Source organism: Pipistrellus hanaki (assembly GCF_964339955.1).
Source record: "Pipistrellus hanaki genome assembly, chromosome: 16".
NCBI lineage: Eukaryota > Metazoa > Chordata > Mammalia > Chiroptera > Vespertilionidae > Pipistrellus > Pipistrellus hanaki.
The window spans coordinates 44,144,309-44,276,815 of record NC_140518.1 but is presented as its reverse complement, the minus strand read 5'-3'; the positions used below and the strand labels follow the sequence as shown (position 1 = coordinate 44,276,815).

Sequence of the window (132,507 nt, the reverse complement as noted above, 5' to 3'; positions counted from 1 at the left end):
TTCATGCACCGGTGGGGTCCCTCGGCCTAGTCTGTGGGGATCAGTGGACCTCCATGCTGCCTCTGTGGGGATCAGTGGGCCTTACCCTCCAGCTCGCCGAGCTCCTGCCCACTGTCTGCGTAGATCCCGCACAGCATGAAGTTGGGCACCGCGCTGCTCCTGCTCATCCTCCAGGAGGGGGATTGTCCGTGGGAGAGGCTTGCGCTGCAGCAGCTGTACTCACCAGCTGAGAGCGACGCCCATCTGTCTGCTGAGCAGTGCTCCTGCTGTGGGAGACACTGACCACCAGGGGGCAGCTCCTGCATTGAGTATCTTCCCCCTGGTGGTCATGCGCATCATAGCTACCAGCCGGTCATCTGGTCGCTTAGGCTTTTATATATATAGATTATTATTAACTAAAGTCCATAATTTACATTAGGGTTCACTCCATGTTGCACATTCAGTGGGTTTTGACAAATGCATAATGACACGTATGCATTACAATATAGCACATTATAGTTTCACTGCCCTGAACATACCCATCTATTCCCTCTCCTTCTCCTCTCAAGCACCTGGCAACCACTGATCTAATATTTTTATTGTTTCACAGTTTTGCCTTTTCAAGGATGTCAGATACAGAGGTGGGCACAGTTGTGAGTACATGAAACACAGAGTTTATGTGTACTATTGTACTATTATTTATTTAATTGCTACATTATTTGTAATATTCGTCTCATTATTATTGTTGTCATTTCATATGCTTATTTATGACTTTTCTTTTAGGTTATGACTGGTCATTTAAAGAATGACCGTGGTCTTACTTTTGCCCACCTCTGTATAGGTATCCCCATTTTTTTGAAAGCCTCATGCCACTTTGCTTTTACAAAGGACTTCCATTCGTTAGCATCTGTTTTCACTAACTAAAAAAGACTGAGAGGATTTTTACTTTTATGAAAAAATGGCAGCAAGCAAAGCTCACGTTCAGCATCTGTTTCGGCCAGAGCTGCTGCAGGAGCAGCGCACTGAGCTCGGCATCAGGCCTACAGCTCTGAGCTGCATCTGTGAGCACCCACTTTACCGTGGTTTATTTTGTTCATCGGTTAGCAAGAGGTCCGAGGGTATTAGAAAAGCTAAAAAGAGCCGAAACCGGTTTGGCTCAATGGATAGAGCGTCGGCTCGGGGACTGAAGGGTCCTGGGTTCGATTCCGGTCAAGGGCATGTACTTTGGTTGCGGGCATATCCCCAGTAGGGGGTGTGCAAGAGGCAGCTGATCGATGACTCTCTCATCGATGTTTCTAACTCTGTATCTCTCTCCCTTCCTCTCTGTAGAAAATCAATAAAATATATATTTAAAAAAAAAAAAAAGAAAAGAAAAGCTAAAAAGAGTCGTAAGGATGTATATACTTAGAGTAAAAATGGACGCAATTGTTTCCATCATGATTAGCAAAATAAAGGCTGCAAAAGGAATGGTATTAATTCTTCGCTTTGCCCTGTTTGGGAAGTGTCAGGAATGCTCCACTTCCGGGGGCGGGGAAACCTGCGGTTAAAGCACACAGTGTGTATCCTAGATAGCTTGGCTTCTTCCACTTTATAATGAGCGTTTAAGTTCCTTCCACTTCTTTCAACTGCTGAACAGCTTATTTCTTTTTATGCTGAATAATAGCCTGTCAGCTAGATGTATCACAGTTTGTTTATCCATTCACCTATTGAAGGACACCTTGGTCAATTACAGGTTTTGGCAATTAGAAATAAAACCGCTATAAACATTTGTGTCCAGGTTTTTGTGTGGACTTCACTTTGCAATTTGGTGAACGCAAAGCAGTGCAATTTTGGGAGTACGTATGTCTATTTTGCAAGAATATGTCTGTTTTGCATTCTGTCGTCCAAAGTGGTTGTACCAGTTTGTATTTCCACCAACAGTGACTGAGAATTCCCGTTGCTCACCATTTTGCCAGCACTTGATGCTATCTGCCTCTCATTTCCTAACAAAAATTTTAAAGTTACTCCTCTGAGGTATAGTTTTTTCCTTTACTTTACTTTAAACATATACTTTAAAATTAGGAAATGTCTCAAATATATAGAAAAGCAAAGAAAATAAGGAACATCTATGACTTCATGATACATTTTAGCATAATTTATTATATGTAAATATATATATATATGTGTGTGTGTATGTGTATGTATGTGTGTGTATAAATTGATTGATTTCAGAGACTTAGGGAGAGGGAGATAGAAGCATATAATTTATTTTTTTAATGAAATATTACAGAGATAATTGAGCCCTCCCTTTTAATTAATGATACAGTTAGACTTGTTCTTTTTTTTTTTTTACCTTGTTGGACTGGATTTTTGATATTTTCTTATCCTTTACTGATTTGGATATTATAAATTGAATATATTTTCCTATATTCTTTTTTTTCCTTTGCAATATTTTTAATTGAGATATAACTCACATAGCATAAAATTCATCTTTTTTGAAGTGTTCAATCAGTGGTTTTTCATATTCACAATGTTTTATAAATATCACAAGTATCTTATTCTAGAACATTCCCATCACCACAAAAATAAACCCCATATACATTGGTTGTTACTCCCATTCCTTTCCCACATCCCCTGTCAACAAGTAATCACGCTAATGGTTTTGTTGGTTTATCTATCCTAGATATTCATGCAACTGGCATCATACAATATTTGTCCTTTTATGTCCTGTTTCTTTCACTTGGCATGTTTCTGAGGCACTTTGATATTGTAACATGTTTCAGTACTGCATTCTATCTTGTGATGGGATACTGTCCCACTGCTTGGGTCTGCTACCCGTGTGCTCTCTCGGTGGTTTGGTTGTCTGTCACGATGATGGTCCTTGGGAAACATCCCAATTGGAACCCCTCCCGTGAACAGTCCTTCCTACATGGATGTTGTGTTTGGCCACATGGCTTGTTCTGACTAGCGAGACCTCAGCAAACAGGACGGCAGAGGTTTAGGAAGCACTCACACAATAGGGCGTGTGGCATGTTGACATCACCTTCCTTGGGAAGAAAGGTCACACACAGGAGAGATTCAACAACCCATCTGCCTGGGACTTAGCTGAGCTCAGCCTCACGCTGACCCTCCAGCTGAATGCAGCCACCTTTTACAGCGAATCTGGGACTTGTTTTCATCAGGCGTGGTAAGACATGCGGAATGGAAATGACCGCTGGTAGGAAGCCATTTGGCTCACAGTTCCCAGGACAAGACAGGCATGGCCCACCACACAGGCCACCTGGGAAGCACCCAGGCTGCCAGACTGCAGGGGGAGCGAGGGGAAGGTACAGGCAAGAGCTTTCCTTGGTTTCTGCAGGAAGCCATGCCCAGCAGGGGAGCAGGTTAGGAATGGCCGGTTGAAAAGCTCAGTGGGCTCTGGGCATAGGGACTGTCTCCGGCTGTCTGGTACCTGGTGCAGTGATGAGGACAGAGGAATGTTGTCTCCCAAAGCATAAGAGCAGTCAGGGGAGGGGGCCAGGAGCAGGTGCTGAGATGGGTTAGTTTGCATAGGAAGGGCACCCTCCTGGGAAACTTATGTTCTCTTTCCAAGAACTGGCTACTCACAGAGGAGACCTCTCTCCCCACTCCGCTTAGGGAGGCCCGCACCCCCTGATAATTGTCAGTCCACTCCCTTTCTATGTCTCTGATTCTATTATATTCATCAGTTATTCTATTCATCAGAGCAGCAAGAATACAAAAAATCAAAGAGCACACTGCACCCTTGAACAATGTGTGGGTTAGGGGCACCCCCAACCCCCACCATTGAAACCCACATCCATATAGGCAACTTTTGACTCCAAATCTTCACTGCTAACAGCCTACTGTTGACCAGAACCTTACCAATAATATAAACTGTTGATTGACACATATTTTTATGTCGCATGTGTTATGTGCTGTATTCTTACAATAAAGTAAGCTAGAGGAAAAGTGTTATTAAGAAAATTATAACAAAGAGAAACCAAGATGGTGGCATAGGTAAACACTTGAACTGCTGCCTCGCACAACAATTTCAAAACTATAATTAAAAAACAAAACAGACATCATCCAGAACCACAGGAAGGCTGGCTGAGTGGAAATTCTACAACTAGAAGGGAAGAGATAAGCACACTGAGACTCAGAGGAGCTGCAGGAGTAAAAGCAGAGGTATGGAAGTTCTCGCAGAAAGGGCTGGCAACTGAGTACTTGGCTGGCTTTCTCAATTGGAAGGGAGACATAAGCTCCTGACTGCTCTGAACTCCAGTTCTAGGCAACACTCTGGGGACCCAGACTCATACGGGGAGAAACTGGACTGTCTGGCAGCAGGTAAAACTTGAGGGTGGCTTTCTCTCAGAGGTAAAGATAAAAATTATGAACAACAAATACATAGCTATCAACAAGTGAATAAAAAAATCTGATGAATAGAATAACTTATGAATATAATAGAATCAGAGGCATAGAAAGGGAGTGGACTGACAATTATCAGGGGGTGCGGGAAGAGACTGGACCAAAACCGTACACCTATCGATGAGGACAGTGGGGGGTGGGGGGTGGGGGTAAGGGCAGAGGGTGGGATGGGAATCAGGTAGAGGGGGGCTATAGGGAAAAAAAGAGGAATAATTGTAATATCTGAACAATAAAAACTTATTTAAAAAATAAATAAAAAAGAAAATCATAACAAAGAGAAACACACAGTATTTCTTGGGGGAAAAAAATCCACATATAAGTGAAAATGTGTAGGTCAAACCCATGCTGTTCAAGGGTCAACGTCTCAGTAACAAACGTCATGCAAGCTCCATGAGTAAAGACACTGCCAGGTCATCAACAGATTCACAAGAAATAATAAAATGTCACTTCCAGTCGCTTTAGCTTTGGAGCTGGTTTGCTATGTAGCAACAGGTAACAGGAAACACGGACCGCTGTAAGCTTGCATGTCCATGTGCAAGAAAGCCCTCATTTCGCCTAAACCGGTTTGGCTCAATGGATAGAGCGTCGGCTTGGGGACTGACGGGTCCCGGGTTCGATTCCGGTCAAGGGCATGTGCCTTGGTTGCGGGCATATCCCCAGTGGGGGGTGTGCAAGAGGCAGCTGATTGATGACTCTCTCTCATCGATGTTTCTAACTCTCTATCTCTCTCCCTTTCTCTCTGTACAAAATCAATAAAAATATATTTTTTAAAAAAAGCCCTCATTTCCCAGGTCAGCTGTCTGTGGGTGATTTTCACAAAGGTTAGGCGACGTACTGTTCTGACATTTCCCTTTCTCTTGTGCCAGCATGCTGTCTAGGTGTTTCTGGGTTTTGGACTCCTCTCTCCTTCCGTTTATTACTGCAACTCCTTCTGTTTGCTTTACCCCTCTGGACCCCTGGATCAAACTCCAAGTCTCCTATTTTTTCTTTCGTATTTTCTTTGGGTTTTTGCTTTAATCCTTGAGCTATTTCTTTCATTTGATCATCTAAGCAACTTACCTGGAATTCACAAGTTCACAAGTGTCCATTTTCTCCTTCATCTCCTAAATTTCAGATAAAATCGTATTGTTTAAAAACACACACTGGCCAATTGCTCTACAGTCAGGTCCTAAGCTCTCTCCTCCTTCCTCTGTCCACCTGCCACCCCGGCTTCACGGCGTGGGGTCTGTTGTCCCGCAGTGGGTCCGCGGGTGCTCTCTTTTCAGTCCCTGCCCTGGCCCCTGAAGGGGTGACTGCCCAGTGGTCCTATGACCATCTCCCAAAGGCTGCGGACACTCAGCGACTTCAGCCACCTCCTCTGAAAGCAGCCACAGTGCCGGCTGGGAGCAGCCGCAGACTTGCTCATATCACACAGGGACTTATTCCCTCCTCTGGCGCATCCCTGCTGGCCTCCTGAAGCCAGAACAGTGTCCTCTTGGACTTCCCCGCAGCGAGACGCCTGGCCCAGCCTCCGGATGGGCACCGGGAGCCCCCAAGCCTTTCCCAGATGGAGGCTCAGCTCCTGGCTCCGCTTCTCACCTAAAGGCTGTGGTCTCAGTGCTTATCTCTCCCTTTGCCCTCACTGCCTACCCTCACACTCACCCCGCTGCCCACCCTCCCCCCACTACCCACCCTCCCCACTCATCCCACTGCCCACACCCCACACTTACCCCATGCCCACCCCCACACTCACCCCGCTGCCCATGCCTCTCTCCCACCGCTGGTCACTGGATCCCACTCTCCACTTATCCTCCCTCGGGTGGCACCTCCATGGCTCAGTCTTCACCCACAGTCTGCAGTCACCCTGCCACTGAAGTCAGAGCCCAGTGAGCTTCCTGCCATCACTGTGCTGCAGGACTGAGGACCAATTGCTATTTGTCCCCAGGATTTACCGGCCTTCCATCTGTCTTTGGCTTTGAGGACACCTGAGTCTGAACCAGGTACTTTCTAAGCAATGATTCGGCAATTAGACCCATGGTGATGCCAGAGAAAGTTGGTCTGGCTACTCCAGGTTTGTGGGGAGGGCCCTGATCTGAACCCCTTAGAGTCCAGCTAGCATTAGACAGGGTCTCACTGGCTCACCTCGCCTGCTTGGTCTTTAGATGTCAGGTTTGAGTTCTCCTTCTGTCCTCTCTCCATGCTTTCTGTATGTGGTCCTGCCGATTCCATGGATTTGAACATCATCTGTGCTTTCATGATTCTAAATGTTACATCTCCAACCAGTCCTCTCCTCTCTGAATCCAGTTTCACATGGCCTACGCTCTACTCAATATTCCCACTTGGAGATCCCAGTGATTTAAAGATAAACCAACTCTCTCTTCATTCCTCCACCACAGTAAAGGGCACCATCACCCATTCATCATCTACAGAAAACGAGGAGTTATCCCTGAGTCCTTCCGCCCACCTCATCGGCCTGGTCAGTCCTGCAGGGTGTCCTGCCACATCTTCTCTGCACCACAGCTCTGGGGAAGCAGGGGATGTGGTTGGAAAATCTGTAAGGAGGAAGCTCCAAAAGGATCTTGACGAAGGCAGCAGCCCCTGCCTTGACTTTTCCAAACAGGTCCGAGCCCAGGGTGTTTTACCGGAATCTTTATGTCTAATCCTTAGATGTCCTTGCTTAAAGGACACTATAGACGCACGTGTCTTCTCAAGATACTAATCCTACTGATCATATCTAACAGTTAATTTTAGTTCAAGCTGCTGTTACAATAAAAGCCTAAGGAGGCAGGCGAATGGGGCTGCTTAGTTTCTATAGCCAAGCAGCCCCTTAGCCTCTCTTTCACAGAAACATGTGTCAGAGTAATCCATTCATCCATTGCTTAGGATCTGCTGGCTAGCCCTGGCACACAGCCACACCTCCCTCTCCCTGCATCTCCACAACCACGCCTGGTTCAGACGTCCATACATAGCATCTCTCTTGGACGGTTACAAACATCCTCCTAGCTCGCCTCCCTGCTTCCACAAAACCATCCTCCAATCACTTCTCTACTCAGCAACAAGTGATGTCAAAAGGTCAAATGTGTCACTCCCCTGCTTTAAATATGGCTTTCCAGTTCATACGGAGAAACTACTGGTAGCTGCCAGAGGTGGGCATGGTGGTGAAACGGGTGCAGGTAGTAAAAGTTACCAACTTCCAGTTTTAAAATAAGTAAGTCTGAGGGATTTGGAGGACTATAGTTAGAGCCAGGATTATAGTTAGTAATACTCTCTTGCATATTTGAAAGTTGCTAAGAGAATAGGTCTTAAAAGCTCTCATCACAAGAAGCACATTGTACCATGTGTGATGATAGATGTTGAGTGGACTTAATGTGGCAATCATTTTGCATTACATATATATAAACTCATTATATTGACAAGCTGGAATGAATATAATCTTATGTCTCAGTTAACAATATGACTCCCCATTGGGCTTCAAGTAGCTTTAACACTGTCAGCTCCTCTGTCTCACCTTGTGCCTCCTCTCCTTACTCATGTCTTACAGTTTCAATGGTCGCCTCTCAGTCCTCCCACTGTGCTTCTCACCCACAGCCTTTCCCATGCTGCCCATTATCTCGGCATCCTTTGTCCACACCCCTTACACAGTGGGCTGCTTTATACAGTCTTCTAAATACATGCAGTCCCACTGAATATCTCTCCGGTTGGGGAAACGTTCCTGGCATACTAGAACCCCACCCTCCCACCCCAAATCCCCAAATCCAGCAATTCTCAATATTATACCAGCCTTTCAGGAACACATAGGCAATTAATTAAAATGGCCTAAGCTATTGCTCTCAGGTCCCTTCCACTAGAGGAGAAGCCATGCGAGGACAGGGACTCTGTCTATCTCACTTGCCGCAATGTCTCCAGTACTTATGCCAAGGAAGAGATACTCAGAATATGCATTGGCCTTCTTCACACAAAAGAGTGTAAAAGACAGAACACAACGATAGACCAGGATGCTTCACGCTCTTGGTCCTCCACAGAAATTGCAAAAACAAGCAGGAACTAACTAAATCAACTTGTCAGAACTCTGGGAAAATTCACATGTTTATACCAAACAATGACTGCCAAATCAAAAGGGGAAAGTAAGCCACCTCCCGGGTGGCAGGGAAGTGCTGTGGCATTTTCATGCGTGCTTCCCCCACCTCTCCCTGGGGGAAGATAGTGCAGGCATGGTCTTGAAGCAGCCTCTGCCTGTGTTCTCAGATCTGGACCCGTCCTTCCAAAGACAGGGAGCAGGCAGATGATGTCCGCACTTGCTTGGGTGGGTGCGTGTCTATTCTAACCCATTTGGTGGGCACCTAAAGGGCTTGAGCAAGGCACTCTTCTCTTTCCCTTAACTTGGAACTCAGGTGGGTGGGATGGCAGGCACCACTCAGAAAAGCTGCAAGATGAACCAAACAGGCACAGAAGTCCGGACCAAGAGGCTATACACTGAGACACACATGGACTACTGAAGACCTGAGGGGAAAGCTGGAATGAGATTCTTTGGAAATTAGGGCATTCAAAAGATGCATGTATTTGGAGGTACTTAGAAAGCCATGCACATGTCAGAGCAAAGTACGTGCTCACAAAAGACCCAAGGAAATCTTAATACCTTGAACTTCCACCTCAGGCTACTCCTGAGGCTCAGTGCAAGTCTAGCTAAGTGTTGAAGGAGCACCCAAGCACAGAACCAATCTGAAAAGTCTAGGAGAGATTGTCTTTCTTCCTCTTTTGCCCTCTCACACTGTGTGTGTGTGTGTGTGTGTGTGTGTGTGTGTGTGTGTGTGTGTGTGAATTCCTGGCATTCAAGGAAATTTCTGCCAAAACATTAGTTGAACAAGAGCAAATGGAACAGAGACTTCAGTGCTAAAGATAAAGAATAGTCATAAAAATGGTTTATACACATGATAAAGAAGTCGTAAAAATGGTTTATAACTGTATCCAAACAGACTATTATAGCCTTCAACAATAAAATGTTAAAAATAAACAAATAAATATAAAACAGTAGAAAGCCCTAGGAAGTAGAGATAATATAATCCCAAAAGTCAAATATTCAGTTTTCAACAACAAAATCACCAGGCAAATATAGAAATAGTATGGCCCATTCAAAGGAACAAAGTAAGTGGATAGAAATGGTCCCTGATGAATGCCAGATGCCAGACTTCCTAGGAAAAAAAAACTTTAAAATAACTGTCTTATACATGCTCAATGGGGTAAAAAGAAAAATGGAAAAAACAAACAAACAAGGGAATAAGGAAAATGTGTATGAACAAAATGAGATTATCACTAAAGAGACAGAAATTATTAAAAAAAAAAAAAAAAAAAGGACCAAACAGAAGTCCCAGAGCTAAAAAGTAAAAATAATCAGTGAACGTGGGGAGAGGACAATTGAAATTCTCAAGTATGAAGCAGAAATAAAAAGAATGAAGAGTGACTAGAACCTAAAACTAGTGGGACATCAAGTGAATGAACCAACATCACATTATGGGAGCAGAAGAATGAGAGGAGAAAAAGAAAGGGGCAGAAAGATTATTTGAAGAAATAAAAGCAAAAAAAAAAAACAGCCCAAATTTGATAAAAGATTTGAACATAGAAATCCAAGAAGCCAAATAAATTCCAAGTAAGATAAACTCAAAGGGACCAGACAAAGACAGATTATAATTAAACAGGCAAAAGACAAAGAGAGAATCTTGAAAGCAGAAAGAGATAAGAGACTCAACTCATGTGAGAGATCCACAATGAGATCATGACCTGATTTCTCATCATAAAGTCTGGAGGCCAGAGGCAGGGTGACAATATATTTAAAGTGCTAAAAGAGCCTGGCTGGCTTGGCTCAGTGGTTGAGCATTGACTTCCCAGTCGAGGCACATGCCCAGGTTGGGGCTCGATCCCCAGTGTGGGATGTGCAGGAGGCAACTGATCAATTATTCTCTTTCATCATTGATGTTTCTCTATCCTTCTCCCTTACTCTCTGAAATCAATCCTACCTAATAAAAGGGTGATATGCAAATTAACCATCATTCGTCACAGAGATGGCAGCACCCAGAGCCACAAGATGGTGGTGCCCAGTTCCCTCAGCCCACTGGAGTCCCCCAGTCTTGCGGGGGGAGGTCGCTGAGAGTGGGCAGCAGGAGTGGCCTGTCAAAATGCTTGTTTCGTCACCGTGGCAATGAGGCAAGTGTCCCGCCCCAGCCTTGGAGGGCCTCTGGGAAGTGTGTGTGCATGGCCTTCTACATGGAAGCTTGGCAAGCACGTCCCTCCTGAGGCTTGATGCTTAGGTTGTCTTTCCTCCTGTGTCTGGAGGGAGAGGCTGAGGACCCGCCATTGCTGGGTGTTGCTGTCCCTGGGACCACAGCACCACAAGCTGCAGGGCGCCGGCACCCTCCGGAGCTGGGTGCTGCTGTGGGGAGCAGTGCCCACTCTCTGGGATCCACCTGGGCCTGGCGTGTTCCTGGGAGGCAGCTGGGAGCAGACAGATCCTGGGCTCAGGGAGTAGGGGCTGGGGTAGGGAGCAAGCTGGAGGAGAGGAGGACAGGGTGATTCATTCCAAAGGATCTCACTCCAAGGCCTCATTCAAATGCAGAAAGCTCTCCAGTGATGTCAGAGCCTCAGTTCTTGCCTCAGGCTTCTGACTCCCCCACCCGTAGGCCCCTTAGGCCACAGCTCACCAGCTTCAGGGAGGAAGGATGCTTGAGAAACAGGCCTGTCTGGGTGGAAAAGAGTGCGTGTGGGAGCATCCCTCTGTTCGCTTCTGTCTGTTTTCTCTCTGCAAACCCCATTTCCGGTTTTCTGCCCTCTTTCTAAGGGTGACCTGGCTTTTGACAGCAAAAACAGACTCCTCTGCAGTTTCACAGCAGACCTCATGGACTGATTCTGTTGCCTCGCCCTCAGAAACCAGCAGGTGTATAGTCATGTTCCCACGTAAAAACATTCAAACCTGTAGAGAACTCCCATGAGTTTCCTTGAGCCAAACTGTCCACACTTGCCGGGAAGCAGAATCTCGAGGGGTTGGGACAATGATCTGGAGAATGGCTGTTTTTCTCTTTGTTTTATTCATTCTTTTTTTTTTTTTTTTTAAAAATCTAATATATTTTCATTGATTTCCAAGAGGAAGAGAGTGGGAGGGAGAGACAGAAACATCATCAGTGAGAAAGAATCACCCGTTGGCTGCCTCCTGCACGCCCCCAACTGGGAATCAAGCCCACAACCAAGTGTCTTGCTCTGGCCACGAAGAGCCTCTAGGCAGCGGGCATGGGTTCCATTCATTTAAGATGAACTTGATACATGCTGGCTCTCATACCCGGAGGCAAGAGCTGGGCTCACTTCTGCTGGGAATGAGTTAACACAACAGCCTAGTGGAAGCCAGCAGGGGAGATGACACCCTCGGTGCTAGGTTTGGTTCATGCATTAGAAAAAGCAGGGAGGGAGAGGCAGCCGAGAGGAGTGGTGGCCAGGAAGCCAGCCTGACTAAGGACGCTTTGCTGCTAAGTAGTTGAGCCAAGCTCGCCCTGAAGATAGAGAGAATGGTGAAAATTTACTACAATCTGGAAAACAAAGACGGAGCAGAATCAGGGAGAAATAATTGTAATTCATCTTGACTCAACTCTGGCCATTTTCTTCACAAAATAGGCCAAGAGCTACATCTACCCTGGATGCAGTCACAGGGTGTGCAATCCCCCTCACACGCTCAAGTGCTGGTCTAATCCAGGCTGCCACCCCTCCCTTCCTTTCTTCTTTTCTTCTTTCCTTCCTTCTTTCCTTCTTTCCTTCTTTCCTTCCTTCCTTCCTTCCTTCCTTCCTTCCTTCCTTCCTTCCTTCCTTCCTTCTTTCCTTCCCTCCCTTCCTCCTTCCTTCCCTCCCTTCCTGCCTTCCCTGAGGGAGCATCCACCCTCCACCCTGGTTGCTTCCTGAGCTCCTTCTGTCCTAGGGGCCTGGGACCCAGTGGGAAGAGGCAGCCTCATGAGTCTGTTTCTAAGGGTGGGGGCGGGGAGCAGGGAAACCATCACAGGCCAGGCTGCAGGTTGATGGCTGCCGTGGCAGGAATGCAGGGAGGGGGCGGGAGTGGGGGTTTGAGGACAGAGAAGGCAAACCCAGAAGCAAGTCGAAGCTGGGGGCTGGCAGCCCGGAAGCGCCATCTGGTTGGTGCAGCACAGGAGCTCGGACTGTTCCGTAGGAGAATGGCTTCCAGGCCGTTGTTCCTCAGGGAACCACCTCATAAACGCCTTCCCAATCCGTTCATTCTGGACTGCGGGCCAGCAGACCCTGTCCCTCTGGCCACAGGAACGCACACCACCCAGGCGGTATTACCTGTTTATGCCTACTCTTGCCAAGCTTTGTTCTAGAGTCTAGAATCTAGACATTGGGGACAAAGTGATGCAGAGATGAAGTCTTTGTCTTCATGGAGCTTATATTCTATGGGGAGATGGGTAATGAATAGGTGATGAGATAAACATGGATGCACATCGAAGGTCCAGGATGGGGGAGAGCCAGGAGACCTGTGGGCAGGATGGACAGAGGGATGGGGTGGGTGCAGGACCAGGCCATGAGAGGCCCCCCAGGGACTATGTGGTGTTCTGGGTGACAGGAGCACTTGGCGGGTGGAGCTCAGGGGTGTCAGGGTCTGCCTGGCTCCCTGGCAGGATCACACGGCTGCCGAGTGAAGGACAGATGGTCAGGGGAACAAGTGGGGTAAATGACACTTGTAGGCCAGGGGGACGGCTGGTTACACCTCGCGGGGGGCAGTGGATGAGGTGGGCAGGATTGGGTGGGGGCTCAGCCTGGTGGCCTCAGCCATGGAGGCAGAGTGGGTGGGCTCAGGCTGAGCCTGTCAGGATGCAGGCCTGCGTGGCTAGAGGCTGTCAGTGCCGGGCCTCCGGGCGGGCTGTGACGTGCAGGGCGAGGCCCGGCAGCTGAGTGACCAGAACTACCGTTTCCCTGAAAATAAGACAGTGTCTTATATTAATTTTTGCTCCCAAAGATGCGCTAGGTCTTATTTTCAGGGGATGTCTTATTTTTCCATGAAGAAGAATACGGTACACATTTATTGTTAAATGAAAATAAAGGAAATTTATTACCTGTATACGGTGCGGTAGTATGGTAGTTGTCAACACAAACCAGACAAACTGTGAATCCTACAGTATCAAGAATTTACTCATTTATTCAATGGCAATCATGAATAAATGAGTAAATTCTGGAACATCATCATAACAATCCAATTCCTGAACTTCCTGGTGAATTTCTTGTGACTCCATTTCTTTCAGAATCAGTGGATCAAATCTCTCATGTTTAGCAATAGCATTCTGAGACAGAGCCTGGGGGGGGCCTTATATTTGGGGGGGATGCCTTATATTTCACTCAGAAGGAAACCTGTAAGTAGGTCTTATTTTCGGGGAAACACGGTAGGAAGTGCGGTCAAGCGCTCTTTGACCCAGAACATCTCTTTACGTTATATTTGGTTAGAAAATGCTGGCAACTGCAATCTGCCCAGCATGAGGGCCATTATACTTGAATTCCACCACAGCACCAGATAGACAGCTCCTCTTAGCTCCCCTCAGGCAGAGGAGTAAACACTCTCATTTGGGAAGTAGACCGCAGGCAGCATGCGAGCACCCAAGCTGATTGCTGGGCTGTTGGTTGGTTGTCTGCCTTTTTTCTGGTTGCCTGGCTGGCTGACACCACTGAGCCTGGGGCAGGGTGAGGGGGTGGTCACACCCCATCGGGTTCGTCACTCCTCAGATGAGGTGCCCTCCAGGCGGTGAGCACGACTGGGGGGTCGAGTGGGCATTGCCAAGCCCTTCCGTCGAGTCCTGCTCAGCTCCTCAGCCCACCACTTGGAGCGTGTCGGGAAGGGGAGGGCAGGAGGTGGACACAGACCCTCACTCCGGCTGAACTCAGGAGTGTCCTGACACCAGAGTCGACAAGCAGAACAAGCTTGGCTCTGCACCTGGCACAGCCACTGGGCACCCAGTGCCGAGTCCCAGCTGCTTCCGTAGCGAAGGGGCAGGAGAGTGCTGGGCAGAGCGGACCGTGGAGAACGCGCTTCAGAGGGAACCCCAGCCCGCACGGACCCGGGGCAAAGCGGTTGCCAGGGTTTCCTCCCCAGCGCGGGGCAGGCCACCCCGGGCAGCACAGAGCCAGCGCTATTTGGGAGATGGGCCCAGTGACGAGGCAGAAGCACGCCCAGCACAGACAGCCCTGTGGGATGTGTGGTTGTATCCTTACCTGACCCAGCGCTTTCACTGAACGTGAAGGGAGCCGGTAGAATATCCCCCGCGTCAGAGGAATTCAAGGTTAAAATCGTGTTTTTAAAAAGCTGAAGGAACAGCTGTGTCCCTCTTCCTGCTCCTTAGCTGGCTTATTTAGAATAAGCAAACCCTAAGCGGAGTCCTGCTCCACAGCTCCAGCCCCTGTCCCTGAGGTGTGGCCCCCACGGAGCCGGCCTCCAGGCCTGTCTGCACTCACAGCCCGGAGCCTGGAGGACCCAGCAAGCTGGGGAGGGAGAGGAGGAGCAGGCAGTATCCCAGGCTGCATCCACCACCACTCCATGGAGGGCTGGGAGGGATCACACAGAGGGGCTGGTTACACAGGGCCCTCGAGGGCCCGGCAGTCCTGGGAAACTCCAAGGTGAGCAAACTTGGATTTCATATTTCTAACCTTGAGACTAAGGCCAAAGGAGAGGCGGTCAAAGTAGAGCCTCTGGGCAGGTGTGGAAACAGGTCCCAGGACTCCCGGGGTCCGGGTGATCAAGCGACTGTTCTCGCTGGGGCTGTTGGGGTCCCGGGAGTGTGACTTGCACAGTCCATCCCCAGAGGGCGGGGGCGGGGAGGCCTGGGAAGCAGCGAGAAGGCAGTGGAGGCCTCGCCTGGCAGTGTCCCCGAGAGAAATCCGGGTCTGAGGGCCGGGAGGCGCCGTCCTCCGATGTTGGGGGACAGCAGCCCCGGGAAGTCCCCGAGCAGAAGGACAAGCAGAGTCCTCAAGGAGGGTCTGAGTGATGGATTGGAAGGAAGAAGGGAGACATATGAGCTTGAGAAGGCGGGGCGGGGCAGGGCGGGAAGGGAGGCGGGTCATGGCCTCTTGCTGCTTCTTTTGGGTGCACAGGGGCTCCTTCCCTCCCTGCAGTGGAACCACCAGAGCCCCCTCTGCTCCGCTCGCTCAGGAAAAGGAGTCAGATGCTATCCATTCTACCGGGGGGCGTCCACACTCCGCACGGTGACAAATGAAACCAGCACAGCGCCTGTTCTCATCCTCGTTTACTGCAGCAGACAGGAGGACGGACGCGTTTACACATTCCAGGGCTGCGACAGGTCCCAGGCGTTCTCCCAGCCACCCCGGCCACGTCCCCACGGAGGTCACCTGGCTACAGCAGGAGGGAGCACTTCAGATGCACAGACACAGGGTCAAACGGACGTGCGACCGCTTTAGCAATCTCTGAGAACAGGCATTTGCAGTGGCCGTTTCCATCCACTGAGCCTACTGTGGGGGCTCAGTTGTTGTGCGTCGGCCTGTGTATGAACCAGGTCGAGGTTCGATTCCTGGTCAGGGCACAGGCCTGGGTTATGGTTCCGATCCCCAATGGGGGGCGTGTAGGAGGCAGCCAGTCAATGGTTCTCTCTCTCTCTCTCTCTCTCTCCCCCTTCCTCTCAGAAATCAATAAAAATATATTTAAAAAAATAAGTAAATGTGGTTTAACTCTCCACATGAATCCTTGCCCTGGAGACTGAGCAATTAAAACACCGTTAAGCTTCAAGACCTTCAGGGAAATGGAACTGGACAGTGGACAGTGAGCCCACAGGTGGTGAGGTCACACCTGGCCACAGGGAAACCCTCACGGAGCCCCGAACTGGAAGCAGCTCCCAGGAGCCCCACTCCCCAAGCCCATGAGTGAGGGGTAATTTCTGAATTCAGGAGGAGGACGGAAATGTGTTTCTTGCTGAGGGAACCGGAACAGGAGCCCGTGGCTGGGGGCCCGCTCACTTCTTCTGATTCCTTCCCCCAGCCACGGGGGGAGGGTGTTGTGCACACAGGCTGAGGGGCAGCCGTGGAGCGAGCTGGGGGTTTGGGGTGTTAAGTCTAGTGCTCCCCGACCCTCCTGGAAAGATGCCTTGGGTTCCCAGGGTTTGGAAATGCTGATATGGGGGGACAGGACCCCTAGGCAACCGTTTGGGATTCTCCCTCCACATCAGTGTCGCTGGGAGGACTATGTGGCTGAGTGGAGGGCAGAGAAGATGGCGGGGGGGGGGGGGGGGGGTTTGAGATGGGGGAAGGTGGTGGTGGAAGAGGTGCACTGATTCATGGAGGTGAGGAAGAACAGCAGTGGGGGGAGGGGCGGGAAGAGATATGTAAAGGCCCTCGAAGGGAAATACAGGCTTTCTTTGTATTAACCCACTGAGCCAGCCCAGATCTTATTTGGGAGGATTTTGTGTGTCATCACTGAAAACGTTGTTGCATGATCATGAAGCACCAAATCGCTTTGCAACCTTGTACTGAACCCGGGGATTTCTTTTCTCCTCTCGAATCCCCACCGTTCTGTTCTCGCCTCCTGGGAGAGGGCAAGGCGTGCGCTCCCGGTAAGTGTTTTCCCGCGGCCGGAGCGACTTCAGCTCCGGGGCTGCCCGCCGTCCCTGTCAGCCGGCCGCTTGCAGGTGAGCATGAGCAGCAGCAGCAGGGGCAGGTGCCACAGGCTGCAGAAGAACAGCTTCCTGGAGCTCTTCCTGTCCGCGTCCACGTAGAAGCGGAAGCCGAGGTAGGAAATGTACAGGTTGATGGGCAGCGCGATGGCGGGGAAGGCCCACGTGGTGACGCCCAGGGCGGGGGCGGCGGCGGACAGCGCGAGCAGCGCCAGGCAGTGGCGCAGGGCCACCCGCCGGCACAGCGCGGGGTGCGTGACGGACATCATGCAGTAGCCCCCGCGGGAGTAGTCCTCCCGGAGGCCCCAGCTCAGCGCGTTGAAGTGCGGGAACTGCCAGGAGTAGAGGATTCCTCCCAGAAGAAAGGCTCCTGCGGAGACAGGGGAGCAGAGCGCGTGGGGGTTTACCAAGGCACCCTTCCCTCCTGCAGGCACCCGTTCCCTCCGAAGGTACCCCTTCCCACCTCTCCCAACGGCACCCCTTCCCACCCGGCAGCACCCCTTCCCACCCGCAGGCCGCCGGCCCCAAAGGGCTCTGCCCAATTTCACCTTCATGGGGGCCCAGGCCCTGCCAGCCTGGTTCTCACCTCCATGTGCCCAAGCTTGCCAGCCTGCTCTCCGTGACCTCCCCGCCCCAGCTCTCACCTGGGTGGGCAGGGCACTGGCGGGGGGGAGGGGGGCGCCCTGCTGCAGGGCTTGGAGTGACACACTTTGAAGCTCCCTGGCCTTCCCCCACCCCCAAGAGAAGCCCCTGCAGCACAGGGAATGCCTTGGGAGGGTCTGCCCCTGGCGCTCTGTGCTGGGCTCCCGCTGTGCCCACAGGACAGCCAAAGAGCATCTTTAAAAGAAGGGATGTGCACTGCTTTGTAGACATAATGCCAGCGGGCGCTCAACAGACTAACGCGTTTCTGTGGACAGTGAGTGCCTCTGGGGAATCAGGAGGCACAGAGGGCAGGTTAGACCACCCAGATACAACTGAGTCACACCCGGGGGGGGGGGGGGGGCGGGGGAGAGAAGGGGACTGCTCCTTGCAGTTTGATGGGAAAACAGATATCTCTGGGCTTTAAAGGGGCCAGTGAAGAGAAAGTGCTCAGAGGCTCTCAGGGCTGGGCCACTTGGAGGCTTCTGAGCACAAAGTCCGAGGACTGGCCACCCCAGCACCTGTGCAGCCTCTGGCCTCCGGGAGGGCTAACCAGGACAGCATGCAGCTACGCAGCCATGCACAGGGGACAGAGCAGCGTCAGCCATGATGTAGAAGCCGGAGAAAATGGAAGTCAGAGCCCAGTGTCTGTCTATCGAAGTGGCTGAGAAGGAAACAGACCTGAAAGGGTTAAAATCAGACCCAGATGGATTTCTCCCTCCTTCTCGGAAGCCCCCTTCTCAGTGTGCCAGCGGCAGGATTCTGCTTCGCTCAATGCACACTTTTCAGTTATGCTTCTCCTTAAAATAACAACTTAAAAAATCATTTTCCTAAGAGTAGCTCGCTGCTTTCTATGAGAGAGGAAATTGTATGGGTTTGGCCCATGTCACAAATGAAAGCGCTTTGGAAACACAGTGCAGCCTTAATGGACTAATCGGAAAACCACCACCCCCACAGTTCTACTCAGCCACAAATGCGCTGCGCATCCACAGACGGAAACGAATTCCTCCCTCATCAAGATAAGGACTCGACAGGAAGACCTGGGTTAATCCGGGCTGTGGGACCCGCCTTCCTTGTGCGGTGAGCACAAAGCACTGTTACTAATGCAAAGGCCGGCCCTCAGCCTCATGCCCAGAGTGGCCTATTTTTATTGGGCTGATCTGCGGTAGCAATGAATATTCCTGTGCGCCCACTGCGTGATGGGTGCAGGCTGGCCCCGAGGCCTCAGCTGACCCGGGAGACAGCGTCAGGATTACAGCCCGAGGCGGTGAAGACCGAGTCAGCCTGGGAAAGGTCAGGGAAGGCTTCCTGGAAGAAGCCATTTGTAAAGTGGGCCTGAGGATGGTCTTTGAGGTGCACACAAACTGTGTGTCCTCTGTGACTATTAAATGTATGTTCTCATTTTCCTATCTAATTGCAGCATATACTTGCTTTAACCGTATCTGGAAGAAATGTCTGCTTCCTTCATTTTAATCCAGTATTTGCTGGTCTGTGAATATATGAAACTAGAGGCCTAGTGTATGAAAATTCATGCACTGGCGGTGGGAGGAGGGGGTGTTCCCCTCAGTCTGGCCTGCCCCCTCTCACAGACTGAGAGCCGTCAGGGGTGGAAGGCGACCCGGCGATCAGGGGAAGGTAATGTGCCATCACACCTCTGCTGCTGCCACTGCCGGCAGCGTAAGCCTCAGCCTGCCCTGGTTACCTGAGCCTCGGTCGGCCCTGGGTGGCTGAGCAGCTGCCATCCAAGGCTTGCCTGTACCTTGGGCCGACCCTAGGAGGCTGGGGGGCTGAAGGGACTGGGGACTTGGGAGACAGGAGTGTGGAGTGGCTAGGCCCGCTTGGGGGCAGACCTGGCCTTGCCACGTGCCTGTGGCCCTGGCGGGGATGAGGGGACAGGGTGCAGCCATCTTATGGCTGTGAGTGCCACCATCTTTGAGGGCAGGGCAGTCAATTAGCATATCCCTTTTTTATTGGCTGTGGGTGCCATCTTTGTGACAGTGTGAGGGTCAATTAGCATATTCCCTCTTTATTAGATAGGATACTGAGAATCTGAAACAGTGGCACGTCTGTGGGTAAGCTCTCCGGAGAACAGCAGTTTCCTGAGACCACGGTGCCAGAGGCCCAGCCACAAGCCACGCCAGAGACAACACGGGAGTTGGCATGCTCACTGCCCACCACATGGAGGACTCAGGAGCAGGCCTGCTGGTCTATGTGTCAGCAGCTGGGGGCCCTGCTCTACCTGGGGACAAGGCTCAGCAGCGTCTTCTGGGAGACTGAAAATACACCATAGCCTTCTGAACGCAGAACCCCTGTCAGTCACTCTGCGGGGAGGACCTCCGTGGCCACCTCTGCTCCAACCCGGAGAGCTGCCAGCCAGCGTGCTGCTGTCGTTCTGCTGGCAGACAGGCCCGGCACCGGCAACCCAGCTGACCCCTTTCCAACTGAGCTCCTCCGACTCCCTTCTTCCCAGAACGTTCTTCCCAGAGCATCCCTCTGGGCAGGCCCGCGGCTGCAGCTCCTCTCTCTGCTGCATGGGGCTTACACTCACCTTCCTACCCAGACACCCAGTCACTCGCTGTCCACGCGTGGCCTTGAAGAGGATAGAGAAGGGTTCCCACAGTCGGCTCCCTCTCCCCATGGCCCTTTCCCCCAGGTCCATGCCTGGCTACCTCCGTGCTGGGTGTAAATGGGGGCGGGGCGGCTGGGAAGCAGGGCCTCACCCAGGGCTTGGTGCTCAGGGATCCCAAAGCCTTTCCTTTGAGGTGAGCACAAAGCGGCAGGAAACAGAGGCCTCAGCTGCAATAGGTTGGGGGGGGGGGGAGAAGGGGAGGTAGCCGGCGCAGGAGATAAAGGGGAGAGGACGTGGGCCAGTTTAGGGCAAGGCCTCAAGTCCTCGGTCAGCTCCTGGGGAGCGGCCGGAGTGCTGTCCAGGCCCAAGAGGGCGCCTCACCTCACTGCACCCCTATGTTCAGTGGACACCTGGGTTTCCTTCAAAGGGAAAGAGGAGACTAAGGAAGTCACCAAGCTCTGATTCCAAACAAAGTGCTCCTTGCCTTTCCCCTCTTACCCCTGGAGGGCAGTTTCGAGCAACTGCGAGTCCAACACACTCAGGCAGTCCCGAAGGACCCCCACTGGCCTGTTCCTGATCGGTGCCTGGCTAGGGCTCGGCCACCAGGCACCCGCTGCCACTTCCTTGGGGGAGGCGCCGACCCTGCACCCTAAAAGCTCCGTCAACTGACAAGATGAGCACACTGAGGCCAGAGCCGGCCCCTCACCCCGCCAGCCTCGGCTCCAGCTCCACGTTTCCAACCCCCCCCCCCCCCCCCCCCCCCCCCCCCGCCCAGCCTCTGCTTTCGCCCGGAGGAGAACGGCCTGAACTCTGTTTGCTGTGCTAACACTCCCATGAAAACATCCCTTGTTCCTCTGTCTTTAAAATATCATTTGTCTTAATTAACCTGAGCTCTAAGGCTAGTTATGAACAAAATCTCACACAAAATGAACACACTCATTTTTGAGTTTGATTTTAACGGGCAGTATTTTTAAAAAAATCTTTAACAGTGCTTCTTGGGTTCAACAGAGTCTGGGAAGCCCTCAAATATTTGCTGGGTGAATAAATTCTCTCCATTTTTTTTTTTTTCTTATCCTGGAGTGAAGGAGGTAAAACAGGACTGAACATTGTGTAGTTTACCAGCTGTAAACTCATCCTCTTTTTGTTCTAAAACCATCCATCTGCGAAATGCCACTTCCTGATAAGCGCCCACGTCTAAGTCCTCATTTGTACCTGGTCGGTGTCTGACATAATGCTCACCACACAACAGCATCTGAACGACAAACCAAAGGTAATTTATGAATCAGCTCCACGAGACTGTCACAGGCCCATGCCATAAACACCCAGACTGGGGTTTACTCAAATTCAGTAAAACTATAAAATAGAATCTGAGCCTTTTTAAGAAATGGGGGTGATGAAAGGAGAGGTGGGCTTGGCAAGGAGGAGGGAAGAGACTCTAACCTGAAACCCTGGGCAACTAGATAGCCTCTGAGATAAGCACTGGGGAGGCTACTGCACGTGGCCAGGCCCTCGGGGAGCTGGGCTGCCCGCTGCCCACACTTGTCTGCAGAGCCCCCACCCCCACAGACCCTTTGCTAGGGCCTGGGCAGGCCACTCCCTTCTCTGCTGTCCACTGAGAGCAGAATCAAGCCCAGTACCTCCACTCTAAGGCACAGGGAGGTGCCTCTGAACACACACTTCCTTATTCCCCAAGCCCCTGGCTGCACCATTTTCTATAGCGAAGGATTTCCCTTTATCTCTGCCAACTGGATAGTGAGCTCTGCCAGGCCGTCCACAGGTGGGCTGCGCTGCTTCCTCCCCATCCTGCCCTCCATCTGATGGCTGCCCCCAGGGGAGGGCTCTGCACAGGCACACACGACCCAGGGGCAAAAGCGACCGTGCTGGGCCGCCGATGCCCTGGCTGTGTAGCCAGGGGAGACGGGAAAGGAACGGGATGTGCTCAGGGACTCGCTGCCCTTCATTTATCCTTCCCTCCCACCTGTGCGTCACTGGTGCTCACCAGCTGCTCTTTCAGTGCCAGACCGAGGCCTCCCGAGTGGGGCAGCCTCGAATACGGGGAGCCCTCCTGGAGAGGGGAGGAGCCGATGGGGCAGGAGAGGGTGCCAACCCCACAGAGAACCAGCTCTGCACACGGTAAAGGTGAACCAGCTCTGCCTCCAGTGGAAACCCACTGCTTCCTGGGAAAGCCTCCCGTGGGTCGCTACCTCCTTCCAATAACATATCAGCTCCTCAGGTCATGTCCGTGCCTGCTCTGGTTCCCATGGCTACATGCTCTGTGTACATGCTCTTCCCTCTCCTCAGAAAGCACGTCCACTTCGCAGGTGAGCTCATCATGACTTAACCCGGTACCCGCTGTGCTCCACGGCCGCCTCAGACCGGCTCCCAGCCCTCTGCAGACCCCTTTCCTGCTACGCCTTCGTTCAGTTGTACCTGCCTGCCTCACCCTAAAGAGGGAGTGAGGCCTGGTTTCTGGGAGGACTTGAGTGTAGTAATCTCTGTGTCTCTCAGTGCCCAGCACACAGTAGGTCCTCAACTGACCCCTGCACAATGAAGCTGCATATGAAGGTGGAGGCCCCAGCAATTCCTAGTCCAGGCTGGTCCACTGAGAGGTGATTGCCCAGCCTCCTCACACCCTCCTCACCCCCCTCTCCCTCACCACCAATATAGCTCAACGCAACATTCCTCACGGGCTTCGGGCTTCTCCTAAGTGATCCGTCTTGGGAGGTTCAAAGACAACATGGCTTGGAGATACCACTGAAGAAGGGATTTTTTTCAAGCAAACAAGTGCCCTAAGATAAGAACTCAGATGAGAGATGTAACTTCTGTGGCTAATACAAATGAGACCATTGGTGCATTTCAAGTAATGTCTCTGCCCATGCCCTCTGCCCAACCCCTGGGTATTTCCAGGAATTCTAACAGCTGAAGCCCTCCGGGTCCTGTCTCAGTGTGGTGTCTGCAGGGGGCACCAGCAGCAGCAGCAGCACCACCACCTGGGACTTGTTAGAAATGCACACTCCCAGGCCCCCGCCCCAAATGGGAAGTCCTGAGCCCGGGATCCATCTCAGCAAACTCTCCAGGGGTTCCCGGGGCACTGAGGTCCGAGAACCGCTATGTTCGACTCTGGTGAAACCATAGGTATGGACCCCACAGTGCAAACTCGCCTGAGGAAATGGGGCGCAGGCTCACAGGACATCCGTCTGTCCCTCTGAGTGTAACTATCGTGATAGCATGCGCCAGGCCCGTGCTGTCACACGGCAGCTGTCAGCCACATGTGGCTGTGGGCATTTGGAACAGGGACCGAGGGACCAAATGACTTCTTATGTTTAAATTGAAAAGTAAAGAGCACATGTGGCTAGTGGCTCCCACATGTATGAGACAGTGCAGTCCTAGGAGATGGCAAAACAACCTAAAAATCGCATTCAACCTCATTCCTAAAACCTAGCAACGAGCATCTTTAAACTTGATCCCTTGGATGCCTACTTCTTCGTATCGCTTCCTCCTGTGTGGTGCCTTTAATAGCTGAAACTCAGCAAATATGTCATCTGTTACATAGAAGGCATTTATGCACCGAATCATTCATTCAAAGATCTGCTGCTCATCTCTAGTTTGCTCTATCAATATAGTGCTTGAGCACTTTTTGAAGCATGATGTAAAGTAGCATTATTCTTCCTGTGCCAGTATGATGGGCTTTGGGTGCTCGGTGTGACGGTGCATTAGAACGGGGGCAGTAAGCCGGCCGCGCTGTGGGACCCGCACGCATCATTAAGAATTATAGGAAAGGGTGACAGCTGCCAACCTCACACGCTGCGAGGAAGTGCCCTGTGGGAGCACAGCCCTCTCATGCACGCTGGGTCACTTCAGGCAGAGGAAGGATCTCCTTTACAAGATAAATACACATTTTCATTTTGCTTCTTGAAACAAGGCATAGCCTGGCTCTTAGCTGTCCCTCATTAATGAGTTTGTATGTAAATGCTTAAATCTGGATCACGGAAAAATCATACCCCAAATTGCCTTTAAAATATGTCTACAGTAGCTTAGCCAAGTCCAGACCGTCCCTGAACAATGGGGGCTCCTGTGGGGGGGGGGGGGGGTTTGCAAAGCTCTCTCTCTGGCCGACTATGCTGAGGCTCCCATTCTACAATAACAGGAAGCTGCCTGGGAGGGTGACAAGGGCACCGAGCCCTTAGCAAGAGCCTGGGTCCAAGACCCCACACAACTGAGTGACCCGTTCTCCTGACCTGGATTCGACCGTCCCCCCCCCGCCCCCCATCTCCAATGATAGCTGACCTGCAGCTGTCAGATCTGACGCTGTCCCGACTGGCCTGGGATTCCCAGGACGGAAAAGGCAGCTGTGGTGCCTTGCTCCTTCGTATAGGTGAGAGGACACGGAGGAGGGCCTGGCATTTCTGGCTGGTCAGGCGGGTGGCTTGGCGAAGAGCATGTAAGTGGCAAGCAGCACTGCCTGGTGTAGAAGGGATGGCACTGGAGGCTGAGAGCCCGAGAGTGCTCACGTTCTTTCCCCGCCTCCCCCGCTTGGCCTGGCGGGGCATCCACTTGAAAGGCATGGAGGGCACAGGAGGGGAGAGCTGGGCTAGCGGGGAGAGGGAGTCTGGACCAAGTCAAGATTGAGACTCCAGGAGGAATCTGAGCAGGAGGGTGGGGTGTGCAGGCTACTCCTTACATTTTAATTGTAACCTGGGAGAACTCCGACATCATCTGGTCCAGGATGCCGAACCCATGTGGTCCACCCTTGCCTGCCTCATGCAGTGCAGACAGCCCAGCGCACCCCCGAACTCTTTTCCACCAAGCCAGGAGCCCCCCACAGTCTCAAACAACAGCCAGGTGCGTACCGATCAGATCTCATGACCTTTCTTGATCCATATTAATCTGCTCACTGTATGAATGAGGAACACAAACATACCAGTAATTCATTTAGTCCTCAATGCGACGAGAAGGGGGGGAGAGATAAGGGGACACAGCATAAAGGGGTCAAGTACGTTCTGAAGGGCCTGGCCCTTAGGTGGAGCTGGGCTCACCCCGCGCCCCCCTCCAGGCACATGCTCTGTGGGGAAGAGGGGACGAGATGGCCGGAGGCTCAGCACCGACCAGACAGGCGTGTGCCTTCTGGAACGCTGCATCTGTAGGTTCACGGAAGGCCGGCTTCCACAGGATATTAAAACCATCCTCAGACACAATCACGGCAAAGGTGCAATCATCTCTGTTAGCTCGCCAAATCGGAGCCTCAGAGCTTTTATGAAAAGTTTCAGAAATGTGGCTTACGGGGCAACGGTTTATGGTCAATTGCCTTTTGATCTCTCATGTGAAAAATATGTACTTACATATATTGCAGGAAACCTCACCACTTCCTAAGTGTCGGGCAAAAACACTAATTACTTGACTAATTAGACTGTGAAACTTCCCTTACAGATGGTAAAAACGGGCCATTCACCCCACAAATGCAGTTGTGACATACCGCCAGAAAAATGTAGCAACGTCTCAATGGTTTTATTGTAGACAGCATGAACAATTTAGGCAAAACCATATAAAAATAAATGAGAAACTAATGAAAATAGTCTGTCCTTTCAGAGGGGAAACACCGGGTCTGTGGGAGGAAGGAGCTAGTGCCGCCGGCCCGCCAGCGAGGGGCGGCGGTCCCGGGGCGGGGAGCCTGCCAGCACCTCCCGGAGGGACGCCCCCCGTGAGCCCCCGGCCAACCGACTCGTGCTCGGAGGGCACTTTCCTCCCCTGCCCTTGCTGCCGAGGCTGAGGCAGCTCCCCTTCCTCCCCCTTCCCGTGAGGGAGGAGCCAGGACAGTCTCCCTGAGCCGTGCACACGCTATTTCAGCCTGCCCGGCCCGCTGCCCAGAGCCCGCTGACATGCACTCCACCACCAAGTCCCGCCGTCGGGGGAGGAAGCGCCTCTGGTGCGTGCTAACGCTGCGGGGAGAGCCTGGGTGCCTGCGCCCACGCCCGCCCCGTGTCCGCTGGGCGCGGGGGACACTCACCGGCATCCAGGCTGCCCGTGGCCGCTGTCCAGCCCATGACGGGGGGGATGGCGCCCACCGCGGCTCCGACCCACGTGTTGGCGATGCTGGCCCTCTTCAGCGGGGTGTAGCAGCAGGTGTACAGGAAGATGTTGAAGAGCCCCAGGGCTCCGGTGAGGGGGTTCACCCCCCAGGTCAGAAGGGCGACTCCAGGGACGGCACAGCAGGTGGCGAAGGCCACGGCGAGCAGCGGGCTGCAGGAGAGCGGAGCACAGTGGTCACTGTCAGCGTGAACCCGGCAGGGATGGGAGCTGCCGGCCCCCCCCCCCCCCCCCCCCCGTCCCCCCATCTGAGGAAGCCAGCTGGGAGCAGGGCCGGCTCCTTCCCGTCCGGGCATATTCTTCACGGAACTGGAAAAAGTACGGAAAATGCCGCAGGAAGCTGCTATGGCAATGACGGCCGCAAACATCACTTTCAACAAGTCTACCTTTTCGAGTAAACTTTGTGCCGAATCTCGTGGAAGACTGAAGTGAACATACACTGGATGTACTAGTTTCTGATAATACGCATGCTCATTTATTCCTTAAGAAACCTGAGGTCACTCCACCGGGCCTCTCCCTACAGAGGTCAGGCTGGGGCCTCTGCGGACACCTCCCCACGGCCACCTGTGACCCCACCGGCAGGCTCCACAGTTGCCCACTGGGAGGTGGGAGTCACGGGTGTGCAGCTTCCTGGGGGCTCAGGTCTAGCTACGGCCAGTTCCCTGGGAAGAACAGCACCCTCCGTCCCCGTCCCCAGGGCTGCAGGGTCCCAGGCTGCCCCTCCAGAAAAAAGTCTGCCTTGTAGAAAAGACAAGTCAGGCTGGGAAGGGCTGAGAGATGCCTGGTGGGTCAGGGAAACAGGACAGAGAGCCGGGAAGGACCGGGAGAAGCCCCGCTCCCCCTGTATGCTGAGTGCTGGGCCTGAGACAGCGCCCAGGAGGTGGAGTCGGAGGGGGCAGAACCCACAGGGATGTGCACTGCTGTACGAGGCTTCAGGTGGAAGGCCTGGGGCTACACTGAGACTGCTCCCTGCACGCGCAGTCCCAGGGAGAGCTTCCTCCGTCCTGGCCGCGGCTCCTAAGTCCTGTCAGCTACGTCTCCAGCCCTCACTCCGCACCCTGTCTTTATTCTGTTTCCCCACACAATTCCCACCCCAGGCCCCATCTCTGAATCTGCCTGCTGGCCCGCTGTCTCCACTCCTGCTACAGAAAGCCCTATAGCCAACCACTTCCTCTCCCCTTTCGCAAGCCTCCAGATTTACCCTCCTCTTCACTGCCCGACCCTTCTCCCATTTTGGGGGGAAGGGGACACCTTCTCCATTGTTAAAGACAAACTCTACTTTTGCTCTGATTTAACCTCCTCCCGAACCTGTCTTTATCTCCTATCTCCACTGTCCACTGACCTTTTGCATCCTCTGAACAGTTACTTTGTTCATATTTCCCCCGAAGTTCTTACTGTCCTTCTTCAAACCTGAACTGCTGATGAAGCAGACTGCCCAGGGCTCATCCTCCTTCCTGGCTTCCTACCGCACCCCTCTGCCCCTGTCCTCTCCCACCCTCTGCACAGGGCTCATCTCCCCCCCCACCCTCCCACCCTCTGCACAGGGCTCATGCCCCCACCCCTCCTCTCCCACCCTCTGCACAGGGCTCATCTCCTCCCCCCAGCCCCACACACACACCCTCTGCCCAGGGCTCAGGACCCCACCCCTCCTCTCCCACCCTCTGCCCAAAGTTTGTGCCTCCAGCCTGGCTTCCTACCTCCCCCCCTTCCCCCCTCCTCCTCTCCCACCCTCTGAAACGACTTCTCGGTTCCCAGCTATGGCGCGCGGTGTAGCTTCTCAGAGTCAAGTTTAGGACAGTGCCTGTGTTGTTCCATCTCAAGTATGCCCAGAACTGAGATGGCTAAAGAGCAGTGCAAATATTATAACTTGTTCTTCTTTCATAATGTGCTTTACAGCTTATAAGAACAGATTTCCCCCTTCCTATGGGATTCTACAAAGCAGGTTTTATTTTGGGTGGGAGAAAACTGTGGCTCATAAACACTTTTATTTTTCCTCAGTCGGACCTTGTGTGTGAAGAAAAGAAAAAAAAAAAAAGAAGGTTGTTCATTCCTTCTCCCAGGTCTGTGGGAGCCAGCTGTATTCAAATTGTGGAAAGCCCCCTTAGAAAAGCACACCTGAATCTAATTTATCGCGATGGGCAATTGCATGGGGAAGCTTAATTCCTGACCCTCCTCGGCATGCAGGAAGTCATGGGGCTTACTTCTGGTGTAAGCCAGCGTGCTCTGGGGCACGAGTGAGAGCGGAGCAGGTGGCAGGCCCGCGGAGGACACGAGCACACCTCCCGGGGGGCGGTCACTCCGGGACCAGCCCCCCACCGACCGCCGCCCCTGGCCGGCCCGACCCGGATCCCTCAGGGCGCCCACACGCCATGGGCAAAGGCGACCAGTTCTTACTCTGTGAAGTTTGTTTTCATGTTGCTTTATTTCCCCTAAAGCATACCTTATAAAAGCAACATATGTTCATCTTGCAAACACTGAAACTATCAAAAGTCATAAAGAAGAAATTCTAAATTGGTTATTCAGGAACCATATTGGTTTCTTTCTTTCTAGCCTTTTCTTAATAACATAGCTACCTAAAAAATAACCGAGAACGTACAACGGAGAACGTACTGAATTGTGGTTTTGTTACTTACTTAATTTCAATATATCTTAATAATTTCCCCATGCCATTAGGAGTTCTTTTACATCATCATCATTAGTTACACAGTGGCCCATTCTATGGCTATACCACAATTAATTCCATCTCTGGGCCCTGTTTGGATACTTGGTATTTTTCCATTTCTTTACATAGAAAAAATGTCGGGACGCATACCTTACAGACAGACTGCTATTCACAGCCCCGATCAGGATACACTCTGAGGGTAAGTTTCTAGATGTGCGATTGTTAAGCCAGACTCCAGGCATTTTGCACGTTTTAGGGATTTGGACTTGCACCACCCACCTACACTCAGGAGGTTACACTGGTTTATCTTCCACGGGCGGCATTGGAGGGAGCCTGTTTCCAGGACTTGTATCAACACTGGGAATGGCACTGAACACAAAACAAAATGAACCAAGTACAGCCTGGCTATGAGACAGTCTTGCCTTCCTGTTATAGATGAGACACGGAGACTCACTAAGGAAATAGCTCGGGAGCAGGACCTGGACTCAGGTCACTCGCTGGCTCCCTCATTTGGCCCACAGCTCCCCCAGTGGGGGGCACTGGTGCAACAGGGCTCACTGACTCCCTTATTTCTCGTGTCTGCTGTGAGCTGGGACCCCCAGCCGGCTTCCTTTAGCAGGGAGCAGACTCCTATTGGGTTTGCAAGTTCCTGCAGCTCTAGCTGGTTTGGCTCAGTGGATAGAGCGTCAGCCTGCAGACTGAAGGGTCCCAGGTTCAATTCTGGTCAAGGGCACATGCTGGGGTTACAGGCTTGATTCCAGAAGGGGATGTGCAAGAGACAGCCAATCAATGATTCTCTCTCTTCATTGATGTTTCTATCTCTCTCATCCTCTTGCTTTTTCTCTAAAATAAAATACACACACACACACACACACACACACACACACACACACACATATATATCGATATAATTAAAAGGAAAGTTCCTTCAGTTTGCCATACTGTATTATAGCCTGACTTTCTATGGTACCCCCTGAGATAGAAATGATTGGAAAGCACTAAAAAGCCCGGATAGAATGTGGGAGCTGGCAGGCAGGAACCAGGCAGCAACAGTCGTGTGTCAGCAGAGGAGACGGCAGCCTGGGAGACCGATGGACAGAGGGGGGCGGAGGGTGCACAGGGAAGGTCCCAGGAAATAGTGACCTGCAAACAGACCTGGCAGATGGGTGGGTGGGAGAACAAGGGCAGAGGCGGGGTCCAGGCAGGGAGCCAGCAGGGCAGGGTCCACCCGCCTGGAATGCCGCGTGGGGGTGGGGGTAGGGGTGGAGGTGGGGCAGAGAGCAGAGGTCCGGAAGGCCCCGCCAGACATCGAACATCGCCTCTGGGCACAGGCAGGGCAGGGCCAGCATTTGTAACCAGGGGAAGAAGAGATCAGACCTGCTTTGCTCCGCCTGCCAGCATGATCAGCAATAGACGTGCATCCTCTGCCTCACAAGGGAAATCACATCACGTCAGACATTTCGAGGAGAAAGAATCATGGCCACACGGCCAGGCAATGTTTATCACATGCTAGCTGAAAGGCACAGAATTCGCCTCGCTAGCTCTTCAATCCACCGGCTGATGTTCCCAAATACGCTGGTGGCGTGGACCAAGGCAGCAGAGAGCAGGCGCCCCTTCCCCTGTGGCTCTTAGACTCACAGGGGTGGCCATGGTCTGCATTTTTAGATTGATTATTTTTGGCTTTACCTTATCTCTCCCAAGTCTTCTTTTCATGCGGTAGATTTCTTAAAATATAATTTTATAATATAATTTTTTGAAAATTGATTTCAGAGAGGAAGGGAGAGGGAGAGAGAAACATCACTGAAAAGAGAGAATCATTCATTGGCTGCTTCCTATGCACCCCACACTGAAGATTAAGCCTGCAACCCAAATATAATATATGCCCTGACTGGGAACTGAACTGTGACCTCCTGGTTCATAGGCCAACACTTAAGCACTGAGCCACGTATGCTGGGCTTCTGGACAATTTTGTCCTATTTTACATAGCCTTACATGTTAACAGAGCTTTGTCTAAAATAAGGTAGAGTACAAGAGCTAGATAAACAAAGGGTTTATCTCCATAAATGGCAGGGTTTGTACATAATGAAAATACGTCAGTAACAGAAGCAAATTCTTTGTGAAACTGTAAGTAGGAGGACTTGCAGAAATAATGGTTCTGGGATAAGGAGAAATGATATCGAGTGGATTGTTTTTTAAAGTCTGATTTACCACGAAATCTTTGAACAAGGTGGTGATTTAAAATTAAGTTTAACTGTTTTAAAGAAATCTATTCCTGATATAGAGATTAGAGAAGCTCATTTCTTCCCTCAGGCCAACACAACTGACTCACCAGGGCCAGGGCCAGAGCAAGGCCCTGATGGCAATTTTGTCACTGACTTATGTGGTATTTTAGCTCAATTATTCTTCCCAATCACACTGCTCAGCCCTGATCAAAGCCTCATTTGCTCCCCCTATTCCTAAATGGGTACGGAAAGTGTCCCACACCTGTAGAGAGAGAGAGGAAGACAGACAGACAGACACACCCAGAGTTATTTCTCCTTTTATCATTTGTTTATCTTTTTAAATTCTCACATGAGGATTTTTCCTCCATTGCTTTTCAGAGAGTGGAAGAGAGGGAGAGAAACATAGATGTGAAAGACCACATCAACTGGTTGTTTCCAGCATGTGTCCCCCTGTGGGGATATAGGGCAAACCTGAAACCCAGGGATGTGCCCTTGACCGGGAATCGAACCCCTTTGGTGCTCGGGCGATGCGCCAACCACTCAGAAACACCAGCTATGGCATTTATTCTTTATTTAAAATCTAAAAAAAGTGTTTTCTCTCTCTCTCTCTTTTTTTTTTTTTCCATTAGCCTTTACCATTTTAATTCCTTTTGCTCCTTTTACCATGTAAATTCACTTCCTTTTCAGATGCTACTCAAAGGTCTGATTTCTAGAGCAGACAGGCAGGCAGGCTAAGCAGGCTACCTTTGTTTCCTGGGCTGAGGGGAGAGGGCTGAGCACAAACTTCCTGGTAGAACCTAGGGTTCTAGCTAAGTGTGGTCCCTGGACCCACAGTGTAGCATCCCCTGGGACCCTGCTAGGGATCCAGGCGACGTGGAGGCTTGCTCAAGTCAGAGACCCACTGCACCCATTACAAGGGTGATGCTGGCTGCAGCTGCCACTTCTGATGAGCTGAGCCCTCCACTGTCACCCAGTTTCAATGCTGACTATGGCTGGCTTGGCAGGTCACCACTTTCAGTTTGCTTTTTTTTTAATAAATCTTTATTGTTCATATTATTACAAATGTTCCTCATTTTTTTTTCTCCCTCCATTGTCAGTTTGCTTTTGACATATTCCAGGGGAAAGAACACAGGGCAGCAAACTAGTCCTGTTATCAGCTGAGGGACGACAGGCGTATCCCTCCACTTCTGTGCTTCAGCTGCCCTAACTGAATGTGGCCATCCAGCTGAACATGCTTTGGCCTTTCAAGGGTGAGATGAAGCAAGTGTGGCAAATGGTAGACAACTGCAGCCCCTGGGTGGTGGGATGTGGGGTTCACTGCACGATGGCCCCCATGTGTCTCCGGAACACTTTCCTAACGACATTCCGAAATGCGTTCATGTTCTTCACTAGCACTGCTATGCTGGGGTTGGCACGCAGTAGCCTAAATAAGCATTCTGAATAGGAAGCAGGTTGCTGAGGCCGCGTTCTGATTCTGATGTTAGCTGGGTATGTAAAACTGGGCTGATTACCAAACCTCTCTGGTTCTTGGTTTCTCAATGAAAAAGTAAGGGATATATTAGGGCTCTGCTATTTGTCAAGACTGAAACCTTAGTCAGACTGGCTTACACAAAAAACTCAGTGACAAGACCACAGGGGAGGCGGGTTCTACCCTATTTAGCTGTTTAATTGTAACGAGTTAGAGTTAGTTTCTTTATTTGTAAAATAGGGACAACTTACTACATAGTGAAAATCAAATACTAGTACAATAATGTAAGTAAAGCAACGTAGTGTTCATTTGTTCATTCCTTCAAATTTCTCATTGCCTATAAAGTTAGCCACAATGCTAAGTGTGGGTATACAGCTGAGAATAAAATAGACAGCAAAGTTTAGTCTAGAAAGGAAGGTAGACATTAAACAAATAAACACAAGTATTACAAACTCTCAAATGATAAAATCATCTATCAGAAAGAGAACAGGTGAAATAATACAGAATTATGTATTTAAATAGGGTGGGCCTATTTAAAGTTAGAAGTAGGGGCAGATAAACTTAAATTGTTTTCATTGATTTATTTTTTTTAAACTCAAAAAGGCATGAATATATATATATATATATATATATATATATATACACACAATATACACACATACTCAAGAATGTCATTTCTCAATTATAAATTATAAATGATGGCTGTGAATTAAAATGGCAAAACTATTTTTATTTTCAATTACACCTTTAAATTAAGAATTTAATTTTATTATATCAAATTACAAAAAAAATAAAGCAGCCCGAGAACAGACAGACTGTCACTTGCAGACCGTTTTTAAGAACCGCTGCTCCTGCACACCTACAGCGTGGTGCGATGGCCTTCATTAGGACAGAGAAATTCATGTCTCTGGGAGCGGCTCTCCCTGGAGTACCACTGCAGGAAATGTGTACAGAAAAGATCAGAAAAGCAGGTGCATGGGGCATGATGACATTGCAAAAACATTCTAATTTTTAATAAATGGAACAAATGTGTGAATAAAGAAAACAGTTCTATTTGATGGGGGAGGAGGGGAGGAACATGGTGGCAGAAAAAAAAAAATCTAATAATTTCCTTGAAGTAAAAAAACAATTTGTATTCATTCACTCACTCATGCAAATAGGTTTATGGCTCATGCTGAGGGTTGAGTGATGACCTATTTCCAACTCATATCCAAAACGGAATTACATTTTAAATTGCGGCATCTTTCCACCGAGCATCAGTGCTTGAGATCCTTCCCGGCCGCCTTCCCTGCCCCAGGCTACCTCGGGAAGAAACTAATAGACTATGAGGGAGGGGAAATTTGTCAACACGTTTCCATGAATTATTTATTCCTCCTTTAAAACATAATACTTCTTTGCTTACTAAACGCCAATGCTTAGTTAGCCTGATCAAAGGGGAATTTTCTATAAAAATTAGGAACAAATGAGAATAAATATACAAGTTTTAAAATTTGATTTCTATTTATTGCACTTAATAAATGTAATTTAAATCACCTGACTTTTAAAATAACTTGCTGGAGAGATGTGGCCTTTCTGAGAGGGCGAAGAAACGTTATGATGTTAAGCCAATAAAGCTTTATATTTTAAGTAGCTCTGCAGGTAATTGGTTTACACAAAAATTAATCTCGTACTTCTGGCTCATTATTTCAGCGCAAAAGATTTTTTAATTACAAAATAAAATTTCCTTTCTTCAGAAACAAAAGAAAACCCCAAACCTTAATCAAACCGAGCTAACTTAACTTTAATTTCATGTGTAAATTTGACATTTGAGTTTTGGCTTGCATTTTTTGGGAAAGTCTACAAAGATAACTGGTCTAAAAACATCTTCCCACACTCTTATTTAGGAATCTTTTATTTCTGAAGAAGTCTCAAGTGATAGGTACCGTAGGCAGCAGAGGACTGATGGAAATTTAAGGAACGTAGGAAGAAAGAGAAGACACAAAAGAAAATTGATTACAGCAGTGTTTGGAAAGCTATCAATTACATAAAAATGATAGCAACCTGCTTAAAAGTTAAATTAAATGTCTAAACATGTTAAAAAGAAATTCAAGAAAAAGGAAGTATTTTGGGCATGATTATATTCAGAACACGGGGACTGTGCATTATATTAGAAAAACTTTCTTCAAGGGAAAAAACAAAGCAGGTCTGAGCTGATGAGTTTTTTTTTTTTTTTAAATGACAGGCATCTTATTAATCTAAAAGGGAGATAAACAAACAAACAAAAAAGCTATGATGACCCTCCACTACTGATCTCCGAGGCCCAGCCTTCTAATTCAGGAGGAAGCGATGGGGACTCGAGTCTGTGACATCAATTCAGTTTGCATTTCGGGTCAGCAGTGCACAAAGGGGAGACTGGGAAGGCTGGGTTCTCAGAGGGGAGCCTCCCATTAAGAGAGTCACCTCCAGCCAGCGGTCCAGGCTAGGCTTCCTCTCAGTGCCTGGTGCTTGCCCAGGACCACCTCCGGAGGCCTCTATGGTCCCAGCTCCGTTACTCCTGATGCACGGAAGCACATATTTCCCCTTCCTGACTGAGCCAATGGCTTCATCCTCTAGCCCCTCCCTTTTAATTTACAAGATTTTATGTAAAAAAAAAAAAAAAAAAAAAGAAGCATCTCAGTTCATCTACATAAGATGCAGACACAGTAACCGCATCTCCCGCGCCCACTCAGGACTGGGTCTTGGTACAGGGCAGTGTGTGCAAACACAGACACCACAGGGCCAGGCTGGCATAGAAAGGAGTAAAAGGGGGCCTACTGAAAGAAAATTAGAGTAGTGAGGACTGTGGGAACTGCTATTCAGGTTTGGCTGGCAGATACCATGGAGAAATATGCCAAGAAACCCAGAAATCTGGGGCTTTATGTTAAATTTTTCTATTTTTAATGTTGGCAAATGTAGAGCAGCACAGCAGGCCAAACAAAAAGTGCCTCTTCAGGACTTGGCCCGCTGCTGCGCCCTGCAGCCCTGGTCCAGGTGCCAGCGCTCCCTGAGCCCTGCACCAGGTCCTGGCCCCAGGACTCACACAGCCTCCCACCTCACCTCCCAACAGTCCCCTCTTTCCTGGGAGCATTTCCGGCTCTTCCCCTAAGCATCAGCCTAGACAGCAAACAAGCCCTCCCAGAACGCCTTCCCTGGGCCTTTCCCCTCCTCGTCCCCTCCCCCACTTCCTCTTCAGTGCTGTCCTCTACACATCTTCACAGTCCTTGTACCCAAGACGGGCTCAGAACGTTGCTGAAACAAACCTTTACCAACCATGCAAACGAGAGCACTGTCTTCACTCACAGGCTCACATAACACCGATCAGTGAGAAGAGCATTTGATCATCATGTTACTTTAAAAGAGAAGGAATTAAGTATAAGGACATTAGACCAAATAGCTCCAGATTAGTAAAAGGTGTTTCTGTTATGACTTCTCAAGTGGCTACAAATGATCAATTTAGTTACTATATGATAGGTAATTCTTTATATTTATACTAGAGGCCTAGTGCATGAAATTCCTGCATCAGCCTGACCTGCACCCTCTCCAATCTGGGGGGCCTCAAGGGAGCCCTCTCCAATCCAGGAGCCCTGATGGCTTAGGCCCACTACCCTCTGCAGGGCTTGGCCATTCTGTGCCTGTTGCCCGGAGGCTTTCCTTAGCTGGGGCAGGACCCTTGCCTCATTGTGGGCTTGATCCCCAGTTGGGGGCATGCAGGAGGCAGCCAACTGCTGATTCTCTCTCACTGATAATGTTTCTGTCTCTCTCCCTCTTCCTTCCTCTCAGAAATCAATGAAAATATATTAAATTAAAAATAAAGAAGAAGAATGAATAAAGTAAAGCAAAAAACAGCCATTCTCCAGATCATTGTCCCAACCCCTTGAGATTTTGCTTCCCAGAAAGTGTGGACAGTTTGGCTCAAGTAAACTCATGGGAGTTCTCTACAGGTTTGAATGTTTTTACGTGGGAACATGACTATACACCTGTTGGTTTCTGAGGGCGAGGCAACAGAATCAGTCCATGAGGTCTGCTGTGAAACTGTAGAGGAGTCTGTTTTTGCTGCCACAGCCAGGTCACCCTTAGAAAGAGGGCAGAAAACCGGAAATGGGGTTTGCAGAGAGAAAACAGACAGAAGCGAACAGAGGGATGCTCCCACACGCACTCTTTTCCACCCAGACAGGCCTGTTTCTCAAGCATCCTTCCTCCCTGAAGCTGGTGAGCTGTGGCCTAAGGGGCCTACCGGTGGGGGAGTCAGAAGCCTGAGGCAAGGTCTGAGGCTCTGACATCACAGGAGAGCTTTCTGCATTTGAATGAGGCCTTGGAGTGAGATCCTTTGGAATGAATCACCCTGTCCTCCTCTCCTCCAGCTTGCTCCTACTCCCTGAGCCCAGGATCTGTCTGCTCCCAGCTGCCTCCCAGGAACACGCCAGGCCCAGGTGGATCCCAGAGAGTGGGCACTGCTCCCCACAGCAGCACCCAGCTCCGGAGGGTGCCGGCGCCCTGCAGCTTGTGGTGCTGTGGTCCCAGGGACAGCAACACCCAGCAATGGCGGGTCCTCAGCCTCTCCCTCCAGACACAGAAGGAAAGACAACCTAAGCAGCAAGCCTAAGGGATAGCCAGGAGGGATGTGCTTGCTGAGCTTCCATGTAGAAGGCCGTGTGTGTGTGTGTGTGTGTGTGTGTGTGTGTGTGTGTGTGTGTGCTGCCCAGAAGCCCGCCGGGGGCTGGGGCGGGATACTTGCCTCCAAGCAAGGGTCTGGCCCTGGTTACTCTGCCTCGGGGGCAGAACGCTTGCCTCATGGCTGTGGCGATGAAGCAAGCATTCCGCCAGGCCGCTCACATTGCCTGCTCTCAGTGGTCACCCCTCTTCCCCTACCACTCCCAGGACTGGGGGGGACTCTGGAGGGTAGAGGGGACTGGGCGCTGCCATCTTGTGGCTATGGGCACCACCATCTTTGTGATTGAGTGACAGTTAATTTGCATATCACCCTTTTATTAGATAGGATTTATTAAAATACCTGACTATTTTATGGTTATAAGAAGGGTCATGAGAACTGAAGAACCTCCATCTCAGGATTACTGTCAACAAATGCTCATGAGTCACGATGCTTCAGGATAATCATGAATGCTCTCTCCTCTCTGACCTGACCTGGGAGGAAGATGCCTTTTGGTGCTCCTCTCCTTCACCCCCCATGACAACCAGGCCTGACTGACCTGCACAAAACCTTGCTGTTGACTCATCATTTTGTGGCTCATAACCTTGAATGATAAGGTCAGAGTTCTCTACGTCAGCACCACTATGATTAAGTCGAGACAAAATTTGTTTTTCCTGTCACTTCAAATGACTAGCTAACAGCAAAAACAGAAATTCCTACACTTATAAAATGTTTACGTTCTTATTTGCAATCTATCCAGGAGGCAGCGATGGAGACTGATCACAGCCACCTCGGGAGCAGTGCCGAGCGGCAGCCTGGCCAGCACTGTGAGGCTAGTGTGACCGCTGATGACTAATGTTCACAGCTCCCCTGCAGCCCACAAAACGTTTACATTTGCTTAAGTGCTTACTGGTAAAACCTTCAGTAAATTTGAAAAATGTCTCCTGCAAATCCCTATAATACTTAGGCTAAACCTGTTCTTTGCGTTAATAATGCCAGCTAAATAATCCATTTCATTTTTAAAACTCAATCTTCGTCATTCATGAAACACCAGGTATTGGCCAACCCCAATTTCAAGTGTTTAAATTTCTCCTCTAAGTAACCTTTCACTCTGCCTTATCGCTCTATCTCCGGCTTACAGCCCACACCCAAAGCTCAGAAGTTATGGATCACTCCCATCTGATCCATTAAGTTGGAAAAACTAATGCTGACATGTATTATTTCCCTGTCAACACCGCCAAGCTGAAAAACAGCTAATCAAAGGAGATGTAGAGAAAATAAAGATGTTTTAAAATAACAAGGAAGATGGCCCAGCGCAGGCTCCTCCTCAGGAAGCTCCCCCTGGCCAGGCTGTCCTTGCCTGCCGCCTCTCTCTCTGACCTCCGGGAGAACTTGGTGTTTGTGCCAACTCATTCATTTCATTCACTACATGTTTATGGGCTCCTCCATCCTGTCTGCTAAGCATTTTATGCATCTGGCTAATTTTTTCACTGCGATTATAAGCCTACTGAGCATTATAAAAACAGAACAGACAGTGCTGGTAACATTATAGGTAATCAATACATTCTTAATGAATTGTATTAGACAAGGGAATTATTAATTCTAAAATGTATAGGAGACATTAAGCTTTGACATTCTTAAGAAAGATGAATATTAATTAGGATAGACGAGAAAAAAAGATTATTACTTAAAAAAAATATATGTGTAAAATACATTACAAATTTAAGTCTGAGGGACTTCAATTTAGATAAAGATGACAGACCAAAATCAGAGACATAAAACAGAAAATTTCCTCTTTGAAAGAATCAAGATACAGTCTAAAGTTCCCTCAAACTGCAGGGAAGGCTGAGGGAAGACACATACCCCTGTATGTCTGAGACAAGAGGACGCAATTAATGTTAGATTTAAGAATTTCTACCTTTGACTGTAAGCCACGGGAGAACTGGATGTAAAGTGTGTACTGGGGTGGAAGCTGGATAAGTTAATCGGGGCCTGAGACCACGCCCGGCTGAGTGAAGCTCCCCTCTGCAGAGGCAGCCCTGGCAGGAGCAGGGGTAGCCTTGGGTGCTCTGTCCCCACACCCTGTCCATTGCCACAGGGACTGTGCACCAGGGATGAAATGTCTGGCCCAAGCTGAGCCATCCCGTCTTCTCTCGAAGGCTCTGGAATGGGACAGAGGATTCAGCTAGAAGACCTTGGGGCTCCGGCTGAGGTCACCAAGTTGATGATGCGTCAGTTTAAAGTGAAAGTGGGTCACAAGAGCCAATCAGAGAGAGGATGAAGGGCAAGTACAGAGAGAAGCAGAGGTGCACAGTGAGGGGGAATCAAGGAATGGTGCGCGGACCACCCCTAGCAATCTGCCTACAAGAAGAGAACAGAAGAAAGCTGACTAGTAGACTTCTTAGGACAGAGGGCCACTTGTTCAAATACTGTCTGAAGCAAGGCCCCTCAGGGTGTGGGGCTGAAGAGGCACCAAGAGACCCCGGGGTGAGGCTGAGCTGCACACCTGCTCCAGGCAAGCTGGCCCCAGGTCTTAGGCACACAGAACATAAGGCAAAAACGGGCCCTACAGGCCGATGGGGCCTCACAACTCCCCAAACAGGTGTTAGATTCTGGCAGCTAGAATCTTAGGAAGAACTAGTGGGGACATTCACTTGTACCTACACCTCGTTCTCACCCGCCCTCATGGCCACCCTAAAACTACTAAATTCCTATCCCATTAGCCAACGCTGCAAGTACCACAGAGCTTCCTGAAGTGGAGGAGTTCGAGGACCTGGGTGCTGGTGTGATACACAGGTGAAAGGAAAAAAGTTACTGGAGAGGATGTAAGAACGGCAGAGAACTGTGAGGTGTCAGACAAACCACATCTAATAGATTTTGCCCATGACTAGTCCTACTACCATGCATGCGTCCATTCTGCCAGCATCGGGGACCCTCCGGCTGGGCAGCTGTGGTGCTTACGCTCAGGCAGGGCAGATGCAGTGGTTTGGCTCCACATGTACAGGCTCAGCCTGGGGTGAGGAGCCAGGCTGGAGGCAAGGCAGCGCCACCCTGGCTCTCTGGGGCCCTTCTCTCCAGACATCCTCAGAGGCAGACGCTGGAGCAAGTGGTGCCTAATGCGCCCGACTCCGAGCTTATCCCGTGCATCCGGGGGCTGGAGTGATGCAAGGGGCAATGAGCTCAAATCCACCAGGCGGCTCCCAGCCATTAAAGACTGATAAATAATTCCACCACCCAGGCCCAGAGCTGACGTAAAAAGCAGAAAGCCACGGGGTCAAGTGTTTCCATAGGAATCCCATTTGGTAAATGGAAGTTGCAGAGGGATGTTTCTATTAACCACCTGCAATCATAGTAAAACCCTAGACTAGACAGAGCAACTAATAACTTCGTGTCCCTGCAAAGTGGAGATGAATTTAAATCTGAAAAAGCAGTATTTCCCCAGGTAGTTGATAAGAGAGACAATCTTTTCCTTCCTTCCTTTTTTCTATTTTTCTTTTACTATGGTATTTTATTTTATTTTATTTAATTAATTTATTTTTTTAAAATATATTTTATTGATTTTGTACAGAGAGGAAGGGAGAGAGATAGAGAGTTAGAAACATCGATGAGAGAGTCATCGATCAGCTGCCTCTTGCACACCCCCTACTGGGGATATGCCCGCAACCAAGGTACATGCCCTTGACCGGAATCGAACCCGGGACCTTTCAGTTCCCAAGCCGACGCTCTATCCATTGAGCCAAACCGGTTTCGGCGGTATTTTATTTTATTTATTAAAATTATTTTTATTGATTCCAGAGAGGAAGGGAGAGGAAGAGAGAGACAGAAACATCAGCGATGAGAGAGAATCACTGATTGGCTGCCTCCTGCATGCCCCACATCAGGAATAGAGCCCACAACCCAGGCTTTTGCCCTGACCAGGAATCGAACCATGACCTCCTGGTTCATAGTTAGACACTCAGCCAATGAGCCATGCTGGCCAGGCCATTGTGCTACTTTAGACATACAGAATTGGCATTTTATGTAGGTAATAAAAAGTACTGCCCTCTGAATTTTCCTTGGGGATATAAAACAAATAACAATGTAATTTTATAGATTTTATTCTCATTAAATGGTATTTTAGTTGTAAAGATTTTCCCCTTTGATTCTAAAAAAATTAAAGATAATTTCTGTTGCCTAAATATAAAAGGTATGTTTACATTGTAACTGATAATTTCAAAAATAGTCAACGACCTTACTATTCCTTTATTATATATATTCAATGTCATTTTCTCCATCATCTGAAACAATACAGACAAATGGCAGTGGCCCCATCAAAGGAGAAGCAGGCAGCCCAAGACTGGCAATCAAGCGCGATGGGCCGGATGCTCGTGCATCTCCTAAAGAGCTGCAGTCTACGGAGTTTATTGAGGTCAGTCCTAAGGTGGATGTGTATTATACTCAAATTTCCTACGAAGTCTCCTGAAGTCATCCAGAAAGGACACATAAGGTTATGTGTATACAATTCCAGAAAGAAAGAAAAAATAACTGCATCCACTAAAGTTTGAGAATCACTGAATTATGTAAAAAGGGGGAACAAAAGGAAAGTCTATATTTAGTGGCTGGGCATTCACAGCCCCTGACTCTCGGAGGAGATGAAGAATTCTGAAGGACTCATCCCTGCAGGGTCTCCATTCTGCCTGATTAACCTGGAGTACTTCTGCTGCATTGGTTGTGAGGATGTGACTGGCCTGGGCTGCGTCTCCTCAGGGTCAGGTTCTCACGTCCCCTTTGCTGTTCTGCCTTACGATCAATTTTGTGGTCCCTGTACAAAGAGCTGCAGAATTTAAGGAAGGTAGACGTACAAGCAGAAGGGACAGAAATACTTTTTAAGGAACAAACATTGCAAGGCAGAGAAAAGACAGAGGCTGGAGGGGGGGGGGGCGGGGGGAGGGGAAGAGCTGTGATGATCCATGGGAAATGCGTTGGAAAGTAGACACAATTTAACTGAACTTGTACACAACAGGGGCCGGCCTCAATTCTGAACTGATGGACAGCAAGATGACACCTCTGCCGTGTCCACCTGGTCCAAGCTGCCCAGAGCTCCCGCTGGACCTGCGATAGTTCTCTGCTCACTCCTGGGACCCGCAGTGCCCTGTGCAGTGCACGCACTCTCTGCCTTGGCGGAGCTCCGCAGTGCGGTAATCAGAGCAGAGGACACAGACAGGGCGTGTGCTCAGGGGTGCTCTGACAGGGGCGCTCAAGGAGCAGAGACAAAACGCCCACCACCATCTCCCCCGGGTATGGAGACAGCTGTCCCCTCAGAGGAAGGAACACTCGGCACACTCGGCATGAACCCCAGCCAGGCAGTGCAAGAGCAGGTGAGCACACCAGGTGGAGACGAGGGAAAGCATGGCCCTTCAGGACAACACCAGCAGTTCCACTCGGTCACACGTAAGGAAGAGGATGAAAGAGAAAAATGAGCAGAGTGGGGATGAGATGGGAGGACGGGAAGGATCAGACCCTGAAAGGCCTGCTATGATACGGTGAAGAATTTAAAATAAGAATTTATCTTAAATATATTTAGGAGACCCCAAAGTTTTAGGCAGAAATGTGATCGTTTAAGAAACCCCTATCTGCCAGCTGAGTGGGAGGGAAGAGAAGGGTTCGAGAGAAGGAGAGCCCGGCTGGGATGCTGTTGTAACAACCAGCAGAGAACTGCTGATGGTCCGAGACGGCAGCACGGGCCTGGGCACAGACTGCGGGTGAAGGAGGGGCCTGAAAAGACATGGCTCCTAGGACAATCAGGTGAAGGGAGTAAAAGGAAAAGAACATCCAGAATGACTTACAGGCGCCTGACTTTCTGATGTAAAGTAACAATTATAATGAAAAAATTTGGGGGAGAACATGATGAATTGGGGCATCCCTAAAGAGATTTCCAAGGGCCCAGGCGATCTGGGCCGGAGGCACAGCAGACAGAATGCAGTGTCTGGATGGAGTGAGATGAGGAGGAGGCTGAGGACCACCAGCAAAGGAGCAGGAAGTGGAGGAACAGAAAGGAGTCTGGGAAGGCACTGCCAGGGCAGCTCATTCTTCCTCATCCTTTGGTTCAAGTTCTAAGACATCACGCCCTCCCAGCCACCCAACTCCTCAGTCTGGGTTAAGTTCTCCACCTGTGCCCATCATTTAGCACGCCCCTCTCCTGGTATTCACCACCGCACCACACTGTCAAGCGCAGGCGGCTGGCAGGCGCACTGAAAACACGCACTGCTGAGTGGAGGAACCTTTGCAGGCACTCGTGTCCTCATGCATGCGTACTGCCTTCTCCTCCGGTAATGCTAAGAGGATGGAGACGGTGTCCTTTACCTCTTAGGAAGCTAAGCAACCAGAACACTCTACAGTAGGGGTGTCGAACTCAATCAGAGAAGGGGCCAAAATCTAAAATCCAGCCTAAATCGCGGGCCGAATGGTTTACTGAACAGTCATAAACTGACAATGTCATAAACTGACATCGGAGTGCAGTGATGACAGCGCGGTGCGGGCCACATTGCAAGGCCTGGCGGGCTGGATTTGGCCCGCGGGCCTTGTGTTTGACACATGTGCTCTACAGGGACAGTACCCTCCACAAGCACTGATGATGACAGCATGAAGGAAGACTCAGGAACCGCCCACCTGCCACTGCGGCTGGGCCCACTCAGGCATGATAATGCAAACATGTAACTTCCTTCCCCCTCTCCCTTTAAACTAATCTGACTTGCCTGACAAACATGGAAATATTTATTTTAAAGCAAATTTTGAAAACAGATAACAGTTCTGAAAACAAAGCTACAATTCTCTAGAGTTTGAAACCCATTCCTCAACAACGAACTTGTATTTACAGGATTTTATTGCTCTTACTGTTATCCCTAAAACGTTATGTGTAAGACGAACATGGTTGGAATTTTGACCCATATATGTGAGAAAGTGGTGGTGTGGAAAGATCAATTCAATGGCTTGCCCATGCTTAGAGTCACCTAACATTCTAAATTTCCATATGAAGAATATCTGAAGACTGTGATGTTTTCTAGTACATACATTTTAAAAAGCTGCAAATTAACTTCCTCTAGGCACCAAGTTAAAATTGGATTAACCAAATCTGCCTGTCTGATAAGAAGGTGAGCTCATCTTCATTACATTACAGGAATGCCATTTCTTCCGTGGGTTTCCTCACCTTCAATATAAGTTCCCGATAGTGACACATGCAATCTCAGGCGTGCTCTTTGCCAGAGAATAAAAGGGAGCTCTAAACCCAACTTTCCTCAAAACAGTCATTCAGAGCCTTGACATTTTTGCCAGAAACATCCAAACAAGTCAGTTGATCTTATTCTTATTTTCCAATTTACAAGAAAACATAAAGATATTCAGTGTCACTTTTAAAAAGCAATTCAAAGACACCTGCATTGCACTGTCTACCTACAAACTGATTTACGTACATCACACTTTCCTTTTATGTATTTCTTCCTCTTTTGTGCAAATTAAGCAATTGGAATTTGTATGAAATAGCCTTAAAAATAAGGAAATTCTATGATCACAGTCATCACTATCATATGGCATACAGTTATCATCCAAACTGGACACTGCTGAGAGTGAGGGGGCCCAGCCAGTGTGACTCAGTGGATGAGCGTTGACCTAGGAACCAGGAGGTCACTGTTTGATTCCTAATCAGGGCACATGCCCGGGTTGTGGACTTGATCCCCGCTGTAGTGTGTGCAGGAGACAGCAGATCAATGGTTCTCTCTTATCATTGATCTCTCTCTCTCTCTCTCTCTCTCTCTCTCTCTCTCCCCCTTCCTTTCTGAAATCAATAAAAATATATCAAAAATAATAATTTTGCTGGGACAACAGGTGTAAACCAGGACTCTGCTGAGCAAATGCAAATGTGTGGCCGATAGATTTAGCACATTTTGCAATCACACCATGTGGCTCAGCACTCTTCCTACATTATCTCTTCGATTCCAGCTGTCACCTGATACACACGTAACACTGCACCCTCCCTCCTCTTCCTCCCACTGTCTCAGTCTGACCTGGGACCAGCTGCTAGACTCACATCCTTGGGCTGTTATGCTTGGCCTAGAGCCTCCTATCCCCCCACGGTGTCAGGACCACGGAGTCTAAATGCTTCTCACTAGGAGCTGTTTGCTCTTTGATATTTTGTCTCTGGCTTGCACCAGGATGCCTTAGAAATCTGCTATTTCTTTGGTCTACAGAATTCAGGAGGACATTCTTCTAATATCATCACCAAGTGTCCCTTCTTATTTTTAAAAAGAGGCAGATGTTGGGTCTCCCTTGAATGTTGTTTTCTTCTCAGGGACAATGCTCTTTTAGAGACAGTTATGCGCAGGGTGAGCAGTCAAATGGACTAGGTCAAATTTTTGTTCTGTCAGTTATTAATGATTCAGTTTTATTACCTGCAAATTGGGGGAAATTGAACATCATCTATCTTAGGACCAGCAATAGGATGTCTGTAGCTGTGATGTTACCAGGAAATGCACAATGAAATGGACAGGCCAGACTTATTAACTACTAGAGGCCCGGTGTATGAAATTCGTGCACAGGTAGGGTCCCTAGGCCTGGCCAGCGATCAGGGCCGCTCAGAGCCTTCCAGCTGCTGGCCAGGGCCCTCCTTCCAGCTGTTGGCTCCCTTTGTTCCACCTGGGCCTCCCTTCGTTCCAGGCCGCCCCCTGGTGGTCAGCGCATGAGATTGTGAATAATCAAACTCAGTCTCCCAAACTCCTGAGGGGACAATTTTCATATTAGGCTTTTATATACATAGATGTGCATCTGATAAACTTCCATTGTGACCTTATCCTTTATCCCAAATTCTATTTTTTATATCCCTTATTGCCTACTTCTCTATTTAACTATTGTAGTGTTATCCCTCAAATCTTCTCTGGAATAAAAGTAAACTAAACAAGGAAACAAAAGCACTGACTCCTGTGTCAGCTCTGGAAGGCGTTCAGTGTGTGCCCACTGAACATGTGCCATGACATTCTGGAAAAAGAGGACGGAGAGCTCAGAGCAGGGGCATGTCAGATGGGTACACATGTGCAAAGGGCCCCTCTGGGTCCTCCGGAAATCTCGGACCAGCTAGTCCAAGCACAAATTCTTAAATAAAAATTTTCAAAGTAAATTGCAATCACTTGAAAAAGTTAATGAAATACATTTTCTTCATAAATGTTTATAAATGTCTTTAGAATGAATCGAAACCAAGCTATGTACAAAGGCTGAAATAGTTTTCAATGGCAAAAGACTTGGAAAGATTCCTTTCCCAGACCTACTATATTACTGCCCATCAACAATGACAGGACACACACTTTATATGCCAGATTGTAAATGACATCTGTAAAGTTGTATAGATTCAACAGGCAACCAGCCCAAGTGAAATGGGGCAGTAAAGCTCCATGAGGGCACTGCCTGGACCCCGGAGAGAGGCCTCCCTGTCTTGGTCAGGATGAGGCAGCTAGCTCTTTTTATTCTTCTCAGCTGAGGATAAGCTATTGGATTACAAATATTTTAAGTGCCAGTTTCAAGGCCTCCAGAAAGTAAAAGATTTAATTATTAATCATTAGTGATATTAAAATATTTATATGCCTTTTAGTTCTACTTAATTGAATTCAGTGAAAAGGAGAGTAATGGAGGCAGTAATTGGCTAGGCATAAAACAGCATTATCAGTTTATGTGAAAAAATAAGGCTTCAGACATAACTTTCTTCCGTGACCCCATATGGATGTGATGGAAATCATTTGTGTTAACGGAATGCTTTTACTTACAGCCACTATAAGTGAAAGAATTCACGTCTTGAAATGGAACTGAATAGTAAGTCTACTGCATGAGTTATCCCCTCAACAGACTGTAAATCTCAGATCCACTCCAAGTGCTCTGGTTCAAGTTAAGAGCACAATGTATCCAAACCTTTGGGGCGTGTTATTTTCAATTCACGACTCAAGGTAAAGATCGGGGAACGATTTGGGATGAATAAGCAAAGGGATGTTCTGCAATGTGAGACTTATATTCATGGTTTTACCTGATCTGCCCACGAACCAGAGGTCTGTTCTTTGTCCTATTCATGTTTGAATCAAACGGCACCTCAAAAAACTGCAAAGAAGTTGAAAAAAGATAAAAAACATTAACTACAAAGTAAACAATTCTCTTCTGCTTTAGTTCCATAAAATTCCCCATAGTAAATACACAGTGAATTTCACTTAACTTTGACGGTACACATTAACCCTGCTGGTACCGTTTGGAGGAAGAGCTCCCGGAGACGCATGTAAACATCATCTGCATTAATGGTCAGGAATACACACGGATCCTCTGATACCCACTGTGAAACCACTTACACATACAGGTGCATTCTTCAAAGCCACTGTTTCAGGTTGGGAGAGGGATACTTCCATTGTGTTTGACAAAAGCATGGCTTTGCTACTGCTCTATTGGAAGCTAAGTATGATTGCAGGATGTATCCAAGTGCCAAGCCTACAAGGTGAACGTGATGGCCACCTTGCAGGTTAGCTAAGCCGGACTACGCTGCCCAGAATGCCCATTCCCGTTTACCTGCAGCTCAGGGGCAGCCACAGGAGATGCTGCAGGAGACCGGGGAGGTGGGCTGCAAGCGGCAGCTGTGTTTACGCAGGGAAACTGGGGTGCGGTCAGGCACTACTGCAGACACACACGCGCGTGGGTCTGCTGTGTCGCCTGTAGCACCGAGCTGCAGCCTCCCCAGCTCCGGCCAGATCTCAGGCTTCCAACAACCCTGCTCGTCGGCGTCTCCCAGTCCCGGGCTGAGTGCCGGTGCTGCTCCATGCAGTGCACCGCTCTCTGCAGTCCCTGTAGCATCAAGTTGCAGGCTTGGAAGCTTGAGAGACGCACGGTGCCATTTGTTCTCATGAGTTTTCTCACTCTTGTGGGCTGCAGTCACTCTTACTTTCCTTTGCTTTCCCAATGGATGGCTCTGCTACGTCAGACCAGCACCAGGTACAGGTCCAACAACATCGTAGCCCGCCCACTTCCCAGGACCACAGCCCTCACACCACTCAGCGTGGTCCTGACCCCTCATCAAACCCTAACTCATACAGCCTTCTTCCCATATTTTCAACAAGGCCACCATTTAAATGCATTTAACCTCTCAATATGTTCACTTTATCTAATGATCTAAATGGAAGGCTTCCTGAGGTATGTGAATTTATATTCTTTTTAAAAATATATATTTATTGACTTCAGAGAGAGGAAGGGATAGAAATATCAATGATGAGAGAGAATCATTGATTGGCTGCTTTCTGCACACACCCCACTGAGGATCGAGCCCACAATCTGGGCATGTATCTTGACAGGAATCGCGTCATGACCTCCCATTCATTGATTGATGCTCAACCACTGAGCAATGCCAGTTGGGCTGAATTTATATATTCTTGTTAAAGACAGGTATGCAAATAGTTACTCAAGAAGTAATTTGTTAAATAAATCATCAGAGCAAAAATATGTATGTTTGCAAATCGCCTTACACTCATTTAAAAATAATACATAATTTATGTGTTAAAACATTCGTTGCCTATAAGAATATACACTGAGTGGCCAGATTATTATGCATTCAGAGATCATAATAATCTGGCTACTTAGTGTTCATTCCTTATTGAATTAGTTCAAGTTACAAGTCATTAAAATGTTCTGTGTGGACACTCCCTCCCTTCCCAATATTCAAACACATTCCATAGGTATTTCAAATAATCTTTCCTTCATAACCATTAACTCAATTTCACAGAACTAATGAGGACTGCAAAGAAAAATAACATTATTTAAATGCTGGTAAGATGTTATTATATAACACAAACTCTTGCATTAATAGCTATTTTGGTAATTTTCAAGTCAGTGTGTGTGTGTGTGTGTGTGTGTGTGTGTGTGTGTGTACATGCAAGTTCCTAGTTCAGGAATTCTAATGAATTATTTCATCTGGATGAAGAAATATATTATTTTTTCTACATTCTGGCAAATCAGCAACCCAAAGATGGGAACTGAGGGCTAGACTGTGTCAACCAGCCTGCAGGGGCATCACTTGGCAGCCGCTTCTGTGGCCTGAATGCTTACACTTATCCGGACAAGCAACCTCTGGGCAGAAATACCACATAACCCAGACTGAGGACTCATTCCAGCGAGGGCTGGGCAACGCTCTGGCACGGAGGGGCCAGAGCTCACCATATTACTGCATTCTGTTTTTCAGGCATTTTCTGTAATGCCTTCTAACAGTTAGGTTTACTGCTTTGGTTTGGATATTTAGACCACATCTTTAAAACACAAGCACAGTATTTCAGATGAGAAATTTAAACACTTTAGAACCTATAGTTTGCTTTGGTCTATTTACATTTTTCCCTGTGCTTTACACAATTTTTTCATAACGTGATTATCATTTCAGTTGGAAACAACTACTTCTATGAAAGGAGCGAAGGACACAGGGAAGTGGAGGCGTGACCCAACATTGATTCCTTGACCTTGGGTCAAGTCAGGTCCCTGGCTCCACCTCTGTCCTTTCCAGGTTACGTCAACCCTGTATGGGTCTACACTTCTTGCCTCCAATGTTCTAATACATGAAGACTAAAAATTTCAAACATCTGAGCAACGTATTGCACAGAAATGAATACCATGCTTTCTCTGTCAGCACACAACTTATTTTCTGTCTATGTTACATTTTCAAAAAAAATAAATAAATAAATAAAGGGAAAAAAAAGTTTTTCTCCACATCTCTTTCTTCATAAAAATCTATCTTTTTGAATTCTTTTCATTTGAAAATTTTTCCTTTTTTATTCAAGTTCACTGCCTCACCATCTTCCTTCCAATCAATCAGATAATCCTTCACATTTCTTGCCTTCCAGCAAACCTAACATCCATTACTCAGGCTCTTGGGTTGCAAATAGCAAAAACAAAGAAACACACAGACAAACGGAAAACAACCCAGACTAGCTCAAATTAAACTGGGGCTGTACCTCTTACAACAGGTTGTCAGGCTTTTAGAAAGGATTGGATTCTCATGCCAGGCCTTGAATCTGCACCGTGTATGCCTGTACGCAGGCTCTTTCCATGAAGCAGGCGAGACGTCACAGGCAGGCCCAGTCTCTTCCTCAAGCAGCCAGAGCAGAAAGGCTGGCTCCCATGGCTCCAAAAGACAAGTCCGGCCACCAAGGCCACACACCGTCCTGGCTAGGGCACCAGCGCCGGCCCGGTGCGCAGGGCAAGGGTGTGGGTGGAAGATAAAATGACATAGTTCTCACTAAAGCCACAGTGTTATTTTTCTATAGAAAAGGAAAATTCTATTACCAGAAGAAAGTGGGAAGATGTCAAGCAGACAGATGTAGTGAAATTATTTAAAACTCAGAGTAAAGTTGACAGCCCCAAGTCAATTCATTTCTTACGTGTCTCACCTATAAAACAGCTTGCCTATCGTGGGGGTATTCTTAGTTTAAGTACCTGTGAGGCATTAATCACTGTAAACAGCCCTAGCTGGTTTGGCTCAGTGGATAGAGCATTGGCCTGCAGACAGAAGGTCTCAGGTTCGATTCTGATCAAGGGCACATGCTTGGGTTGCAGGCTCGATCCCCAGCAAAGGGCATGCAGGAGGCAGCCGATCAATGATTCTTTCATCACTGATGTTTCTATCTCTCTCTCCCTTCTTTTCTTAAATCAGTAAAATATATGTTTAAAAAAATCACTGTAAACATAATTTATATTAACCTCTCTCATAAGCAGTTTTAATAGAGTACTAAATGGATTGCCCCCCATAGTCACATGATTAAGACATAGGGCACTATTAATATCAATGGATATATATTTATTAGATATCTATTATAATATTTTTGCTTTCTATCATACTGTGGTTTTGGATTAGTAGACAATTGTTATTAATCCAAAGAGATGATGCTCAGCTATAGCGTATGCATATAAATCCTTCTAAAAGACAATACACACTTATGATACTATCAAATTTTGTAAGCTAAAATGAGATACCCAAAGTGAACAGGAATGTAACTTGGCCCAAGTGGTGAACTTTTTGTCCCTACGTTGATTGATTATATTCTCTGAAAAAATAGATGTAGTCTAGAGATGTTTATCAGGCTCAGAAAACATTTAATGTGATAATGAGGTGCAACTTTTTCTTTCCCTCTACTAAACAATGACAGCAACATTCTTTCTCAATACTGAACAGAAAACCAAACCCCGAACCCTGTCAGAGTTTGTTGTTCCATCCATCTTGTGTCTGTCATTCCAATGTGTCTCCCATCTTCCAAGTCCGAGATAACGTCTCAATCAATCTCAGACCAAGTTGAAGAGACGTTGAACAGAATAAATAAATACGCAGGGAGAGGCACCGTTCCCAGCAGGCCCTGCACACTGCATTTCAGTGTACACATCAGCTGCACACCTGGCCGGCCATTACTCTGTCCTTGTCACCAGTGTTTTCCTGCCATGCCCAGAATAAATAATTAACTGGGCTCGTGTTCCCGCGAGTTTTCCCTGGAGAATTTGGAATGCGAGTGCACGTGACTCTGGCAGCCCTCAGAGCGGCTTTCCCTCACGTGGGGGCTACAGCAGAATTCTCCCTAACCTCTCATGAAGCTGCATTTAAGTTTCCCCTTAAAGGAAGACAATAAGAGGTATAAAGGGTCCCAGAGCACTCAGTGGAGGCAAAGTGCCACGCCCTGCAGGTGAAACACTCAGAAAGCCACACTGGTTTGGACCAGTCACACTGGCTTTGACCTGCTATGAGCTTAGACTTTCTCTGCCAGGAAGATCTCACCTGGTAACACAGCTTTCCAAAGAAGATAAAAGGAAACACGGGGAAATATTTATAATATTTGTCTCCGGGTAGAGAATGTGGAATGATTTGTTATTCCTTACCTACTGTGTTTTTCAATGGTCTATAAAGTCAATGCATTTTATACTTAGGGAAGAAAGGTAATAAAGTCTACCCAAATGATACAAACACAAAATCCAGACAAACACTTTTTAGGTAAACTAATAAAGAATTACTAAACTGATCTACTATAAAAGCAATACTAATGAAAGCATAGCCAATTAGGACCTTTTTGTCCCCAGAACAAGCCACAGGAAGACCAAATGAGGCTAGTGTTTCTGGAATACTTCCCTTTTCCCTCCGAGCATCCTCAGTGGCAGCTCCTTCACTTGGGCTGCTGGTTCTTTTTGCCCAGATGAGCTCAGCCTCCTACCCACTTCCTCCCTCCCACTGATGCTCACACAGTCCCAGTGATCTTTGCAGATGCAACCCAGACCACACCACTCTCCAGCACAGGGCTCTGGCTGGGCCGCCGCTGCCCCAGGAAGGAAGGCCACGCTGTACTGTGGCCGGTACAGCTCTTCACAGAAGCCTGGCCCCAGCACCTGCCCAGGCTCCTGGCTGCTCCGCCCCCTGCCTGCTCCTCTCTAAGCATCCTGAACACCTCTCAGCTCCCCCAGGACATGCTGTCTGTTCTTCACATACTCTACCCCCTGCCACATCCTACTGCTTCCAGGACTATATCCTACTTCAAACAGCTCTTCCCAGTCCCTGGCAATCTTACTGTACCCCTCCAGTCAACTGGACCTGCTCTGCTCCTCCCCACAAGGAGGCCTCATGTCTGGTCCACTCATGAGCATCTGATTTCTCCTCTATCTCCACACCCTTCCTTCCATACATGACATGGCCTTCTACTTCACAAAACACAGAAGTCCTTTGACAAAACACTCCTTCTCTCCTACCAGGACTACTTAGTCCCTCCCCCTCACTGCTATCCTGTTCATTCCCCGTCCTACAGTTCCACTGATTGATTACCCCTTTCCCTACAGCGTGTTCCGCCCGTGTCTGTTAGCTGGATTATTCCCATCTATAACCACACATGCTTAATTTCCCCATCCCAACCCCTCTCCCAGCCCCCGCACAGCCCCCAATGTCCTATCTGACTTTAGCATAAGGCTAGCATTTGCAAAAGAGAGAAAACAGCCGCTTCTCTTAATATACATGGAGTTTGGGGCCCGCATCTTAGCCAGCATGTTCAGTAAAACAGGGTGTCCGAGGTGAAGTTAAGAGTCTTCTGAAAATTTCCAAATAAGCTCAAGGGAATTTCCTCTCTAACAGCTGCCAAGGGCTACACTTCCATTTTTGCAAACACCATTTTAAAAGGTTAATTCTGAAGGCCACTTTTAAGAACACATAAATGCACTAAAGCCCATTAAAGCTCATATGAACAGACTTTTTAAATTGCAAAACAGAAAAGATCTTTTTAAACTAAGGCTTAAAAAATTAGAGAATCTTTCTTCAACTAGTGCTCTGTCATCATAATACAATGTGGACAACAAGACCATCATAGAAATAAATTCCTGTGGGTCCCTCCACAGCTATAAGACAAACAGGCATGCTGGCTGAAAACATGGACAGTGAAAAAATAATGACAACAGAATGACCTCAGAAACAGTTCCTGGAAATACTACAAAAAGTTTAAATGCCACTACTGAAAAAAAAAAAAAAAAAAATCAGAACATCAACATTTGTAAAAAGCAAGAAATAAATAAGATCATCCCTATCTGGGACTCTGTGGCAGAAGAGGGCTCCGACACTCATAAAAAAAGGTTATGCCATATGCTGAGCAGTAAAACTGGCAAATGCAGAGGTTTAAATGCTGCTATTGCGTACATCTGGTCCCGATGCTGTGGGGGTAGAGGCTCGAAAATCATTAAGCAATCTGAGAACCGCCAAACAAAGAAACTGTAAAATTCTGGACTATAAAGCAAAGGAAACACATTTAATCCTGCAGGAGTTGCAGTGTGTGTTTCACCGGGCGCCCCTCCCTAGAGGACCCAGCAACCCGCCCTGCTGAGTGACACAGTGACACAGTATCGCCGCCGCCGCCGCCTGTGGCCCGCAGCCAGCTCGCTCCCACCCCGGCACCTGTTGCTTTAATCTCGTTTCTCTACGCGGCAGAGAGAAACAGAGGCGAGCAGTGAGGAGGCGGCCAGAAGGCACTGGGAAAAAATAGTCTCATTCATTTTGTCTATCAGAGAATATACGCCTTAAAATAAAGTTACATGTGTAATACTTTCATCAATAAAGATTAAAAAAATAAAGTTACACATGCTTGCTGTAGGTCTTTAATATGAAAAGATTAACACATTTATTCTAAGATTAGTTAATTTTTGAACTTCAGATACCAACAATCGAAAGAAAAATCAGATTAGATTTATTAAGAAACATCCACTTTCTATGGTAGCGTCTCAGCAAAGCGATTTGCAACCTCCTCTCAATGAGCCCAAGTTTCTGTGATGGGGGTACAATCATGTGTGTTTCCACGAGTAAAATTTTCTCTGTTGCCCATTTCCCCCACAATCCTGAAATATTCTTGATTCCCTAAGATTATTTTATGATAACTTTATGACAACCTCCATGTTTAAAGCAAGTACAGTCTATTACAAAATGTTCTTTATGAATTTAAGTGGGAAAAAATGGAATGTAAATAAAAACAATGACTATTACATGAAGCAACAATGAATAAATAATAATAGAAAGAATAATACTTGCATCAAAGGATACAAATAACACAGAAATATACTGTATTGGGACATTTTTAAAGAGTCAGAAGGAAACACAGGTGCTAGACAGTAGACGTTAACTGGAATACTTTTCACAGCTTTTTACTGTTGTTTCTGTTCCTCTGTCCCCAATGCCTTCCTTTCACCCGCTTACCAAAAGCGCCTCATTGCTGTGCCTGCTGCCTTCGGAATGTGCATCTCAGCACAGAGTGGGGCCATCCACGAGAGAGGAGGGCCGACAGCTCCTTTGCTCAAAGGTAAGAAGAGCTGAAAATCCTTTTAGGCGGGCAAGACACTGGTCATGCACCAAGAGACAGGATATCGGGTAATTTCCCCGAAACCTCTAAGGTTTCAGCTTCTTTCCTGAGAATCCAAACCACAGCCCGGAGAGTGCTCTGAGCCCAGCCACTGTGAGCTGAGTGCAGGACACGCCCTCGCCCACCTTCCAGAAAGGCCTGCAGAGAACACAGTGGGCAATCCATACACACTATCTTTTCAGTCTGTTGAGAGCAAGCTGGGAGGAAATGGGCCTTTGCTGGAATATGTTCCTTAATTATGTATTTATGATTTTCTATGTTTCCACAAGCTACCCATGTAAAGCAGCCATCTAATTTCCTAACAGATAGGAGTTAAGAGTGTTAATGTCTCAATGAAGTACTTCCAGAAAAAAGGCTTTATTTTTTTTCCTTTTTATTTCTTTATTGATTAAGGTATTACGTATGTGTCCTTATTGCCCCATTAACCCCCTCATCCCTCCACTCGTGCCCTCACGCCCCTGGTGTCTGTGTCCATTGATTAGGCTTATATGCATTCATACAAGTAAAAAGGCTAGTGGAGGGGCAGGTCTTCTAAGGGAGCCCTCACTCCCTTTCGTACTTCTGTTAAAGGGGAGCAGTAAAAGCACAGAAGAGGAGAGTAAAGTAAGGGCACAGCAGAGAAAGGGCTGATAGTAGTCATCGGTTTGGTAAAGTAGCAAATGGTGACAAGCTGGTACCAGACTAAATTCCAAACAATACCCCAAGTCATATTTTTCATACAAAACATTAAAAAACTTATTTGAGTGAATTTCTAACAGAGATTTTACTTTATAAATGTCAAATGGATCACAATTCTCAATTTAACATAATCAACTACTTAAATATCTCCAGGGTCAGGTGCTCCTTCTCTTATGTGAGGCAGAAAAATTCTAAATTGTATGTACCAGCATATAACATGCAGTAATGAGAACCATTCCCACCCCCACAAATCAAAAGGTAAGCAGACCCTTTATAATTAAATCTGTACTAACATAAAGCAATGTTAGATATAAATGTCTTTATAAGAAAATAATCTGGCCCTAGCTGATCTGGCTCAGTGGAAAGAGTGTCGGCCTGTAGACTGAAGGGTCCCGAGTCCTGGGTCCAATTCTGGTCAAGGGCATGTACCATGGTTGTAGGCTGGATCCCTGGCCCTGGTCAGGCATGTGGAAAGGCAACGAATCACTGTATCTCTCTCACATCGATGCCTCTCTCTCTCTCTCTCTCTCTCTCTCTCTCTCTCTCTCTCTCTCTCTCTCTCTCTCTTTCTCTTTCCCTCCCTTCCACTTTCAAAGAAAATAGTCTGAAATGTTGACTATTAACTACATTTATTTTAGCCTAGCCACTTCACAGTGACTTTTAATAAGAACAGTCTAAAATAATCACCATTTTACAAAAGGCAGCCTTTATAGGTACAATGAAAATTAATAAGACAAGTCACATTGGGGAAAGGCACTGGGAGTTTTTCAACTGATTTTTAACGGACAAATAAATTAGCACTTTAATTTATAGTTAGGCTTAGAAATCCTAAACATTATCCGGGTATAAATTTTTGAAAGAACACATGAGGAACAGCAATAAAGCAGGATCTAATTTATGTCAATATAATTTTTCAAAATGATAGCTCTAATAATTAAGTATATTTGAGGCATCATTTCCTTCATCTATCATAATGCAATGACTTAAAACTAATTTGATTAAAAGTATTTTTTTTTAAATTACCACCACTAGTCAAGATTTTGAAAGCTATGCAACCAAGAAATCAGATATAACACTGCGATTAATGAAGAGCAGTTCATGGAATATTATTGATCACATACATTACATGATATTTAATAATGTAAATTTTTCACTGCCTCATAATCAATGGGACTACCCTTAAGAATATAAAATGCTTAAATTAAAAACAAAAACATAAAGACTATGAAAATAAAATACAGTATTTCAATATTATCATTTATAAATAAAGAGGGAAAATGTTCTTTTAAAAATATATATTCTGGTTATTATTGATTTCAGAGAAGAAGGGAGAGGAAGAGAGAAACATCAATGATGAGAAAGAATCATTGATGGGCTGCCTCCTGCACACCCCTATTGGGGATCCAGCCCACAACCCAGGTATGTGCCCTTGAATGGAATGGAATCTGGGATCCTTCAGTCTACGGCTGATGCTCTATCCATTGAGCCAAACCGGTAGGGAAGAAAATATTCTTATAAAGAACAATAAGGAACTCTAAATTTAATTAGTTTAGTTCATTTCTAATAAATTTACTTCTGAAATTACATATTAAGGAAATAGTCCATAAGTAGAGGAGAAAACGACAAGCTAAAAATAAGAAACGTACCTGCTATAGCACTGCTATAGAGAGAAAACTGGAAGGAGCACTAGAGCAATGGTTAAAAGGAATGGCTAAAATGTGGTAAAACGCCTTGATGGAATATCAGGCAGTCATTAAAAACAGAAGACTATCCCACTCCCTCTCCTTTCCTCTCTGAAAACAAACAAAAACAAACAAACAAAAAAACAAACAAACAAAACAGAAGACTAGCCCTAGCTGGTTTGGCTCAGTGGATAGAGTGTCGGGCCTGCAGACTGAAGGGTCCCAGGTTCGATTCTAGTCAAGGGCACATGCCTGGGTTGCGGGCTCGATCCCCAGTAGGGGTGTGCAGGAGGCAGGCAATGATTCTCATCATTGATGTTTCTCTCTCTCTCTCCCTCTCTGAAATCAATACAAATATATTAAAAAAATAAAAGACTAATAATATGGAAAAATGCTTCAAACATTAATATTGTAATCTGTTTCATAGTAGTGGGTCTGTGTTTTTTTTCTTCTTTTCAGAAGTTTCTTTTATTGTAATAAAAAGAAGAAAAGTAAACAAAAAGTATAAATTTTACAGACAGATGTGGCTACTACATTCTTTATAAAAGATTTGCACCCAGTTCGCAAATATTTTAAAAATTAAACGTTACATCACATTTTCCAAACCACATTAAAACTTTTAGGTTTTCTAAAACACATTAGAAATGTAAGTTTTCATCACCAATGCTTTTGAAGGTTAGTCTGAGGGAGGGAAGCCCTTTTAAAGATGGCAGGTCAAACAGACTTACAGAAGAAGCTCCTTTTAGAAAAGGCTTCTTCACTTTTTTTCCACCTCTTTATTTGTTTATGCAGAGCTGCAGCTCGCTAAGCCCAGGTTTCTCAGGATTTTTCTTTTCTGGGACTATTATTTTAGCACACGCTAATTTGCTCAAGTACTCACAGGCATTCCTCCGAAAGGCGAGGTGGCAATCCGGCAACTACAAACTGAGATCGTTTTGATACTAAGTTTTGGAAGCAACAGAAGGATCCTCATAGGTCAGTGGTCGGCAAACTCATTAGTCAACAGAGCCAAATATCAACAGTACAATGACTGAAATTTATTTTGAGAGCCAAATTTTTTAAACTTAAACTTCTAACGCCACTTCAAAACAGACTCTCCCAGGCTGTGGTATTTTGGGGAAGAGCCACACTCAAGGGGCCAAAGAGCTGCATGTGGCTTGCTAGCCGCAGTCTGCCGACCACTGTCCTAGGTATAAAGACTCAGATATGCACATCTGCAGCTTTGAGCTATTATGTCGATGAACAAAATATCTAAGTGTGCAATCATTATGCAATTTTATATTATTGCCAAAAAGTCCTTTTTATTCATCTAGGCAAAAACAATAACAAAAATCTTTTAACTAGGTTACTTCATTTGAAATTTCCTAATGAAAATTTCAGTAATAAAATTATGACACCATTTATTTTGATCAGCTTTCCACTGTACACTGTTCTCAGCTATGGCTTTAGTAATTAAGAGAATATATTTCCTAGGAGGTGAAAAAATATTTGTTAAAAAGCGGTAACTGACAGATCCTGGCTGGTGTTGGGAGAATTCCTTAAAATGGGAGTCTCTCATGACAACCATTCACAACTTCATCAAAGCAGGTGAAAATCTATAGTCTAGAAACTGAATGAATAGAATAGAATAGACAGGCAGAATACAGAACACCATGGGACAGTGCCTTTTTTAATACTGGTAAGACTATAATAATGCAGCCTTTTTAAAAAAATCAGGAACAATGTCCTAGTGACTGAAGGTTTACTGTTACCAAGCTGGGCTGTTTTGGGCAGCAAGCATTATCTCATGGATAATCCTCACCATAGCTCCATTAGGTATATGTCATCATTATCTTCACTTGAAAGATGAGGAAACAGACCTGGAAAAGTAATTAACCACGGTTGTAAGGCTTGGATTTGAACCCAGGCAGTTGGATTTTGGAGTAATCACTGCCCATACACCACACAGCTTGGATAAGAGACAACGGCTAGGGATGAGGACAAGATGAGGCAGGGCGAGATTAAGACCCTGGCTCCGGCTCACAGTCTATAGCTCAGGAGATAAATTTTATAAAACGGTAAGAGGCAGTATGATAAGATTCACAGAAATGCAAATAATAACTGCCAATAATAAGTTCAAGTGGGCCGAAACCGGTTTGGCTCAGTGGTAGAGCGTCGGTCTGCGGACTGAAAGGTCCCGGGTTCGATTCCGGTCCAGGGCATGTACATTGGTTGCGGGCACATCCCCGGTAGGGAGTGTGCAAGAGGCAGCTGGTCGATGTTTCTCTCTCATCGACGTTTCTAGCTCTCTATCTCTCTCCTTTCCTCTCTGTAAAAATATCAATAAAATATATTTAAAAAAAAAATAAGTTCAAGAGGAAGGACAGGTTCTGACTCTCCATACAGATACACCCCAAATTTGGCCTACCAGGCACTTGAGAACTTTTAGCAAAAATCTACCTTTACTTTTGCAGCTATTCAAGAACTGGTATGAGAACTCTTCACAAGTAAGAATTGTGGACTTAAAAAACCAATTTTGCAACCAATGAAGCAATTATCATTAGGAGGATAATACAAAGACTATGTTTCAGATGATTTTATTATATTCAAAAAGAACCACTGGTGTGACTACCTGTGGTGGAAAAACATAAATTATTACACCTAATTTCAATGTCCAACAATATGAACTTAATGGCAAAATATACAAAATTTAAAAAGTTCTTTAAAAGCATATAATGTTTAGTAACCTGGGGAAGTTCTTGATTTGCTATGAAGATAAACAAGTCACATTATACTATGTGATTACAGTACAATGCCTATTTGTGTGCATGTGTATTGCAAAAGATTGGACAAGAGCTATTCCTCTGTAAGGAAATTTTATTCATGTGTGTCCCTTTAATGATTATCACTTTATGAAATGATTGAAAGAGTCAGAACCAATACCCAGTTTATTTTAAAGTAGCAAGATTGCTCAGTTGTGGGAATGTTAAAGGCGTGTATTGAATTGGCCCTGATATTTAAGGAATATTTTGGAATAAAAGAGGTCTGAAAGAACCATAAAACTGAATCTACATAGAAAAACAACAACACAGGAATATAGGCAATATGTTCAAGAACATACCGATTAAACTAGACTTATAAATTAATTACATTTGACAACGGAAAACAGCAATAATTTTCCCAATACTGAAGTGAAGATATTTTTGCCCCCAAAATGTCAGCACTCAAAATCTTCCATCCTTTTGACACCCAATATAGTAGCCTTTCTAGTCGACATTAGTGCTATTTATTTTTCCTCTGTTCACTCATTTGTTATTTTAAAGTGATTTGTTTAGAATGTTCTTCTAGTCCGTAGATAAGCATGCATTGGAATACCAACCATACACATTTAACACTATCCTTAAAACTTCCAGTATTGAAACATTAAATATATAATAATTTTCACAGGGAGGATTATTTTTACTCTCCTCATCTTTGTTTAGTGTTTAAAAAAGTGGAATAGCTATTTATTTACTTTCACTTTAGATACATTGATTTCCAAAAGGAGAATCACTGGTTTAAAAGGTATAAATAGTTTTGGATCTATCACTTAGACATATAGGTATTATATACACTATTATAACTTGATGTATTTTCGTTTAACACTCACAAAGTTCTGTGTCACTATTATTTGGAAATGAGACTTTTATGAGATTGTACAGTATTCCATTACATGGATAAAACATAATTTTCTTTAGCTGAGTTTGTATGTTGAAATTATACTTCATGTATTTATAATATATAAAATATTTGCATATATTTTGATAACTTATTTAGAAAGAAAATTCTAGAAATGTATGCTAGGTTGAAGGGAACATACATTTTTAAGGATTTTACACAACACTTCTAAAATTTCCCTCAAGAAATATTGTTCCAACATATATCCTCACTAACTTTAGGTAAAACAACTAAAAAATAAGAGAGAACCTAAAAACTTCTTTACCCACTTAATTGCTCTTAATCTTAGCCTTCTTATTGATTTAACAGCAAAAAACAAAAACAAAATTCTTAGGACACTCTAAGTAAACTTGAAGTGCAAACAATTTTAAGTGAAAAACATCAACAAACAAGCAAAAAGATTCCAACATAGGATATAGACTAAACCCTACAATTTTATAAAATCTTTAGGTGAATAAAGTGTTGGTTTTTAAAACGAAGGAGTGAGCTGCACACACATGAACAAATTGTAGTCACTCATGTCTTTTCCTGTCTCTTTTTGCCGTAATTTCTAACACCGAGAATCAGGCTGTTCTGGTTCTGCTAATCTCATAAATAAGGGGAATTAAAAAGAAACACCCGACCAGAAAAATGCATTTTGACGTAAGAGACTCCCTGTAAGTTTCAAAATGTGCACATCAAGAAAACAACTAAGTAGAAAATCCAAGTAACCAGTGTCTCAACCGTGCTTTATGGAGAGAACTTGCTGAAACCTCAGGATGTCACAGCCAAACCAAATGTCAAAGGTGAGGCTAACTGTAAATAAGCAAAAGCAAATGCAGACTTCTTTGTTAATAGCAAGTAAGTCTTTAAAAAAAAAAAAAAAAAATATATATATATATATATATATATATATATGTATATATATGTATATATATAATCATCTATCTTTTTCTTAGAAATGCCTATTATTCAAAAGCCAAGTGAATAATAAAAAGCTGCACACAAGTGAACTTTCTAAATTAATGAAGTTACTTTCCACTTTGAATAGCCATATTTATAAAATTCAGATCAGTTTTTCATGAAAATGTTTCCAAAATTTCTATTTCTCAATTTTTAAAAGAATTTACTGAGCACCATTCACCTTGTTTTCCATGCCTGGGATGGGATGCCTGCCTTCACATCAGACTGCTCTAACTCCTCAGCTTTTAAAAAGAAATCTCCTTTTTATTTCCTTTATTTTGTCCTTTGCCAATGTTTTCTTCTTCTCTGCCTTCATGTCTAATTCTTAGCTTCTTACTTTTACTTTTTACTACTGAAAAACTTGATGGAAAAATAAAACTCAACCAACCTAAAGGAAGGCAGAGCTTTTAGGGTGATTCTCAACCTCTCTTCCAAGATCTTTCCTTTCTGTGCAAATGCCTTTGCTTCCTGTGAGTTCCTGGCCATATGTTTGAAAAAGATTTGAATTGGAGGACAGAGACGTTACTGATTGCGATGCTAAAATGTAAAAATTCTAATAGCTTAAGTAATAAGGCTATAAAAGACAATAATTCCATATTTGTACAAAACTCTGGAAAATAGGAACAATGTTCTTTATACACACTTAGAGAAAATTATAAACACTCCAATGCTTCTACAGTATAATGCTGGATAGCCTCACTATCTAATAAAATCAGTGGTGTGCTTGCTACATACTAACACATTTTTGTTTTACTGAAATAGCTTCAGTAACTCCAAAGAAATGTTATCATTCTGATTACCAAAATTATCCAAAGATTTCCACTTAATATAATCTGTATACTATGTACTCTAATAAAACAAAACAAAACAAAATTTGGCAATGGAACAAATAAATTATACTGCATAGAAAAACAAAGAACAGTCCATATAAAATTTATTAAGATCCACCTATCCAAAAATGAACATCTTCATAGTATGAATCTTTGTGCCCACACAGTAATAAAACAAAACTCATATATTTCAAGTGTGAAATCTTAAAGATAATGTACAGGTACGCACTGTTGTCCTTTATTAAGAATAAGAGAAAATGTCCTTTATTAAGAATAAGAGAGAATGTGCTATGCTTGGGCCACGTGGAAAGACTCATAAAGCATTTTTTAAACATGAAGGAGAGTCAACATTCTGGCTGTGAGACTAGACTATGATTCTGTAAGATGTTATCACTGGAGGAAACTGGGAGAAGGATAGGGAACATGGGATCTTTGTATTTTTTCTCAGAACTGCATGTAAACCCACGATGATGTCAAAATAAAGAGTTTAATGAAAAACATACCAAGAACATTTACTTTACCCAGATCCAGTGAAAGAATTACTACTTTGGAAGGCATACTCTCTGCTATGAAATTAAATGGCATTGCTGTTGGTTGTTGTTTTTTAGATTATTAAGCTACTTGATTTCAAAATCCTACCCCATACTGTACTATAACACACATTTTTTTTTGGGGGGGGGGGGCGAGGAACAGGTTTAATCTTCTTTTTACGTGCTTGCTATCCCTTTTTGGAGGTGAAAACATCTGTGTCCCACATTCAAAGCAAAATTAGGCATCTTACCAGTGCTCACTCCGTGCTCTCTGAAACACTATCTGGCGAAGGCAGATGCTTTCATCTTCCGCTGGGAGCAGCCATTAAGGTAGTTCTAAGCCCCAGTTAATTTTTTCCAGAAAACAAACGTTTTCTAACATATAGATTGTTTACTACAGCAAACAGAGAAGGCATGTGTGCGTTTCCATCTCTTCAGATTCCTTAAGAATATGTTAACAAGCATGGAAGTGTACCATTAATAATATTCCTAAAGGTCATGAGTGTCAGAGACAACTTGATGAAATGTGGAAAACTATATTCTTTAAAGATCTGTCTATGATGGATTATGAAGAATCATTGCTTTTTCTTTCATGCACTAACATTTGTTAAATCTGAAGATATTATGAAATCTACATCACAAAACCTTATAATTACAAGTAAGTAAAAAACTATTAATATTATTTATGGGGTAAAAAGAAATTCTTTAACCCCCAAACAAAGAAGAACTAGACAGTTTGGAAGCACTGGCTGGAGGAACTGCTATGAAGACCAGGCTCCTCTCGGTACGAGTCAAGCCATTCGGCGCCAATGCTATTACACATGTTTTACCGAAAAAGAAAAGGATTTCTACCTGGTAACATATAGTCTCACTTGTGCCCTAAAACACCACTAATTAAGATTACAATAGAACTAATAAAAACTTGAATTAAAGACTAGTTTAAAAAAAGTTTATTAATTTCAATTATGATAAACATTTCATGAATTTAAACTTTACTAATCAGTCACTTTTCCCCCCATCAACCATATTTAAATCAGGATGAAAGAAATGATTTCCGTTCAGGAAATCTTTTCATTGTACACAGTGTTATTCCATAGTTTTAACACTATTTGCTATTAGGTTAGGTACTCGAGTGACAGCAAGCATTTAAAATGCTCGATAACCAACTGTTTCAGTGTCTTCACGCATATTTAATCAAGTATTTTATGTCATACATTGAGTATAAATACAAATAATGTTTGCTAATTCCATAAATTATACTATTAGCTTCTATGGCGCACACAAAAACAGATACAATAACCACTCTCAAAGATTACTCTTAAGAATACGAAACTCTTCAAGGACTTTATTATCCTAATTTAATTGGAAAAATAACAATATTGGATTTCTTCAGAAATATTCCATAATTTGAACCTTCCCCAAATCCAGTTAGTACAAATTAGCGTAAATTAACTTTAGCTATAATAATATAGAGTACAAATTAGTGTAATTTAGCTACAATAATACAGATTAATGGATAACCAGAGGTTCCCTCGATGCTTTCTTCAATGTCTGATTCACAAAAGTATTTCATTAGCAATTCTCCTGTTTAGATGAAAATATGCATTTCTAAAATACATTCAATTATTAAAAAATACATTCAACAAACTACAAACACAGTTACATTTTTTTTGTTTTCATAGAAATTGTGAAAGTAAACTGCAGCCCAATCTAATTATAATACAAAGTTTAATAGCTAAAAAACAGTGTCAAAGTTTTACTAAATCATTTCTAAAAACAAACAAACAAATAAATAAACAAAAAACCCCTATTGACTAAATTATTTTCAATAAATTCCAAGGAAATTCTAGGGAATTTTATCAAACCCTTCACCTTACTTAGTTACTTTGTAAAGAACTTTACAAACACCGTACATCATCTCTATAAATAAGCTACAAAAGTAACATAACAAATTTTTAACTAAAAATTTCAACGAACTCTCCATATTGATTGTTGTACTGTTTCATTTATGAATTAAATAGATCTAAAATGAGCTAAACTTAAAATAAGAACCATTAAAATTCTAATCACACAATTCTTTCAAAAATGATTTACTAGATTATTAAAATTCTATAGTAATAATGCATAATTTTTCTCTAATACTACCTAAATATTACTTATGCAATGAGATAGTTTTCATCATAAACACAGAAAAAAAACCATAAATGGATTATTCTCTGATATAAACATTTCTTACAACAAACATTTCTTTTCTTCCTCAAATAATTTAGTAGTCAAACTATTGTATATGTTTGATGGAAAATTTAACACTTTATAAAAATATTCTGCAACATGTTTGTTAATACTGAAAAAATACAATTTTATTTTTTAAGATTAGGGGAAAATGAACAGAAAATACAAAAACACAAATTATTGTGATCACATACTTCTATCCAACCATTCATTAAATTGTTTATAAACCCAAAGTGATAGAAAACAGAGAATCAAAGGAAGAAATATTTAGCAATAAAAGCATCATACCTCATGTTGTACCAATTGATATACCAGTTGTTCAGATGGAATTATTTTAGGTAACAGATTTGACCATCTACGCTTACTCTCCTTCAGAACTTAAAAATAACAAAATTGCAGAACCTGGTTTTACATACATATCCTAGGACAAGTGATCGCACAGCTGTGGAAATCTCAAGTATCAAAAATTCCTGATATAATAAAATGGTGTAAACTTAAACCACCCATTTCTAATCCAATTACTTTATCTCCTCACCTCATCTGCAATGACTTCATGATGTTGGATAAGGAATGATGTGGCATTTTGTTCATGATTAAATTCCAACAGAATGTAGAAGTATTGTGGAAAATGAAACCCAAACAAAAGCAAATTTAAGTATTTTTAACATAAATGTAAATGAAATGCACATATTATTAGGAAAAATCATTCCATAAACAACTGGTTGTTCATCATTTTATAATTTAATCATTCAATTTTGTGAAGTCAGAAAAAACAAAAAACAAAACCTCTAAATGAAAAGGATTTTGACGAAAAGCTATTGGCTTGAGGTTTCGGAATCTCCGACACATTTTCCATGTATGATGAATGTCAGTATGGTAACATCCATAACAACATTTGTTATTACACTAAGTTGGTCTCATCATGCTCCTATGTATTTGCTAACACGTGGTAACAATATAAATTTTAATATATAATATAATAATTTATTTAAAGGGAAAAATCTTTTTATAATATTTTTGAGTAATGCTTTCTAAATTATTGCCATTAGAATACTTGAAATGGCATGTTTTGTCTGTCTTATTTGCTCTCTCCAGTATATTTTATTTTATTTTTTAAAATGTATTTTATTGATTTTTTACAGAGAGGAAGAAAAATGGATAGAAAGCTAGAAACATCGATGAGAGAGAAACATCGACCAGCTGCCTCCTGCACACACTCCACTGGGGATGTGCCCGCAACCAATGTACATGTTCTTGACCAGAATCTAACCCGGGACCCCTCAGTCCGCAGACCTACGCTTTATCCACTGATCCAAACCAGTTTTGGCTCTCCAGTATATTTTATGGCACAGTGATCAGTTGATCTACACTGATCTATCTAAAACTGCTTCACCCAGCAAAGCCCAGGCCAGAACAAATCCCCTCATGGGGAGCTTACCTTCTACAGTGAGAATAAGTTGAGAATCGAATTTTCCCTTTCCCACTCCTGGGTTTTTGCTAAGGGCCCTGGCAGACATGGAGGTAGCTTAACATCATCCCAGTGTCCTCCAAGAGAAGAAAAGCCAGAGGCAGAAGCACCTTTGTGAGTAAGAATTCAACAGGCAGCAGAGGAAACAAGCTAAGGCGGGTGTTTTGCGTGTTTCCTTGAACTGTTTCACTGGTCTGTAACAGGATTACCATACCTGCCTCCCAAAGTTGTTATAAGGATTAAAGAATCCAGTAGGTAAATCATCTAAATCTAGCACAAACTACGCGCTCAATGAAAGATTGCTTTCTTATTTATTACTGTCCTATAATCACCATTCAACAGTTTTTTAGTTGCAATCAACCTACTGTCATGGAACATTTTAAACCTTTCAGCCTATCAGAATTAATAAATTACCCTTAAATAGCATTTCACAACCTACATGGTATTTTCACATGTATTGTTTCACTTGAAAGTGTTTTCTCTTAGACATGTTTTTATAAAATCTTAGGTAAAATGAGAGGGGTAGGGTTGTGCCACTTGTTGTTTCTGTGTATATTACCATTTAGTTGCTTCTAGATTTTCTCTTGGCTAAGATTCTCTTGCATAAAACTGAAATCTTTTTGGCTAAAATGATTGTTGATGCAATCTTTTAACTACAACATGTAAGTGATACATAGTATGGACGATTCAAGATATTTAACAACGAATAAAGCATGGACATGGGCCAATCCAAAGGGATCCTGACACCTCGCCATCACCACTGTTCGGGAAGTCTTGGGGGCCCTGGGGAAGAGGGGGGTGGGCTGCCTAGGGGTAGCAGTTGTCTACCAGCTCATATTCTAACACCCAGGAACTGCTGACTACCAGCCCTGCCCAGAGCTTGTTGTCCCTGTGTTTACACTGAGCTATTTCACTGAACAGAAGAGATGTGAGAATGGATTCTAGGAACTCATTCTTCAGATTTCATTCACACAGCCTTCAACTTTTCTATCTTCCTTCTTGTACACTGTACATTTAAAATACCTCTACAATGGCTCTGGCTGGATAGTCCAGTAGGTTGGAGCATTGTCTAAAGAGTTGTGGGTTCAATTCCCAGTCAGGGCACATACTTAGGTTGTGGTTTGATCCCCGGTTGGTGTGTATGGAAGGCAACTGATGGATGTTTGTCTCTCTCCCTTGCTCTCTCTCTCAAATCAACAAAAGCATAACCTTTGGTAAGGATTAAAAATAAATAAATAAATAAATAAATACCCCTAAAATGGTGTCTTGTGGTAAGAGCTCTGGCTTGTACATCAGAGGCAGAGGTAGAAGCTCCTGAAAATTTAGAAATCTGAGCTGTTACAAAGTAGGGTTTCTACCTCTTCACATTTAAGTTTCACAGAATTGCTATTTTTGTTTCAACAGCAATATTGATGGAATTAAAAATTGTAGTGAATCTTCTCTTATATTTACAAATGAGTAGAAAATAAAACAACAAAACCCCTAATACTAGGGATCAGAGCACTGACAAGGAAGACCCGTGTCTGCAGTGTGCACCCTTCAGCATCACTCACTGGAATGAGCTGAGGGATGGTCTACTCAATTGTGAAGGAAATACTAAAAACTTTAAAGCACTGAGAGAAAATGTCTAGAAATAGATCCCTAAAGATTGTGTTTAATTACTAAAACAAATGATAATTTTAAGCTTGATGGCCATATTCATAACCCCTCTAACAATAGGCAAGTCAATCTGTTTACACATTATCTATACCAGTGGTTCTCAACCTTTCTAATGCCGCGACCCTTTAATAATACAGTTTCTTATGTTGTGGTGACCCCCAACCATAAAATGGTTTCTACTTCGTAACTGTAATTTTGCTACTGTTATGAATTGTGATGTAAATATCTGTGTTTTCTGATGGTCTTAGACGATCCTGCTGGTGGTTCTCAACCTGTGAGTCGCGACCCACAGGTTGCGAACTGCTGCTGTAGAGGATTTCCCAAGAGTATTTGGAGAGACCCAAGTTTCTGGCAAGTTCCTGAAAGCTCTTACATTACAGGGGCTGCTGGGCTGCTTAGTGGGGAAGAGGAGGAGCAAAGGGAAGGGAGAGATGGGGAACAGGAAATGGGTAGAAGAGAAGGAAAGCACAGGAGAGAGAGAAAACCATATGAGGATGACGAAGAGGAAGATACAAATGAAGATGGGTCATGGCAAAGGCAGCGGTGACCACCGGATGACAGCCAGGAAACGCAGGCAATGCCACAGGAGAAAGTTAAAAAGAACAGACCTAATTTAATCCTTACACAAAAATAACCTTTGGGATAGATGTCGCAGGCCGTGGTTTCTATATAAGAAAGCGGTGGTTCAATGAGAGTAAGTGGTTACATACACAACACACCTAGAGCGTGGAGCTAGAATCGATGCCAGGCCTGTTAGACTCCCAATCTGGAATCTAAACAGATGAAATTATATAGATTTCCATCTATTACAGATACTGGATCAGAAGTTCCTAGTAAATGTTAACTGCCTATGAAGCTGCATTTCAGAGGCAGTAATTGGACTTTCTATCTTCCAGTCATTGATAGACATTGCACAGATTTTACCTTTAAGTAGTAAAATTACTCAAAACAACCCAGTGCCTTTACCTGTCAAAACACATTACAAACCTGGGAACAATGTTTTCTAGAGAGGGAGGAATTGTTCTGAGGGATGCAGGATACACTCACCCCCAGGGAACTTAGTTCTCCAGTGCCATTTAATTGGGGATAAAAATCTCAGCATTTATATCCCAAGGATTTCACTTCCTTGACTTGTTGCAACTCCAGGCTCCAGCTCTCCCACACATGCTCCCAGAAGAGGACATGCGGGGAGGCGGTGGGGCTCACAGGTACACAGGCTGCCGGTAAGGAGTGCCACAAGCTAATGTATGTGTTTGTTAACATGTGGCTGTCGTGCTTCCTAGACAAGCTGCCGCAGAGGCTGAAAGAGGAGAAGCGGGCTTGCAATCTTGATTCTTCAATAAATAAAAAAAACCACCGAATATATTTGGCCATAGTCACCCCAAGTGTCCCGTCCTCTTGCTCTCCTCCCTCTCAGATGCTGACTCTGACGGGCATGCTTTCTAGGTACAGAGGCCTGGCTTCCTGGAACACAAAGAGCCTGCGGCTTCACACCTTTGTCACAGGGACACGTGGGTTACATGGGTTACAGTGCTTAGGGTGCGTGATAAGAATCAGGGTGATCATTATGAGTGTTCTCAAGGGGCCTTCAAGAAACAGTGAGAGCAAGCAAAATTAGAGCAGGATAAAGAGCTAGCTCCCCCACAGAACAGGAAATAAGAACAGCTCTGCCACATCAGCACTCAGCACCATGTCCTGGTAAAGAAGGGAAAAGATGTACCCACCACCGGAAGTGGGAAGCTGCTTCGGGCAGTATGCACATTACCGAAAATCAAACGGTGGGATCAGGTAGGAGAAACTAAACTGGAGTGAACAGTTCTTAGTGGCAAGGGGCTCATCAGCTGAGGAACGTTTACTTTATTTAGACAGTGATATAGAAATATAAAGTGCTATTTCATCAGAGAGAAGAAATTTCATTTCTGCAAACAAAAATTAAAACGTAGTGTACCTAGCAGTATCTTAAACAGAAAGAAAAAGATTTATTTCACTAATGCAAAACGGATGTCTAAAAAAAATAAATGTAGAAATAAAGGTTTTAGAAATGTACCTTGAGGTCTGCTCTCTTAAAGTGAAACGCTTTGTTTAGGTTCTGTCCTCACTGTAACTCAGTGCAGCTGTACAATCACAAATCCACCCCTCACGCATTTCACTCCCCATCTCAAAGCTCCCTGCTCCCTCCTCTAATACCCTTTTTATTTAATTACCTAAATATTTGAGGTGGAATCATTTTTACAAGAATTCATGCATGCAAAAAAACACAGCAGAGAACCCCTACTCTATGCTTACTCTATTAGGAGAAATCTGGATATTTTGTACCATAAGTCACTAAACTTTGATAGTTTATTATGACCAAATGAATATTTAAAAAGTTACTTTCTGTCCAGAAATATAAAATAGACTACAAATAACACAGGTATTATAATCAAGTTATAACTAAAGAAATTACCTATCTGATAGTCAGCATTTTTGACCAATGCTAGGATAGCCTTTGTTATATAAGTACTGCTTCCTTGTAATGTTCAGACAAACATTTTTTATCTCATAAGTATATGAAAACATAAAAAACACACAATGGGTTACAGCTGAAAATGCAACTGCTCATTTTATCTACCACTGAACTGTAGATAACAAGACATAATTCTATAATCCCTGTGTTTTAAAATCTATTTATAAGCATAAGGTAGTTTAAATTTTTTAAAAATATATAAATCCAGTTCAATGAAATTTGCTTGTTAAACTGTTAGAGAGGTTGCAAAGTAAAGATAAATAAATAAATAAATAAGTAAATAAATAAATAAAATTCAATGTAAGATGTCTACACTGTAAAAAAGATATATCAGATTCATATACAGCATCTGCAACAAATTTGAGGTACTGGCCAAGCCTTCAAGGTTCTATGCTGTAATTTAGAAACCACACACACACACAGATTCAAATTACTATTAAAAATGCAACTTTTGACGAAACTAAAAACACTTCTGAAGGTGGTTCTAACTCTGATGTGGCCATGTTACCAGACTGTTTTGGTACTTGAGGGAAAAATAATCACTTCTCAGTGGCATGTAATTAATAGAAGAACATCTCAGTGTGCAAAAAATATTACTTTTTATATTTAAATATAGAACAACAGAGTAATATTAATATGTAACAGGGAAAAATATATAAATCCTCAATGCACCTTATTCACATACATATGCAGAATGTCCATAAAGAGTATATACACACTTTAACAGCTGATAGCTCAATTTTGAAAATGAAATGTATTTTAATAAACTCTGCCTTTATAAATTATTCAAAGTGTGTGCATACATTTTTGGGGACACCCTACATAAAATTTTTATTTAACAGAACTCACTAGTGCAATATTATTTCTTGGTTTTGATATACATAAACATTATAAGCAGAATGAATTTACTGCATTTGAATTCTTGGAAGTGATCTTAAAACTTCCTATAGGTACAGAAAATGTAAACTGATTAGAGCTTATTTTTATTTATAAACACTGAGATTCACATGAGGTTGTCTCTTACCTCCACTCCCCTGCCGCCAGCATGTAAATGTATGAGGAAGCTGAGGTAAGAATAATAAAGGACTGAAATATGCTTATTATGGTGCAGCTGTCAGCAGCCCCATCAGAATCTCTCAGTGCTGTAACTCTACTTAGTAGTAGCACCAAGAAATAGACACATGAAAAATACTCTTCCATAAATAATCTATTCAAAACATTAAATATAAAAAAAATACAGTGAAGTTGGTTTAGTAAAGAAAGTACATAGCTTAAATTTACACACTGCTCCATAACCTGCCTTAAAATTAACTCTCTTTAAAAGAGCTAACATTAATTCAAAAGTTATACCACAATCTTGGTCAAATTAAGCTCTTTTCTTTCAAGATTATATTTCAAAGATTTAACTATGAAGCCTAGGACTTTCGGTCCTCTGCACCAAATCTATGATTCTATTATTCAGAGAAGCATGAAATATAATTTTCAACAATCCATTTTTTTCTAAAGTTAAAAACAACTCAGAGGCCAAATCGTTATAACAGCATATTTCAATAATTATCTCACACTGATTAATACTTAAAGTATTTCTCCATAATGCCTAAACACTAATAAAACATTTCATAAGGCAAAAAAAAAAAACAAATAGATTTTAATACTTCAAGAGCTTGAGAGAAATAAATAAAACACCAAATTAGCAAGGCACAGCACCAGTCCTCCCATTAAATTATGCTCCATTACTTGTCTCACCAACAGATACCCCAACACCCTCAGATCAATGAGTTCCCAAAGATTCTTTTCTTTTCTTTTTTTAAAATATATTTTATTGATTTTTTTACAGAGAGGAAGGGAGAGAGAGAGTTAGAAACATCGATGGGAGAGAGTCATCGATCAGCTGCCTCTTGCACACCCCCTACTGGGGATATGCCCGCAACCAAGGTACATGCCCTTGACGGGAATCGAACCCGGGACCCTTCAGTCCCCAAGCCGACGCTCTATCCATTGAGCCAAACCGGTTTCGGCCCAAAGATTATTTTCATCCAAACAAGAAGAAAACCAGAATTGTGACTACTGTCACTATCAAATACACATAGTTCTATTAGATGGTTTAAAAAAAGAATAAACATAAAAGTAAAAAATATACTGAAATGTATAGAGTTATAAAGACAGCTATATAAAGTCTGAAAGTTGCAAAGAGAAAGAGTTTTAGTTTCAGTTAATTAGTTATGGTAACAGGATGTTTATTAAAGCTGGACTTATTTAAAAATACATTATACATCTTCAAAACCAAGAAGAGGATTAAAGAAATCAGAAACTTTTAAAAGTGTGTTTGAATGCAGTAATTCAAGAGTTTATACTGAACCTTTTATTCAATGGTTTGCCTAAAAGAATTTAAATTAGTGAGACCCAAATGGTTTAAGTTTAAATGGATATTGATGGAGAAGTAAACATTTGGGTACATTTTAAAATAAAGATGAAATGGTAAAGTGCCTTCAAACTAAACATATTTAAAATAATAAATAGAAAGTAATGAAAGATGTATCCTTATAAGGAATTAGAAAAAAAAAAAAAAGATCCCAGCAATGAATCAACACAAGTACCCCTTATTAATTGCAGTGTTTTGTTAGAAGCATTTTTCTAATTGACACTGAATTAGCATTTACTACTCCAGAGAGAATTCTCCATGGCAAACACTTTAATGGAGGTTGTCTGATGGCTTTGGCTCGTATTAGAGGTGTAGCAAAATAGATTTAGTGAGCAGAGCTAGCCATGGTGGTACAAACGGCCCTGTGGAATAATTCTCCTCCCGAACAGAACAAACTATGTATGAAGCTCCTGCCCTGACTAACGTACGAGGTCCTCTAAAACAATACATTAATTATGCATTCACTGTGAGTTCAGACACTGTTCTTAATATGATTAGTGCTGCTGTCTACCCTACTTAAGTCCTGACATGTATTTTAAAGGCTGAGAGTGAATCGGATGCCTTCTACTGCCCAGAACATTAGCTGTGAAGTCTTCTCAGGGAACGTACAACAAAGATGAATGCACACATGCCTCAACTACTAATACTGTAGGAGTCTGCTTTAGTTCTTTAAACTCATAGGCATTTCCCTTTGTAATCCATTCGCGAATTTATTGGCCTCCCCAAAGAGCTGCATTTCGTCCTCTGGCTCTGAACACTGGCCTCCGAATATGTTTTAAATTTTACAATGTGGTTTTTGGTATTTAAGTAAAAATTTATTTTTCAATAGCTCACATTTTTTCTTCTTCTTTCTATCAGTGGCAATGAAGCCCCTTGATTCAAGGCTAACTCAGCAAAGAATGAATGTAACACTGCAAAAATAAGAAATGAATAACACCTAAACGTCCATTCTGGAGGCCGCAGGACTGTTACATTTTTATTAATAAGATGACAGTGTTGTGCAAGAAGTGCACGCTGTCACTTCCTATCAGCCGCAGGAGGCGGCCTCCCGTTTTCCGGGCACTGGAAACCGCAGCCTCCGTGAAACGTTTCAACTGGAGGTGACAGGATCAAAACATTCCTGCAGTTACTTCACCGATGTGCATTCATCAGTGACAACCTGTGTAAATACATTTAAAGATGAAGTTCACATTTCAGGGGGGGAAACCCAGCCAGCATCTCATAAATCAATTTGTCACCTGCTTTTACTGGCCCTTTTCTATTGGATTTCAACCCAAAGCGAAAGCTGATAATGCAATACAAAAGAAGAATAAAATTTAAATAATTTTAGAGACAAAAATAATTTCTAAAACTGGAGACCATTTGATTTAGAAATAATTTGTAAAATGGTTGTGACCCAACATTAAACAAATAATACCCAACGTTAAAGCACCCCTCACAAGTCCTATGTACAACGTGGGACAGACCGAGGAGCTGAGTGCAGGCAGGGAGGAGAGGGAGCAGGGGGACGGAGGGCTCTCTGCACCAGATCACCAAAGGCAAGAACATGACAGGTCATTTTTCCCTCCTGAATGCAATTCCCACAAGTAATCACCTAACAACCGGGTGTTATGAAATGAAAATACCATCATAATTATCAAGAGGCCCATTAACAAATGACATGTGCAACACGGACTGTGAGGACAAATAGGCATCAACAAGGACAGTGGGACTAGCAACGGCGGGATCAAACTATAATACTGTGAACGGAGTAAGACAAGGCAGCTTTGAATTGTTCTGTGGAAATGTTAACTTCATAATTTTATGTAATGGGAATTAGGAAAAAGCCAAATATGGCTTACTATTACTAAAACTCCCTACTTCTCTAGCTTCGATGAAATGGCAGTAAAGTGTATAAACTCTAACTACAAATCTCTCTAAAGTGGTTTGTTAACCATTCACAAGTGTTGTGCCAAGTTACAAGAGATGAACCGCTCCTCCCCATCACTAGAAAAGAGTGGTACGCATCTACCAGAGTGGTCGCCCTGCAATGTTTGATGCAACAACTAACCTATTTATAGCCCGGCTGAGCAGAAAACAAGAATAAGGTAGCTGATTTATTCTTTAGAGACCCACTGTCACACTGACAGGAGTGAGAAATGTGAAACTAACCACCATGCAATCAACTGTAACTGTTGTAAACATTTTATCTTCTTTTAAGTAACAAAAGGCAAGCCTGGTTTCACAGCTGGATACTACTAATATGGAGCACCGAGAGAAGGGAAAAGTACTTGATACTGGAAGAAAAAAGTCTGTGTTTGAACATCATATGGTTTGGCTTAAAACGGACTGATTAAAGATGCTTAACCCACTCTTGAACATAAATTGCATGCACCTGTTGTTCTCGGCCTGGTAGCCCTTCCACGGCCCTGTGAGCATGAGAAGGCTGCCCGTGGACAGAGCCCCGCTCCTCCAGCTCATGTTGCCTGACGCGGGAGGAGGGTGGATTTATTAATCAATTTCACAGATTCTTTGGGATACATTATTTACATTAAAATGTAATACTGAATAGGCCACAGGAATAACATTTACATTCTCTATTTAATGCCTTTCATTATAAACTGCCTTTCTAATTTTATGATTTGTATACATTTTCCTTTTTAATCAGACAAATTAGTTTCATGTGTTTCCATCATGCTCTAGGCTACTCTATCCACACTGGGAAGAATCCTGAATTCGTAAAAAAAAAAGTTTTAATTTTCACAGCTCATGCATCGATAATGTGCCTATGTAAGTCTATTCTATTCAAGGAGTCTTCAGAAAGCTACCGAGTTAATGCTGGTGGGAAGAGATTCAGGATTCTGGGTCCAGATTCAGTATGCCACACTGTGAATCTGCAGCTTAAAGGAGAATTCTGAAGCAATCACATCCCCAGGTCAAAGGTGATAAAGGAGCTGGCAGAACTCCAGCTCAGTGACAGAAGAAAGGGGCATTTAATCTCTGGGCCTCAGTTTCCTAACCTGCAGTCATGGTGACCCCATGTACCCCAAAGAATTGTGGGGAAGATCAAAGCCCTGACCCATGAACTAGGTGCTCTAAAAATTCTCACTTCTAGCCCTCTCACCACATCCAACCACACATCCTCTCTGCTGCTCTTTGGTTCCAGTGCTCAGTGGCCTTGGCTTCTGCTCTCACCCTTTTTGAAGAGGCAGGTGACATGTTGAGGCCACTTCCAAAGGCAAGCACTGGATCGCCACCTCGGTGTTTCAAAAAACTATTTAGTGCCTTGGCTTTTGTGAAGTCTGAGAGACAGTGAGGTGTATTTTGTGGAAGTGAGGAGGCAGGCCTGAGATCACAGCACCATTTGCCAAATGAGGGCATAGTTCAGTCAGTCAAGGGCATTGTGATTTGAGAAATGTTATTCCTGTGGCCTATTCAGGATTACATTTTAATGTAAATAATGTATTCCAAAGAATCTGTGAAATTGATTAATAAATCCCTCAGAGATTCCCAACCATCATGACCACATCCAGTCAGCCCTGCAGCTAGAAAACTTCACACAGCAGGGGGAGGAGTGGAGCAGAGAGAGGTAAGGCAAGGCTTCAATCACCAGGCAGAACACATCACAGAAGCAGGTCAGATTCAGAAATCTGCTGCCAGCAAAAGGGCGGTAAAACCTGCAAGAGGTGCATTGCACGTTGATGTTTGGTCAAAGCAAAGTAGGTAATCAAGACTCAAGACATAAAGAGCTCAGGAGCCAGGTACAACTGGCATCACTTCTAGCTGTCAGTTGGCCAACAACCTCCGGCACATCGCTCAACTTCTCTGGGCATCCTTTTCTCACCTGTCAGGTGCTATAAACAATCCCAGGTTTACAGGGTTGCTATGAAGATAAAATCAGGTGATGTATGTAAAGTGCCTGGAGGGCTAAAGTGATGCTATTATTATTATTATCATCACTGCCATCATCATCATGACTAAGGTTATTTGCAGAGTAGCCAAGCTACAAGACAGAGGAAGCCAAGGCACAGGCCTGGAGGGCTTGCATGCTTCCCACAGAGCAAAATGGGAAGTTCAAAGTATAACCAGGAGGCACAGGAATTTATGCGGAGAGGGCCACCAGTCAGTGGGCAGATGGAGAATTCTGGTGATGGTCTATAGCATTAATATGGTTCCACTGAAGACAGGAACCAACCCAATAAATTCATTCTACTAACAGATTAGAGAAAGATGAAAGCAGGTTATTGGGAATGCAGGGTGTGGATCAGAAGTGGATTGAGAACAGGAGCAGCCTCTAGCGGGCAAATTTCAGCCCTATATTTATACGGATAAAGGCAAGATTTCTACTGGGAGATTAGTTTTTGTAATAGCTCAATGAAACTCACACCAATCTCTTCTTATAAGAGACAGACCTCTACCATCCCACTCCATCCATCCTCACCAAATTTGGACAAGTGCAAATAAAAATCATCCACAGAAAGAACTAAATCCAAATAGGGAAGCAGCAGGTTAGGTTGAATCTTCACTGAAATGGCCCAGAGTTCTCAGGTCAGCAACTGTCATGGTGCCCTAATAGCCCACTTATAGCTTCAAATATGAATAAGAATTTATAAGAAATGATTTTTAGCCAGAGAAGTCTGTTTCACCTGAAATATAACCAAATTTTAACATTCTTGAAATTTTCCATGTAGCAAAAGCTAGGGAATTAACTAAAGAAATAAGTGAGAACTAAAGATTTAAATAAAAAGGTTGGCATTTCTTAACACCCCCCCACCCCCCCCCCAATTTCATGAAAAAGCACTGCCAATCATTTATTTGCAATTAAAAATATAGAAATAAATTTTTTCCTCTCATCATAGTCTTATTTACAATTGTATTAGCCTTCTCTTGATTTTCACTATTTTTTTTTTTTTTAACCAAAGAAACTATGATAAACTATATAAGAAGTGGGCAACAAAGGATTTGGAAAGAGCACAGTTGAACACCAACATGTTAGACTGGTGGAGAGTGACTTCACTTGGTGGAGAGTGACTACACTTGTCTTGGTGGACAGTGATGGCCAAAGCATGTGAATGTTCTTCAGCTTCTATGAGGAAGAGGACTTGAATCACAAAGCAGTGTCTGCCACCAGGCCACGTGTGCATCTGCACACTATTAAGCCATAACTCAAAGTAAATAATTCTCAGAAAAAAACACCTTTTCCTCCCTCAATCCATTTCCCATTCTGTATTACCACTGTCATCTCTGAATTAACATTTCCCATAGTTGCTGGGGCTGTAGTAATAATATCCTAACTGGTCAACATGCCTGTAGGCTTTTTCCATGCCAAAGGCTCTTAATTTCCTATTGCATGAAATCTGAATTCTTTGCCTTGCAATTCTGACACTAAACAATATGGCCTTAGTTTTATGGCCAACTACTTCCTTTCTGTAATCTGACATTCTAGCCCCTCCACACACCATACTCCACACACACACACACACACACACACACACACACACACACACACATGCTTTCCAGCTCCCTGTTTTGGCTCAGGTTATTTCTTCTGACTGGAACCATCCTCTCCTCTTCAAATCATGCACACCCTACCAAGCTAAAATGTGCCCCCTCTGGACTCTGTCCCCAGCTCTCCGCCTCACCAGTGACAATCTTTCCTCTATCACATCCTATACCACTTTATTTCTTATTCATTTTCTACCCTCAACTGCAGTTATCTATGTTTATATCTTATCCTTCCCCCTAGGCTGTGAAAGCAGAAATAATGTTTAGTTTTTCTGTCTCCAAAGTTACCACATGGTACAGGTAGATACCATTACTGCTGTTCTCCATTTTACTGATGAAGAAATCAAAACATATAAAAGTTAAGGATTTTGCCTCATGTCCCACAACTATTACAAGCCAGGATTCAAACCCGTGCTCTTAACTATCATGCCATGTAGCCTGTCTATCAGGGCACTGCAACAGTTGGCACTTACAATTATTTTCACATTGTCTTTGATTACCAAGTTGCTTAAAGCTTAAGTGACTAAGTTTAGCTACTATAGCGAAGGATAATAGACATGCATCTCTAAGCATTAACCTTACTTTTAACTTTTTCAATTATTCTTTTTTTGCTTGCTATTGTTCTTAAACAGTGCCTAGGGATAAATACATAATTTTAAAAATGGACATTTACTTCTTATTTATAGTAAAATTCAGATCATAAAGCTTGAAATCAAAGGTGAGATGAAATACAGCTGGCTGAGGCAGATAAGATACAAATAAATAAATTTAATATTAATTATAGAATTAAAATCAGCACTAGAAATAAAAAAGAACAAAATCCACCCTGATAAAATTAAGGCAGTTACAGGCAGAATGAGGATGACACATTCACCCAGATTACAGAAGGAAAGAACAAAGAGATGAAAATGTCAAGAAAGGAAATTGATGGTATGGGTGACAGACAATGGAGAAGGAAAACTAACTCCTGAATGGGAAGACGCAGTGTCACAAAGATACAGACCCTCCACATACACCTCTGGAATTCTGCATCACTGTGGATTTGTGGCTTTGCCTCCCCACAGACCATCAAAACAGTCTTTCTAAGGTCAGCAGGGATCTCCTTATCATTATCACCAAGAGAATTTCTTAGTCTTCTGCTCACATAAGCTTTTGGCAGCTTTCCACATGACTGGCTACTCCCTGCTTAACTATGCCCTCCTTTTGATACCGTGGTTTCTTCTCTTCTTCTGGTGTCCACTGAACTGTCATTGTTCTCCTCATGCCACTAAACCCTGTAGCTCCTCCAGGCTGGTCCTAGGCCATTTAATCTCAGTTATCTCCACAACTCCAATTACCAACTGTATGAAGATGACTCTCAAATTTTCATCTGCAGCACATTCCTGTATTCTGACCTCCAGACCCATATACTCATCTGTCTACCTGGCATTTTCTCTTTGCTACACTAAAGACACCTCAAACTCAGTTCAGTCCAAAACTGAACTCATGATCCTTCCACCAAACTGGGTCTTCCTTGGGAAGTTAATGGTATCACCATCTGCCTCATTTTACAAGTTCCATTCAGGGAGTTACCCTTGACAACTTCTCTTCCTCTTTCCTCCACTGAAACCAGTCCCTAAGAACTGTTAACTTTATCTCTTATCTCTCACAATTGTCTCCTCCAGCATCACCCTGGTGTAAGAAGCTTCAGCTTTTGCTGAGGGTATGGCAAAGCCTCTGGGTTGTTCTCTCTGTATCCATTTGGCTCAAATAACAAGCTTGATCCGGTTATCCCTCTCTGCTAAAGCATGACAATGGCTTCCAAATGCTCTTTAAGGGAAGACTTAACATGACCCTTAGGAACACAGACATGGTCTGCTCGCTGCGCTCCTCTGCAGCCTCATCTCACTCAACACTCCCCTTTCCTGCTTCTGGCTAGTGCCAGTGCTCTCAGGTCTTCTAAACCACTTTCCTCCAGCTGTGTGCTTGGGCACATAACGGTATTACTTACTCTGTCCAGAATGTTCACTCCCTCCCCATTTGCCTAGTGAACTCCCACTCACTTTACGATCTCAGTTCAAGTGCCACTTCCATCCCTTCACAAACGCAAATAATACCAGGTACCTCTTGTTTGTAGCACTGACTAAAGCAATACTTTGCAAATAAAGTGTGTGAGTATGTCTGCCTCCTCTCCTGCCATCAGGCATCAAGTCCAGTGAGAGCAAAGATGGTGTCTGCTTCTTGTATCCGGGGCCTGGTGACCAGTATATATAATATACATTCAGTTGAAGATACAATAGTCGAACATGAGTTGAACACATAAACCAACTGCTTCAATAAAGGTATCATTACAAACTTCCACAAAATATAGGCAGTGGGGCCAGGAAATATCAGCTCAGAGCAGGTGAACACTCCATAAACATGAGGTAGGTGAGGGAGACACACATCCATTACAGCAAATCACAGGGAAGAGGCCTATATGTCAAGCCCTGCTGTTTCAAGAAAATACTACACACCCTGCGTAGGGCAAATCCTCTCACTGAACACAGCTCTCTTAGCTCAGTGGTGAGTAAACAGGGGAAATAGCAACAGTGGGACTGCCAAACCTCCCAACATAAAAAGGGAAAAATGTACCTACAGGCAGAACATATGCTAGAAAAAAATCTAACTAGGAAAAAAATAAAAGTAAATTTTGGCAACCATAAAAATAAAGTGAAGGAAGATATGACAACTACGTGAATGGAAAAAAATGCCTGAGTACAGGCACATATAAAAAGAAAAATAGGTAAGAAACTGAACTATTTTAAAGAAACTAAAAATCTAAGAGCTGACTAATAAAACCTAGGAATGAACACTTATATAAAGTACAAGACCTAAATCTTAGAATGACATTTTACTAAGAATATAAAGTGTGAGCAATGGGGGAAAATGAGCCTAATGCTTCAGTTCCCACAGGTGCTCTTCTGCGGCACACTGTACCATTTCTGACCGGGCTCCCTGCTTAGGCTGACGGAAGTGCAATGCTGTCTAGTGTTCTACTGGCACCCCCTGCTCTCAAGTGCCCATCAGTGGCCTCAGAGTCTAATAATTACTTTTATTTAAGAAGACTAAATAGAGCAAAGATGTCTACTTTGCCCAAATAAATTTACATGCACAATGTAGTTCTAATTAAATCTCAAAGGGTTGTTTTAAATAACTTCAAAATAATAATTCTCATCTGCATTTAAAACCCAAAACCTCATGAAAAAGAAGTGCACTGAGAGAAGACTTGCCTTCTCAGACATTAAATTATATAATGGAAATATAATACCTAAAAGGGTGTGGTTTTGGAAACAGAATAAATACAGAAATACTGTGTATATAAAAGCCTAAGTGATCATCGCAACTGAAACAACCAAAAGGACAACCGAACAGGCTGCATGGGGCGACTAGGCCGGCAGGGGGGTTAGTGAGGGAACACCAAATGACTGAGCAGTAGGCAGTGAGGGGTGACCAGGCCAGCAGGGGTGGCAGTGAGGGATGACCAAGGCCGGCAGAAAGGGGCAGTGAGAGGAAACCAGGTTAGGGAGGCAGTTGGGAATGACCAGGCAGTGGGAGGAGGGGGGAAGATTAGGGGTGACCAGATCGGCACGGAGGTCAGTTGGGGGTGACTAGGCCATTGGGGGGGGGGGGCAGTTAAGGTTGATCAAGCAGGCAAGCAGGTGAGCAGTTAGGAGCCAGTGGTTCCCAATTGTGAGAAGGTGCAGGCTGGGCTAAGGTGAGTCCTTCTCCAAACCAACCCCAAAGCACAAATTTCATGCACCAGGCCTCTAGTTTGGTTATAATCACAGAGAACACATAACTCATGATACCTCCAAGTCACTTTGGAAGACAAATTAATGAAGAATAATTTTTAAAAGCCTTTAAATAACACAGAAGATAAAATTAATACATAATACTTAATTTAATTTAGTACTATATGAAAATCTTAGTTTGCTTTTATAAGGAACTTTTATATTTTCATTAACTTTAGCTTGATTTTACCTGCTACCTTAATATTACCCAATTTTAATTCAACTTGATTTATTACAATCTCAATGTTAATTAATCCTTTCAAAAATTATTAGTAACTTTCCAAGAAAATTTGTACACAAAATAAAATTATATTCCTCTCTACCTTATAAAATGTTATTTCATTTTAAATATAGCTTTGATGAAGTTAGAATAACACAAGAAAAACATAACACTGTTTATTCAGGCTCTTTTAACCATGAACTTAAATGTTCTCATTTACTTATTCATTTTCTCATTCATTTATTCAATAGTCATCCACTGACTACCTTTCAGCCCTATTTGTCAAGTACCAGGGATGCAGATAAATAAAAGTAGGACCTCACAGACAAGTGGAACCTTCAGGCATGCAAAAAGAGAATTAAAGTTCAATGTAAGAAGGGGGCAACACAGCAATAAATACACAAGGAGTTATGAGAACAATGTAGAATGTGTCAAAATCCAGCCAAGGTAAATTAAACCCTAACATACACGTTTTGGGGAAAACAAGTACAAAACAAATACTGATGAAAGTGACCTTAGTGGGAGAGATGAACTACAATGAGCCTGGACCTATTTCTGTGCTACCACATACTAACTTCTAATGACCACGCTTAAGAATATCCATGTTAGGTGCCCTCTAATAACTAACAATTATACATGCGTATGACTGTAGTTCTTTCGCCAAATGACTTAGCTCTAAAGCAGCGGTCACCAATCATTGGTCTGCAAACCACTGATGGTGCCTGAGGTCCGAAAAGTAGGCGACCGCTGCTCTGACGTACTCATCAACTACCTAAGGGTGGACCTGCTGTTAAATGAGACTGAGCTGGCTGGCTTCAATGCCTTGGCAGCCTCCACAGACAAACCTTTTAACACCTAAGCCTACAGGATAGTGCCTTGGTTCAGAAAGCAAATCTGAGGACAGTCAACCACAACAGCCACTGAGGTTTCCCAAACAAAGCACTGCTTAAGCTTCAGTCAATCAAGTAAGTTCCCGGCTCTGAGACAGCATCTTCTCTGGAAGCCTTTCCCAGCGCCTCTCCTCTCCACTTTCAGTTTGGTGCTGCCCAACTTGAATCATTTTTTGTTCAAATAAACTCTTAAAAATGTTAAGATGCCTCAGTTTACCTTTTAATGCCTCTTTTACAGAAGACTGTAATGTTAAAGTAACCTGCTGGCAGTCTGAGATACTTTGAAGTAAAACATCAGTGACATATCCAGATATATTACTTTGATCAATGAATTATTAAAAATGAATGAATTAGCCGAAACCAGTTTGGCTCAGTGGTAGAGCGTCGGTCTGCAGACTGAAAGGTCCCAGGTTCGATTCCGGTCAAGGGCATGTACATTGGTTGTGGGCACATCCCCGGTAGGGGGTGTGCAAGAGGCAGCTGGTCGATGTTTCTCTCTCATCGACGTTTCCAGCTATCTCTCTCCCTTCCTCTCTGTAAAAAATCAATAAAAAATATATTAAAAAATAAAAAATGAATGAATTATTTATCATACCATCCTATACAGACATTTAGAAAGTGAATGAGAACTCAATGTTCAATCACTATTTAGATTTCAACTTGACAGAAATAATAAAATTAAGGATGAAAATAAGCATGCCAATAAAAACTAAATTTAAACAGTGGGATGAATTGGCTGTGTAATTCAAATGATTTTTTTAAAGTTCATGTAAATTTTTTAAAACTATGCTTACAAAATAACAGAAATTTACAGTATCATATTCATATCTGTTTGGACATTTGTGAAAAAGAAATGGACTAATGAGAGAAAGGATGATTAAGAAATATGAACAACTATTGAAAACTAAGTCAAAAAATGTACTATTATGGAATGGCACAAAATGTAAATTAACTTAAGGAGCTAGTCTTTTAATTTGACAACTACAAAATGGGAAACTGACCTCAGACAACAGCAAATAAATGAGGGACGATTAAGCCAAAGAATTTCATATAGAATGATATAATATGCATTGTAGAAACTCCTCACCAGGGAATAGGTAAATGCAGGCTGAATTTTTATTGTCTTTGAAGGTGCTGATATTCAATGGACTTAAATTTCACAAGAGTTGTGTGTTACTCTGTTACAATTAATGGCACTTTCTGAAACATAACGCCTCATAGAGAAATAATTGTAAACACATTTGAAGTCTCCAGGTGTTTCTTGAAGCAATTTACATTTGACCTTTCTTGACTTTACCTTTTGGATGCTAACACAGTACCATCCCCCCTTTTAAATTTAAAATAATGAGCTCTTCCACAAGATAGCTGGAGAAGATGCCCATGCCCACAAGCCAGCAGCTTCACCAGCAGGCACAGATTCAGAGCCATGGCTTGAGTCTATGGAAGTGGCTGGGAGCTTTTGTGCTTCACTTTTCTCACCATGATGAAAATAAGTAGAGGGAACTATATCCCCCGGTTTAGTTGTAAAAAACTCTGTTTTCAGAGAAAGCATTTTCTTTTCTTCAGAAACATTTTTTTTTTTTTTTAATTCTGGTAAATGATGCTACATTAAAATATTTGTTTTATTTCAAAGGCCAGAACTGAGGTGGTGGTGGAAGTGATGGGGTTAGGAGAGGCTCAAAGCAAATTCAACCCACTGACTGGTTTTGTTTGGTATGCACAATATTTAAAAAAAAAAAATTAAAAAAAAAATGGAGCCAACATTTTCCATTTAACACACAGGAAATTTCATCCCAAAATCTAAGTGTCCGGCTTATACTGAGAACTTGGGAGGTTCTAGCAACACGGCCAGCATTTTTCTAGGCCAACGACGATAGCTGCCCCTCTGGCCAACACACCAATCCAGAATCACCACCGGCCCTAAGACAGCAAGTGGAACATGGAAGGAAGGGACCCAAGAGCATCTGCCTCTGAAATGCAAACGTCACTGAGGTAACTGAGATGAGCGCCTTGTAAACAGAGAACAGCTTTTAAAAAACGCTATTCCTGAGGCTATGTGTTTATAATCACTTCCCAGCAAGACTGATTCTTACCACTGCTGAAAGTACAAGGGGTTCCACACTAGAATTCCCCGGAATTCCTCCTCACCCAGGAATCAATATACAGAAGACCATGGTCAGCAATGAGGGGCACACATGGGTTCCCAGCGTGGTCTCCCACCCAGTAGCAATCCACCTGACTGTCTTCCTCAGGGCATGTTAGGGTCCTCCCTGCGTTCTAGAATGCCTTACCACAACTGAATTTTACAGTAATTGGAGTAATGTTTGATGACTGTGTTTCCCACATAATAAGCAACATTCATTATTCACTTGTTAATTCATACATCGAGCTCCTACTGCACACCATACAATTTTCTAGGCACTAGGGTAAGGGTAATAGATGAAACTAAGTCTGTGTTTTCATGGAGTTGATATTCTAGTGGGAGAAACAGACAACGGACAACAAACAAGTCAAAGGAGAGGGAGAAGCGCAAAAAGGGTCAGCGTGGCCTACATCCCACAGAGGAGCTAGCTGAGCAAAGCTCGGAATGAAGCCACGTGGCCACCTACGAGAGGCAGAGGCACGGAGCTGCCATGGTGCTCGGGCAGGAGAGCTCTCGGTGGGCTGGGGAATGAGTGACACGGAAGGCAGTGTGGCGGAGAGGAGTGAGCAAGGGTGCCAGAGGGAGAACAGCAGTAGGGGAGGCCAGATCACCTAGACGTAAGAAGTTTGGGATTTATTCTAAGTTGGTCCTTCTGTATGCCAACCACCACCTTTAAGGTACTAGCTGTCAACAGTTTTGTTGTCTACTTCCTGCCCAAATCTCCCGAGATCCAAAGATGGCTCTACTCATCCCCACCCGGAAGACCTTAAAGCACAGCAAAACCACAACTCCAATCCCAAATATCCAAACTGAGTGATTATTATTATTATTATTATTATTATTATTTTTGCCAAGACTTATTCCTTGGCTGGTTTGGCTCAGTGGATAGAATGTCGGCCTGCAGACTCAAGGGTTCCTGGTTTGATTCTGGTCAAGGGCATGTACCTTGGTTGTAGGCACATCCCCAGTAGGGAGTGTGCAGGAGTCAGCTGGTCGATGTTTCTCTCTCATCGAAGTTTCTAACTCTCTATCCCTCTTCCTTCCTCTCTGTAAAATATCAATAAAAAATTAAAAAAAAAAAAAAAGATGGGGTTAAGTTAAAAGGAAGTTATGAGAGTGGTCCTAATCCAATCTGAGTGGTGCCCTTCTAAAAAGAGGAGACTAGGACACAAAGAGACACCAGTGATGTGCACACAGAGGGAAGACCTTGTGAGAACACAGCAAGAATGTAGCATCTGCAAGCCAGGGAGAGAAGTCTCAGGAGAAACCAAACCTGCCAACACCTTGATCTTGGACTTCTACCCTGCAGAACTGTGAGAAAATAAATTCCTGTTGTGTAAGCCAAAAAAAACAAAACAAAAACAAAACCCAAAAAAAACTTATTCCTTCTTCTGTATTTCCTGCATTGTCTGGTTTTATTTTCATCAAAGTACTAGTCCCTACCTAATATTTTCTTGTTAACATATTTATTGCTCACCTCTTGCTATCCCACTTAAACTCCACAAGAGCAGTGGCTGGCCCAGCATCCAGGACAGCGCCTGGCACATAACAGGTGCTTGGATCTAGGGGCTCTGTGGTCTCAGATGAAGGCAGTGGAGGAGTGGGGGCTAGAGAGAAACAGACCATATGGAAACTGAAGGTCAAAGTTAGGATTCTCTTCTCTACTATTAAGAGGAACAGAAAGCCCTCACTATGGTATGGCCTTGTTAGCCACAATCAGGGTTGCCCAACTCCTACAAAGGAGGTCTCATTGCTTTAGCGGGCATGCGGGGCCCTGCCCACATCCCCACTCACTGCCTCCGCCAGGCCTCACAGTGCCTCCAGCCTGGTGATGCTTCTGTGCGCTGCAGTGTTTGCAGGCCCCGGGTGACCTCCTGCTACTAGAGTTTGCATTTCTGTGTTGTTACTCATGATGTTCTCTGCTTGGGAAGTTCCCCTCTCATTCGCATCTACCTGGCAGACACCCACGTAACTACCTGCTACCCCGGTCACTTCCCTAAGAGCCCCTGCTCCCTACATCTTGCACTGCTTACACCTAAGGAACTGCCTACATTCCACACCAATACCAACATACTTTATTGTTTTACTGTACTTTATACAGCTGTCTTTCTCTATCAGACCTCAAGCTACTTCAGAGTAGGGATCAATCGTTACATCGCTAACAAAAGTAATCAACAAATGTGTCAGGATCCTTTCTGAAAGTAACTTCCAAGGAATGGCCACAGTGTAGCATCAGCACTTTCTAAGCTATGAGCATCTTCTTTCTGGTCCTGGAAACCAGGACCACTCTCCAAAGGCATGTGAACACCAAGAGGATTTCAACAGCCGCCCCACCTCAATAATCTTCACCTGAATTAAGCAGAATAACCAAAATTCTGTGCAAGAGAGAACTAGTTCAGACACGTTTTCTGTCCTTCACAGGCATTAAAGCAGCCTTAGAACCAGAATGCTCACCTAGCACCCATGAACAGGGTCATTTTTTATATAGGCAAGCCGGAAGTATTCAGAATGAGTATCTGTTGAAAAATGTACAAACTAGTTTTCTTTTTATGGAAAACACATTAGATTTTTTAATTAAGGGACTGTCCACATCTCTATGTTCAAGGTTAACCGCATGCTTATTTAAACAAGCCTATTTCGCTGTTCGGTCAGTAACTCACTCAAGCATAAGTGAAAATCGTGGAGGGAATCCTGGCTCAGAAAACAGTGTCCTTTACCAATATCCTAATTTACAAGCCCCCGAATATTTTTGTATGTACTAGGAATCTGGTCTAACGATATCTTTATATTCTTAAAGCCAGAAGTTATATTTAATTCCCGTTATTTTATATTAGGAAATAACTACAGTGACTTTGAGGGAGGGATCTTTATCCACGTAGTTTCAGGCAGCTGTTTACGGCAATGACACCCAGCACTGTGTAATCCTTGCTCAGTACACCTAACAGCAGCAATATAAGCAATGGCATGTTCTAGATCAATCATACTTTTGCTAGAAACAATATCAGAATAACCATATTTTTACTAACATATATTAATGAAAACAGGATATTGCATCAGACTTTTATTTCAGTGATATATATATTTTTTTATAAGATAGCAGGTAAATATTTTCCAGTACTAAAGAAACCTCAGTTGAAATAAAAGTGAAAACTGCATATTAGTATTTTAAGGTTACAAAGTGTATTTTAAGGCATGAGGATACTCTAGATTACATTACATAAATCTTACTAACTACCAACATTTCTCTTTTGTTGCACGCTATCTCTCCATGCCATCATTCAAATCCTTAGAGTTCCTTTGTTCCCTGTGATTGCTGCTTCCCGGAGACATCTGGCATAGCATCTGAGGGAAATGCCAGAGTGAAGTTTTCCTTAAGATTAATCACATAGGTAAGTCACTTCCCTTTCTGCCAAACAATACTTTCTAAACCTTCGCATAGGACTAGGTGGTCACGAGAATGTGAGTTTTAAAATTTGCTTAATCACTTACACATAGATTTTCAGGTCGAATAGCCTGCCTAAAGAAGTTTGGAGCTCCATTACTAGGTAAAAATAGCAACAGCCAAAGAATGATCAGAAATTGATCTGGGTTAAAGAAGTGTAGGTGTAACAAACTGCCTCACTGTCTAACCACCCATAACCCTCCACCCCAATTCTGGCTCCTAGCCAGTGTCTGGGAACTCAGTATGGAAATAAAAACGATCAAATAACCTCGATTTTAAAGCACAGATATCAAGGGAATTTTTAATGTATTAAACCTTAAAAGCAGTTTGTCACTGGGGAAGAGAGGAGAGTATAAGATAAGGAAACACAGTCCTCAGGGATCAGCCACAGAGTCAGTTTCCACATCAGCGCCATCAGTCAGCCTAGTCACCTCACCTAGAAAAGGCGAGGGGGTCTGGGTTAGAGCAGAGGACAAGCCGGCAAAGGGATTCAGAAGAACAAACTACTAGGAAAGGCAAAACGAACTTTGGTAAGATTGACAAAAAAGATAATCTGTCAAAAAACTCAGCGTGGTTTCTGCTAGGCGGGGCTGACAGGGAAACATCTAGGAAGGAAGCAACTCTCCTAGGCACCCAATCAGGTTTCATTGCAACATGCTACCCACAGACACAAACCAAGAATCAGAGCCCCCCCAATCCATACTGGCTTGGTTTCGGCTATTTCTATTACATCTCAAGATCTCAAAGACTGCTTTTTAAATTTACCTACCTTTTCACCAATATTTCTTAGACTTATCAGAACTGACAGAATACTACAGTAACTATAAAATGGTAGAGAACCAATAATGTCTGCTGAACCTAAGTTATCATCACATATCAAAAAATGAAGAATTCACATATAGTTATATACACATCTGAAACAAATACACATGCATATTCATACATACACATATATTGCAGTTTGCAACTGTAACTCATCTCTTAGCACACTGAGGAAAATAAACACTTTTTTTCCTTCCTATTCTCTATAACAAGGCTCTAACTGGAGGCAATTGAAAGAAAATAAGATGGTGAAAGCTTGGGGGATGGGTGGCAAAAACAGAAAAACTTTTAGATTAATAACAACAATCATAGCTAACGTTCATTAAGCACTTAGCGTATAGAGAGCATAGGTGCTTTAAGTCCTCTCAATCTCATTACAGAAACATGCCCTATGGTACGTTCAGCACCTCCAGTACCTAGCAGCAAGAATGCCAGCAGGTTTGTTGGAAGAAAGTCACTGATGGAAATAGCCTCATTCCAGGGTGGTGCCTGGATTAGGACATCACGGCCGAGAGAGGAAAGCGGTAAACTGGGAGCCCGTGGTCTATAAATTCTGCTCCCAATTTGACCATTTCAGATATGTCATCAGTGACATCACTAAGCTTCATCTCAATCTTCCACAAACACTGGAATAATACCACCCACCCCACCCACTCAATTATTGTAAGAAGCAAATAAAATAATAACCAGTTAATATGGTATGTAATTTATAAAATACTATCTACAAAAACATGTTCAAATTATCATCTCCACATTTGCTGGCAAAACTTCATCTACAGTTATTTTAGTTATGAAATCTATGCCAAACCCACTCTGCTTAGATGGATCATTCTGGAGAGTGGGATCAAATGTAATTTAGGAACTATTTGGGTTATATATTCAGAAAAAGAGACTGCATTTAAAATGCATTTTCCTTTTGACATTCAGTCTTGCTCATGATTTTCCTTTTACAAAGAACATATTTAGTCGGCGAGTCTTTCCCGAATACTATTCAGATACTCTATGCAACCTGATCCAGTGCAGTAGCTAATCTGAATCATCAACAGACCACAATATGGACCTCAGAGGCCACTGGAGGAATGCAAGTTGCCCCCCAGTTAAAACATCAAAGTCCAACAAATCACAACACTCAGAAGAAAAATATATTTCATGTATTGATTTTTTTTTTTTACCAAATGATGTTCAATAAATGACATCACTGGCATTTGCTAACTTCAGTTCTATTCTCCTAGAATACAACACCACATTTAATAACCACTCTTGTTCAACTGAAAGATGAAAGTCAATTCCTATTGCTCAAGGCAGACTGCAGAGTCAAAACAAAAGAAACATCAGAGAAAGGGAAAATGGAGAAAGATGCATTAGATATTAATCTCATATTCAGAAGAAAACAGAAAAATCTTTAACTGTTTCACCTTCAGAGTTTTAAAGGCTGTACATTTTATTTTGCCCAACCCACCTTGTAATTCAGAGCTTTTTATCCAAAGCCCTTCCTTTTTACCCTATTTTAGCACAAAAATCCTCTCAAGTATTGTCAGTATGAAACAAAAAACATGTCTCTTCTTGACCCCATTTTATTTCCTTCTGTAAAAATTCTTAATTCAAAGATACACTATATCCTAAAAATAACATACCTTATCAGCTTTATCTTTCTAATTATAACCTACCTCTCTGATCTGAAATTCTACTTATGTTTTGTGCCTTTCTTATAATTTTCTCCAAAATAAAGTCTCTGAGAACATCAATGGTTCTTCTTAAGGCTAAGACTAGGTTATAAAGTCATTCATCATGTATTTGATCTTTCAAAAGAGCCATTTTTGAAATCCCATGAACCCAGACTTAAACAAATGAGCTAATGTATGTAAAATGCTTAGAACATTACTTGGCATATAGCAAGTACAAAATAAGTGTTAACTGCAATTGTTGTTATTATTAACACTTCTTGCTACAAAGCACAGGACAGACACCCACAACAAGGTTATCCAGCCCAAACAGCCAAGAGTTTAGAGGTTGAGAAAACCTGTATTAAAAATTAAAGGATCTGGCTGGTTGAACATTAGAAACATCTGTACTTCAAAAAACACTTAAAAACCGCAGAAATGCCCTAGCCAATTTGACTTAGCAGATAAAGCATTGGCCCACAGAGAGTCCCAGGATCAAGGGCCTTTACCTAGGTTGCAGGCTCAATCCCTCGTCCCCAGTCCCATCGGGTGTGTGTGTGTGTGTGTGTGTGTGTGTGTGTGTGTGTGTGTGTGTGTGTGTGTAGGAGGCAACCAATTGATGTGTCTCTCTTCCTCCCTTCCACTCTCTCTAAAAATCAATGGAAAAATATCCTTGGGTGAAGATTAAGAAAAACAAACAAACAAACAAACAAACAAACAAAAAACACCCAAAAAACTGCAGAAAATATTTAAGTACTATTGATTGTTAATAGTCCAATCTACATACCTTAAGCTAAGGCCTGATCGACAAAAATGAGTGCCTAATAGCAAAATGGATAAAACTCACTGTAAACATAAATTGATCAAAAAGCATAAAAAAATCCCCCAAACAAAAAATAACTCCACCTCCTAAATAATCAAAACAACTTAATTCAAAAGGGCACATCTAATGTTACCTATAAACCTGGCACAGCCTTTCTAACATGGAGTGTTGATGACGACCACTTTCACAAACTGTCCAATGGAAGTTTACATTGATATGAAACAAACTAAAGACTTAGGAGAAGAAATTTAGCTGTACTAAAAATACGTATCTTCTTGCCTTAGTCGGTGCGGCTCAGTTGGTGGGAGCACGGTCCCGCACACCAGAACGTGGCCGGTCCATTCCTGGTCAAGGCACATACCCAGGTTGTGGGTTCAATCCCCAGTCTAGATACATAAGGAGGCAAGCAATCAATGCTTCCCTTGCACATGGATGTTTCTCTCTCTCTCTTCCTTCCTCTCTCTAAAATCAATTTTAAATATACATATATATTTTTTTAATTTTAAGTTTTTATTTTGAAAACTGCACATCTTTTAACACGCCACATGATTTGGGAAATCTATTGAAAGACATAGTTAAAGACGTGTTCAACAACTTAGCCACAGGAGCTGCAGTTCAGCATTGTTTATGTTGAACAAAAGACTGGAGATCTCTACAATGTCCAAGAAGAAGAAATTGATTAAACAAATCACGGTGTATCTATGTATAACTCTTAAAATCATGTTATAGCAAATATTAACCTGGAAGGATGTTTCTGATATACTATTTGTGGAAAAATATATGAATTAAACATAGTACCTAATTCATTTCCCTGAGGAAAATTATATTGGAAGATATATGCCTGAGTGTTAAAGAAGTCTATAAATGCACTGGGGTGACACTGGTTAATAAGCTCAGAGAGGTTTCAAGTGTTAAAAGTGTTATGAGGGCAGGAGTCTGGTTTGCTTTCTGCTGTAGCTCTGACACACAACAGTGTCTGACATAATGGAAAAATAAAACAAAAACTTGTTCTTTTTGCTTATCTCCATTTTCTCACTGTTCTGCAATAAATAAATTATTTGCATAATACATTTTTATTTATTTTTTTATTTTTAATATATTTTATTGATATTTTACAGAGAGGAGGAAGGGAGAGAGATAGAGAGCCAGAAACGTCGATGAGAGAGAAACAGCCTCCTGCACACCCCCCACCAGGGATGTGTCTGCAACCAATGTACATGCCCTCGACCGGAATCGAACCCACCTTTCAGTCCGCAGACCGACGCTCTACCACTGAGCCAAACCGGTTTCGGCTGCATAATACATTTTTTAAATGTTGCCTTTAAAAAGAATAATTCAACAGCTAAACTAATTTTTTTACAAATAGAAATGGAAATGCCACCTACTTCACAGGGTGACAGGTTTAAGTAATAATTTATGTAAATATGCCTTGTAAACTCGGAAGCACCGCATGAATGTCAGAAATGAGTTATTTTGCTAAGATCATATATTTCAAAGTTAAACGAGTTTCATATACACTTTGGCTGGTAGCCTTCCTCTCAGCAGTTTCACTTCTGGTACTTTGTGTTACCTTAGAAGCAAAAATTTGCAATAATAGAGAACTGGGGCATCCATAAAATGGAATAGTATGTCACAATTAAAATGCATCCTGTAGAAATGTATTTATTGACATATACTATTAACCTCTTTTAAAAAATCCATATATGTAACTTAAGTAAAATAATCTTCAATACAGTTTATTATAGCATCTATGAAATCAAATATTCAAAGTAATTATGATAATTTTTATCTTTTTAAATTTCTTCATTCATTCTACTTGAATTTATTCAGCTTTTCGCTTTTAAGTCATTTGTTTCTCAAGATTCAATCAGTCAAAGCCATCAACAATATTTTATCTTTTAGTGGCTAAATTAAAAACATTTTACGGATGGCTTTCATCCTTTGAAGGCATACCTGCTTTAAAGCCACACTACAGTGTCAAATTAAGCATGTGTATATTTTACAAACCATGTAATTCCTTTCTACAGTTTAATGTTAGTGGTTTCATATACATATCTTTATGCACTAGTCACTACTTCATAAATCAGAAGCTGAATCTCATTTTCTCTCCTTAAAACAAATGTAAGAATCATTTTCCAAGGCTTTATTTTTCCTACTTTTACTGAGAGATCACAGAAGTAGGGTACAAAGAAGAGTCACTCAGAACTAAATTAATAACAGCCAAAAAAAAAAGTATTTTGAAATGTGAACTGGATTGGAATTCCTTTATAAACATGGCCAGCAGGCATTTTCTTCTCCCGGGGATCTCTACTAGAAGCTGAAGAACTCTTACACCTACCACCACATATATGCATTCTTGGAGTGAACACTAGCTCCCTAAAAAAAGTAGTAAGTGCCTCCAATTCCCCAAAGACTACTTCTGTATCTGCTTTCAAAAACTCAGCTAAACCCTGTGGTCCAGCATTATACTAATTAAAGGCGCTAATGAAAAGTACTCAACTTCCTTTAACTTGATTTTATAAGAATGCCTACCAACACTAGAACTAAAACATTTCCAACATGTTATTTACAGAATATTGTAATTTGGGAAGCTGATCAATAATGTAATAACAACAGAATTGTACAGTTATGGGAGTCAGCAGCATTTTTAAACGACTGTGAAGCTTCCAACTGAAATTAGAGCCCAAGAAAAGTGGAAGGAAGCAATATGCTGAATACAAGAAGATGAAGCCATTATTCATGTACCCAACAAGCATCCATTAAGGTGACAACACACCCGACACTGCAGAGGCCTGTGGGTGTAAGTGACATGAGGAGGGAGCAAGGGACGTGGTCCAAAGGAGAGCAGGGGACGTGCCAGGTGAGCAGCAGGGCAGGGCTGGCCAGCCAGCGAGGCAGGCAGCCTCAGCACCGGGAGGAATCCCATCATGCACTCTGAGGCTTTCCTCAGGAACAGTTTAAACCCACAGATCCACTCACTTTCTACTGTGGATAAACTTCTTACAGACTCTGAGATAAAGTGCCACCTAAACTCGTAGTCTTTTTCAAGTTTCTAAAACCTAAGTCTATATTCAGTTTCTGTAAATTACTGATTAATTGTAAACCACTCAATTTTTTCCTCCAGATAATATCTTGCTACAACTGACAGGTTTTCTAATTTTTTTTTTTCTAAGACAAATTCTTTGAATCACCATTTTTAGGGCAGTGGCATGTTGGGGGTGTCATAGCTTCAACTCAAAGTGGCTCTGTATTATCCTATATAATGAAAGCCTAAAATGCTCAGTGTCGGTTGTCCATTCAACCAATCAAAGCATAATATGTTAATGATATGCTAAGGCCGCGCAACCAATCGCTATGACGTGCACTGACCACCAGGGGGAAGAGAGTAAACTGGTTAATCAGTCGCTATGACATGCAATGATTATCAGGGGGCAGATGCTCTGACCAATAAGTTAGCTTGCTGCTGGGGTCTGGCCCATAGGCATTGAATGAAACGGGTTGGACATGCCCTGGAGTCCTCCACGGTTGCTCCCCGGCCCTGATCGTGCACCCGTGTACTCGGCCTGGCCTGCATCCTCTCGCAATCCAGGACCCCTCAGGGGATATTGGAGAGCAGCTTTTGACCTGATCCCACAGGCTAGGCAAAGGGACACCACTGGTGCACAAATTTGTGCACGGGCCTCTAGTCTTTTATAAAATCCTGGCATTTCTACTAATTATTTGATGTTTATTAGTTTGTTGTTGCTATTGTTTTGTTTTTCCTGAATTCCCACACTTTTATTTTAAACCTTTCATTTAAATCCATGTAATTCAGCCGAAACCAGTTTGGCTCAGTGGTAGAGCGTCGGTCTGCGGACTGAAAGGACCCAGGTTCGATTCCGATCAAGGGCATGTACCTTGGTTGCGGGCACATCCCTGGTAGGGGGTGTGCAAGAGGCAACTGGTTGATGTTTCTCTCTCATCGATGTTTCTAGCTCTCTATCTCTCTCCCTTCCTCTCTGTAAAAAATAAATAAAATATATTTAAAAAATAAATAAATAAATAAACTCATGTAATTCAAATAGGAGACAGCAGTTAGTACCTCAAGGGTAAATACAGCTCTTCAATTTAACACACAAGCCTGGAAACGAGACTAAGTTCCTGGCTGAATCTTATGGCCTAGACTTATAACTAAACAAAAATAAAAATTTAAAAAATTTTCATAAAAGATCCAAAATAGCCATATAAATCCATTTTGCTTATATTGCTTTTCACTCAAACTTTCATTAAAAACATGTTCATTGTGAAACCATAATTATTCTCTTAGCCAAGACATAGGGGAGGGCAGCAAAAGGAAGGAGCGACTTGGAAGAGGTGGCATCACGGACCACAGGCGTCGACAATACTGCTGTAAAGTGGGAGGGCTATTTGAACCTCACTATAAGACTGTTTTGACTTTAAAAATAACAATAAAAATAAATCTTACTTGAAATAGATTCATACTTCTCCAAGTAACTGATAATACATTATAAAAACACAATGAATTTAGGCATTATAACACTAAAACCCCCATATTTTGTGGACTACCAACTTATATATCCACTCAGCTAAGCTGTTTTCCTGCTGCTGACTTGAGTTCCTGTTGTAAAACTGTGCCAGTTCCTCCTGGGTGTTCTTATGATAAAAGCAAGCAGCTTTCCCTAAGTTTTTGCCAAGCTTTTTCACATAGTATCTTATGAAAAAGCCACAGTGTTGGAGCACACCACAATGACCAGACAGGAGAAAAAAATATTTCAGAGAATTATTTTGATGGTTTAAATAATGGGGGGGGGGGGATTCATTAAACATAAGATGCTAATTAAATAACATGCTAATTGAAAATAATATGCTAAAGAACACATTAAAAACAATTAGCTAATAACATTCTAAATTTGATATAATCTGATGCCATACACCAGGTTTACTGAATACTGAGTTACTAATTTTTTTTAAAAGTTGGATATGCATTCTGATTTGTATACCAGAGACTTAAAATGCAAAATCAAGACTAGCCACACAATGATGAGCTCAGGGAAATGTACCGGAAATGGACAAGAATGGAGAAGTTTGACAGCTTTGAAGCACTTTCTAACACAAGGCATGCCAGTCACTTGAAGCAGATATGCTATTGTTTTCTCACTAGAACCTAACTGAAAACCATTCACAGCTAAAGAAAAGACACCTTGGATACATTCTTACAAGTTCATAGTACCTCTTCATGCACATGTGACTTTGTAAGTTTTTTTTTTAAAGTGATAATACCACAAGCTGGGAATGAGTCACAGTAGTATGATCTACCTGGAAGGCGACAGACCCACCTGATTGATGGAGTTGGCAGCACAGGATGCCAGGCCTGTTCCCAGGGAAGTGAGCAGGAAACAGGACAAGTCGAAGGGCCCCGGGGCCAATGCGAATCCCGCCGAAGTGGTGCTGACAACTAGAGCTGAAACACAGAAGCAGAGCAGGCATCCTGTTACCAACACAGGCCCCAAGCTGCAAAGGGCAGACCAGCCATCCTCCAGGGAACCCAACCGAGGCTAACCTCCCATTGAAAACCAACATTTCCCCCATTATAAAAATTATGTGTGTTCATCACAAAAAAATGCTCATTTTCCTTTAATTCCATTATACAGGAGAGGAAAAAATAAGGTGGATGTTTTATTTATTTTAAATATATATTTATTGATTTTTTTACAGAGAGGAAGAGAAAGGGATAGAGTTAGAAACATCGATGAGAGAGAAACATTCATCAGCTGCCTCCTGCATACCCCTCCCGGGGGATCGAGCCCGCAACCAAGATATATGCCCTTGACCGAAATCGAACCTGGGACCTTTCAGTCTGCAGGCCAACGCTCTATCCACTGAGCCAAACCGGTTTTGGCAAGGTGGATGTTTTAAGATTGAATCACTCTCATTCACTCAATGAACATTTATTGAGTACCTACTTCACAACCAGTACCATGCTGGGCATTAGGCATTGCGTGGGATGAAGGAATGAATGAGGTCTCATTCCTGCGCTCAGAGCTTATTTGTCAGGGAGATAACATACAGTAGTAACTGTATAACACAAGGCAGCAAAGAAGTAGGCCCTGCTCCGTGGGTCTTAATTCCACCTGAGCAAAGGGCCTGCTGGTCACAGATGGTGCCCCAGGGCCCAGAAGATAACTAGAGAATGACTACAGCCACCAACAGAAACAGAGAGAAGAGGCACGATGCAGAAGCAAAGCCCTACAATCCAAGCATCTGCGGTGACTGCCCCTGGTCCTTCTCTCCTGGGGGTTCACAGAAGCTCATTGCCAGGAAGTGTCTGGTACTGATACAGAAACTGAAAAAATGGCCACCGCTGGTGAATTACCTGGAGAAGAAGACTTCAAGAAGATGGCATTTAAGCGGGACCTTCAGCAGGATGCAGAAACAGGAGAAGAGCGGGATGGGCTACATTATAGGTGGCTGGATAATTCCAAGAACCAGCACAGGGGCAAGCGACCACTGTCAAGACTCTAAAGCACCTGTGATATCTATCTAGATTGTCGAACCAAACAGCTAGGAAGCATTTTTGAATCTCTCCTTTCTCTCCATCCTCTCCATCCTCTCCACTGCAAAGTACTGTCTGTTCTCCTCCACAGTGCATGTCAAACACACCTCTGCTGCCATCCTCTCGTCCCAGGGTTCACAGCCAGGGGTGGTGCTGCCATGGGGACATCAGCAATGCCTGGAGATAGAGCTGGTTGTCACACTGGAGGGGAGGATACTGCTGTGCTCCAGTGAGTGGATGCCAGGGAAGCTTTATAAACATCCTATAAGACAGCCCCAAACAAAGAATTTTCTGGCCCCAAATGCCATATGCTGACACTGAGAAACATGTCATCTGGCCCAAGCTATTATCTTGCCTGGACAACTGGAAGGGCCTCGTTCCTAATTGCTCTCCTCTTTCTTCCACCTTGCTCCAACAGGAATATAATGACATTTTAAAATGTACACAGATCATATCACTCTGCTGCATGGAAAATGCTTTGACACTACACCTAGAATGAGATGCAAACTCTTCCCCCAGCCACACAAGTGCATCTGGTACCTCTCTCTAGCTCACTGACTTGTCTCCCCTCACAGGGATCTTCTGTTTTTAAGCCAAGCTTCTTCTTGACTTAGGGTCTGTCAGTTCTGTCTCCCCTTCCTCTCTTACCATCAGCTCCTTCACCTCCTCCAGATCTCATCGTAAATATTATCCCTTAGAGAGAACTCTGATCCTCATGTCTGCAGTGGTCCTCCCAGTGACTCCTCCCTCACAGCATCCTTCATCATCCCACACAGCACTCATCATGCTGTGGTCCCGCATGGAACATGAGTCCCTAGAAGGTGGGCACCCTGACCTGCTCTCTGCCATATTTTCAGGGTTACCACTAGGCCAAGTACAGAGTAGAATTTATCAGAGGAAGAGGAGGAAGGGTGGCAGCTGTCAGATTGCAGAATACCAAGTTGAGGAGTTTGCATTTCATTTGATTGGCAGTAGAGACCATCTAATCAAGAAAATGACCCATAACTGCAAGTTTAGCCTGGTAGCAATGGCACCAGGACTTACAGCAGGCAGTTATGCCGAGAAACAATCTCAATCTATGCCATTCACCCACTGTGCATAAATGTAGTATGGGTGGGAACCAGATAGATGTAAAGGGTATTTTGATGGAACAACTGTTAGGACTTCTTAACTGTGAAAGGTGGAAGATAAAATAACGGCATAAAAGGATAAAAGGTAATTTTTACACCAATGGATGAAGACAGGGGTAGGGGGTAAGGGCATGGGGTGGAGTTGGGGATTAGGTGGAGGGGAGCTATGGGAGAAGAGGGAGGAAAGAGGAACACCTGTAATGATCTGAACAATAAAGATTTATTATTTAAAAAAAAAAAAAAAAAGGATAAAAGGTAAAGGGCTGCACCTGGGTGGATGAAGAAGAATGGCCACACTGACAGAAATAAGGAAACTGGGGGGAGGTGACCCAGCTGGCGGGGCTCAGGAAAAGGCGCTGTCTTTGAGGAACTGCGGGCCATCCAGGTGGGAGCGTACAGAGCATTACCCTGGAGCCCAGGAAAGAGATGGAGAAGGCGGGAGGCCCAACACTCTGGGTCCTAAGCCCACAGACCATGGCTGAGCCCGAGAGAACAGCCAGCAAAGAGAGTGAAAAGGAGTGTATCAGAAACACCAGAAGTTTACCTCTGGGCATAAAGGAATCCCAGACAAAGAATATTTGGAGAAAGGATCAGGAGAATGAGGTGTCCTGGGTGTCAAATGTGTGAGGGCCACTGGAGGCAGACTGGAAGGCACCACCGCTGACATCAAGAAGCAAATGTAAACGCGAGAGAAACTGACATCCCTTCTAATGACCACACATGCCCTTCAGTCCAATTTTATCAGCAACATCCAGAAACTTTTAGTCCTTCCACTGGACACGCCTTGTCCCTAACACCTAGGCCAGGCACAGGCTTCTGCATATTTCTATTTATTTGATTGGGATCAATATGATTTGCTAAGGTGACTTAAATGCTTATGTGGAGATTGTCAATCTAAACCAGAAGTTCCTAGAGAGTGTGTATTTGGCAAAGGGGTCCTTCCGTGACCTTGGTGGTCCTACACATGGTGTATACCCGAGCCTCCTGGGGAAGTGTTGGCTCCAGAAAAGAGGACTTGAGTAGAGTGAAGAACAAGGTCCAGAAAAAGAGAAAAGGTGGGGAGACAAGCAGAAGACGAGCAGCTAAAGGCAAACAGGGGGCTTACGGGAAGTCACAGAGGCACACGCAGAAGAGCCGCCGCTCAGGCTGTCCCCCTCTCCGCTCGGAGCACAGCCTGCCTGGCCCACACACTGCACTACAAGTCACAACACAACCCTCTCACCTCCGTGCAGAACGGCAGCAAAACCCTGTGGACCAGGGCAGCAATCCAAGACTAAACACTATTTCAAAGGAAACATTCTAAAGAAACGTTTAGCTCTCTAATTCTCTAACGACTTATCCCAAAATTAAAGCCACAGCGATTCCCGCTTTGGGAACAGCAGTTAGTGCATATAAAGGGTATCTTATGCAGATGAGACAGGACAAGAACAGCCTGTCATGGAACAGCCAGCCCTGCACACATGTAGTGACCACCAAGAAAACAGCTTTTGTAAGAGAGCAAACAAAGGTCCTTTTAGGTAGTCAAACAGCGCCGTTCTGATATCACACGATAAGGCGCGAAGCCTCAGGGACGGGCTGCAGGCATCCTCTGCACCACTGCACAGCCTCCCGGCGGCTGGCCACCCGCACACGCTGCCCTGCGTGTGGACAAGCCAGGCTGGAAGAAACGCCCTAACACCCGCCACCCCTCCGCGGTACGGACGGATGATGCCCCCGGAGAGGCTGCCGGTGTCCATGGGAGACTGCATGGCATTCCCTTTCAAAATGAACTAAGAAAATTGCTTTCATCCACAGAATAAGTCAGTCAAAATAATTCATGACTATTTTAAGGCCTTGAACCTTACAACAGAAGTAGACTACTTATAAACACCTTTTAGAGCATAGAAAATCCTTTCTCGATGTATAATTAGCAAAAGCTAGAGTCACCAAAATAAAGAACAACCTCTAAATACCCAAATAAAGAATACCTTTAAATATCCAAGTTATATTTTGTATAGTATTTTATAAACAAATAAGAAAAATCAATTAACACCTAGTGGACAAGATAGCACCATAATCATGAAGCTGTCAAAATAAAAATGCGGTAAAAAGAAAATTCCACTTTGTTTAAAATAAAAAAGAATATGTAGTTACAGGAAAGTGAAACTCAATTCATTTTTTTCTTTATATTCACCTTAGGGCTTAAATGAGCGATAAACAATATACAAAGCACATCGAATTTTAACGAATGGAGTCAGCTAATAAGTTGAGAGATAGAAAGTAATTTACAAAAAACTGACCATGGCGAAAGGTAAGACATGATCATAAATTAAAAACAAACAACCCCCGCCCCCCAGAAATTACTGCCTAATTTAAAAATGTACAAATTGTGAACGGTAATGTACATTACAAAATTATAGGGGTGATTATTATAAGCCAAGGAAACTGGAATTTTGTAGAACATTTCCAAGAAAGATCAAAAGCTAACAAAGAGCGTATTTATCCTTACTGCATCAAAGCAATTAAGGTAAAGAAAGGGAAGGGCGGAGGATTGATAAATTGTGCAAGTAGAACTGACCAAAGCAATACTCTCACCCGGTCCTGCCACAGCTGTAATTAAGCTTCTCATTGATTTCCTGGGATTCATTACAGGGAATCATTTTACAACACCCGGATCTCATTAAAAAAGAATGTAATACATTCTTTCATTAATAACATTGAAATTATATTTTATTTGGTAATCTCATAGTCTGTCTCTTCACAAGTAAACATAAAATCAATGCTGCCCGCGAAGCATGACCCGTCTGCCGAAGGCCCAAGGAGGAGTGGCCTTCCCGGCCCCGTGGAGAGGGCCTGCTCCTGTCCCCGCTCCTGGCGGTGTCCGCCCAGGGAACCACAAGCTCCCCGGACAAAGATTCACTCCAGCCTGTGGGGTGCTTCCCGAAAGGCAGTACTGACTGACTATGAGGCCCGAGTTTTTCACAACTCAGCCTCTCCAGTCAATCTTCTCTGATCCATCCCATCATTAACAGGATTCCACAGAAACGGTCTCAGGTCTGCCTGCTTTCTCCAAGGAGTGCTTACATATGCTCTCCATAATTAAAACAAAACTATTCTGAAAGAGTCACAATGAGGCAAGTCCATCCAGCCTGGAGGAAAGCCAGCGTCCCTGGTGTGAACTACGGGTGGCCTCGGAGCAGAGCAGGCCACAGCCGACGCTGGAAGGGAAACAGGCCTCAGTCCAAGAGAGGCGCAGAAATGAATCCTGTCAACAAGCAGAGGGCCTGGAAGAGCCACCGAGCCCCGGGAGAACACAGCCCTGAGAGGCGCTGACTCCAGGCTGGTGAGACCCTCAGCAGAGGATCCAGCCGGCCGTGCCCAGACTTCTGAAACACCACTTTGTGTTGTTTTAAACTGCTAAGCTTGCGGTAACTTGTTTTGCAGCAGGAGGACACGGATGTCTACTATAACAAGGGAGGCATTTAGGAAAGGCGCGTCTGTCTACCAGCAGCAGAGGACTGACAGACGGACTGGAGTGGATGGAGGCCACCGCAGGGCAGGGCGGCAGTGCTGAGGGCCTGGGAGAAGGGCAACCATGCAACAGAGGGAAGATCCGTGCTCGGAAGGATGAATGTATGTGACCGCAGCAAAGGAGCTAAACACAGTTCAGTAAGTGCTGGTCTAATCTCGGTCTGAGAACCCCTTCCACAGCATTTCCGATGACTGCTGTCTCTGAACCCGGGGGCGGGAGCCGACTTCTCCCTGGGCACCTCTTCCCTAGAGAGGAGCACTGGCTGCTGGGCAGCTCCCTCTCAAACCAAGTCAAACAACTCCCCGGAAACCCCAACCTATGGATGAAATTTCTGTGGGCTGGAGCAACAGCAAATGAGCTTTCTCTCAGCACCACCCTCCCATCATGCAGATGACACAGCCCCAGGTCCATGCTTTTCCAAGCTGTGTCCCCCAGGATCACCAATCCCCGACTTCCACACCCCTGTGCGCGCAGTGACACCTTTCAGAGACATGCCAGTGTGTCACCGTCACAAAGGCACTTAGCACCGTGCCTGGCAGAGAATAAGGCTTCTTAAGTGGCATTCTTGGTCACTATTAAAATGTGGTTCCTAGAATTCTACATGACATATTTCTCTGGCTACTAAGCTTAGACAGTAAAGCAGTGTATGAAGGAAGTTCGAGAAAATAACAAGATATTTCATAAAAGCACCACACACCTGTCTTAGGATCTAAGTTACTTCTCTGTCATCCCAGGTGTGAGTGCAAAGTAGTTCTTAATAAGATGGACTATAATGACAAGGATAAAAACAAAACACACGTTTGTGAAGCATTTCACAATGCCTGTGCTTTTACATTTATGTAAATCTTGGAAACACTGCGGTTTCAAAACAGTGTGGAGACTTCAGGGTATGAGAAGAAAATGTGAAAACTTTCACTTACATTTCACTTTTTAATTCTTTCTTTAAAAGCACTTTATTTAGCCTATCTTAAAATGAATATAATTCATTGGTGTACCAGTACCTGAATTTTATTTTAAAATCACTGCATTGTATCTTATGTAAATATTATATATATATATATATATATATATATATGCACTTAAAATTTTTTTTACTGATAAAGAACATGACCAACAAACTTTGGAGAACGTGCCCTAAAATAAACAGCAAGGCAAGTGATGGCAGGTCTTAACGTCTGATTTTCCACAGGAGACCCTCGGGCAGACCAGCCGCGGCAGGGAATGCAGTCGAGGAGCTAAGAGGACACAGTTTGCGTGAAGGCTGGGCTCTCTGCTTTACAGACATTCTTTAACAGGTACCCCAAAGACTCATTCTCAGAAGAAAATTCAACGCAATAAAGGAAAAATACAGAAAGGCGCACACATTCACACAATCACCAGCCAGGCGGCTGAAGCGCTAGCCCTGTGTGCCTACAGGACCCCCGGGACTGCAGTGTCACCCTCCCCGAGGAGAGCAGGGTGTGAGTGGGAGGAGCCTCACCGCACCTGCCACCCTCCCGCAGCAGAGGCCTTGGTCACCACCAAAGGCTCCGCGGACCAGAATGGACCGGAGGGCAGGTCAACATCGCAGTGCACTCTCCGGAGCAGCAGGGAGCCATCTGGAAGGGTCTGCCTTCTCCAGTACACAAGAGGCTTTTCTGAAGAAGCAGCTTTATCAAGAATAAGTTGTTGTTTTTTAAACATTCCACACTGTGAGCACTATTGTTCTCTGAGCCTAAGCATAATGGAGGCACTTTATTTCTGAGATCACCAATTAAAACTAACTATAAGGATTATATTTTAAAAACTGGTCACCTACACCCAGCTTTTATAAAATGCTGTCTTTTAATGCCTCACTATTTTTTTTAGCACTGGCCTCAAAAGAATTAAGTGAAAAACAAAACTCCAATAAATCAATCGGGTAATTATCAACTGTGATAAAAGATTTGGCAGAAAGATTAAAACCACTGGCTAAATGGGTTTGAGATTCTCTATAGATTTCAAATTACCCTTGTGATCTATTATATCTAATTATCCTCAATAGTGGATACTATGTAACATTGTATTCCAAATCCTACAAACCCAACATGTATTCTCTTCAAGGCTCTTTAGTGCACAAAGCAGACAGAGAACAGGCAGTTAATAAATTTGTATGTGGTTTGGTTTATGTGTGTGTCCGAGCTATGGAATAAGTTTTTTGGTTGATCTCAAAGTTCAAAATTACATGTTAATTAAGAGGCAGGAATTAAGCCTCTTCAGATTTTCACAGGAACATGCATTATTACTTCCTAGCTGTACTTGTGATTTCCTCCTCTCTCTCCATTTCTATTAACACCTTAAGCTTCAAATGGTTCAATTTCTAATTTGAGTTTTTTAGGCTTCGTGGCTTAGCAGTGCTCTGTGAACCTCCTGACACAGTCATCTTACCAGCACCCATATCAAAGAAGGCGGTAATGCTTCTGCCTATTGTTAAGTTCAGATGAAAAGTCGATTGATGAGAGACAAGGTATTTTTCCCTCAGCCACATTAAAGAATATCAATCAGAGGTAACTGATTACAAACCATAACCACTTCTGGTTAAAAGATAAGACTTTATAGAGATTTTTAACAACACAGCTGCAAAACCAAGAACTTATGGTGCCTTCCTGTTTTCTTCTTTCTTCTTCTTATATAGTTAATGACCAAAGCTGGTCTGAAAAATCGTGGGACCAAATTAAAACTCATCACTTCAAATGCACTGAGTAACACTGTTACCAAGGGAAACATCTCCGTAAGATCAAGGCAGTCAAGCAGGAAGCATTTGGTTTGCACTGATAGTCAGCATTCAGAAAAGGGAGATGAGATAGCTCTCAGACGTGTTTAAATAAACATGTAAATAAAAGCTTAGGAGGTTAATTATGCAGCACTGAGGGAGATCCTCAGATGTCCTTTCAATGTTCTTCCATTGCTTTTAAGCTTTTCCATTTTGTCATCTTATTTTTTAGTTTTTCCTCTTCTCCATAAACATTTCTTCTCAATATACTTTGTAATTAGCTAAGAAACTTTTCCATAAAACTGATGCCTACCAAACTTTTAAAAATATATTGTGTGTGTGTGTATATATATATATATATATATATATATATATATATATTTAAATTGATTTCAGAAAAGGAGAGGGAGAGAGAGAGAAAAAAAATCAATGATGACAGAGAATCGTCACACACCTCCTTCCCCCACTGGGGATGGAGCCCGCAACCCAGGCATGTGCCCTTGACTGGAATCGAACCGGGGACCCTTCAGTCCCTAGGCTGACGCTTTCTCCACTGAGCCAAACCATCTAGGGCCTTCCTAACACTTCTTTGAAAAATGCATTTGGCAAAAAGGAACTGTCAAGCAGTTTTCACTAAAATAATGAAGCCTTTTCTCAGTTTTATATCAAAATTGTATCACTGTCCAGAGAACGGATATTTTATGATATACACTTAAAATAACAAATTAATAGTAAGCATATATTTAAAGTATTATTCTGATTTTGACAGTATTTAGTATTTACCTACATTTGATTATTTTAGACAACACATATAACAGTCAGTAAAATGAACCTCTCACTTGTTCTTATTTGGACATACATATATTAATGTATCATTTTCTTTTTCACTGAATACTTTCATTTATTCCTGGTAACTAAATAGTTATGTGATAATATTGGCTATATTATTATTCTAGGCATCCAAGATAATTTTTTAGCAAGAAAAATCTTTGAAGATGATGAATAACAGGAAGAATTCCCTGAATGGTGTGGAAGTCCCTTTAAGAGAAACTGACAATCAATAATCATCATTTGCCAATCCTAATAGACAATTCATTGGTAACTTTTATATTCACTACTGATCTGAAAATGAAAAGCCTCCTGGCTGAGGAATATAGCAAAGTCAAGTCTTTGAGGATCCCTCTGAGCTTCCAGGGGTATAACTTCCACAAATTCCAAAAACATGTAGAGAAACCCAATAGGGCCATTTCAGTTCCCCACAGGTCTGCTGAGTACCAAACAAGGTATCGGAGAAAAACCTCAGGACATGAGAACAGGTGAAAGCAGCGCCTTAGAAAGAAGACAGAGGAACCACAAAGCACAGCAGCCTGAAGTCACTGGAACAAACTTCTCAGTCATCGCAATGCTCAATGATAAACACAGCAGGTCCTTGAATAAGATCATTTCATCCAATGCCCTTTCCTTAAAACGACGATCAGAAAAGAAAAAAAAAAATCAGTTCAAGCAGGAACACGGTCTGTGTGGAGTCTGCACATTCTCCCATGTATGCAGAGTCTTCTCCAGTGTCCTCCCACATGCCGAAGATGTGAGGGAGTGAACTGATGTGTCTAACCTGCTCCAGTCTGTGTGTGTGTGTGTGTGTGTGTGTGTGAAAGATGTACATGAGTGAACTGATGTGTCTAACCTGCTCTACTCTGAGTGTGAGTGTGTGTGTGTGTGTGAAAGATGTACATGAGTGAACTGATGTGTCTAACCTACCCCAATCTGAGTGTGAGTGTGTGTGTGTGTGTGTGTGTGTGTGTGTGTGTGAAAGATGTACATGAGTGAACTGATGTGTCTAACCTACCCCAATCTGAGTGTGAGTGTGAGTGTGTGTGTGTATGAAAGATGTACATGAGTGAACTGATGTGTCTAACCTGCTCCAGTCTGAGAGTGTGTGAGTGTGAAAGATGTACATGAGTGAACTGATGTGTCTAACCTACCCCAATCTGAGTGTGAGTGTGAGTGTGTGTGAGTGTGAAAGATGTACATGAGTGAACTGATGTGTCTAACCTACCCCAATCTGAGTGAGTGTGAGTGTGAGAGTGAGTGTGTGTGTGTGTGAAAGATGTACATGCGTGAACTGACGTGTCTAACCTACCCCAATCTGAGTGTGAGTGTGAGTGAGTGTGTGTGTGTGTGTGTGTGTGTGTTGAGTGGCCTTGCAAGGGAAAGGCATCCTTTCCAGGGTGGGTTCCCACTTTGCACCCTGAGCTTTATGCTCTGACCACTGACCCTGAACTGGAATAAGCAAGTTGAAAAATAATCTTCTTTTAAAGTTAAAGAATTAATTTTACTTTAATTAGTGTTTATTAGTATAGCTAGTATACAATATATGGTTACATGTATGCATAGCTCACATTTACTTCAAAGTTTAATATTGGAAGTGTTTTGGGTTTTATCTAGAAGTTTTGGTGATTTCTACGACCAGAATTTAATTCTTATTTATATCAAGTAGTCTATAGTAAAAGTGGTTTTGTTTAATGATACAGTTTCCAAGAGCTGAGAGAAGAGCGGATAGGGGAGAGGGTGTTGAATGAGTTTCCCAGATAAGAAGAATTTCTCAAAGTATGTTCTGGGACCATTACTAACAGGACTTAGGCCAACCCCAGGCATAAAGTAGTTTATGGAGATGGGGCGCAGGTATTTGCATTCCAAGTATCACAGCTGGCAAATACAGTTTTATCATTATTAAAGATAGTGAAGTTCTGGGCTGATGGTGGGAATTGGGGTGAAGAAGAAAACCGGAAGCAAGACGCCAAAGCCCTGGGTGATGTTGGAGCGCAAGGAAGTTGGAGAGGACGGCTTCATGGCACCACCTGCTCGTTTCCTTGCTCTGCTGAAGTTTCACCAGCACCGAAACTTCCCCGGTGCAGATGCATGCTTGGGCTAGCTGGCTCTTCTCTACTGTACAAGCCAGTCCTATCAGTTCCCCAACCCAAACCAGAGTCTCAAAGTGTGTCTGGTCTTTAACATGGTAGGGAAAGTGACTACTAGGGCAGTGCACACCTACAGCCCCTCCTGGAAGTCAATGTGGAGCTGGGAAATTAGTCTCCTTCCCATAGACCATACCTGCAGTGCACACGGGAGGCCGTGGCCCAGCAGACTATGGGGTGGCGGTCTATTTCCTTGGGAAACTGAGTGGTAGAGAGGTGGGCAGGCTCACCTCCCTTTCCTACTGCACAATGAGGTAGCCTAGTGGGTGCCCTGAGGACACAGAGGTGTCGACGACTGGCAGAGTTGATCAGGCTGGACTTTAGATGCTCTGGCTTTTAAAACGACAGAGGTAAGAATTATGCCATACTTACACCTTCTCTTGCAGCTAGAGGTAGCCATGCTGTACAGTATTGGACGGTGTAACAGAAGAAGTTCCTATCAAGAGCTTTCCTTCCCAAATAAAAAGGCAAATTCTTGCCGAGACCGGTTTGGCTCAATGGATAGAGCGTCGGCTTGGGGACTGAAAGGTCCCGGGTTCGATTCCAGTCAAGGGCATGTACATTGGTTGTGGGCACATCCCCGGTAGGGGGTGTGCAGGAGGCAGCTGATCGATGATTCTCTCTCATCGATGTTTCTAACTCTCTATCCCTTTCTCTTCCTCTCTGTAAAAAATCAATAAAATATATTTAAAAAAAAAAAAAAAAAAGGCAAATTCTTGTGAAGAGGTTTCTGACCTTTCACACTGCCCCCTTCCTCATTCCTCCTGCCCGAACACACAGGATGACGGGGCAGTGGCAGCCATCCTATGGCCTTGGAACAGAAGCCACAAGCTAGTAATTACAGAACAAAGAGAAGGAACCAGGGATGCTGACAACATCCTTTAGCACTAGCTCTTCACGCCTATTTCAGACTCCTTGATGTAAGAGAAAAATAAACCCTTAATCTGTTTACATCACCGTTCTTCAAATATCAGTACGTATAGCTGAGCCCATTCTCAACTCACAGCTTTTTTTTCCTCTCTTTTTTAAAAGTGTCAATATTTTTTGAGATTATCATCCTCATGAAATTTATCTGTACATTCCTTTACATGTCTCTACTGTAGCATTTTACACTTAGAATCAATCAATTAATATAAAATGCGTTTTTCATCTAACTCAGAACACTGGCTCAAGCGTCTTCAAGGTCCTCTCCCATCAGAAACCAACTGGAATGGAAGAATGAAAATAAAAATCAGAGAAAAACCAGTATCAGCATAAATTAAGTAGAGAGGTGATACTGATACTAAAACCTCCGAGAAATGCTTGTCAACTATGGTACAGATGACATTAAATTGTAGATGGCTGCCGAGAGCGGACTTATTACTTTCATTACTTAAATAGCCACATAATTAGACTGCCTAAATATCACCTAACAAGGAAATGGCTAAACATGAGCAGTAAAGGTTAGGAGCCAGCACCCGTCCCTCCCTCCTGCTTTGAGAGGTGTGATAAGGAGCAGAGGCTGGTGGACCATGGGCGTGAGGGCCCGCTGTATGAAAGTCCGCTCACTGTGGAAGCTATAGCACAGCGCGGGGGAGGGAAAAGCAGTCACCCTGGAGAGAGGGCAGGTGCTCGCTCTGACATGACTCTCACTGAGACAACAAGAAGCAGTTCTGCATGCCCTTCCCCTGCAGCAAGCCACCCACTGCCTATGCTGGCAGGGCCGGGTACCTTTCCAGCTCAGCAGGAAGCAGCACAGAGAAAAGGCTGGGTAGAGACACACTGTGTGCTGAGAGCAGAGACAGACTACACTAAAAGCCACATGTGGAAAGTAAAGCACTGGCACGTGCGGTTTCAAAAATCTTGAAAATGGCTTGTGGAGAAAACACTGCCCTGCTGGCAGTGGCAGCTTCAATCCTTCGGGCCCTAGGAATGTTACCTCAGTAACATAAACTGACAGCTTCCATCTCCAAGTTAAACTGTTAGGTGATGAAGAAAAGTTGTATCACAATTCATTCAATGAGCAGCTACTAGGTGCCAGGCTCTGCATCAAGTGTGGAGAGAACAGTGCAAACAGACCAATCACCCTGTGCTCGTAGAGCTTATACTTGTACTCTTCTGGGGACTTACTACCACCTGGAACTGTCTTCTCTTCACCCAGGAATGGACAAAGATAAAGAGAGGTAAAACAGGTCAATCTAAGACTTAGAAGAAAGATTCCACAACATTAAAAAAAAAAAAAAGGGGAGGAGGGGGGGGCCCTAACCGGTGTGGCTCAGTGGATAGATTGTCGGCCTTTGGACTGAAAGGTCCTGGGTTCACTTCTGGTCAAGGGCATGTACAATACTTTGGTTGCGGCTACATCCCCAGTGGGAGGTGTGCAGGAGAGATCGATGTTTCTCTCTTATTGATGTCTCTAGCTCTCTATCCGTCTCCCTTCCTCTCTGTAAAAAAAGCAATAAAATATATTTAATAATAAAAAAAAAAGAAACATGAAAGAAAAAGAGGTCGGATCTATAATAATAAAAGTATAATATGCTAATTAGACCGGACGTCCTTTTGGACGAAGCCATGGCTGTGAAGACAGCATGGGTACTGGGTGCCTGCTGGTGGCCAGAGGGAAGCCTGGGTCCTGAGTGCCTGCCAGTGACCAGAGGGAAGCCCGGGTCCTGGGTGCCTGCCAGTGGCCAGAGGGAAGCCAGGGTTTTCAGAGCCTGCTGGTGGCCAGAGGGAAGCCTGGGTCCTGGGTGCCTGCTGGTGGCCAGAGGGAAGCCAGGGTTTTCAGAGCCTGCTGGTGGCCAGAGGGAAGCCCAGGTCCTGGGTGCCTGCCAGTGACCAGAGGGAAGCCCGGGTCCTGGGTGCCTGCCAGTGACCAGAGGGAAGCCCGGGTCCCAGGTGCCGGAGGGAAGCCGGTGCCGGCAGCGGGGGAAGGAAGGCCTGCTCTGGCACGAACTTCATGCACCAGGCCTCTAGAGATGCACCACAGAACCAGACTCTGAGCTCCTCATTAAGAGTAAGACCCATGGGGCAGAGACTCACAGTTACCCCATTCTGCCCATCCTACTCACTGCATTCACCCCATTCTACCCAGTTGGAAGGGTTCACTTGGTACATAACAGGGACTCAGTGAATAGCAGGTGAGTGAGTAGAGGAAGTAGAAAAAAGACACCCCATGAAACAGATGAAGTGGGTTAAAAGAAGTGTACACAAGCAAGCACCGCCATAGCAGAGTGTTAAAAGTCATGAGAATAAAAAGTATGTGGCAATAAATAAAATGAGTGCTGTACATAACACATTTCAAGAATCCTTCAGAGTGAAGCAAAAAATTATAGTGAGAAAAGCAGATGGAGAGAGTCTAACAGAGAGGTAATCACACTGGAAAATTAAATAATTGGTGCAAACATGAAAAGGAAGATAACCTGATCATTATTTGATTGGCTACCTAAAAACTCATAAAAGAGTTAACTAAAAAAATTTTTTTTCAAATACCCCAAATTAATTTATCAATAAATGAATATAATCTATTTGAAAAAACTATAAAATTTAAGAGGCATAAAAGAACTTTTGAATAAATGAGGATGATGAATATGGTAAAGATTTCAATCCTCTCCGCCCAAGTTAATATATAAATATGTTGAAATTCCAATTAAAAAACTAATACAATTTTAGGGGGTTGGAGGTGATTAAGATTTGTCCAGGGATAGAGCCTCACAAATTATTAAAAATGTGTGTGACATTCACCAGGGGTAAAAGACTTATTAAAAACTGGATATATGCCCACTTTACACCACTTTCTATAAATGAAAAATTTAAATGTAAAATACAAAATTATAAAAATACGAGAGGCCCAATGCACAAAATTTGTGCAAGGGGCTTGGCCCTCAAAACCCGCAGCCATGGCTTTATCCGGACAGCCTTGCTGTTCGGTTTAAATAGCATATTAGCTCTTTATTATATAGGATAAGATTAAAATATTGATAATAGTTAGAAAACTTTTGTGTGGGAGAGCCCAAGCATTATACACAAACCAGAAACTAAAAGAAAAAAAAATTGATAGATTTTGTTACATAAAATTAATATTGCACATAAAATAATAATAAGTGAAAAAAAAACAACATATAAGGGATAAGACATCTACAACAGGCATATAGAATGGGTTCAAATCTTTACTATAGAAAGAACTCTTACAGACAATGAATAAAAACAAATACCGAAGACAAGCCCATTCACAAAAGAAATACAAGTCACCAATTAACAAGTGGAAAATATTACACCTCACCACCAATTTAAACGCAGACTTAAAACCTTAAATGCCACTTTTCACCACCAGGCTGGTAGTTATTTAGAAAAGTATATTATCATCTATCATTTATTGGTGAAGGATGATGCGTTGGTGGTCACTGTGGTAATAGCATACACAGGTAAAACCTCTCTCCAGGGAGATTTGTCAGTGAAAATCAAAGTTTTCAGAGTATGCATACCCTTTGAGCTAAGAAGGCTACTCAGATGCACTTAAACTAGGAAAATCACCATAGCTTTAACTTCAAATATAGTTAAGACAAAGAGAGAAACATGGATGTGAGAGCTACATCAATTAACTGCCTTCCATCTGGGGATTGAACCCGCAACCTGGACATGTGCCCTGATGGGGAGTCAAACCCTCAATCTTCCAGTGCACTGGAGGACTTTCCAAATGAGCCACCCAACCAGGGCCAAAAGGAGGTAGTTTTTTATGGATTTTATTTTATTGTTTTAGAGAGAGAGGAAGGGAGAGAAACATCGATGTGAGAGAGAAATTGTGTCTCGTTGGTTGCTTCCCGTACACACTCAGATCAAGGATCTAACCCGCAACCTGGGCCTGTGTCCTGACCAGGAATTGAACCAGTGACCTTTCTGTGCACACCACAATGTCCAACCAAATAAGCCACACTGGCCAGGGTAAAAAAGGAGATAGTTTTAATTATATTGATGAGAAAGCATGCCTATTTAAGGAAGAAAGCAAATAACTGAACAAAATATATGTTATGACCCCATTTTTATAACACAAACACAACAGAACTATATATGCATTAATAGAATATAATTAATATGATAAGAAATATGCTGGTATAATTAACCTTCCTTGGACCTTTAATATGTGCTAAGTTTGTCACTAAATTATTTACCTGCATTACCTCTATAATCTTCACAACAATCCTAGAGTTGGCCTCTGCTTACAGATGAAGAAGCTGAAGTTTAGGCATTTGAAAACATGTGACATCCTCACAAGCAGTAAGTGGCAGACCAGAGATTCCAGCCCTGCCAGTCTGACTCCAGAGGTGCTGCCATTAGCACTAACTACAATGCAGACTGTGGGCACCAAAGGCTGAAAAACTCTATGCAGAGTCAGTAACTGCACAGCCTGGAGGGCACTTTTTGTTATGTTTGTTCTGTCTTAAGAAAATATTACCTTAAAAAAATTTAAAGTTACCAAAAGAAGGTAAACATATTAACACAGAATACTCCAAAAAAAATTACACAAAATATTTACATTTTGAGCTTACATTTATTTAAAAAGCAAAACTATATGAATGAGTTGTATAAAAAAATTCTAGAATACACCAAAATCATGAAAATGGTTATTATAACCGGGTGGAGGGGAGCTATGGGGAGAAAAAAGAGGAACAATTGTAATAATCTGAATAAAGATTTATTAAAATACAAAAAGAAAATGGTTATTATTTTGAGAGGATCGAACTCTTCTCACTTTTGCTTATCTGTAGTTCCTATTTTTTCTAAGGTAAACACATAATATAATAACAATGCTACTTTCACATTTAATAAGCATATAATTATTTAAAATATAAATTAAATTTCAAGAAATAATTCTACTCAATATTTTTATAAAAATGTGAGAAATCTCTTGTACAGTATCTGATAGCTGCAATATATTCAAAACTATGAAGCAATCTAAAATAAGATTGTATCCTCTATTCCTGTTTCTTTTTTCTTTTAATAAAAAGCAACACTCTGGGCCCTGGGGGAAAAATCTATACACTGATAGACTTGACATCAGTTCCATCAACCACATAACCTATTGGTTCCAGTAAGCAATCTATTTTATTGTTCTGGTCTCAGAAAATGTGTTGTAGCTTTTCTGCACAGATGTTATTTAGGAAAAACTTTCTGCTTTTTATTGACCTACCATATATTAAGTAAAAATTCTGTTTGGTCACCGAAGCCTCTTATGATCCTCAGCCAACATTTCTTTACCCCAGTGTGGTCCTTGCAACAAAGTCCAAAAACACATTGTAAATAGCTCAGTTGGCAAGAGAAACTCAAGGGGGACATATTATTTCTTTATAAACTCAATCGTACTTCCTTTCAGAGAAGAAAAGTCTTTAAATGACATTAGCACCAGCACACATCTGGCCCAGATCCTGGCATCAATGCCAAGGCAGCAGGTTTCTGCTACCCGACTGTCCTGCAAATGGCCACTATATGGCCCTCCACCTTTTCTAGTTAAGTTTCCTCAGTGTTTCATAGCAACAAACAAAAAGAGGCCAAGAAAGAAAGACTAGTTCTATAAAAGAGATCATCACTAAGTCCCAGATATTTCTGCCACGGCTCTCATTAGCAATAAATGAATTGCCCTGAAGAATACAAAAGAAATCAAATGATAGAGAAAATAATCCCGCTTGACTCCAAGATGTGTAAATTCAAGTAATAAGCTAAATAGGGAGGGAAAAGGTCGAATAAAAGGGTAGAGGTCATGCAAAGGGTGCTGCCTCTTTAAATGGAATGAGCAGAAGGAAATGACTTTAATTCAATTAGCTCATCTAGAAACCTGGGGCATGGAATATATGAAATGGTGCTGGAGGAATTTACTGCCTGGGACTTCTGTATCTGTAGCACAGGGGCGGTCACTGTGCCCTCTCTCCGGTGCATCCTGCTTTTGTGTGGTCCAGGTCCTGCTTGGCTGCTTTTCCTGCTGCCCAGTGGGGAGGACTGCTCTGGCTCCCACTGGGCGAGTTCTCTGCATCCAGCCAGACCAGTGGGCCTGGGGCCGGCACTCTGCCCGCACAATGCTTACTTCACTTTCTCAAGGGGTGGTCCAGGACCACCTAGCATCAGGTCTTCCCGCAAGCTTGTCAAAAATGCAGATCTCTGGGTCCTGTCCCGGCCTACAGGATCTGAATCCCTGGGGACAGTGGCCAGAGAGCACCATCGGAGCCCACGTGCTGTGCAGGCTCCTTGGCATGCATACTCACATATGGGAAACAGTAAGCCAATGGGCACCACACAGCATACATAGTATGTACTATTAAAGAAGTAATGCAGTCAATGCTATAGATTTTAGACTTGAAAAAGAGGAAACATGGATAATTATTTCTTCATTTGACGGTCATTCAAAAAGCTCTTCCTAGCAGGCATCTCAGACTCCAGCATCTAAAAGTGTGGATCACTTCCTTTGTGAAGCCTGTTTCTCCTTCAAGTGTCTGTGACAATTCACTTCCGTTTTCCTTTCTCTGGTTAGTTATTCCCTCGCAGTCTCCTAATACACTCTACCTAAGTTTTAAAAGGAATGCACCCCATGGCCCTGTCCCTGGCCTTCTGCTTTGCTCCCTCTACACACTGACCCTGGGCAACCTTATCACCACCATGGCTTGCAGCCGACTCCATGCTGAAGACCTCTCCTTCTTCTGGCCCAGGGTTCTCCTGAGCTCCTGTCCTTCACAGCCAACTGCCCCTGCCCATTGGCCCTCTTCACTGGATATGCCGGTGACAACGCAAATTCCATGTGTCCAAAACTCCGCTCACCATTATCCCCAAACAGTTTCTTTCTCCAGAGTTTACAATCTTAAGGCTCAATACCACCATTCATCCAGTGTGCCATACCAGAAGGCTGGGAGTTTTTCTAGAGTAGGGGCAGCAAACTCAAATGCCTGTGAGGGCACCCAGGCATTTTTAACGTAAGAAACAAGGACATAGTTCTTAACACAGTCATTTCTATGTAGTTTGCAAAGGTTAACTTATTTAATACTCAGAACAACCCTCTGAAATAGGTATTATTATTATCCCTACTTTATAAATGGGTAAACTGAGGCATAGAGAGATTATGGAACAGTTCAAGGCCTCTCAGTTAGTAAGAGCCAGGACTTGAATGCAGGAACTCTGGCACAGGGGCAGTACACAGTGCTCTCTGCCAGAGAACTGAGTAGAGCAATGGTCAGCAAACTGCGGCTCGCGAGCAACATGTGGCTCTTTGGCCCCTTGCATGTGGCTCTTCCACAAAATACCACGTGAGGGTGAGCACATACGGCAATTGAAACTTTGTGGCCCATGCGCAGATATCAGTTTTCGGGTCTCAAAAGAAATTTCAATTGTTGTACTGTTGATATTTGGCTCTGTTGACTAATGAGTTTGCCGACCACTGGGGTAGAGTATAGAACAGTAAGGAGCACAGGGCTCAAAGATCTGGAGAATGCTTGCTTCACCTAATGGTGGTCAAGGTCTTTGCAACTCCAGGTCCTAAACCTCCTCAGCACTCTACCACATCTGCCGTTCCGTTAATTCTATTTCCTTCCTATGTTTCTATATCTTTCTCTCCCCCTTCCTCCTTCCCCACCACAGCCTTAGGTCAGCCCAAGTCATTTCTCAATTGGCCAACAATGATTTATTTACCATCATTCTTGAGTCTCAACAGTCAATGCTCTTTAGCTAGGGCCAGAAAACTTTTTCTATAAAGAGCCAGAGGGAAAATACTCAGGCTTTCCAAGCCATAAATTTTCTCTATAATTACTCAATTCCGCCAACATAGCATGATAACAGGATAGAACAAATTGGCATGGCCTTGTTCCAATAAAACTTCCTTCACAAAAACAGGCAATCCTTTCTCAATAGTACTGCCACTGCAGTCTTCTTAATCCATCCTACTTCTTATACTGAAAGACATTCCACATGGTCCCCACACCTCAGAGAATATAATAAAAATATTAAAGCATTAAAAAAAAGAACCACCCACAGTGAATGCTTTTATAACCATAGAGCAGTAAAAATATTTCTAAGTATAAAAAAACAACAAAAAAAATAACTAACAAATTTGAAAAATCTCAGCAGGGCAAAATAAAACAGTGAAATATCACAAGTAAAATAAAGGAAAAGAAAATGTTAAAAAAAAAAAATTAATGTATTTAATGGATAAAATGCTAAAGAGAGCTCTAAAAACATCATTAAGAAATGACCAAGGGTATGAGATAAATAAAAGAAGGAAACATAGAAATGATCAAATAGAGAAAAAGATGCTAAATCCCACCAAAACTTAGAAAATAAAAACGAACACACAAAAATATTTTCAGTTTTCAAATAGGCAACACTGGTAAAGACAGCTAATTCACAAGCAAGGAGTACAGAAGGAGTCAGATTCCCACATGCCATTGGAGGAAATTCTACCTACTAAGGAGGGAATATGCTAATTGATCATCATGCCCTTACAAAGATGGTGGCACCCACAGCCAATAAGGAGGGGATATGCTAATTGACTGCTACTCCCTCAAAGATGGTGATGCCCACAGCCACAAGTTGGCGGCATGGTCAGGCCCGCCCCCACGAGAGTCCAGGAGAGGCAAAGAATATTGGCTTTGCTGAAAGAAACGGGACATGAGAGACTGAATCTGCAGACTGGTGTACACCGAGGAGCTCCTGCTCATGGCAGAGCTCACTTCTGGCGCCCAGACGGAGAGGCCTTGTTTTCTGGGTGATATCCTAGAATCATGCCTTATCTAGTCCTTCTTCACATGTCTACATGACACTCAAACCAGCAGAGTAAATGACAAGGTAATGCTCTAGCAACGTGGAGACGCCTTGCTCAGCCACTGGAAAGCACTGAGAGAATTTCAAAGACACCACCTGAACCCCGTCCCCCCGCTGCAGAGCTGCAGGCTGTACGTTTTACTATGATTCTCTGTCAATTCCCCATGTACAAGTGTCAGCCTCCGAGAAAGTGAACTTGGTCATGAGGAACAAGATGTGTCTGGTTTGTCTTCTTCCCCCTGGATTTCAGGCTCAACTCTCTTGAAAGACAAACAAACAAACAAACAAACAAACAGAAACCTCTCCCTGTCCGTCTTTATTCTCCACTCCCAAAGCCTCTCTGCCTCATCGGCTCACTTGCCGATTTTGACTCAACAATATCATTTACCACTTTCTGTCCTCAGACTACCAAATACAACCTTATGGTTTACCCATTTCTTTTCTTTCTCATCCAGAAGAAATGGAGAGACCAGGTCTGTCTGCAGGATGTCCCAGGACATATAGTTTGAACAGCATGAGCCCAGAATAAGCTACTTCTAAGTTTAGCTATGAGATGGGATGATAATAACAAAGTTTCACCTGAATTGTAGGGTGGTTGTAGTAACCAAATGACATTAGCGTTAACACCTTAATGCATGCAATTATTTTGGTGCAGTTTTCTACAATTAGGCAAAAAGTCTGGTTCTAAACCACCTTTCAGAAAAGCACTCAAAACCCCTTCATACCTGGGACAGTCCCAGAGGTACTACAAGAGGCAAACATCAGTGAGTGGGAGTCCCAGTGGCCACTGTGGTTCCACTGCACACCACGCACAGCAGTGCCGCCCATCCTGCTGTGAACTCAGACAGACAGACTCATTATCTCACTGCAGCTTTAAAGGACAACAGATGCAAAAAAACCCCCCCAAAATTCAAAAATAAGCAGGGTAAGTATTCCACTTTAATTGTAAATAAATGAGGATATTCTAGTACATGTTCAATATAATACTATTTATAATTCTGAATAAACAGAATTCAGAAAATTTGACTTCAGATCTCAATCAGAGAGAAAAAATATTGAGTGAATCTGCAGTTCCAAAATATTCCTTTTGGAGCAGTAAATAAAATCAGCATGCTGTTTAACTAAAAATAAAGTTTCAAGGAAGACTTTAACCATACCAGAAAGACAAAGTACCTGTGAGTTTGATTTTGGACAGTCGAGCCAAAATTCCTGGCAAATCGTCTACACGCAGCTTCATCTCTTTCCACTGCTTTTCATCTTTTGTCTCTTTTCCCACATCCACTGAGCCTTCGATTATTGAGGCAGGTTCTAGTTCTATCAATTTGGTTTCATTAGGATTTCTGGGCAAAGATAGGGAGGAGGGTGCAAAAGGCTTCATCTCATATACTTCCACTTTGGCTTGACTCGAAGATGATTTCTCAAGGAAAGACGAGGTCATTGGTTCTGACTTCGGCTTTATCTGCTGGCGGAGGCTTCTGTTCAGCTGTGTGACGTACTAAATTTAAAAAGAACATGTCACTATACCAAGCCAAAATGCTCTGAAATGGATGTTTAGTTATACCTTCTATCGGTCCGACTTTTACGGTACGTAAAAGATTTTCCTCTCACTTTATAAAACACAGACACATGCACTAATATTAAAGTGCTTGTTACATGGAAGTCACTAGACTAAGATATAAGAACACAATTAATTCCTCTGCTATAGTTTCCAAATTTCTAGAAATTCCTAGGAATTTAAGTTCCTTGAAAGATGACCTTTTTATTTCTTGTTCATTTTTCCAGAATGTCCCCTAATGTAGTTCCAGAAGCTGGTGGTTTAACATTCAAGTACAATGAAAACATTTTCTATAATCAAGAGCCCAGAGACCTGTTGAGTGCCAACAGCACAGCGGGGCTCAGCGGATGTGCATATCCCAGGCCTACGTGACTACATCAGTGTGTATGAGGGCAGGACATGGGCTTTAGAGCTAGGCACTCTCCATCACTTACTTGCAAAAAGTTATTACTATGTGCATTCGTGAGGCACTTCATAGTTTCATAGAGTGCATATTGTTGTAGTTTACATAACATACATATTTCATTTAAGCTTTGCAATAGTTGTTGAAGAAGATGGACCATTATTAGTATCTTTCTTTAATTTGCAGAGGAGGAAATTAAGGCTGAGAAATAAACTGACAGAGCCAAGAGTCAACAGCCAGTTAGTTGCAGGTGACCCTGGATATGGAACCGCTAACCTGATAACTAAATAAGAGTCTTTTCTATTACACATACTTGTCTTAGGAATTACAAACTCATGAATGAATCCAAAGTTCTGTTTACATAAAAATGGCACAATATATATTTGAGTTTCTCTTCTAAATATCCATTATCCTTAAACGCTAACCTAAAAAGTCTGAACATCACTGGAAATTTAAGTCTGTTACCAAAATAGTAAGTTTAAAAGACTTTAAATTTTAAGTTAAAAAAAAAGATGAAATTTCAAAGAGGATTTTAGATTATGAATTTGCTATTATTTCATGCTTGCATACCAAAAGTTTTTTAGCTAAGATTTCTCCATTCTATGAAACTGTCTATTTGAGAAAATGTCAAATGCCCTTATTGGTAATTTAGAGCAAATTACTATGTTGCCCCTAATATCATGAACCCGACCTTGACACAGGCCTACAAGAGGACTGAGATATATTATCAATGCCACTACAGAATGCTGAGCAAACTACTAAAAACTCAATTTGTTCGATTCAGACATACATGTGTTTAAAAGGCTTTTTGAATGCACTGCTAATGTAAAAAAACAGGAGGGCCACTGTTAGGGCAATTATTTCTGTATTACTGTTGTATTCACAGAATTTTAAAGAATTTATAATTTCTCTAATTTTAACCTAGTAAAGCAATGCAAGATATTTTCAATCTTTCTCCAAACTTAATCAGAAGTTCAAAATCATACTTTTAAGCTCAAACACCAAAATTACCCTGGTTTCAGTTAAGAATAATCAAAGCAAGGGATATAAGTTCTGGATAAACTGAAGAGGACACTAAAAGTCCTTTTTAAACAGTACTTCTTACTACTCCTCTTGTAACATGAATTTCTGAAATTCCCGGAGACAAAAAAGGAAAGGCAGAAGCAGCAGAGCAAGGATGGCCTTCTGAACGTACCATGCGCTTGAGGAAGGCGAAGTGCTGAAATGTAGCCCACTGCTTGCCGGCGTTCCTGAAGAGATGCATAAACCTGTGCGGGCATCCCTGCGCAGCTCTTCTCTCCAGATACCAGACACACCCTCCTGCCCCTCCTGGAACAGAGCGGAGGGAGAAAAGCGTTACCAGCGAGGAGGTAATGCACCACCTGAACCATGGTAAGCAATGCACATGAGATGGGTTTTAAGTTTGAAATGATCTAGTCCAGATTTGTAAATAAACACAACTTAAGAGCCTTAATGATAAATCTGCAAAATTCTTCACAGGCTAGGGAAATCTTCCAGTTCAGGATCATTTTGCTTTTGTTATATTAAATGCCAAAATGACCACACTATAGATATTTTGAAGAAGAAACTTATAAAGCAATCAGTTCAAACACTTCTTAAAAGTATAAAATGAGAAGCATAATTTTTCTCAATAAATAACTGCAAACTGGAACATACATTTCAGGTTACTATTTTGGCCATGTCAGGTAAGCCAAGTTAAAGGGGTGAGGAAACAGTTCTCAATAAAGTATGAGCTTATCAATCTTGTTGGGAAGAAACTATTGTATTTCTGTAGTATAGGCCTTTGGCTTTTAATCATTCTTTTAAACCTTCTTTCAAAAGCAACAAATCCAATACTCCTGTACAAGGTCTCTCTTAGTATAATGGCCCAGACTCCCTTTCTGAGTCCCTGCTCCCGTGGCTTCCATAACACCAAAGGTTCCTGCTTTCTCTGCTCTGCTCATCACTTCTGTTTCCTTTCGTGTCTCCTCTTGCTGTGCCTGCCACATTAATCCCTGAGCAATTGCAATTACAGGCAAAATTTAAATCTTCAACACATTTCTAGAGTCATTAAGGCTATTTCCAACTGCTCTCTTAGTATCATGGTGGGTCGCAATATGCTCTAAGAACACTTTATCCTCACCCACATCTCTACTCTGTCCCTATTGAAGAGAAAACCATTTCCTCAGGTACAGCTTGAATTCTTCCTTCATCATTTAATAACCATCAAGTCCAGCCAACTATGGAAGATATGCCAAATCTGTCTACTTCTTCCCATTCCTATTTTCCATCCCATTCCCTTATTATCTTACATTTGGACTACTGTAATAGTTGTAGGATTCAAGACAGTCATCTCTACTTCAGTAATTTCCTTCCCCGTCCAACTTAAGTTCCACAGAGCAAATGGTTTTCTTCCTGAAGCACAACATACATGACCAACCCACACATGCAAATATACCTCACTGCAGCAACTGTCTCATCATCGCAGTTCACACTGGTTCACCTCTATGCCCTTCGCCTGCTTACAGCGTCTTGCCTCACCTGTCAAATTTTCAGTCTCTTCCAACTATTCTATTACTTTATACTTTTTTACAGCACTTTCTAATACAAATTGTTTCCACTGTGTTCTTTAGTTCCTTGAGATTTACTTTTGCTATAACACAGCAGAGTGCTTTCCATATAACAATGAAACAATACTTGATGACTGTATCAGCCCCACTGCTTACAGGGACTGGGGGAAGAACTTTCACTGCCCTTTGGAAGGCAAGGCAATTATCTTAGGAGATAAGTCACTTCTTCACTGAAAACAGATTCTCAAACCTGTTAATTATAAAATGCTTATTTTCCACATAGGTGAATGTGTGTTTACGTGTGTGTGTGTGTGTGTGTGTGTGTGTGTGTAGACAGCAGTTTTTTTTTGGGGGGGGGGGGAGATTTCTTAAAACCAATCCTTTAATATTTCAGTTTTATTTATAATTTAATGGTGCATATTTTCCTTCTTGGCCTTAACATTGTTCTTTAAGGTAACAGGACCTCAATATTAACCTGTTAACCGGGGAGTTCCCTTTTCAATTACACAATGTATAACGGGCGCATACTTTTTCACTAGGACATGTCAGTATGTCACACCCAGCAGACGTAATTTTATATTATTTTTTTTATTTATACTTAATTAAAATAAATGAAATATATACTTTTTTGTTTATTTATATATAAAGCACAAAGTAAAATACAAAATTACAAACAAATAGAAAAGAATACCAACAAAAAAATGGAAACATCGAATTAAAAAATTATAAATTTTACAAACAATTATAAAGATTACAGCCGAAGCCGGTTTGGCTCAGCAGTAGAGCGTCGGTCTGCGGACTGAAAGGTCCCAGGTTCGATTCCGGCCAAGGGCATGTACATTGGTTGCGGGCACATCCCTGGTGGGGGGTGTGCAGGAGGCAGCAGGTCGATGTTTCTCTCTCATCGATGTTTCTAGCTCTCTATCTCTCTCCCTTCCTCTCTGTAAGAAAATCAATAAAATATATTTTTTTTAAAAAATATTACAAAAAATATATACCGTCCCTCTCAGGGCGCAACATATATTTCAAGGACATATTCATATGTCCTACCCATTCCCCATAGTGTTTATGTTTGACGTATTTATAGGTCCCGCTCGGTTAACAGGTTAATGTCTAGAACACATTAAGGTTTTATTGTATGGGCCTTACATTTCAAAATCAGTTTTTAGTTCCTTATGTCCAGAGAGAAATGCATGTTGCTGGGAGGAAAAGAATCACCTGGAAAACTCTCTCTCATGAACAGGCAGATGAAAGTGAGATTGTACAGAATGGCAGTAAGGAAAAAAAAAACAAAAACAAAAACCCACACCTAGGATACTGCACTTTTAAATGTTGAAAATACTTTATTTAGTCCAAACATGTTACATTTGTATGAAGTGGTGCCTAGAATGTCAAAGACATTTCAGCCCTTTGTAAGCAACCTTTGGTTAAAAGCTATACAGGATACAATAGATCTATTATAATAGATACATTAAAAATCTGGAAATATGTGGCCACATCCACTATTCACCATCCACAATGAGTCATGATTGTAGGAGTTTTAAATTAGGTGAGTAGACAGGTAACTGAAGGTCATGAATTTTCTTTTTAATGATATAAAATACTTCAATTTTTAATAGTAAATCAGACACAGCAAGTAGATACCTAATATGGTCCTAGATGACCTGTCTGTACCCCTTCACCATGCTGTTTCCATATCGAGCTCTCCTGGTGGATATTCAAGTGGATCAGAGTAGGTCACACAGATCTTTTTGGCCATTATATTCACAGCTCAAGAGACTGTCTATTAATTTCTTCTTACCTACGCTAAAAGACTGATCCAGCCACAAGCCAGGTGGACCACATGTATATGAAGCCCACTTCCTAGACCTGGGGAATTCTGAGCTGCCTATAGAAAACTGGAAGTACAGAACTGACAGGCAGAAAACCAGCTAGTCTGAGGGATCCAAATTGGACCCTCCATACAGAGGTGATAATTCAAGCAACAAGAAAGGCTGAGTTCTCTGAGAATGAGTGTCTATAGTCAGGGTCAAAGAACACTCAGTCAAGGATGGTAGAAGGTAGCAAGTAATTCAAAAAGAACCACAGGCTTTAAAAAACAAAATACTTTTCATTATGGGAAACTTCAGTCACATCCAAAAGCAGAATACGATGAGCCCCATTACAGTCAACAATTACCAAACCAAGGCCAGTCTTGTTTCGTTTATACTCCCTCCTACTTCCCACCCTCTTCCCCACTTTTGGGCTAACAGGGACCTTTGAAACTATCTAATTAAATTGCTTTATTTTTATAGATGAGTAACTTCAATTCCAGAAAAGTCAGATGGTTTGCTCTGAGATCACACAGACCAGAAAAGACCCATAAAATAACAATGCCACGAGGAAAAAGGAAAGTCAGACTCACAGAGATCGATATTGCCAGGTGCTGGGATTTGAGGGGAAAAAAGGGAGTCCTGGGATTCTGTCATCCCCCATATGGACCAGAGGTAACTAGTCCTTCACATAGCTATTCGTTATGCCCTAAACCAGCGTTTTTCAACCGCTGTTCCACGGCACACTAGTGTGCCGCGAGATGTTGCCTGGTGTGCCGTAGGTGCAGACAAGACAAGAATTTTATAATTTTTCACTATTTTGTTTACTTAATCTTTCATAATAAAGTAATTATAAAATACTTTCTTTGTGTTTATTTGATTCCTATTCAAGAGAATTACTTTATATATAGTCAATATAGGCACAGAGTTAAATTTTTTAACATTTTCTAATGGTGGTGTGCCTCGTGATTTTTTTCATGAAACAAGTGTGCCTTTGCCCAAAAAAGGTTGAAAAACACTGCCCTAAACTACCGAGGGGAAAATAATTCTCAGCTCCTCCCCAACACCGCCACCAGGGCAAACTTCATTCATTCACAAGTAATTACTGAGAGCCAACAATGCACACCAGGGACTGTCCCGGGCACTGGGGTCAAAGAGGGGAACCAGAGAACTCTCCTGACTCCACAGTGTTCATATTCCAGTTGGCAGGAACATGTGATAAACCAGTACTCAAGTCAACAATTGCAGCCTGTGCTAGCCATCCTGGGAGAAACAGGATAAAGAGAGAAGAGGGGCGGGGCTCTGCTGGAGACGGGGTAGGCGCCTCATCAAAGGTGACATCTGAGCTGAGACCTCGCCAAGGGGCCAAGAAGGCGCATTCCACCTTCAACTTAAAGTTGTTACAGGTTTTTCAAGCGGGAGGATGGCAGCAGGGACCACGCTGAAGGGCTCAAAGCTAAGAGTCAAGCTGCGGCCCGCTGCCCGTAGCAGTCATCACCGTTTCCGTAATCGTGGCAGCACCAAGACCCTCCACATGGCAAGAAGGCTGCGGGGCGGGGGCACAGCTCCCTAGTCCTGACTGCCGGCGGCTAGGAACCGAGGCTCGGGAGCCAGGAGGCTCGGGAGCGCGAAGGTTCCGCTATGTCCTCCCTCCAGCCTCCACGAGGTGCAAACCAGCAGGAGCAAAGCCAGCGGCCCTCGGGGCGGGACGAGGGGGGCCGGGGCACGGGGTGGCACCAGCACCGCAGAGCCAGCTCAGACCCCCCAGCCCCGCGTCCCCTCCACCTCAGGCTACCCCGAAGGTCACACCCTCACCGGCGCTCCGCCGACCTCGCCAAGGGCTCCCAAGGTTGCAGCCAGCCACCATCGGGCGCCGGACGAGCCCTAAACAAGGGAATTTCCCCAACCTCGCGCCCGAGGGCGGTGCGGTACCTGCCAGGAGGCGTGAGGAGAGAGTGTGGGGGGAGGTGGCCATCGCGCACGAGTCCGGCCGCTCTCCGAGGGCCCCGTGTCCTCTCTCCTCACCGGCTGCTGGGCGCCGCCATCTTCCTTCCCCGCCCCGTACGGGAAAGGGGCTTCCGGTGTGTCACTTCCGGAGGCGGAACCAGGAAGTAAAGGACTGTGCCTGCGGACCTGGGGAACGGGACCCGCGCGACACCGCTGCACCGGAGGCCAGAGGCCGGAGGGACTTTCAGGAAACGCGAGGCGCTCGTGCGACTGCGGCCCCGAAGGGCCCGTGGCGGGCGGCGGGCCGAGGTCGGGGTGTTCTCTGGCCGCTGCGAGCGCGCTCGGGGACGGGCTGGGCCTGGCTGCGGGGCTGGGCCTGGCTGCGGACTCCTCGCGGGCGCTTCAGAGGCCCTTTGGGATTCTCCTTGGTGCCCGAATCGCTTAGAGGAAGTGGTTCTCGGGACGGGGCTTGCACCCTCCAGTCCGATCGCCGTTGCAGCTTTCCTGTGTTCGCTGTCAAGTGGGAGGACCGAGGTGCTGGAGGTTGCGTGTTCGGGGCACACCCCGGGAGGCGGCTGTTGGAGCATCTTAAAATGAAGCGGGTGCGCACGGCGGTTGGATTTCGGGCTCTGGAGGGAGATCTGCATTGGAGTCCTGGCTCCACCCGCAGACCCATGACCTGCCTGAGCTAATTGCTCAAGCCCTCTTACCCTAATAGCTGTACAGCGGGAATAATAATACTGTTTGTATTGTAGATGGTTGAGAGAATGAAATCCTCTCTCTCCGAGGGCTGCCAGGTGCCTGCACATACAAGACCTAATAAATTGTCACTTGTGCAGTGATTACTGGGGTAGACCTCAGCAGCCCTCCCTTGTTCTCTTGTGTGAGTTCCACAACCAAAATACACGGAAGAGAAAAGATGCAGCCTTTGAAAAAGAACAAACAGGTAACTGGGATTTGTAAGGGCAATTTCTGTCTGTCTTCCAGGGTAAAGTGGTAGTATTTTGGCTCACCTTGGTCTACAAATACAAGGTTGCCCTGATTCTGTAGGAGCTTGCAGTGTACCAGCAGCGGGGAGGGGCTTGCCAGGTGGGGAGTGCGGTGGAGCTGGGGCAGGCAGGCCTCAGAGATTTAAACTTGGTACTCCATTGGAGGAACAGTAGATTTTTTCTTATGTGCAAAGAAGGGAGAAGACACACCATGGAGGGAAAGAAAGCATTAAATGCTATGTTAAAGGTTTTGTAACTCCTTATAATGTCCCATGTGTTTTTATGGATATGTGATAGCAAACACTATCCTCTTTGTGAATGACTTGTGAAGGCTCAAAGAGGTTTAAGTGATCCGTCCAGAATGACCTAGCTGCCGAGTTCCATCCCTGTGACAGTGTTACTTCGCCATGCCATCTGGAAGGGTCACAGCTTCTGTGATTTATAAAGCACAGTAGTTCAGTCTTGGCTGCCTGTCACAATCATATATAGAACGTTAAAAACTACAGATGTCTGAGCCACCTCCAGACCTATTAAATCAGAATGGATAGAAGGAAGCTGTACTTTTTTTTTTTTTAAGCACCACAAGTATTTGGGCACATAACTGAGACTTACTGAAGTTCAGATTTGTTTATTTTTATTAACTTGACAACACAGTTATGTCTAAAACGTTGATTAACATGAATATTTTATTTCATGTACTCAGAAATCATGAATTCCCAAATTCTGTAGTCAAGGGGTTTAATAGACATTGTCCTTCCTTGGCCAACATATTTTTTCCTTTATTTAAAATCTTTTCTAAATACAGGGCCATGGTCTGATTAAGTACACAAATGATTTCATAGGTTACTATTTATTGAGAGGAACCAGAGTAAATGTTTTATGGGAGACATGCCTAAAAGACGAGTACATTCTGGCTTGATTGGTCAGAAAATGCATTCATCTATGTAATATTTGTAGTTAGCCTATGTCAATAATACCAGAGCATATTCTCCTGAAAAGTAATCCCTGAAGATACTTCTGGAAAGAAGAGGGTTCATGGTCACATACATTGCTATGATCACACGTATCTGCAGGGAGGCTGCGGAAATGAAGGCAGTGATTCCCTGGGCCAGGCACCAGCCCTCACTGTGACTTAGACTTGTTGCTGTTCTGAGGACCTCGGAAACTTGGGAAATCCTAGTCTTACACAAGCGCGTGTGCGCGCGCTCACACACACACACACACACACACACACACACACAAAGAAAAAAAAAACCAAAATAAAAAAACACACACAAACACACATGAACAAACAATATTGGAGTATATTTTTAGGACAATTTTTATTCTAAGGTGAATCAGATTTCCTGGTTTCAAACTATCTCACTTCATTTGACTAACTTTTCCTGGACAAGTTCCCTTAGAAAATTCCTTATATAAGCTCTGCCTCATAGTAGGGCTTGATACCCATAAACTCCAACTTCTCAGTTCATAAAGGTTTAGAAACTGAGGCCCAGACAGGTAGGTAATATACTCTAATGATAAAACTGCCTCTGGACATCCAAGCCAGCATCTTTTCCATCTCATTGTCTTTATTGTCCCTCTACCTGTAACGTTTTCACAATGAAATCATGTAGGTCTCACAATTATACATCTTTTTTTTTTTTTTTTTTAATATATTTTATTGATTTTTACAGAGAGGAAGAGAGAGGGATAGAGAGCCAGAAACATCGATGAGAAAGAGCCATCAATCAGCTGCCTCTTGCACACCCCCTACTGGGGATATGCCCGCAACCAAAGTACATGCCCCCGACCGGAATCGAACCCGGGACCCTTCAGTCCCCCAGCCGACGCTCTATCCATTGAGCCAAACCAGCCTCGGCACAATTTACATCTTAACTTTGGATTTTTGGATATGTACATTTCAAGTAAAATATATTGTGAAGGTTATGTTTTTAATTATCTATTTATTTTGTTAGTATTGCTATGAAAAGAGATACATTATAAATATTTAAAAACATTTTTAGCTGACAGCATAATTTTAATTATCTCATAATTATTGAAAGTTGAGTTGTAGCATTTAATTTTATGTTAATGTCATTAACTACAATTATTACTTGCTTATATATTTTATTTTACTTTTTGGTTAATCCTCACCTGAGGTTATTTTTTCATTTTCTTCTTCTTTTTTTACTTTTTCTTTTTTAGAGAGAGTGGAAGGGAGGGGGAGAGACAGAGAGAAACATTAATGTGAGAGACACATTGATTGGTTGCCTCCCGCACACACCGTCTATGACCGGGGCCCGGAATAGAGCCTACAACCCAGGTCAGTGCCCTTGACCAGAATGGAACCCAGGACCCTTCTGTCCATGGGCCAAAACTCTATCCACTGAGCCAAACCAGCTAGGTCTGCTTATGTATTTTTGAACATGATTCTAAATAATCAATATAAAGCTTTGTATCTTACCTTTTAAAAATTGATGTTATCAAACTTTGCCTAGATAATGGCTCCTCTTATTTTCCTTTAATGTTTCAACACTTATTTAAAAACCAAGCTGTTCTTGAATCCAACTTTGTTCTGTAGGGGAATTGTTGCAAAATTGAAAATAAAATTTCTTCTTGAGAGTCTTTCTACATGCACTGAGTTTTATTCCATATGACAGGGCTTCTGAGTAGATGCTAACTCTTTCAAAGTCCAGAATAAAGACTACATTCCCAGCCCCCCTTGCAGCTTGGTGTGACTTTGTGACTAATTCTGATCAATGGGATGGAAGCACAAGTGATGTGTTTAACTTCTAAGTTTCCTTAACAGTAGAGAGCAAGTCTTTACTTGATATGGAATTTCCTTACTAACCCTGGCCTGATTACATGGGGGAAAATAAAATTCTCACTTGTTAACACACTGTTCCTTTAGGTTTTCTGCACTAATATGCCTGGCTCATGGTCAGCTCAAAAAATGATAGCTCTCACCATTACATGATTCCCTATATGCTTCAAAAAGCAAAAATAGCCAGGACTGGTTTGGCTCAGTGGATAGAGCGTAGGCCTGCGGACTGAAAGGTCCCGGGTTCGATTCCGGTCAAGGGCATGTACCTTGGTTGCAGGCACATCCCCAGTGGGGGGTGTGCAAGAGGCAGCTGATCGATGACTCTCTCTCATCGATGTTTCTAACTTGCTATCTCTCTCCCTTCCTCTCGGTACAAAATCAATAAAATATATTTTTTTAAAAAATAAAAAATAAAGTTAGTAGTTTTTAAGAAATATTTTGAGAGGAAAAATTTGGGATTGTGCTATTTAAAAATGTGTTTTAATAAAACAGCTTGATGAAGTTTATGAAATCTAGAAAAGTTTTTCTTTTTAAAAAATCAGGATGTGTATGTTCTTTCTATGCTGTTTAGGAATGAGGACACATGAGTTTATACCG

The 132,507-nt window shown here is 43.5% G+C and overlaps 1 protein-coding gene across 2 annotated transcripts; it reads right to left on the bottom strand.

Annotated features, from left to right (window-relative positions):
• Nucleotides 1-15,618: 15,618 nt before the first annotated feature.
• Nucleotides 15,619-128,258, bottom strand: COX10 (cytochrome c oxidase assembly factor heme A:farnesyltransferase COX10). 2 transcript variants are annotated; one of them, XM_084861442.1, is made up of 7 exons: nucleotides 128,101-128,257; nucleotides 122,983-123,116; nucleotides 121,003-121,324; nucleotides 98,495-98,619; nucleotides 47,362-47,432; nucleotides 26,225-26,457; nucleotides 15,619-17,382 (listed from the first exon to the last, which is right to left on the bottom strand). In XM_084861442.1, exons 1-7 carry the CDS (start codon nucleotides 128,141-128,143, stop codon nucleotides 16,982-16,984), a joined length of 1,329 nt encoding a protein of 442 aa, XP_084717568.1. In that variant the 5' UTR covers nucleotides 128,144-128,257; the 3' UTR covers nucleotides 15,619-16,981. The 2 variants fall into 2 exon arrangements, with proteins under 2 accessions (XP_084717568.1, XP_084717569.1); XM_084861443.1 differs by lacking the exon at nucleotides 47,362-47,432 and having other exon boundaries at nucleotides 128,101-128,258.
• Nucleotides 128,259-132,507: the final 4,249 nt, after the last annotated feature.

Coding starts and splice junctions, on each gene's coding strand:
- COX10 (XM_084861442.1), bottom strand. CDS start 128,143: ATGGCCACCTCCCCCCACACTCTCTCCTCACGCCTCCTGGCAG. Junction 47,433..98,494: donor CTGCCAACTCCATCAATCAG/GTGGGTCTGTCG, acceptor ACTTCTTTGCAG/TTTTTTGAGGTGCCGTTTGA. Junction 17,383..26,224: donor CACGGGCAGCCTGGATGCCG/GTGAGTGTCCCC, acceptor CTGTCTCCGCAG/GAGCCTTTCTTCTGGGAGGA.